Raw genomic sequence first — 144,179 nt, forward strand, 5'->3', positions numbered from 1 at the left:
TATAAAATCAATGGAGTCGATGGCGACAGCATTCCCGCCAAAATGATTAAACACAACCATATCGCCATCTTTGACACGTACTCTAAAACGGTAACAGGAATGCACAGAATTTAAGTTTAACAATGCTGGTTTTGCAAATAACCTATATGTATATATACAAACGCACTCTGAAACACGATGGCCCTCGGACATATACATTACGATATGTGATCAATAAAGAGAAAATAGAAACAAACATGTAGATATTGCAACCTCTTCCCAATTAAAAGAAAGATTAACGAAACACTTTAATGATTACAGTTGACTGTGAATTTATTTTTGTTTAACCGATCGAAGGACCAACACCCAATATTCAAGAACGTTATAAATAAAATCCCAGTCTATCGAGTCAAGTGCCTTTTCAAAATGTATTAACAATAGCAGTCCTGGACCCCGTTCCACAAAGCCATCTTAGCGCTAAGATCACCTTAAGTGCATAAGGTAGTTATGCATTTATGGTGAACTTAGTGCTAAGATCGCTTAGTGGAACGGGGCGCAAGACTTTGTTGGCTTAGTACATATAAAAAGTAATTGTACTGAGCTACAATTAGTAGGTTGAGGCTAACACACATAGTATGTAATCCCAGATTATTAACGTAATAGCCTAGTGTACGTACTGTTACTTCCACGTGACTACATTTAAATCACGGCGCAAATTTTAAGAAAGATAATAACCGGTACTCACCTTCCTCTTCTTTTGTTGAAGAATCAAATCTTGCTCTCTCCAAGACGCTGTTCTCTAGCCGCCGTCAAGTCGATCTGAACACATCTACTTTCAGCTATTTTTATACAGAATCCTGGTCCATTTTATTAAAAAGTCACTAACCGTACATTGCGTTTGAAGCGGGAATTACCTTGTAAATTGCAATAAATTGCAGAAAATCCAATATATGCAAAGACGAATATGCCTATGTCTGTGTGATATTATACTTCATGGACTAGATGTATTCAATAATTATTACAATATAAATTATTCATAGACGTGTAAATAACTGACGTTATTGGAATATGACCAGTATGGGATATTTTTATTCTAATAATGAAAAAATGCGACATATTTTTAATACTCTGGAGGATTACATTGTACTAGATGATTTAAAGACTTAATGTTTGAAAAATGACAGTCATCTAGCAGATAAACATAAATTATTCTCATTTACATTTTGGTTATCGTGGATTTAATATCGCTAAATTAAAAAACCGAACGTGTTTAATTCGGATCCGCAAGAGCATCTGTTTCTTGTGTTTGGATGCAGCGCCCTTTTAGTTGGCTTTGGAATGGATGAAGAAGGGAAGAAGATGATACTTGCACAGACAGGAAAACACAAACCACGGCCTTGTGGTTCAATGGTTGGAATGGATCCACCAAGGTGGTTCAATCCTAGAATAAATTGTTTAATGCTGTATAATACAGAACCTGCACCTGGTAGCACAAACGTATACTTTACCTCTGGTATATGCTCAATGATTACACATAGCCAACTAATATATTAATCAGTAAAACTGATATGTTGAATTACTATATATATGTGTGTGTGTGTGTTTTTGCATGCGTGAACATGTATATATGTATGTATGTATGTATGTATATATTATGTATTCAATAAGGTAAATCACTCTCCACCATTATCCTGTACATTATTTATTTATTTTATGTTCATGTTTGTATAATGCTGATAAATTGAAAAAACTTAAAGTAATAAAGAATTTGAACTCAACCGACTGAGCTAAATCCCGCCCCTGTAATTAATTAAGCCTGTCAGTGTTCATCGTTGCAATCTCAGTCACTTGGTTGGTGGGATAATTTAAAATATAAATTGAAAAGGTGTGCAATATGTTTTGCAATAGATAAGCGTAAAGCTGAATACGAACATTATCATTTTCAAATGAAAATGTTTTTAAACGTGAATACGCTTGATCAGACAAAGAAGTAATTAGTATATTTTTTTTGTAAGAAAAAGGGAGACAAATTGGATAAAAAAATATTAAAGACCCAGAAGTCTTTTAAACGTGAAGTATAACATTATTTCAAGAGTTTTAGCTAATCGTCTTAACAATGTTTTAAGTTATTTCCACTGAACAAACTTTATATAAAACGTGGTGTTGATTTAAAAAATAGCAGTCTTATTGACCCAACATTTTGCCATTTTGACCCCTTTTTGGGGGCCAAAAATCATACACTTGTTATATGTTTGGTCTGGCGTTACCATATGATATCTAATAAGCCTCTGAATATGTCATAGTAACATTTTGTTGTCTAGAACTCACCAAAGAATAACAATCTCATCAATGTGGCCAATTTTGTCTACTTCTGACCCATGTGTGGCCCAAATGATTATTTGCCATAGGGATATTCATTATACTGTACTAGATATTAATAGTATGTAAAACGCATAAACGGAATCTCATTTATAAAACCAAATACAAATGAAAATTAAAATCTGACATTTTATGACTATCAGTGTTTTTTAACCAACATATTGTGCATAGATTATTCGAAATAACTTACATATACAGTAACCAAATGTTATATATTAAAGTAAACATGTTAAAACAACTGGTTTTAGTTGTAGATTATTAGAACTGTCTTCATTAGTATTATCTTCAATCTTTGAATCAACATCAGTACTGCTAGCATCATCATCATAATCTGAATCATCATCATCACCACTATCACCACCACTACCATCATCATCTCTAACTGCAACATCTTCAGGTTCATGTTATCAAACATTTGTAAACACAGGTGGTAGAAAACCTCCATTGGCCTCTTTCTAACCATATGTGGGATGAATGTCCTCTTGTAGATCACTTAAATATGCCATATAATTGCACTTGTTAACATCTGCACGATGTTGCATGTTGGAAATTTGCATGACGGAATAAATGGGATTATATTTCTATAGGAACATTTTTTAAAACCTGGTCTCGTTCACAAAATCAAGTTGTCAAGATGGCGGATATGCAAGAAGTAGTGTTTTTGGCTCTCAACAAAATCGAAAGATGTGACTATTAATCATCGGAAGGACTGGTTTGTAGCTAGAAAAATAGTACGTGACATTACTCGCAATCGTTTGATAAAAGTGTTGCCTATATTGTTTACAGACAAAACGTAATTTTAATGATTTTGTGATATCGGTGACGCCAAGTACATTCATTTCACGTGCATATTTGCTACGCCTCAACAACCAACAGTGTTAGATTGTTTACAATTTGCATGTCTTCGTTCACATTTAACTGTGTACTGCTTTATGTATAGCTGTTCCTTGTCAGTGGTTAATGGTAGTGAGTTAAAACGCAAGGACATGAGTACGTTACAGGCTTCAAAAGATAAAACATTCCAAACAATACGAAACCGACATGAGAACCGACACCGACACATCGTCCCCTTCAAAAACAGCCACGTCGGAGAAATCTGTACTGACGAAAGCTGATATCGTATTAAAGGCATACTGTCACAGACCACTGACCTATTTAATGGTCTAACACAAATTATTTGATTTGTCCCTAAATGTACTTTATTCAACCATCTTCATAACCACCATACTCCATTTATTAATGATATTTTGTAGAAATAATTGAATTATGGCAATGGTCCATAATTCAAAAACTAAAATTGCCGACAGGGTTGTCATGGATTTCACTCCATGATGGTTCAGTTAAGGTGATGCAATAGCTAGATTTGTTTTCCAACAATTAATGTAATTATTATTTATTATCCATTTTTAGAGAAATAAGGTCCTTAAATCTGTGACAGTATGCCTTTAATTGCTCAGGAACTTCGAAACATTATTATGCCTAATATTCGTCTGCTATTGGAAAAAACGAACAAATCAGTAAAAGTTGAACTAGAAAAACTGTGTTCCCAAAATTCTGATCACACACACACACACACACACACACACACACACACACACACACACACACTCTCTCTCTGTCTCTCTGTCTCTCTCTCTCTCTCTCTCTCTCTCTCTCTCATTCTGCCTCTTTTTATTCTGCTGTCTTTATCTGTTCATACAGGCCGAGCACCTTAGTTGCTATCTTGTGTTCTAATTTTATTCTCTTCGCAGCCGAGCAATTTAAATTGCTACCTGCATCTTTTTACTTCCAAATCTTTTCACTGCCGAGCATTAATTGCTGCTCGTCTCTTTCCTCTCTTGTATTTGTAATCTTTTCATTGTGAAAATGCGCCCTGTTTGTGATTTTGTTGTGTAATAAAATAATTGTTAAATGTTTTTCCTTGTTCTTGTCCTAACCCAGAACCCTAACCCTAAACTTAACCTATTTTGTTTCTGGGGGAGGCCCCCAAACCCCTTGTTAACTGCGATTGCATTCAATTCCACAGCGCCATATCCAAACATTTCTTTGTGGCAGAAACCCTGACTACCTGGTTGGGGTAGTTATGATCTGTTTTGTTTTCATTACGTATCTTCACATTATTTTGTGTCAGAAAGTCTGAGGTAGACTAAAAAGGGCTCTTTTAATTTTAACCTAAACATGGTACTTGGTTTTGGTACGTTCAGGATTTGCAACAGCCCACTTAACCGTAACTGTTTGCACCGCCTTGTAAATATTAATGGCCAATACAAATGAATGGATGGTGTGAAATTTGTGTGTAGGCCTACTAACTAAATTATCTAATTGTGAGAATTACTGTGTTAGCTTCCTTCCCATTCCTGAAAATATATACTTCCATTAAAACGTATGTGGCTTCATATATAAAAACATATCCATAGCACTGCTAAGTGTAATATGAATCACATTCCATGATAGCCTACTGTCAAATTTTAAGTTTTAATCAAATGTAGCCTACATTTATTCATTCGAAAACCGCTAAAGAATGCACATTTAGGTCCGTATCCAGCATTTCGAGTGGGGTGTTTGACTAGCTATTTGCTGGGGCCTTTTGGAAAGGAACTTGCCTGTGGGCGTGAATCGCCCGAACTTTTTATGGGGGTCCAGTGGTATGCTCCCCGAGAAATTTGAAATCTCGGAAAGCCTAAAACGCGTTTCCCTGGCCTGAAACTTAAAACTGTATTGGCCCTACCGGTATTTTAAAACAATGATTTTCGACTATTTTAAAGATTATATTTTTGTTATTAATTTTTTTTAATTATTATTATTTTTATTAAGATAATGAAATTTTAGCACACAGCAAGAGTTAAGTGTATTGACCCGAGGTATACTAGTATGTTAAATATTTTCGGCAATTACTTATTATAACCTTAGCAACAGAAAAGGTACGTGTACTTCAGAAATATGATCCTTTAATAATAAACATATTTATGAAAAACAAAACGCATTGCCTTCTTGAAAATTGTTTCATCACGAATCATAACTAACACATGCAGACCCTGTTACGAGTGCAGGTGTAGACCACAAACATTTTCAGCAAAGGGTAGGCCTATTGCATAATTAAGGTATTGCATCCTGTTTCATTGTTGTCATTGATGCGTCATATCATCAAAATGGCATCATCATGTTAGTCGTAAAACTTTTGAAATATTTGGAAATAACTGGCATGATAAAGCAACTTCTATGCCAAAATGACAAAATAATATTGATTGATATATATGGAAGCTAGTATCGATTTGGATCCCAATATAAAGATGATCAAGGCATGAACAGGATTACTTTTTGTTGTTAACCTTTTATTTCTAACTTTGGTTGACAAAGCAATGGAAGGTGACCTGCTGTCATATAGCCATGTACTCATCGAATGCTATTAGGTCATCAATATAGCAAAACGTACAATTAAACATTCTTGTAGGTTCCTTTGTTTTGATTTTACCAGATTAGTCAGAAATTCTGAATCATGTAGGCATACACTGCAGCTTTGGTAAGGGGAGTTCTAAATGACGAAGACAAGCAAATATTGTTTTATGGGAGAGTTGCAAATTTTACAATCAAGTATTTGTACAATATTAAAAAGAAAAATGAAAAGAAAAGTGGACCTCAACTTTTGCAGGAGAGTTCGGACGACACCCCCCCCCCCCCCCCCCCAAAAAAAAAAAAAAAAAAATGCCTGCCTATAGTATATTAAGGGCTCTCAAAGGTTGAAGACGAAAATAGGTTACTGGTGCAATCAGGTTACGGGACGATAAATATACATTTACGTCTGTAGTAAAGTTAGCACAAACTTGGGGACTTATTATGTTATTGCAATAATAATATAGATATTAGGCAACTATCCTGAACAATTGAGCTCTGTACTATTTATTCCCGGGTTAAACACTAATTTTGACCTACGTCAATACCAGTGACGTGAATATCTGCTACAGAACTGGTGGACTGGTGGCGTACAATCGCGACAATGGAAAAGTGGAGAAAGTACACTCGTGGTTACGTATACGTAGTTAGGTAAGTGTTGCATCTTTAAAATTAATGGTTTCATATCACCTGACGTTTATTCAGATGTCTTAAGACATGTTGTAAGCTAAATGCATTTAGCAAAGATGAATTCCTTACTTTTCACTGAGCGCATCATTGTTTTGGCTTCGTACACTATATGGTTATGTTTGCTAAATAATAATAATAATAATAATAATAATAATAAACATTCATGAAAAGCAGCAATATCTATAGCTCGATATGTAGCATCATGCGGAAAAAGCAACGGGCTAGAGATTAGATAAATTACCCTGCGGTCTTGAGAGATTGCAAGCTGCTGAATGGGGGTTAAGCGTAAAGTATTGAGTTCAAGGAAAAACTCCCATATTTGCGTTATTAAAATACGTTTGCGAGTATTATCACAGTATGTTTATTCTTTTCTATCTATAATATAAGGATAAATAATTTCGTATTTGAAATGTCAGAGTCCATATAATAACACATTTGTGCCAACTGTCGGCTGTATTTTTTGTTGAAAAGTAACTTAGTGCAAGCATATTTAATGATTTCGACGATGGTCACATTTCGGACCCATGTTGTGGCTTCGTACACAATAAATAAAACATATCCAACGGTAATTTTTTGATATGATATATTTGACAAAAGGCACTTTTTATTTCTTTTATCTTTTAAACTTAAACATAATATTTTGTGCAGAATTATGAAAAATAAAAACATACCGACCTGTAAACAGCGCTGTCTGCTTGTTATAGAATTTTGATGGGGGTCAAGGTTAGTAGACCGATTTTTATTTGAATGTGGCGAAGCATTGTAATAATATGGCTAAATATAAATTTGAATGACGTCAGTATTCCAATTACCCCACTTTGTATCACGCCGTAACCATAAACCAAAAAATGGACCCGGGTGCTGTAAAAGGTTTGCCACCTAAAATCATATCTACATATATCTAGGATCACAACCTAGGTGGACAATCTTGTCAACAAGCTACTGAACTTATTTTATTCGCTATGATGCCCCTCTATGAAATTCACGCAGTGGTTTTTCATTTGCCCAGTATAGTCAGTCTCTGATTTGTTCTCCTTTTGGAAAGTGTTTACTTTGTGTTTGAAGTTGATTCCAAATGGATTTTTTCCCAAGGAATCCGATGGTGCAAACCGATTTTTGATAAAGCGTGTTCAACGTGACTCCACGGACCTCCCAATGTTTTGCGCTTTTTTTTCTTCTTTTTTTTTTGGGGGGGGGGGGGGGGGGGGGGGGGCAACATGAAAAGTTACTTATATATGTAAATGTTGGTCGATTTGGATATTGTTTGCATCGATTTATATCAATTCAAGGATGGCCAATTCAATCAAATAATTTTCAAAATCCAAGATGGTCGCCATTATGCTCAAAATTCAAAATGACCGCCAAAATGGTGAAATGTTCTAATGGGTTCACCAAATATATTTCAAATTCATTTAATGTTTTTATCTTATATACAGTATTTATTGCCACAGCTTTGTAGCAGATTGATAGTCAAATAAAAAATTACCCAAAATGGCCGTCACAAATAGATAAATGTTATCAGATATGGCATCTAATATATACGGATTTTGTAAAACAAGTTCACAAAGAAACACAATAGGCCTACATGTGTTAACCTTGTTACAGTTATGTCTTCATGTTGAGAATGTTAATGATGAACATAATTTATGTGGAAGTTTATCGACCTAGTAGTTGTTATATAAATTATAACAATGAATTATTTTTGTGGATTTAAAAAAAAAAAAAAATTGAGGGGTGGGGGGGACTGATCGACTATTCGATTAATGAATTAATAAAAAAATATTGATATTGTTACCTTTACCTTTTTTCTTGCACATTTCTTATGGGAACTGAAGGGGTGTGTGTGTAAAACGGGGTACAAGCTACCACATGCAGATGTTTAAAGCACTCCTAAAGCCTAACGCACACGGCAGTCAAAAACACGTTGTTTTTTTTCGAAACAAAAACATGTTTAGGTCGATTTTGTTTTCCGTGTGCGTTAACGGAAAACAAAAAATATTGTTTCGCAACTGTTTAGCAAAACGTGTTTCGCGAATCAAACTTGTTTGATTTCAAAAACACGTTTAGGTGTTTCGCTCCGATATGTTTCGCTGTGTGCGTTACTTCCGAAACTGAAATTGGCTATAGACAAAACGTCATTGGCCAAATAAACCAATCAGCGAACGAATACGAGGCACGTGACATCAAAATGGCATCTGCCAGTGAACCCGTGTGGACCTCTGCAAGCGAAGAACTGTTGCTAGAAAAATGGACAGAACGACCGTGTACGTACGTCATCTCATCACTGTATCGTTTTTCTTCATGAATGGTCCAATCTTCTGCACCAGTGTCTTCATTCCCTCCGGTGATACTCGAAAGTACCTCTTGTAAATTTCGCGGTCTTTGGCCTCCAATTCCGTAATAAGATTTTTAAAAACGCCTGGTCTCACATGCCGTTGTATCCACGAAAGGACCCAAATATTTCGTTGTCGGCGTCCCCGTCGACGAATTCTCATTATCAGAGCATTACCCAAAAAGCTATCATCTTTTTGTTAGACGCTGCCATTTTGTGATCATATGACATCAAGTTGTTTAGGGGGTGCTACTGGTCATGTTTCGCACGTTTTTTTTTGCCGTGTGCGTTGACTCGTTTCAACGTCTGCGGAAGGTTGATTGAAACACGAAACATGTTTCTGTTTTCAGAAAACAGTTTTGTTTGCCGTGTGCGTTAGGCTTAAAGCCGCACGCCCTAGTTCCATCCAGCGAAAGTAAATTATAATTTGGTTAATCTACAAACCTGTAACACACTTAGATCACGTTTTTATCAAATGGAGTGAAACAGCAGGTTTTATATCGATAAATACCATGGGAATCCCCATGTCCCAATTGCTTGAAATAATTTTGAAAGTTAGTATTCTGATGTCACTGGTAGATGTCGCTCGAAGCACAACAATGCCTACGTCACGACAAATTTCACAGACTTGGGGTGCGTTCGTTTCACCTCTCCTGGACATGTTCCAACTGTTCTGTCCTGGTTGTATCCCCTCTCCAGATATCGTAAGACTTAGCAAAATTATTGGTTTTAAGGGTTTGTAACGTTTTGTATTGAGACACTTACTTGTCTGAACTTTATTGTTACTGAAAGTGTTCACGAACTGTGAAGAAACATCTCACAAATGAACAACAAATCGGATGTTGATTGCGCGAACCGTGCACGAGAAAACAAACGGAACCAAAATGATAACGGTCACGTGATATACCAACGTCTGTGACATTGAAATGGAAATATCCCCTCTAAAAATAGATTGGACCTCGCTTGCTTAACGTTTTTTTCTCGACAACACGTCTTGTGAAAAAATGCATTTCGTGGTTTTACAAACATCAGGATTACCAAAAAGCACTTCAGGTGAATGGAAATGTGTATTCTAAATAATAAAATGTAAGTAAAGTGCAATTTTATTTGTGAAAAATGGGGTTTAATAGCGAAAAACAACGCCGTAATGGTTAACAAATAAACGTAACTAGGGTGTGTCCCTTTAAGATAACTTTAGATAGATTTCATAGACTATATGCGACAACCCTCATCCTAATAATATACAAACCTTTTGTGCCATCTTGTCAGCAGACTAGGGTAGTTCAGCAATATGGGAAGTAAGATGTTTCTACAGAAATTGCCGTTTCAAATCTGGCCTCAGATACACTTGATAAAGTAGTAAACAATAAAGCATTAAAATTGACAGTCACACACTGGAAGAATGGCCAAATGGGTTACTGATATGTGGATTTTCTAAATATTGTCCACGTGACTTCTAACGTACAGAAAACAGTTTTTCGGTTCCTATTATGCTGTTTTGTTTTCAGTCGCCAAAACTTTGACAATAACATGCCTTATATCCATGAACAGATGAGAAATAATCAAAATCTCAGATTGCCTGCTGTTTATTAGCGTCTCTTGAACGAAAGGTTTTAATGGATCCCTGCATGGTGAAAAACACACTAAAATACCACTGGATCAGATCACGGAAGTACCAATCAACAGATTCTCCAAGAAGACACGTGGTCTGTTTTATGCTATTAAGCGACGAGTGCACATAAAACATTAGGCTACACTCAATATTTCGAGAAATGGACAAAAGCAACGGGTTACTGAATTTGGTGTAAAGCGAATGCACAAAGGTGCGAATCACTAAGAATATTATTTCTCAGCCCCAACAACCACCTGTAACTACTTCAGAAACAGATGCCACAAATACAGTGATCATGTTACGAAATAGCAAATCACATATTACAAATTCACAGAACAAAAACCCAAAGACAAAGGGATAATTGTTTGTTGCATTTCTTGATGATTTTGATGGGGAAAAAACCCACACTGGATGTGATCAATTTAATTAATATGTTCACCAAAAACCCACGTGCTACTTATAATAAGCGAGGTGTTAGCAGGACATCATAAAAGTCTTTGTTAAGAAACAATATCCAGCTTCTTTCCTCACAACTACCAACAATGATCCACCCAGGGAAAGAGAATACAATATTGTAGGTGCTATGCGAGTTGTATGAATAATTCCCATCAATGATCTTTCCCCTCCAACTTTCAAATCCTAGGTACACATGATTGTGAAGTACCTTAAGTTACTGCCAAATACTACTCTTCATCTCGTTTGTGATGGTTATCGCTCAGAAAGGGTACATTTGAACTTGTCCAAAGAATGGCCACACAAAAGTAGAGAACAGAGAATCTTTGATTTCAGTCAAATCTTGCTAAAGCTGTAGGAATGGAATGACCTTTTTTACAAATGATACTAACAACCGACCGAAAACAAGACAGAACTCCTTCGTGACTACTTGTTGTCTGGTCTTTTACATATCGACAGTACATCTATATCACAAAAGATACCCAGTATACATAAGCGTACGGGACAGGAGGGCATGTGTGTGTGTGTGTGTGTGGGTGGTGGTGGTGGGGGGGGGGGGAGGACTTCCCCCTAATGCTGGAGTAAAACCTCAAATTCTGACAAAAAATTAGATATTCAGGAAAAATGTGATAACCTGAAACCCTTTTACCATGTATTTCCATCATTCTACCCTCAAAATTAGTTGTAATACATATAAACATGCGTAGTGATTCGTTTGCAACCCTATATATCTGTTTGGTAGTTTTGCAAATATGAATAAATATTTTTATCCAGATTCGGGCATTTTCGTTTAATTCGGGGGAAAAAAACAGCCTCTCCCCCCCCCCCCCCCCCCCACACACACACACACAAAAATGGTAGCCCGTACGCCTATGCCAGTATAGTTATTTGCAAACACATGCAGTCCAGATTCAGATGTCTCTAACATTAGTTAATTCCACAAATAGGTTGACCCAAGGCTTGCACTGCATATTGTCTATGCTTCGTTTGGGTCATGCAGGCACATGTCTCATAACTGATTACACTGTTTACATACTGGTACTCATGCTTCTTATTGCTATCAAATGCAACGATCATCAATATTGAAAAGAGGGATAATCTACCACAATGTGAAGGCATTGGCGGAACACCTAGTGAATGCCTGCCAGCTTTCCATGTTATGATACAGAAAAGTCATTATTCAACATTCTGACTACTGTCCCAAAATAAGAAAAGAAACACCTGGGGAAAGTCGGTAGGCAGTGGCGGGTCCAGAAAATCCATTTAGGGAGGGGCAGTGACATGAGGTGGAATGCCAAGGGAACTTTGGGGGAGGTTTGGAGGGGGATCGTAGAAAAATGAAAATTAATACATAATAAAATTATAACTATTGCAAAATTTAGGGGGGAGGGCGGGCCACTGCCCCCTAGATCCGCCTCTGGTAGGCCTACATCATGCTATTACCTGACAAAGGGAGAATTCAGAAAGATGCGATTTATACTTATGAAGCACCTGCCTAGAACTGACCATGACATACAAGATAAATGATCCCAGTTTGATACCGATGATGGCAGCTCGAAATCGTAAGATAATGCTCCGTCCAGTGATGAGAGTAGATGACATTTATGTTTAAAACACTGTTCCATATTATCATATTATTCCTGGTATTCTGTATACATGACCCATCTGACAGTGATTCACAACTGCCAAAATGCACTTCAAATCATGTAGTTAGTAATGATATCTATGATTCATGTAATTAATAATATCTACGATTCAAACTATGATTTTAAAAAGCGATTTAAAAAAAACCCAACCCAGTTTCTACTAAACCCGGACATTTATTCCAATCTTGCAGAAATAGGACATGCAAGAAGATACAATTCTACAGCTTTTAGAAATGATTGCAAACGATACGTTTCCCTTGTGTAATTTGGCCAAGCCTAACCTAAGTTACACACTCAAAACTTATAGCTATTCAGCAGCGGTCATTGTTGCTGATTAGCTGTCGGAAAAAGCAAAACAAAGAAGAAATAGGTTTTCTACTACGACTGTATTCTGTGCAGCAGGTATCTTTTCAAAAACAGAGCGAGACGTGGCCCAGTGTTAAAGCGGTCGCTTGTAGCCAGAGTACTCCGACTGTAAGAGGGCTAGACGGAAATTTGGACGGTAGGGCCAAATGTCCGTCTAACCCTCCTCTTACAGTCAGAGTAGGCCTACTAGGGCTAGGTTGTTTGATGAATGATCCGTCTGGGATCGATCCCGTCGGTGGGTACGTGCTATCCTGTCTGTGAGATGGTGCATATAAAAGATCCCTTGCTACTAATGGAAATATGTTGCAGGTTTCCTCTAAAACTATGTCAAAATTACCAAATGTTTCACATCCAATGGCCAATGATTAATAAATCAATGTGTTCTAGTGGTGTCGTTAAAGAAAACAAACTTGTTTACAAAGTCAAGGCCACTCATTTCGCGGACGAAACAGCTGACACGGACAAAAATCGCTACGGTATCGGCGCTGGTATCGGTGTCAGGCCAGGGTCGTTTCGAGTCGATGGATTCAGAAAGTAAGTGTTTCGTTGGCGCGATTTGTGTTGTGTCGATAACGTTTCGGTGGGAATTCCAGCTTTAGTAAGATTTGCGCAGTTACATTGGTTTAGGTCTCACTACACAGTTGACTTCCGGGTGAAAGTTCATTTATCACGGTGCACTATATGGTTCCTAATTGTGACATGTTGTGGTTCACATATTCATTTCTAGTAATTGGGGAATGATTAAAACAATTTGTATGTTTCAGTTTTAAGCATTCTGGCTGGATTTTGCCCTGTAATTGTGCAATATTGTGCATGGACGTTTTGGGACATGGGTGTATAGCGGAGGAGACGGATGGTGTGAAAGGTGCTTAAACTATCTGTTCGGATCGGTACTACAGCCAGTTAACTTACATTTTCTTGTTCTGTATGCCAAGGCCTTCAGAAAACGTTTGGGTAACACTTCCAGGTTAAGTATGTTTTCTCAGCAGAGCACATTTATGATTTTTGGTTGGCCACCAAAAGGCTAAAATGACAATATTAGAGTTTCATGCAATAATTATTTGACACACATAGATGATTCATTTTGATTTATTCCAATTGTTTTTGTGTTACTAACTATATTTTAGCATTATTCATTGAAATAAACCTAGGTTTGGGGTACAAAATGACCTTATTTTACATATTTTTACTCGGAAATTGCTTTCGATTTGAAAGTAGCTCAAAGTCTAATGGCTTCTCAGTCAGCCAATACTGTAAGCAAAGTTCCACAAATTGGCCAAATGTTCCTTCATTAAGTGCTCAAGCAATACAGTTTTCAATTTAATACCTCGTGTTGCTGGATGATATCCATGGGGCCCATTGTATCCCTACCCCCTAAAATAAACACTTTTAGGGCATTTCGTCAAATGATCATATCTCCTAAAGTAAGTGTCACAAGAAGTCAATCTTTGTGTCTATATAGCAGAACAATGAGACGGACATTTTGGTATGAAAATAAATCCTTATGGTACGTTTGCAATGGTGTATGATACTATTGCCAACAAGAACCCGTTCTATTGGCAATCTTCAATGCCAGATGACATCTGTGTAGTAAGACCTTACTATTATCTTAAATAATAACATCAAAGATCACTTAAAGCTTCCAGACACTTATCACAAGGTTATCAACATGCACAAATTATAAACAAATACTATTCAGTCAGGAAGCGTTTATTTTAATTACAATATACACCAGGTGAACATTTATTAAAAAAAAGAAAAAACCAGAAATGTCGGTCAGCCGCCTATTAATGACATCCCTTTAAAATGTTCTACACTCCACCATCTTGAATGTCGTGTTAAGCATAAGCGCACGAGGGTGGTGGGGGGGGGGGGGGGGGGGGGAGGTTTGGGGGTCAGTCCTGGCAAAAAAAATAGAGCAATTCCGGCAAATTGAGATGGCCTAAACTCTTTTCACCATATAATTTTCATTATTCTACCAAAAATATTAGTTGTAACGCATGTAAAAATGCGTGGCGATTCGTTTACAACCCTATATTGCTGTTTGGCAGTAATGCCAATATGAATAAACGTTGTAATCTAGATTCGGGCACTTTCGTTTAATTCGGGCAAAAATCGTCTTGACCCCCCCCCCCCCCCCCCCCATAAAAAATGGGAGCCTGTACGCCTATGGTGTTTAATGTTAAGTATAGGCGTATAGGCTCCCAAATTGTAGGCGCGCGGGGGGGGGGGGGGGGGGGGGTAGGCTGGCTTTTGCCCGAATAAACGAAAATGCCCGAATCTGGATGATAACATTTATTCATATTAACATCACTACCAAACAGCTATATAGGCCTATAGGGTTGCAAACGAATCACTGCGCATTTTTACATGAATTACAACTAATATTTTGTAAACACATGATAAAACGATCTCAGATTAGCACATTTTGCCCGAATGTCTGTTTCAATTTTGCCCAAATTTTATCTCCCGCACTAGTTGGGCAGTTGACCCCCCCCCCCCCCCCCCCCCCCCCACCCCGGCTCGTACGCTTATGATATCGCGTTAATATAACATGCACTTCAAATTGCGTTGATGTTCACGCTTAATACACTTACAGCAAGATTCAATCTGGTTCCTGTCAATGTTTTACTGATGATACACCAAAGACAGACATACATGTACATGTATTTGACATACAACAGGTCATAACCTACATAAAAATAATTTAACGTTCACGATTGTAAGGAAACAAAGAAGCAACAACTACTAAAACTGAATTTTAACTTCAGTCTATAATATGAACACACAGAAAGGCATACTTCATATAAAACATTATTTTATGGTGGATTTTAACACAAAAAACCTTGACATAATTAACAGTGGCTTGCCTGTTTTTCAGATCTTAATGGAAATAAACCCATGATTTTTTTTTCTAATCCCAAGAGCCAGTTGGATGATTCTGAAAAGAACCCTATACAGGGCTGCCAGAGTCACTCTAGACGGTCAGACTCTAGCCAGACCACTATTTTTGCTAAATAATAATAATAAAAAGGTTCCATAATATGATCTGTTATTCCAAAGGCCACTATTCTGAAAGAACCCACTGACAAAAACTGTTACTCAGTAATGTGTAGTTTTGGTAAAAATATAATTTAGCTAACATAATTGTGTTTGTAAGTAATCATATAAGGGCTATTTTCACAAAAAGGGGAAAATAATGGTAGAAAATGCAGCTCCAATATTTTCCACAAAACAGCATATAATGTAAATAAACAGGGATGTACATAAAAAGTATCATCACTTGATGCTCTGTATATGATATTTGGCCATGTAGATGTATTAGAAAAGCTTGTGGTTAAAAATATATATATCAGGTACAAAAGAAAATGTTATCGTTATGGAATCACAAAATTCTCTAAAATACTGTTTGCCTTTAAACTGCTAAATGTAAGTAAACCACTGACAAATACACAAGTTTCTTAAATTTCAATTTAAAATATTAAAATAAAATTACACTGCATACAACTTTAAGCAGATGGCACTGTCAATCTTAGATCAACATGTTAAGTACATGAATACAAGCTGGGTATCTTTATATGTAAGTTATTTTTAATTGTTAAAAAAACCGTTTTTCAATCTCACACTTATTGTCTGTCTTTACCTTTAGTTTAATAAAGTATCTTTGAAAGCATGAGAAACCCATCATATATATTTTTTAATTCAGTAAATCTGTTTTTAAAAGCCATTTGCATATGACACAAATACCATGTCATGAGTCTTTACCATTATATTTTTTGTCTTTACCGTTATCCATGTTGAATAATGGAAAAGATAGATTTGACACTTTTTCACAATCATCCAGTCTAGCATTATATCTTACATATATGCCTGTAATAATAACAATGATAGATATCAATATACATTTATAAAAGTATTTACCATTATTAATTTTCTTTGCTATTAATAAATTAACAGTAAAGACATAATGGTAAAGACAATTGTTTACTATTATGCCTTACGATTAAGGGTAAAAACAGAAGCATGGAAATATTTTAATGTACATTTAAAAACAAATATACATCTCTAGTTTTGCTATTTGAAATTATGCACCACTGAACATATCTGTTTTAGATTTTACTATTAAAGACATGAAAAAGAACATTTTATATTTTAAAAATTCTTTACCATTATTTGGCCTATTTTGTGAAAATAGCCCATAAATGTATATAATAACAGACCTAATGTCCCAGCCATTATATAGACAAATGACACAAATAAAATCAGTCTGCATCTTTATCATCATACGAGTTGTAAACATTTATTTTCAAAGGGGAACAACTGGTTTGGATATTTATTCTTATGTAAAACAATTTTTAAATGATGCACAGTTGATGGAGGTTGGCTCATACTCATTGCTGGGGTCAGTGGCATACCTAGGGTATGGCAGGTATGGCACTTGCCCTGGGCGCCACAAGAAGGGGTGGGGGGTGGGGTGGGGAGTGCCACTGAGCAGTTTCTGTTAAAGTCAGTCGTTATCTAAAAGATGGGTGTCAGATGTGTGGACAGGGGTGCAATTTCAGTGCTTGACATAGACGCTATGTACTTTCTTTCTGTAGATATGTCATTGGCTGGGGTGGATACGAACTCCACCCACTAAGATGAATGCATCTAATATTAAATGGATAGTTGTTTCTTGACTTGCATTGAACTTCCCATTAAATTATATGCATATATTCAGGCCTTTCCCCAGGATTTTTTTAAGGCGATTACATTTTTCGCATCAGTATAACACAATCAAGCCAAAATAAGTGGGGTAGTGGGTTGAAAACAGTTAAGTGTTTGCTGTCAATCCAGCTAATCATGCTCTTTTTTAAAAACTTTTTTTTAAAGTAACCCATCAATTCCCCACCCCCAACAATTTCATAATTTGTGCCATGTTGTTGCTGTTGATTTCAGCATCGTGTTAAATGCTTGTTGTGATGTCTGCTTGTAAAATACCTAGGGCTAAGAATGACGACTTCACAGTATATTCCATTTATAAAAAAAACAACCAAAAAAATAACAACCCGTTAATAAAATTAAAATTTACGGTCTTTTTAAAATCCTGCTAACTTATTAAAATGTCACCTCACAGTCTTACAAATATATATCTAACATTATCTAACAAATATGATTATTGTAAACTAATTCAGTGTACGTTTAACTGCAATTTGTATAAATACTGCATGTTCATTTCCCGGGATCGCGATCTCTCGACCATAGGTACAAAATTAACAAAGACAAAGGAAATAAATGAAAATGCCGTTAGGTATTCATTGATGCAAACAACTATTGCTTTTCTACAAATTTACATCAAGATTTACTTCTGTGTAATCGTATTGTTCATGTCCGCAACGAAGCCTCTTGACATGTGGGTGTCAGCTGAATCTGAAGCGTGACATATATTCGCGTCGAGACCATCCTCGTTTCAGCCAAAGAACGTTCTTCCAAACATTCGCGATCTGGCTGAACTCAGCTCTTGGGATAGCCTACATGTCATTCGGCCCTGAACTGGCATGTGTATTCAAATTGACATGCATTGTCGGTTTGTTTTTATTACTTTGGTTAAAAGACTTTACAAAGTTAAAATAACAAGTTACAGATCTTCCAGACATTGAATTACCCTCACATTGCTGTAATACATGTTGAATGCATGCAGTTAAAATTAATAACAGTGATTATTAAAATAAAGAAACATCATAACGCCTACGCTGTATTCTGGATTTTCTCATTACCGGTCGCGAAATCGCTATTACGCTAATTGAATATTTGGTATTATTATTATGTTTGAGCTGTCGGATAGATTATGTAACCATTTGTTCACATCTGAAGATGGTTTAGCCACTTGCACATTTTACTAGCCTTTTTAAAAAAATAATTTTTAATTAGCCAATATAATAATTATATAATTAATAAAAATTTTATCACACATGTTCCGAAAATAATACCTGTAGTAGTAAAACAACATTAAATTGCCATGAAAACATGTCTGACCTTCTAGATTTGTAAATTTTCCAGAACCCCACTAGAGATCTCACTCCGTCCCAGACTTGGTGGAGCAGGGTATGGGTGATATAGGGGCTTTAGGCCCCCTCCCCCAATAATTATGAATAAAAAGGTATTATTAGTATGATGAATTTTATTTGTAATATGCAGACAATTGCACTTCCGAACACCAAATTTTCAAAACGTTTTAGGAGAATATGTCCTTGGACTACCCTAGAAGCTTGGGGGCTTTGCACTCTTTATTTCAGTCACATTCACCCCTGTTCAGCTTCATGCTCAGATTTTAGGCCAAACCAATCTCAAATTGCTCCTGCCGCGCCTGCTATAGGCCTTGCCCATCCATCCTCTACACTACTTGATTAAAAGGTAAAAATCAATCTGATTCAGAATTACATGACACTGTATGAATATACAGAAATGTGGATGGAATGGACAACCTACAATGCCATGTAGCCACCAGTCTTCATCAGGAAAAGCAAGTGACTATTCCTTCTCCCCTTAACATTCAGCTGTGAAGCTTTAAGAACAGTGAAAATGCAATAAAACAAATTAATATATCACATTTGAAACTTCATGTGATTGCTCACTAGCACTATTTCAGGAGAGTTATCTTCAGCTGATGGCGAAGACTAGCTACAGCATTACCTACATAAAATGTAATAAAACAAATTAATATATTATATTTGAAACTTCATGTGATTTTCCACCTAGCACTACTTCAGGAGAGTTACCTTCAGCTGATGGCGAAGATTGGCCACAGCATTACCTACATGAAGTTAATTATAAAATATTAAGAGAAATATCCCTTCTGTTCTGCAAATGTCTTTACACTGCCAGGAATTTGTCAACTGGAATCAGTTTTAGTATCACACTGTGCATTTGAACAATCTTCATTTGATGCCAATTCTTCATCTGTGCTCTTTTTCTGAGATTTACTGCAACTCCCCTGAAACATTCAAGAATGAACATTCAAGCAGTATGAACAAATGCAAATGTAACATTAAATGTTTTTTATTAACTCCCCCCCCCCCCCCCCCCCCCCAAATTCGAACCACCACATGAAAACATTCAGGGAAATTATTAATTGCTACCCTAACTTAAATTATGGGAGCCATTTAATATAATACCATGTTGATACCAATTAAATTCATGTGCTATTGGGAGCTAAAAATTACTTTCCTTGAACTAGTCTCAGAGGAGTGTATTATTGATTTAATGAGATATGACTGAATGTTCCTAGATGATGTTATAAGCCTTGATTTTTAAGGATATTTGAGAAATAGAATACTACATTCATGTCCGTTAGATACTGTTATCATTTATTTTACAACTCTTTGTTTCAAATGTATCCAACTCGCTTTCCATTGTTAAATAAGACCATAAACGTACGAGAAAGGGGGAGGGGGGGACGTAGGGGCTGCAACTGCTCCTCTAGTGCTGAGCAAAACCTCAAATTCGGGCAAAAATTATACAGATATTTGGACAAAATGTCCTAACCTGAGACCTTTCTACCATGCATTTCCATTATTCTACTATAAACATTAGCTGTAATGCCTGTACAAATGCGTAGTAATTCGTTTGCAACCCTATATAGCTATTTAATAGTAATTCTAATAAGAATAAACATTGTTATCCAGATTAGGGCATTTTCGTTTTAATTCGGACAAAAGCCAGTCTGCCCCCTCCCCCCTACAAAAATGTGAGCCTGTACACCTATGGATAAGACAACTTGTAAAATAAATGGAATGTAATAGTCACTCAAGTAGTATTGTTTACTTACTGAAGCTACATGAAGGGGTGCACTATCTAGAGGAATAGTAACTGGTCCATCATTTTCAATAAGTACTTGCATGTAAGCTCCAAATTTACCATCTGAAATAACCAATAATAGGATCAGTCAAAATGATCTAATAAATTTTAAGTCAATCAGCTTTATTTACAAATTATTTAACAGTTTTCCAGAATTGTGAAAAAACATTATTCAACAGGCAAGAAACAAACTCTTTCAACATACAACAATACACAGGGAACATTGTTTTGTTTTTAAATTGATTAGTAACTACTGTTTAATATATTAAAACTGTGTAGCAATCTCTGAAACTTGCATAACTAATTGCAATACAATACTGAACAAAATGTTCCCTGATATATAACAAAACAAACACATATTTTATAGGACTTCATATAATTTACCAAAATTCCTTTCCACATAGCGGTAATTTTACACAGGATTGACAGTTTACATAATAATCAGTTATTCGGTTCATACTTGCATGAACTAAAAAATACTTGTGGTGTATTTGTTTGAAATACATTAGTCTTGTTGTACCAGACTAGTTTTGTGATAATATAAGGCGGGACATAGCCCAGTGGTAAAGCACTTGCTTGATGCGCAGTCGGTTTAGGGTCAATCTCTGTCGGTGGGACCATTGGGATACTTTTCATTCTAACCAGTGCACCATGACTGGTATATCAAAGGCCATGGGGTTTCTGTTATCCTGTCTGTGGGATGGTGCATGTAAAAAATCCCTTACTACTAATAGAAAAAAGCAGTGGGTTTCTTTTCTAAGACTATATGTTAAAATGTCCAATAGCCAATGATTAATAAAGCAATGTGCTCTAGTGGTGTTGTTAAACAAAACAGAATTTTTGTTTGTTTGATAATATATCACTGATCATGCTAATGTTGTGTAAACAAAAAGGTCTACACAGCCGTTATCCACATAAAAACATTCTACACTACTATTGCCTAATTACTACTGGTCCAATTCAGAGATGACCAAAAATGTCACGTCTGTACTTTAAATTAGTGTATTCTTACCTTTAATTTTTTCAGGATCATATGCCGCTCCTAGCTGTTTCAAAAATTCACCATACATTTGCTGAGATAAATCTGGTCCCATCGATTCATGAAAATCTGGCTTGTTGCCTTTAAGTGTTACATTTAGTGTAAACTGCAAAATCAAATATGGTACATTTATAGAAAACAAAGATAAATTAAAGGCTTCATAATATTTGTTTAATATGAAAAGAAGGCAACAACAAATCAATAAAGGCCACCTTGCTATTCTTCTGAATCATCTAATCCTATTCAAACTGACATGTAACACCAACAAGCCATATTTTACTAGTTACAACCATAGCTGAAGCAAATCAAAACTGGGGCATATATGTGTGATGGTACCCAAATGTAGGTTGTGTCAGTCAACTACGGGAAATGTTGATTGAAAGCTATAATTTAAAAAAAGAAGAAGTTTTGTTTAACGACACCACTAGAGCACTGTTTTATTAATCATTGGCTATTGGATGTCAAACATATGGTCATTTTGACACAGTCATAGAGAGGAAACCCACAGCATTTTTTTCCCATTATTAGCAAAGGATCTTTTATATGCACAATCCCACAGACATAATAGCACATACCACGGCCTTTGATATACCAATCGTAGTGCCCAATGGGCCCACCAACAGGGATCGATCCCAAATCGACTGCGCATCAAGCGAGAGCTTTACCACTGGGCTATACGTCCCACCCCCGAAAGCTATAATTAGTGACTGAGCATATGCAAAACAATTTTGACTAAATTAGGCCAGCACTAACAATGTTTAACATCTGTTATACATGTACCTGGCTAACACACAGTATATCATAATCTTTCTCCATCACATTTTTCATCCACCTCTTGCCTTGATCATCATCAAATATCCGAAGTCTTAAAATCTTCCTGACCCTAAGACAAGGTATAAAAGGTGTTATTAAAAATATCCAACATGACCACCTCAGCAGTAAATGTGTAACAGCAATTTTACTTCAACATACATGAATGTATACTATGATTATGAATTAGCATTTTGCAATATTATAACTTAAACTATACCTCTGGCACTAGCATATTCCATTTAAATTGTAATAACCCTAAGTAGATAATTTATATAGCACCTATTGCAGTATTCACCAGGATCAAGATCTTACAAATAGCTAATTTTATTTTAATAACTACATGTATTTATTAAATACATTTAATATCGTTTTTCTTTATGTACACATACAAACACCAACCCCATCAGTTCCATCATCTAAATTAAAGGGACAATTACTGATAACATTTCCACCCACAATATATTATGGCTTTTAAATATTGATCATCACAGCGGAAGAGCGAAACAAATAATTTTTCAATTAGAATTGATCACTGGACCATCACTGATGTATACATACATGTAATCCATGTCTTTAGCTGTGTCATGTCGAGAAATACCAAGAAGAATACACAGTCCACGTCCCACAGAACCGACTACTTCATCTCCAACTGCATGTATAAAAAATATTTACAGTGTTAAAGAAGTGACCTATATTAGCCAAAATTTACTATGAACTTTTACATTCATTCATTTCATTTATTTTCAGGCTTGTATCCAATTAAGATTCAAGCACGCTGTCCTGGGCACATGCCTTAGCTATCTGGGCTGTCTGTCCAGGATAGTGGGTTAGTTGTTTGTGGTTAGTGAGAGAAGAGGGTGTAGTGGTCTTACACCTACCCACTGAGTCATTAAAACTTGCTCTAGCTGGGTGGGAGTTGGTACAGGGCTGCGAACCATGTACCTACCAGCCTGAAGTCCGATGGCTTAACCACGATGCACATAACATGGCTTTTGATATACCAGCCATGAGGCACTGATTGGGACACGAAAAAACCCAATCAGGCACTCTACCAACCAATCTAATTAAAATTAGCGCCACTATTTCATGCGGATCTAACACCAGCCAATTGGAGGTCATGTCCACCAATCAAAACCTTACTTGCAGAATCCTGCCAGTGATTTAAAAATAATTTGAAAACATTCTAAATTATCCTGAGGGTATATGACATGTTTCGTGTGAATTACGAATGCCTTAAAACATGTTTTATTTTATAAAATAAATAATTTGTAATGTAAAACTGAAGACTGATTTAGTTTGGGTTTTTTTTTTTATAAATAAATAAATAAGTTTTAATGTAAAATTGAAAACTGATAACCCACCCCGTACGTATTGGTATGGTTCGCTGTACTGCGGCCACTAAAATAGACTCGCCCGATATTTTTAGAATTTGCATGCTCCCAAATAACGTTATAAAAGGCGAAGTGTGATTGGTCAATATTTAAATTATTATTTACAGATGAAATGTTACCTGGACATTGGGGACTACGCAGTGTTGTTAGCAATCCGATTAAAATTAGTTCTACTGGTCTAAATAAGGCATTCGTAATTCACACGAAACATGTCGTATACCCTCAGGATAATTCGGAATGTTTTCAAATTATTTTTAAATCACTGGCAGGATTCTGCAAGTAAGGTTTTGATTGGTGGACATGACCTCCAACTGGCTGGTGTTAGATCCACATGTAATAGTGGAGCTAATTTTAATTAGATTGTCTACCAACTGAGTCAAATTCTGCTCCTATGTTGGCATTGCTACTATTAGGTCATCAAATTAGACCTGTTTATTTTGATGAACTATATGCTACTATAAATAGGCCTATACATGAGATCAATTAATTTGAATTTATTTATCAAAAATAAATGTAAAAATAACAAAATATGTCACTAGGGTTTGAAAATTAACATGAAAACCATGGTCGCCAGCAGGGCCAGTTGATGAAAAATCTTACTCAGTACTGGCCCTTCTCAAATTCAACTAGACCTCCAATTTAACTGTACAGCCAAAATCAAAACTAGACTTAAACCCATGCATACCAACTCGAATAAAAAAAATTGAAAAAAGAAATCCAGTATAAATAAATGTTTCTTTACAAATTACCATTGAATTATATAGATTAAATCTCATTTTTAATACAGGGGTCAAAACAAAATGCTAGAATAGCCAAGGTATGCAACTTGACTTGCATTATCTCTGAAGTAAAAAAAAAATATAGTCTGGGGTTGCATTCCTTATACAGGGATACAACAGGGAAGGAAGGAAATGTTTTATTTAACGACGTACTCAACACATTTTATTTATGGTTATATGGAGTCAGACATATGGTTAAGAACCACACAGATATTGAAAAAGGAAAACTGCTGTCGCCACTTCATGGGCTACTCTTTTCTATTAGCAGCAAGGGATCTTTTATATGCACCATCCCACAGACAAGATAGTACATACCATGGCCTTTGTTACACCAGTTGTGAAGCACTGGCTATAGCACAGGGATGAAATAAACTTTGTGGTGATAACAGAGATGGTAAAATCTTCAGTAAAGGATTTCCTCAGGAGTGGCTGTCCTATAGACAAAGCATGCACATGTGTGCATTTAATTTAGATATTGTAAATGCTACAGTAGTAGGCTACTAATAAAATAAATATCGAAAGAAAAATAAATCTGTGAAAAAACAACAACAACATTTTACCAAAATATATGATGTACTTAGTTATTATATTACAAAACATAAAAAAAACATACTTATTGTTTATTACAGTAATATTTGGATGGTTATGTCATCATGTAAATCTTGGTGTCACTTTAGATCTGGTCTGTTCTTATTTCATGGAAATCGATTAAATGTAACAGAATACCAACAATGACAGTCATTTAACTGACCTTTGGAATAAGCTTGTAGTAATGAAAAATGTCATTATTATTTTTATATGCGTGCATGAGTTCAAGTTAGTGTGAGTTAAAACTACAAGATAGATTTTGATTTTATCCCAGAATAATGTAAGCTAATTAAATATGATTCCTTTTCACCAATATGTTGAATAAAAATTGTGAAATAGTAGCTCTACTAGATAATTATGACGTATCCAGTCCATTCCAATAAGCCTACAACTTTCAGATTTTAAAAATGCATTCAGTGTCTTCAATATGTTTTGAGCTCTATTTTTAGAAAGACCCGGCCCAAAGCCACACTAAAAGCCGAGTATGGCTAGTGTTTTCCCTAGCTAGCATGATGCAGCACCATGCCTCAATAGTCTAGTACCATCTTGCCTTAATCAGCACCATGCTGCCTGAGATTAAACAAGCCTTTTTCAGTAATTAATTCTAAAATTGCCTTTATAAAACACCCAAAAAGGTATTATTAATTAATAAAATATGCCTTTTATATCTTTTGCCATTCATTTATTAAAGCAAGCACATAAATTACATTAATGTTTATTTCAATTAATTTTTGTGAATTTTTAATGAAAAACAATTGCCCCGAAAATGGTGAAAATGCCCCAAAAGTGTTTGGTCTACCATGCCTTGCCAAATTTCTAGGGAAATCACTAATGGCACTGTCAAAATATAGAGCATGTTCTGTCTTCTGATGGCAGATCCGTAGTTTGCGCCAACACAAATGCAGTGTGTTTGTCATATTCAAAACCGTTTCAATGTCTTTCTTTTTCAACTGGTACTATATACTCACCAGATGGTCACCCAACGGACTATACCTACATGTATGTAACATTCTTAGTCGCCCTTACAGGGCCGGAGCTAGCATGGGGGCAAGAGGTGCAGTTGCACACACACCCAAAAAATTTGGAAAGCATTATAGAAACTTAAAGAAAAGGAATTTTAGACTATTAAAGGAACATTCCGGAGTTTGCTCCATTGTAAGATGTTTCTGACTAATAAAATATTTTTACGATTACGCTTACATATTAAATATATTTTCTTGTTTAGAATATCAGTGTCTGTATATTTAATGTGTTTCTGGTCATCTTAATATTTCTAAGAAGCCCAAACTGGATTTTGTCTTCAAATAATTTCGTACGTACGAAAAAACTATATTTTGGGAAATAAAATGAAATTTAACCTAGTACAAATATTAGAACGATCAGAAACACGTTTAATATAAAGCCACTAATATTTATGCAGAAAAATATATTTGATATGTAATTACAATCATTAAAAAGTCGATGATAGTCTTAAAAATTGCGGCAAACTTAGGAATGTCCCTTTAACTACTCAGTTGCCCCCCACAAACAAAAAATCCTAGCTACGGCCCTGCCTTAGCCAACAAAGGTTGCCAAGGGTGACTGAGCAACTGCTAATTTTCAACCCTGTGTGAGACATATTTAACATCACTTGAGAAAAAACATTGGTGTCCATTATTACGTTTTAGACTTTCAAACCATAATCTCCCCACTGAAACAGGTAGATGGACACGAATACCACTACAAGATAGAATATGTCCCCTCTGCAACAGTAACGACATCGGAAACGAGTTCCATTATATACTTAAATGTCCATTTTTTAAAGAACCCAGAATTATTTACTTACCACAATACTGTCAATCAAAACCTAATACATATAAATTTTATAATATCTTCAACAGCAAGAAAATGTATTTTATGTATGTATGTATTTATGTATATATAAATATATATATTTGTTTATTTATTTATTTATTTATTTATGTGAAATACTTATACGTTTGCCATCTTGTCAAAATATATGTATAATTGTATTATGTACCTCATATGCCGTGGTTTACGGCCTGAGAGTAAATAAAGTTCTGTTCTGTTCTGTCACTTGTAACATTTGTTTGTTTATACTTATTTACATGCTTATATCCAATTAAGTTGCAAGCACGCTGAGCACCCTGAGCACATCTCAACCATCAGGTCAGTCTGTCTAGGACAGTGTTAGTGGTTAGTTAGCCCTAGTATACTCTGCCGTTCTAGAGCTAGACGGACATTTGGACGGTTATGATCATTCTCTGCCACTAAATACCTTTACATTAATAATTTTTAAGTTCACTGTTAAAAATATTTCAGATAATATTAGTAACTGCTCTAATACAACAAAAATCCAATATTTGACATTAAATACCTTTACATTGATAATTAATTTTTCAATTCATCGATAACAAATATTTCACATAGTAACCACTGATACACACATTACAGGAAGAAACCTGTCAGCACATACATATTTTACTGGGACATTATTGAAAGGGGGTGCTGTCAGGTTTCTTCCTGTTGTGCATGTATTAGTGGTTACTATGTGAAATATTTGTTATCAACAAACTCGAAAATGATTTAGTGTCAAACATTGGATTATTGTTACATAATAGAGTGAGACTCTTTGCCTATAATGTGGAAGGCAGCAATTTAGTTATCTCCGACGCCAGAGAGTGATCATAACCGTCCACATGTCCATCTTGCTATCGAATGGCAGAGTACTCGGACTAAAGTCGACGACAGTCACTTTTTGGACCCTTGTTTTCGCTTCGAACACAATAAATAAACCGTATCCAAAAGTAATTTTTTGATATGATATATTTGATAAAAGGTACTTTTTATTTCTTTCATCTTTTAAAAATTAAAATTAATATTTTGTCCAGAATTATGAAAAATAAAAAAATACCGACCTGTAAACAGCGTTGTCTGCTTGTTATAGAAATTTGACAGGGGTCAAGGTTAGTAGACCAGTTTTTATAGTAAATTGCAGCGAAGCATTGTAATAATATAGCTAATTTTGAATTTGAATGACGTAGGTATTCAATGACATCACTTTGCATCTCCTTACAATTAACCATAAACTGGGTAAACGACGTTTCTGTTTTGAGAATGCTGGAAAAATCCCAATACAAAATTGCTATTGAATTTTTTTTTCATTCATTCATGAGGTTTTTCTTCACAGTTCAGGAACATTTTCATAAACAATAAAGTTCAGAAAAGTAAGTATCTAAATACAAAACTTTACAAACCCCTAAAACCATTAATTTTACTAAGTCATTTGTGTTCATTCCTTAAAATTACCGATATATCGGGTCCACATGACTCATAGAAATGGACTTAAAATGGAGAAAGATGAACTAACATTCGGTGCATGTCACATGACCTCTCACGTGCCAGATCAACAAAGCCAAGCATATAATTTTCACAATTTTTAAGACCCATTGTTAGAATTTGTTTTCAATTATTATATTCGATAAATTGCAAAAGTTATGCTACGTTTTTGGCACCTACTGTAGTGAATAGCATTCATAATCCATTCATAACAATTGTAATTATTTTAAGTGTATAAATTGTGTTTATTATGGATCAATTCATTAAAAAAAGAAGAAGATATTTTACAAACTATTCACTGGTATAAACGTAATGCCTATCAGTAATGACATCAAATGTTAGCGATGTGTGTTGATAAAATGCGGACCGGACCAGAACGCTTGACAAATTGAATTTTTCCTTTTGAAAAAATATTAAACTAAGTGTTCGTCAACTGTGCATAGTTAAGAAACATATATTTTGTTCATGTATAGGCCTTAAAAAGGGAAAATGATGAATCGCATGTGCCCGTTATGATGGTCTTTGCAAACGCATGCACCTGAACACTGTTAGAAACGTCACACTCTTTTCTGTTTATCAGAGGGTGTTTTACTTTTGTTTACTAGAATAGATATGTTTTACATCCAAATTGTTGATTTTTTACGTTAATTGATTGCACTTATTTTGTTTGACGTATCATAGCTGAAAAATGTAGAATAATATTTCTGTAAATATCGTATTCGTGTTTTTGTCGTTAGGTGAACGCAGTTTGGGATGTCAATGTTATCTACAAGCCTCAAGTCCAGTGGCTTAACACTAAACCACAGAGCCAGAGTACTTTTATAGTGCACGGTGCACTGGGCACATGGCATAAGTTCAACCAGTACCCCTCTTCCAGTCGTTAGGGATAGGGTTAGGGTTAGTTTAGTCTAAAGTTTAGAGCCTTTGATAATGACAGCCCAATTTCCAAACACCGAGTCTGACACTGAGTGACAGTGACAGTGGCACACACATCTCCTCCGTCCAAATCCCAACAAAGCAACAACATGGACTAGCTATTATTAAACTTAAATTCAAATCGACCATTTCGTCAAACAGCCATCTAACCTGTTACACTTGCATGCATAACCCTTTGAACAATTGCTTTCATTTTCACTTCGTTATCCGCGGATTAGAGTTTTGTCGAGCTTTACTTTTAGATTCAAGGGAGATAACTACCAAACAGGAAGTTATCACTTGTGACTTGCATCCGTTACTTGTTGCTTGGAGACGGAACTCTTTAGAGATTGTGTTTTGCATTTTTATTTTTTGGATCTGTGTACTTTGATACTCTTTCTATAATTTTATTTCAGGTAGGCTTTTATCTGATGTATAAATCGACAACACTTTCATTATTAACATATTTAATTCAATATTTCCGTCGATCATGCACAGGAATTCTAACTTTTGTATCTAGGCTATCAAGATTACGCTATTAACCTTTTGTCGTAGTTGATTCAATTGTCACTTTTCCTTTAGCACTGTCACTGTCCCTAACCACAACTCTATTAACTTAATTAAGTATTAATAATGTTCTTTATACGTGACAGTGTCAAAGGAAAGTGCTACCGCAAAATGTCAATCAAGTCAGAATTGAATGTTGACAACAGTCACTTTTCGCACCATTTTTTTAACTTGTCTGTTAAAATTTGTACTCTCATTTGCGGAATGACTGATTACTTTTTGTAGCCCTGTCAGTGTATGTATCTTAAATTCTTTAATGTAATACATGCATTTTTTCATGACTGTGCAACCATCTATAGTCCGTCCCACGGGGAATGCCTTTTAGAAAGGCTTTTTTTCATAGTATGGAATTTACTACAAGTTATTTATTTCTGAGTCAATTGATTTTTTAAATTTCACACAAGAATAGTATAATTTTGTTATTTTCAAAACACTTTTACTTTTCTTCTTACGTCAAACCAGACTGAAATTATTTAATAAAAAAACATTTTTTTGTAGAAGTATTGGATGGACAATAGATTCATGTATTGATGCATAGTGTGTGTTGTGTTTCAAAGTAGGAGAGTGCTTAATCAAGTTGTTATTTATGCATATTGTTTTTTACAGACGAAACAATAATCATTGTTCATTTGCAGATCCTTTATGGCAGACGTAGAGGCACCATCTGTTCGACCTCCAGAGGCAATTACTATTGCCATACATAGAGTAAGAGGTCTAGTGAGTATGAATTGCTTTCTATCAAAATTGTAATGATTGTGCAATAACCCAAGTGTTAACAAAGCTTTATCTTGTTGACTTTAGATGTAATGTTAATAATAATATATGTACGTTTTGGGAATAAAGACTTGTGATATTAAAATCAGCCATAATTAATTGGGTACATAGTCTACATAACACATGTATATATAATTAGCACATATAGTAATATCAGTGACAAATCCAGAAAATCCATTTAATGGGGCCCCAATGACATGTGGCTGATTGCCATAAACATTCCCGAAGGGGTATCTTTGATTCTCCAATGTAAAAAATGATAACTGATATAATTAAAATATATTTCTTTAAATTGATATTTTTATCAGGAATAGTGATCATTTAAAAAATTTTTACCACTTCACCAGTAGTATATTGTATTGAATCACTAGATTTATTTATTTATTTATTTATTTATTTATTATTATTATTATAATTTTTTTAATTTTGTATATTTCAGAAAGGACAGAAAGGTGATGTCGTAAATACAACCATTAGAGTGGAGTTTGGGGAAAAAACTATTGGAGAATCTCCGAAGGTTGACTGCACACTCGATAGTTCAGCAGAATTCAACTACAATGCTACACTAAACTGTACCTATGATGATCCCATCGCATTGGATGAAATAGCCAACAGGCCTGTAGTTTGTGAGCATTTAAATACATCAAAATATGATCATTTTATTATCTTGAATTCTAATCAGATCATTCTTGTAATCTCATATTTATTGTTATCTTGATCATAGTGTTTTTTGTTTGTTTTGTTTTGTTTTTGTTTTCATCCGAATGTATTAATTAGTAGTTGGGATATAAGATTTGGGGTGGCGGTTGATCAGTATTAGGTGTTGACCAGACTTGTGATATTCTATGAAAAACTAGCACTTTCGACCATATTCATCAATCATTATCGGCCGAGATGTCCCGGATGGTTTTGAACCTACATTTAATCTTAATTTAAACTTCTTAAAATTGGGGTAAAACTGCCCAAGCCTGCATGATCACTATCAACGGTGGTCATGTTTTACTACAGTTAATTAATTACAAACACACACTTTTAATTATTGGATAATTAAAATACTACCTATCTTACATGTTTAACCTGTCATGATTGCAGATGCATGTAGAAAGAAAAAAAAATTCTTGCCATGGACAGCAATGTAAATGAATTCATTTGCTATTTTTTATTGTATTCTATTGTCTTTGACTGCTGTGTAAAAGTCATAAAAAGTCTTTGAAAATGGTAGGTAAAGTCTTTGAATTTGTTTGGTCTTGAAGGCAGGGGTGGGGAAAAATAAAATTGTCAATCGGTCCCACTTGATGTCGTCACTACCGGGGGGGGGGGGGGGGGGGGGGGGGGTAGGAATTTAAAAAAAAGAACATATTAAAAACGATATTTGCCAAATAGTTTTAAAAAAAATCATAGTGATATTTGTATAGTTTTATCTTAAATCATAAACGCGAAACGATAAACATGAAAACGAAAAAAATTAAAAAAATTAATCACATATGTATGATATGATCAGCGAAAACCCTCACAAATTGTATATATTTTACATAATAGAATAAATAATATAAAAAAAGGAATAAAAGTTATGAATTTTAATTCCCATATATGTATAAAAAGTACGAGTATTCAGTACTGTATCCTGAAAATTAATAAAAGATGGCACCGTTGAAGCATTTGACAGCCTGAGCTAGCACATGTTTAGACAAAGAGAGTAATAACGTCATCACTGATTGGATGAATTTGACCTCTACTGGCTCTTGAGATAACAGTACATGTAGCTGTTCTGCTTCCTCCCACTTGTTAAAAAAACCTTTTGTTAATTTTAAAATCCTTTATAATTATTGGATACACTACATTGAACAGTTAACAATAAATACATTGGAGCGGTTATAGAATCTGTCCGCCACTAATCCTTCTGTAAAAAGAGGGATTTTTTGGTGGGGATTCTTAAAAAAAGTGGGGCGGGGGGAAAAGAAAGAAAATAAAATTATTTATTTAGAAAAAAATAATAAAAAAATATGGACATTAAGACTTATTGGGGGGGCCAGCCCCCCCAGTCCCCCTTGCTAACCCTAATCACTCTGTAGCCATGTAGGCTATCAACACTCCTCTGTAACAATCAACCGACAAAGTTCCTAAATTAATATAAAGTAAAACAGAAAATCACTCGACCCTATGTTCCTAAAACAAACTAAACCCTAACTGTTCCTGAAATAAAACACAAAATAACGCAAAGTTCCTAAAATAAAATAGAAATTAACTCGAGTTATTGGCTTTATTTTAGTAATCGTCAGAGTAGTTAAAATTATCGAAAATTACATATTCGTTATTTAGTGTATAGTAAATGGTTGTATTTAGGTGGCGGACATATTCTATAACTGTACCAATACATTTATAGATTATTGCATTATATTTTATGCTATTTTAAGCAGTTTGTATTGCACAAAAGCCTCTTGCTTCAGACTAGGACACTCGACCCGACATAGCTCCGTACATAGGTGTTGACAGGTGTTGATTGTAACGAGTTGCAAATTCTGGGTCCTTTGTTTTAATTGGAGTGTAATACCTTGATGGCTCTCTAAACCAAGAATGGTGCTATCGTTAATGTCTGTGTAATCTCTTGACCGGCTCAGCGACTTTGACAAATGTCTAGCCTTGTAGCAGTCGACTGACACTACTGTAGGTCCGACTTCAGTGACTGGCGATATACTTAGGCAGACTTTAAAATCACAAACGTCTGAAACACCAGACATATTGACCACTATTTATTTATTATTTTAAATCATGCACGAGATACCGATGTCTGGGCTGGCTGGTCCACTTGACCGATAGGAATTTGTTCCAATAATAGAAATGGACAGATGCTTCGGACCGACAAGAATGACAAAAGTTGGACCGGCAAACACGCATTTTAAAAAAATAATTTCGGTCTCAGAGATCGAGAATCGGTCCCAGACCGGGAAAAAAGGGCTTTTCCCCACCTCTGCTTGAAGGGTATGAACCCTGATATAAAAGATCCCTTGCTACTTATGAAAAAAATGTAGCAAGTTTCTTTTCTTAGACTATATGTCAAAATTACCAAATGTTTGACATCCAATAGCCGATGAGTAATAAATCAATGTGCTCTGGTGGTGTCGTTAATCAAAACAAACTAACTACTGCACATTAAAGGAAGTCCTTATCAATTCATATATGATTATCAAACTTTGCATCCAAGTTCAACTTGGGATAGTGGTGTGTTGCATACCATACCTACATGTAGGTCACCACAACCTACTTTTGACACACATTATGTACATAATCAGTACACTTGTTTTTTTTGTTTTTTGTTTTTATCAAAATGATAAATGAGGTGATAAATCACTATTTGTACATGTTTACTTGCTAACACTAAACTTAAAAAATTTAGCACTTTAATTTCATGTTATTATATGCTTTTGTCTATGCTAGTATTTGAAATGTTTTTGTGGGGGTTTTTCAGTAACATTTATTGAAGTGCTTCCAAAGGAAAAGAGACAAAAAGAAGAAAAGACAATTTTACTGGGACAGTGTACTGTGGATCTTCTTCCTCTTTTAAAAGGTAAATTTTTAAATTGTCTTATAATAATTCAATTACTGATATAATCACTAATTCACTTCCATTTTTATTTTTATTTTACTTATTTATCTAATTAACTGTATGAAGAAATTAGCTGAATATGACCTTGTGTAATAGTTGATGCTAGATAGAAGAAGATGTTTTATTGTAAAAGTTAAAGATAAAGTTTGTTTGTTTAACGCCATCACTAGAGCACATTGATTAATGAATTGTCAGCTATTGAATGTCAAACATTCTGACATGTAGTCATCAGAGGAAATCTGCTACATTTTTCGCAATGCTGCAAGGGATCTTTTATATGCACTGTCTCACAGACAGGAAAGCACATACCAAAGCCTTTGACCAGTTGTGGTGCACTGGATGAAACAAGAACAAATCCAGTCAGTTGAATGGTGGTTCGATCCTGCAACGCAAGCACTCAACCGACTTAGCTAAATCCAGCTCTTTATTTTATTGTACTGCAGTAGCCTTTGCCCTATGTTTTTTTTTATTTTTTTTTTATTTTATTATTATATCCCACTGCCTCGTTTCCTTTCTCTCCTTTGAATTCCATCTCATTTCTTCCCGATCTGGCAACTCCTATCTTTCAATGTCTTTCGCTGTCCACCTCCACATCCCAGTCCTTGTCTCTCCAACCGCGACAGGTGCTTGCCTTTGCCCTATGTTAATATTACATATATACTAATTTTACAAGGAACTCCATTCAATATAGCATAACATATTCAATAGCTTAACATTATGACGCAATATCATCAATAATAGGTAATACATGTACATTAACACCAATTCACTGGCTAGGTATATGTTAGGCTAGATATGGGCATATATATTAAAATGTTTATTATAGTACTGAATGGGGGTTTTTCATCATTAGTTGTCTGTAAATGTTCAATAGAGTTAATGAACTGTTTTGTGATTATTTCAGGAGAGACAACACAAAAGTACACTTTGGTTATTAATTCTTTACCTGGATCACCCCTTGAGCAAATACCTCCAGATTTCAGCAGAGTAGGTGTATTGTGACATTCCCTTACAGTCATAATAAATATTAGTTAATATTAGTTATGAATTTTTATAAATATACAAAAAATAAATGTTGTGTTGTTTTCTCTTTAAAAAATATACATGTACAATGTTTGTATTGTCCATCTGTTTAATGTTAAAAAATGTGTGTTATTAGCTCTTGGCTATTAACATTAAAAATTCTGACTTTTGCAGTTAATTTGTAGAGATATGGCACTGTTTAAGCTTAAGGTTATTTCTTTCTTCAGTCTCTTTCATTTAGTTAAAATTTTAAAATATTTTTCTCTGGGGGTTTTTCATGTTATATTTACAAAGTGATTATTCTTTGGTGTTAACTATCTTAAAGTTTATAATACTTTTTCAGCCTGAAGTGGATGTTACAATATCTGTCAATGATGCTCTGCTTGATGAATCTCAACTCAACGATGGAAATCTGTTTGCAATTACCATGGAATCACTGTATTCACCACCGGACAGCTGGACACAAACAGGACAACAGTATCACTTTGTAGCCACTTTACCCATACCTGTCAGTGGAGAGGTCAGTAGTAAACAACTGCCTGGTGGTCAGCAAGTTATTAATTCCCTACTGGTCCAATCGGAGGGGACTGTACCGTAGGTTTCATCTCCATCCTTCTGTCTGTCTATCTGTCTGTCTGTCCATCTGTCTGTCTCACAGTTTTCCAGACTTTGCTTTTGCAATGCATTGAGATATTGAGCTGAAATTTTGTGCATGTAGCTTATCATATACTGTTACAGATCAAGTTTGACTTTTTTATATATAATATAATTTGTTGTCCGGACTTTGTTTTTGCAATGCCTTGAGATATCGAGCTGACATTTTGTGTATAGCTTTATCATGTATTGTTACAGATCAAGGTTGACTTTCGTGACGATTTAGCCATTTTTGACAGAGTTATGGCCCTTGAACTTAGGAGATACTAAAATTTGTTGTGCCCGGTAGGGGACAAGTATTGCTTTAGCAGTACTCTTAGAATGCTGGTCAGTTTTAAATCATTACATCATCAAATGTTGTAATGTTCCCTGATGATGTAATTTTACGAGATCCTCATTGCAAAAAGGGTGGGACATTGCCCAATAGTAAAGTGCTCGCCTGATGCCTGGTCGGTCTTTGATTGACCCTTGTCGGTGAGCTCATTGAGCTATTTTTCTTTCCAGCCAGTGCTCCATAACTGGTGTAAAAAAGATTGTGGTATGTACTGTCCTGTCTGGATTGTTGTACACAAAAGTTCCCTTGAGTAGCTCACTGTTTGTTGTAAGTGTGATTCCTGTCTCATTTGTGAGGTCTTTAACCATTTTCCATATAACCATAATTAAAATGTTTTGAGGGTATCAATAAATAAAACTTTACTCCCTTCATTTCATGGCATGTTGTCAATGTGCCATACAAAATTGCAATAAATACGTGACTTCAATATATGGAGTAAGATTTACAAAGAGAACATTATTTTAACAAACTACAAACATTTGATGATGACTGAATAGATCAATAGCATGTTCATAAAGATGCTCAGTTCAGCATTTATAATAATTAAATTTCTGTTGTAATCATTACCTTTTAAAGAATCTCATATGAGGGAAGGTCTCACTATACACAGTTCACTTCTGGGTGAGAGTTCATTCATCACAGTCCACTATATTTCCTAATTGTGGCATATGTTGTGGTTCACATATTTACTTCTAGGAATTTGGGAAGAATTAAAACAATTTATATATTTAATGGTAAACCTTCTGGCTGTATGTTGCCCATGTTATTTCGTAATATTGTGCATTGACTTTTTGGGACATGGGTGTATAGTGGAAGAGACAGCCGGCGTGAATCAGTTAATGAACCACCTGTTCCGACTAGTAGTACTAAAGCCTTATGTGGTCATATAGCAAAAAACTGAGACGGAAATGTTCTCAATTTTGGAGTGAAAATAAATGCTTATATAATGTATGTTCGCAATGGTGCATGTTGTTAGTGCCAGTGAAAACTCATTATATTGGCAATCTTCATTTGAAGTTGGGCAATTTAACATGGATTTTAGTGGCAGATGATATCTGTGTAGTAAGAACGAACATCACAATATCTGATGATTTTATGATCTTTTTATGTTTATACTTTGTATTACTGCATGTTATTATTCAAGAACCAAAAAGGTATTTAAAAGAAAATATGAAATTGTTTGTCTTGTTACTGATTGAGAACATATATGATTGCATAAACAACAAAAGGATTGGGCACAAGTTTACCAACTTACTAGGCCCACTATGTTATTATTAATAGGTTTATTTCAAATTTAATTTTGTGGGAGGGGAGGGGTTTAGTTTCATTACGATATGGGAAAAACCCCCATTAACAAACTTTTGTGTAAATGACTTCGGCTTGCACATGCTTGTTTTTTCATTCCCTACAAGCCTAAAAGAAATTCAGACAATCTTTAATTATTAATCTTGAGCACTCACCATCCTGAATATGCTGTTGGTAAAAGTGACTGAGAGAAAATAATATAATCACAAATGCTGCTGCTGACTGAGGAATTTGGTGATATATGGCTCAGTGGTAGAGTACTGCCATGAGGTGCTAGACATAGTATTAATCTCCTTGACGGAATGACTAATTAGTTTCCATTCCAGCCATTGTTTCAGGAGTACAGTGTCAAAGTTGTATATCACATTCTGTTATGACTGTGGAAAAGCAGACCTCAATTTTTAAGGCGAGTTAATTATCACTCTTGCTCCCCACAACTCCCCTGAGACTACCGTAGTTCAGAGGTCAGGGAGAGTATTTTTGGCACCCTTTATCATATAAGTTTATATGGTATATTATCATGGTAATCTTTTAAATGGCTCTCATTAATCTAAATTAAGGCAGCATGTAGTCGTGGTTGTCTACCATTTGTTACACACCTGCATATTCCCAGTTCTTAAACAGTCAGCTTAGGGACTAATTATGCAAATCCCTCTAACCTTAGTGGAACAGTCTAGTCCAATTCAACTGATCAATTCAGTTAAACTTTATTCCATCAAACCAATCACATTGGTACATAATACATATATGCATTTGTAAACTGATATGCATACTGTAAATTGGGAAAATAATACATTTAAAGTAAAAAATCCAAGCACATGTGATAAACATTTACAGTGTGAATATCGCATATATGACCGTAGTATGCTGTAATAAGCCAGTACGAATCAGAAATGAATATCTAAATAATTTACGTTTATGATAATTTGTGTTTTTATTGTAATAATGTTTGACCAATTGTTGTCTATCATCACATGGTAAATACACGTAGATAATTTGTAATAAATAAATGTGAATATATGTTCTGTTCTTGTATCTTAATTGTTAATAGAAGGTGAGTCCATTATTGCATACCAGGTAGAAGGTATTGGATTAGTAGTTCACTCAACCATGTTGTTATAAGGTGTGTAAGAAATGGGATGTGTAACAAATGGGAGGATACCATAGTCATTACCCTAATTTTGTTTTCGTGTCAAGGTCTGGAAAAGTGGGTATTCCCCAGCATGTGCTATTCCTCAACATGGTGCAGGTGTGGCCAACAGTCTTGTGGGCTTTCCATGAGTGTGGCTAATACAATACACAGCACTAGTGTCTCTAAAAAAAAAATGTGTTTTTTTTAAAGTTCTATTTGCATCTGTGATAAATGTTTGGAAATCTATATACATGGATTTATCATTTTGAAATGTTCTGTGATAAATTATGTTCATAGTCTGGTGCTATAATGTTTACCACAGCTCCAAGCACCATTCCTATGGTTTGACCACAAAATTTGTTTTTGTCTTTTTGATATTTTATTTTTGGTATTTTATTTTGATATGCATGCATTACTGTCTTTCGTGAATGTGACTCTTTCACAGCTGTTAATTTACTCTTGTGTTTTATTGGTATTGTATCATTCTTGAATATACATTCATATTGATCATCATTTATTATTGACATCTAACAGCCAATGTGGTTTTTTGTGGCTGTCGAGGTGTTAAAAATTCATTAATTCATCAGTTCATTTGTTTGTTGCTATTAACAAAGATTATCATACAAAAGTAGATTTTTGTTTTTCCATTCTGTCTGATCAATGTAGATCTTGATTTAGATGCATAGCATCTGACTATAGCAGATGAGTGAAAGAGTCTGTAACTTAGCAATCCCAGAATGCTTGGTCAATTCTCTTCAAATACATTTTTCATTGCAGAAAGAATTCACATTAGTATATCCTTCTGGCCAGCTTAAACCACCAATTGACAAAGAATTACCAAACAAACAGAAAAAGTGGGCCATTCCAGGAAGTGCGCAAGGACCTTCTCAGTATATAAATGACAGGTATATAAATGTTATATTGCCATGTTCTCATTCCATTTTTAGTATTTCACTGTACATGAAGTGATTCAGTGTTTGATATTAACTATTTGATCATTTGATATGCGAGAAAGTGTATTATAAAACTGTTGGTTAAACCGTTTGTATTTGTCTGCATGTTTGCATTTCAGTATTTTACACCTATATATTATGAATACCTAAGAATGCTTTTTGTATTAATGGTTATATTATCTAATCAAAAACATTCATTGTCGTTTGAAGCTGTATGTTTGAGAAAGTGATTATCAGTAAAGTACTGCTTGTTCAGGTAAGACCTTCAAATTATACTGGATTTACGGCAAGTTGTGCAAGTAATTATGCAGGCTTAGTAACAATATGACGTTATGGTTTTAGGTCATTTCTAACTCCATGTTGTTGTTTTTTTCAAGCTTTATTTCAACCTCCCCTATCGAAGATGAAGATGGCGATTTTAAAGAAAAGGAAGATCGTGAACATAGAAGTTATGCAGAATCGGAGAAGAATCGAGTTTGCTGGAACACAGAGAGAAGATGCTACCTGGAGGCCTCAGCTATCAAAAAGTAATGTGCTCTTCTTTACTGTATATCTCATCCTCAGCCATACCACTTCTTGTTTTGTTTACATGGAATTTCTTTGTTCATTTTCCATTCGTCTTTCCATACATTTTTCAAGATAGTTATAAATGGCCTGAATTTGTATAGGCTACCATAGCGATAATACGTCTTTTGATTTGAGTGTTAATGAGTGATATAAAAGAAATTCCTTATTGATATTAAATTGCTTTGCCATCTTTTTTATATTGTTTCTTTTTCCAATTCTCTGCAAGATAATTAGTTGCTTTTATGAATGATTTAATTATCTGTATACATGTAGTTTCAGACCTTGTCTTTTAAGGTATGTGAGTGTGATTACGCTCATACAGTGCATGAAATTTCAATCTGGCGAGTGTGAAAAATAATGCAAGTTACACTTAACAAACAGCGCACGTAAAATAAATTTGTGTATTGATTGCCACTATTTACCTTATTTAGTTGATAGAAAGATCCATTTAATAATACCAGAGAAAAAAAGTTGTGTGAACGGAAGCATCCATGTAAGCTTTTAATTTATGACTGGTACTTATCTTTGCTATACCAATTGGAAAACATTGGTTTCATAGACATCTTCGGAGATGTAGCAATCTATTCAAAACTCTTGCCTATTTAATTTATTATTAATTAAAAACAGTCCCACTTTTGTAAGGTAATTAGGTCACAACGTTTGATAAGGCTAACTTATTTATACTATTCATATAGTTTTGAAAAAAAGAAAGAAATTGAATTACATAGTGTCTTCTGTAGCCTACACAAATGCACTTGTTCAGGAAATCAGCATAGTCAGTAAAATCTTCGTGATTAGTTCATAACTGTTAGCCTACAAAGCTTACGTGAAGTCCCGAAAATGGCAAGCATGTAACTTTCTACTTTCTTTAAAAAAGAAATGAAATTTAGACAAAAACAATTCAAAAGTAGATCAAATAATAAAAAGAAGGAAAAGAAATGATAATAGGTATGTAGGAATAGGCCTAGGTCTCGTTTACCAAAAAAAGGTTGGGTTTTTTAACATCTATTATTATTATTTTTTAATCTTTTAAAAAATCAAATAAAACTTCTTTTAAATATTTGTCTTTCAGCCAGAGGTTAATGTTATTTATATACATGTGTATGTATATATGTACAAAATATAGTAACAGTAATCATTGATCATAGCCGACTATTTAATTTTTGTTTCTTTCAATACTTTTGTTAGAAAGTCACAGACCATGTGACTGGTACATAATTTCATGTGCAGTACACTGTGGCATATTAACCAGTCAGAGCTATCAGGGTCATATTATTTTTACTTTTGGACCTCTTGCTGCACGCACACGCTGGTCTAAATGACAACTTTTATGATGGTGTCTAAAATTAAGTGTTTTTTTAGATTATCTTTATTATGGCATCCCACATTTGGAATAAAATCCTTTGTAATGACAGATTTTGTCGGAATTTGTATATTTTTTTATCAACAACATTGGGACCGTTTCTAGACCAATAACGTAACGCATGCTGACTTGATATAGAGATCAGAGCCATTCGTAACTGGTAGTGGTAGGTCAAATAACTTGTTACAAAATGTTGAGGGAGGGAGACTGGTTATGTAATTGTTAAATTAAAAGTGCCACGTGAATGTCAATGCCCCAACCAACACTGTCAATTGAACTAATTGTAGGCTTACTTTTAACGAGTTATTATAAAATAAATATAATAATAGTAGGGATCTAATTCAGTTGGTAGTGCACACCTGAGATGCTTAGGTCGTAGTTCTAATTGAACCAACTTCTCAGAACCAGTGGGTTTTTCCTATGCCAACAATCCTAAACATGTTCGTTGTACATAATAATGAAATTCAGGACAAGTTGATTCCTACAGATGTTTAGCTGGACGTTCATCAAACCATCTAACACTGAAAAGGTGTTTATAATTGTGTGCATCAAGTTATCTGAATAGTACATATTGTAATTAAAAAATCAAACTGTGTGCATCAGTGTATGTCATAATTATATTTCTATAGCACTGCTTCTGAAATGTTTGAATAACTCTATTCCTGAAATAAAATAAAACATTATTGGTTTATTGGTTCATTTTTGCAACATATGCCTAAGCGTTTTGAGGTGTGCAAATTTTCACTCGCCATGGGTTGTAGTTTGGTCTAGGTCTAGTAAAGATGTTCTGTTGATTTGAGGGTTAATACATAAATACAAAGTGATGCTTTGTTAATTGTGGCTATTTAAAAATAAACAGTCATTTGATGGGTGGTGGTAAGGTAAAACCCTCTTCATAAATCCATTGTTATAATTAGATCCATCAGACATAAATTTAAGTATATTATTTGTTTTGTTTAAAAGGTTAGATAACTTACATGTATATAGATATAGTATTATAGGGTTTTAGCTGTCGCTAGCCAAATCAACAAATGCAATTTAAAGTTGAATTTGACAAATATATTTCAATACTATTTTTACCAAAAAGCTAATTAAAAAATCATTTGTCGTTTATAGATGTATGGCCATTTTTGCTGTTCGGCTAAATGAAACTTGAATTTGGTGACAAATTTTCTAAGCAATTCTACCAAATTGCTAATATTTTATAGGCTTCAGCCAAAACTCTGGACTTACTAATATATATTTTTGCTGAAAAAAACATTTGCAGTTTGATTATTGGATAACAGTGTTAATATTAATTTGTATGTGTATGTTATTACACAGTTTTCAAGACTCAGTAGCCAAGTGTCGGTTGTGGCCAGTCGAAATATTCAGAATTCCACAAGCATCTGCTGGTAAAGGAAAAAAGGTAATTTACTTTTATGATTATATATTTTTTTAAATAAAGATTTATTATACTGTGCTAGTTTTTTTTAAATATAAATTATTAACATTTTTCATTCATATTGTGGTGAATTATATATATGTATATGTGTATGTGTGTGTGTGTATATACAATGTACATATATATATATATATATATATATATATATATATATATATATATATATATATATTCCATTCTTTCATCAAGGTTGTGATGAAGTAGAGACAGTTGCTTCATGTAGAATACTAGTATATGGCTAAATGCATATAAAAGTTCTACTGCTGAAAATGATTTGCCTCAGACTGTAGTTACTAGTTGTAAATTGACATAACTGTATACGAGCTTAAATACTGTGCTAGAACCACAGATATCATCATAATGTGAATGATAGTTAAGATGAATGGTTTACTTTTGTACCATACACAATAGAGATCTTGTCTGCCATATGTATTTTATTACCCATATGGGCTACAATATCACCCTGGGCTGAAATTCGTTTAATAATTAATAGCACTGTATGCAGATTGCTTCAATCTAGTTGGCCAACTTTAAAATAATGACTTTTAGTTGATTGTTCACCATTGTCAGAACTACATTCACTTTCACTTGTTTAATTAATGTTTCCTTTCCTGAATGAGATTATTGTACATGTCATATGTATGTTATAAATAGAATCTACAGAGATTTACAGCAAGTAATGTGCATATATGGTCATGTGATATAATGGCTGATGGAATTGCCTTTAGATAGTAGAGGGATTTTTATTTAAACAAACAATTAAAAGTGACAATGGGTAATAAAGACAATAACAAACTTGCTATAAGGAATTACAAATTACCTCACCAGTGGCTCGGGTTACAACATTCATTCACGAAGGACAGATAATGTGTCATTTCTCATAGCTCGTTAGTTATTCTGTAAGTATTCATTATAAGTATAACAAACTCACTTCCAGGAATTAAATTTTTTTATGTGTGTCTTGTGAATGAATGTTGTAAAACACAAAAGGCATAGGTTTACAACATTCACTCACGAGGGACCGACAATTTGTCATTTCTCTTAACCCTTTTGTTATTCTCTAAAAACATTTCATTATATTATGTTGTATTTAAGTGAGTAAAACACTCAATCCCTCAAATTCATTATCTTCTTTAAGGGTCGTCATTATAAGGTTTGTATAATAAACCTAGATTTTGGGGTTTAAATTCTTCAGTTTTTTTAATTTAAAAAATGGTTATTTTTTCAAGTTTGTTCTTATAATTAACTGTTCTTTTAAAGTTTATTTTAATTGTGGGTTTGTTTTTTTTACTAGTTTTTGTTTGTTTAATGTTTTTTTTTGTTTTTGTTTTTTTCATCTGTTGCTTTTTGTTTGCAATGGCAAACATAAACTATCCCTTGCAGTTTAAGTAAACTTCTTATACAAATTTCAGTGTTGGCTGTATGTATTCATTGTGACATAATTTATCTGGAAGCAGAAGAAAAAAAAGAGCAAAAAAAAGCATGTGGTTGTATCCATGTCTATCATGAAAACACCACTTAAAGTGGATATATTGTATATGATTGGTTTGCGTTTTGTTTTTTATCATGTTAAAGGTTGCTGTCACCTGAAATACAGAAATGTGATTTAAATTTAGTAATTTGGAGCATTTTATTTTACATTATAGTAATTATAATAGAAGGATAGCATTATTACATGTGCACTCGATCAGTATAAAAGGCTTTAATGTATATGGAGAAATACAGCCATAGGAATATATGTTAAATATTTAATTTGTTCTTTCAAAAATAAAAGCATTAAGAAGCAAATTACTGCACACTGAATTTTGTATAGATAATATACTGCACCTCCAGATGCTGGGTATTAGAAATTTAATATTAAGTAGGTAATGATATAATTCTTAGACAGAAATGTAATTAGCTCCTCTATTTCTTTTTCATTTTTGAGTCAGTTTATGCTAATTTAATTGTGTTTCATTAATCTACCTTCCGTTGGCTTTTCTAGTTAAAAATCTTATAGCATGAAAATAGGAATTTTACCTTTAAATTCTGTAATGATGAATAGTTAGCATTATTTATATCTTTGATCAATGCAGAATGACTACATATTCTTTTTAAACTGATATACATGTAGCTCTTTTATTTGTTTAATTTTTAAAAAATCAGACTTCTCGATCAAACTACTATGAGGAAGATGAATAATAAGAATGTGCAGTCCCCAGTTGCCACACATCTGTTTTAAAATGTTTCATAATAGCCATATTTTATCACTAGATGATTTACCTTAAGCTGAATAGCATTACGTAGCCTCATTTAAAATTTGAAGTGTCTAGTTTAGAACAATATGCAGATCATGTGTACATACATGCATGTCTCTCATTTCCCTTTTCCTTCTTTGTATCTGTGTCTGTTTACATCACTGTCCTTCACTTCATCTATCTCTCCTATGTCTCTGTTCTCTCTCTCTCTCTCTCTCTTTCAGTCCCTCCACCCCTACCCTTCCACCATGTCCTATCACCCCTCTTTATCTCTGCATGGGCGTACATAGGGGGGGTTTGATGGGTTCGACCGAACCCCCCCCTGAAATCGCTTTTTTTTATAATTTAATATATCTGACATTGATATCTGACATTATTATATTTACTCAACATAGAAATATATGCCCAATATCTCTGCAATCTATTTTGGAACCCCCCTTTTCAAAATCCTATGTACGCCCATGCTCTGTCAGTATATACAGTCAGGCTTCGTTACAACGGCCATCATTACTACGACATTTATACCATTCTACCACAAATTGTTAATAACAAACATACATCAATGTTATTCTGTTCATTACAATGGAATTCACACCTTCCGACACCAACAGAGCAAATTAGGAACAAACGTGCATCCGACATCTGAAAACACCTCTTTACAATGACATTACATAATCACAGAGGCTGTAGCATGGCAGGACACACAGCCATTTGACATCCTTGATGTCTGTTAAATCTGTAGACTTGTATTGCTTTTGAAAATAAGCCTTTAGTCATTCAATTAAAGAATTAATTTCGAATAATAAAGTTTTCTATTTTTATGACATTTTATAAATGAAGTAGGTACCTTTAACCAAGGAATGATTAGATTGACAATGAATGTGCCTTGATTAATAATATATTTAATACAGTTTTTTGAAAAAATATTTATATGTATGTGTATTTTGTTGTTTTTAATATTAATTGAAATGCATTAATTATTTAAATGTGGTAAAACACTCTCTTGATACGCGGTCGGTCTGTGATCGATCCCCGTTGGTGGGACCATTGAGCTATTTCTGATTCCACTAATGTGCCATGACTGGTATATCAAATGCCTTATTATGTGCTGCCTTGTCTGTGGGATGGTGCATATAAAAGATCCCTTGCTACTGATGGGAATAGCATGCACTACAACAGCTTGTTCTGAATGTGCACGTGGGAATGTATAGCCGGTTTCCTCTGTAAGACTATATGTAAAAATTACTAAATGTTTGACACCCAAAAGCCGATGATTAATAAATCAATGCGCTCTAGTGGTGTCGTTAAACAAAACAAACTTTTATAGTGACAATTTCGATATAACAACAAATTTGATATAACGATTAAGTGACCCAGGGATGAATGTGATCATTGTAACGAGGTCTGACTATATATATATATATACACATGTATATAATCTTTCTCTCTCTCTCTCTCTCTCTCTCTCTCTCTCTCTCTCTCTCTCTCTCTCTCTCTCTCTCTCTCTCTCACTCTCTCACTCTCTTCCTCTCTCTCTCTTACTCTCTCCAGTTGGTTTTAGAAAAAAACCCATGTATTTTTCAAAAAGGGCAACCAATGTCACTATATTTGAAATTGTTATGTTTGTTATATTTTCCAGTGTTAATATTGACTGTTTAATTATTGCATGTGGATGACAGTTAAGACAGTGATATACCATCATTTTGGACAATAAATATTTAAATTTTGAAAGTGACAATATTTCTTTCCAATAACAATTTTATACTGAAACATTTCTTGCATTTTAATAGTAAATTCACCATGGACAAATTTATTGTTATTGTAGTGATATCTACAGTGACATTATTCATATCTTTGAAATACACTTTGATATGACTGAACCAGTACATGGCAGGGTTTTTGCCAGAGGATACAAAGGTTACAATTACATACCCTATAATCTTGGAAATTAAGGGATACATTCTTATAATTTTTAAATTGTCAGAATACATGAAATACAGTGTCCAACTAGTTGGGACACTTACATGTTTCATCCATTTTATTTGTATAATGTACGTGGGTCCTCCAACTATTTTCTGGCAAAAAGCCTGCATGGACTGTTGGAACACTAATAGTAAGAGTTTGATTTTATAAATTGCCCAAAACAGACTGTGAGCTAAGCAACACAGCTTTTTAGATTACCATGTTTTTATTTTTCATAGCTACAGAGAAAATATTTAGTTCAAGTTTAAAAAGATGAATGTAAAAATTTTTTATCCATTAAATATAACATTGCAAATTTTTATCGTTAAATATATTTATTTATTTATTTATTTATTTATTTATTTATTGTGTTTGGAGTCTAAATGATGGTATGCCATGTTCTGTTGTCAACATAAATCACCTTTTTAAGAATGGTTCTTTCTGTTACTATATTAAACTTTGATATAATTATGGCGGCTTGCTAGTACTTGATGTCATTGAGTGTGGTTGTCTTCTCTTGATGATTTGAGCATTTTGTTGAGAAAGCACCAAGATTGTTGTTAGACATACAAACTAAGCCAAATGTGACATATTTCTTTTAGGAAGACCATGATGCTTCGATCTCGTTCCATGGAGTTGCGTTTGTTGATCTGGCTCCTCTCTTGTACCCTGGAGGTTTGTCCCACACTTAAATACAGCATTCACTCAGCCATAGGTTTTATTTCATTCAGTAAATAGAGGATTCGTCATGAGTGTTTTTCAGTATAAAAAATGTCACCCGAGTCTGTAATTTGGTATTTGTTGAGTCTCTGCCGAGACAAGTGCTGATTAACTAGACAAGGTTGATATTTTACATATGATAAAACATGAGTACCGGTAGCCAATTCTCTTTATCCTATAAAGCTTCTAACACAACATTTTAATTTGATATTTGGTGAAACACAGAGTAAAGTCTCCTTCATCGGTAAAACGACATCATCATAGCTATAGCACAAATGTAGTTTGACATCACACACTTTAACTAAATCTTATGAAAACATTACACTCAGGTATACAGATTTGGTTGGCTTGTTGACATAATTGACAGCAACATTTTATTAACCAGGTTAATAATGCAAAATATCAGATGGGTTTGTGACATGAATATTATGAAAAAGAATAATATTTCTTAGCAATCTCTTTATTTATCGTCTTTCTTTTTTTTCCTTTTTATTTTATTTATTCTTAGTAGAATTCTGTACATTAGTATGATATGTAAAGCTACGTGTAGTTTGGTCCCATTGCGTGCACGAAGGTTACAATGTTCAAAAACTTATTTCATTACCATTGTTATATTATCAAATGTGTAGAGTTTATGTTTATTTGTTAAACCTATTTTATAAAGATCATCCAAAATGGCATGGTTACATGTATATGACCAGGAAAAACGTAACAATGTTTTATTAATAAATCAATAAAATTGGCTAAATAGCGATAAGCAACTGTTGTGTTTTATTATTGGCTAATGTTTGTTTACATTTATAACTTTATTTATAACTAATAATTAACTAGCTTCTGTCTTAATTTCCTCTCTACTTTATCAATAATCCAGTACAATTTACAATCTGGATTTAATTGGTTTTATCATGCCAACATGAAAGAAACTGCTGCTTAATTAAATACATAATTGATATGAGGAAATGTTCTTTCTCTACTTTCAGTAAGCAAAATCCATGGAGCTTATAAAGTTTACGCCTATACAGATCACCTGCTGAATGAGAAGGTAAATTAATTAGTATTTGCAGTACGTTGTTTCCTCATCACTGGCACCAAGTGTACCTCATCTTGTCTCTGTGTTTCATTACTTATATCCATGGTGTTCAGAAGAAAATATTGGTGACTGAGAATATTAGTTCCTATGTGTGACTTCAGGAGTTCAGTTAAAATATAAAACTTGACATCATATTATGAGTCTTAAAAAGGTAAACTAAGTTCTTATTATGTTTCCTATTGTATATTACATTGTATTAGCTGAATTTTCAAGTCTCTAAATACCTTTCAGAGAAGTGTGTTTGTATGTGTGATGGGATTGGGGGTAGGGTATCAGCCAATAAGTGGATGAAGCAAAAAACCCAACAGCCATGCATTATTAGCTAGTGTTTTTATTGAGGCATTGTTGCCTGGGAAAGACAAAAATAAAAGATACAGACCAATGTTATCCACATTAAAAATATGTTCTTTTTTTTTCAGAAATGTTGAAATCATTATTAAAATATTGTTTGTACTTTAATTGGTTCACCAAAGTAAATCATAACAGTTTGATTAGTTGAATGACTGACTGGCATTATCTCAAAAGTAATGTTTTATTTATTACCTGATTCAACCATTTTAAAGTTGAGTTTGCTAATACACCATGCCAGCTGGTTTGAAACAGAAATTAGTCAAACTAAGAGGTAAGCTACCACAAGGAGTCAACTAATTAGTTACTGTGTTACATCAGTTACGTTTTTTTACATGTCACTATGACTGAATTTAATTAATTTTATCATGTTATGTTTTATCATTACCACAGACTGGCGGCAAGAGGAAGACTGGATTGGCAGAAGAAGCCAGCAAGGTGGCCTTTAATCTGCTCAACAGAAACAGCACTTCACCATCGCCAAAGAAAGGTGCCAAAGATGAAAAGAAAGATCTCAAAAAAGGGGTAAGTTTAATGTGCTGCTCATAAACATTGTCCAGATTGAAAAGATTATACATTTTCTTATGGCACAAATTGTAGCATGACTATATAATTTAACTGAAAAAAACACACAAAAAATGGTTTGGTAACGGTAAATACAGATTAATATCATTACATATAGTTGCTGTACAGGTTAAGCTATGAAATAGTTTGTGAGCTGTTTTCTTCTCTAAATTACTATTTGCAAGTTTATTTTAAACTATGAGAATAACAATAAAATGCAGATGTCTGTGCTATGTATAATAAGGTCATTAGTGTATCAGAAATGTCCAAAGGCTTTCCCTATTATAGAAAGACATTTGTATGTTTCTATTCCCATCAGCATTGTAGCATTATTCTTAATAGAACAGTTCATATTTAAATTTAGTATCAGACACAAGGTCAAGTGTCATCGATGTGAATTTTATCATTGTTGTATTTTCCTGCATACATTGGCATCTAGAATATTATACACATTGTTTACTAGCAGGCTGAATGTTTTGCTTTATGTTTTAGCATCAGTATGCATGTCAGTACAGCATGAATAGATTAGCAGTTTCAAGCATTGTTTTGCATTCTGCGCTTAGCATTATTTTGCAAGATTATGCGCTAGAGCTTTTTTGGTAGTGTTTGTCATGTGACCATGATAATTTATTTTTAAATATACACACATGATTGTTTTAGGATCTATTGAAAATTATGTAATTCAGTCATCTAATGCTGAATTGAATTATCCAATTTTTTTAACATTGTAGTAGCTCTCCCCCAGACACCCCACCCTTTCACTAATCTTGTATGATATAATTTATTTTCAGCAATTAAAAATTGTGTTTGGAGCATGTGAAGTGAAATATAATTAAATTTTGATTGTGTACTGGGTAAATTGTAAATTCCACCCAGCCCCACAACCTTCAAGCATATACACCAACCCCATTTCATTGTACATACTTGTTGATGGTCCTTTACAGACCAGAAATGAAAACTTTAAACATTTTGCATTGCATGCAATTGCACTTTCCAGAGACCAGGTAGTAATGCCCAAGTCCGTGGTGATGAGGTTTGTAAACCTGATTTCATTCAGCAGACTTCTCATACTTTACTCATACATATCATAATTATTAATATTTACAACTATTTTGACACTCGCCTATTAGCGTAATCATTTAAATAAATTAACATTCAAATACAAGGATGAAAATCAGAATGTGTTGATCTTTCTAGAGGCACACATTGCCAGCTTCTATCAGATTATGTCATCAAGATGTCTTTGAAACTATTTGTTGAACAAAGATGAGATGAAGCTTTACATTTGTTGATTATTCTTCCCAGCACTAGTGTAATACAATCATGATTGTCATGTTCAGCGCATATTATTTAAATTGGTTTTCTACACAATTAAGGAATGCATTTTGAGATATTGCATTGAAATAAAAACAAATATTTTATTTGGTCGAAAACAATATCAACAGCAAAACATTTGTTACAAAAATCATATTGTGACTGATTTAATTCTAAAACCTATGTTGTTTTAAAAGGAATTGTTAATTTTAAATGTGTCAAAATAGTGTGTAACAGTTTGGAATTATAAAACTTAATTTTGCTTCTGATTTATATTGATTGCAGTTAAGTTTTCAAATACAGTTGTGTGCTGTATATATTTATTCTACATGCTAAACTGCCTTTCTGGGTGTGGTATTCTGGCTATATTATATTTTGCATGTTCATAAAAGTACTACAGAGCATGTGTCTGAAAAACTATTTCACTACTTATTGATACCATTTCTTTTTTTAAAAAAGAATTTTGCTTTCGTGAGGGGTATACTTTTATTTTTAATCGGTCTGTCAATAAAACGTGCTTTGGATCTTACTGCTTATTATTTGAGAAACAAGCCAAACTTTTTCAGCCCCCATCATCTACAAGACCATCTGCACAGGCTGCATGGTTGCATCTGGTAAATCATGGTTTCTCTGTAGAATACTTGTCCGGATCTCAAACTATAGTTGCTAATTTTCCTCCAGACAATGGACAATACACAAATAAATATTCCTAATGGCCAATCAGAAGTAGTGACGATATACTTCATCCTTTTTTACTTCAATGTAATGACACCTCTCATTTCCTTAATTCTGAGAAAATTATTTATTACCATCTTTGTGATTATCAATTCTTTATTGTAAATATTTGAAATTTGTGAATCTTTTTCACAAGCATCTTGTATATATTTGGATTGGTTAATCATTTATGTTGTATCTGTTTCTGCCTGTTGTAGTAGTGTTTGTGTTTCACTTTTTAAAAATTATTTTTTTCCCATTTTTATTTTTATTTTGTGGGTCTAACGTAACCTGCATAAAGTTTTAATCATTTGTACAGTGTTTTGGGGTTTTCTACTGTTTGTCCATAATTTTCCATATTCCCTATCCAAAACTTACAATACGGTTTTAGCTGATGCTTTGCATGCAATGCATTATCGCATTATCGGGGGTGGGGTGGGGGTGGGGGGGTATTTTAAACTGTTGTGTAACACTAACTCTGTAGGACCAATCTCAGTTTCCGACCACAATTTAATTTTGTCATGTATCCCATAATCCACCTGGCCTCCCCACATTCCTGGAATAATATTTATTTAACTGGAAAGTATGAAGTATTTGGTCATATGATGGATCCTTGATCCTCAGCATGCTTGGTTGTTTGGAATAATTGTACAGTCCATTATCTCAAGGATAAGTTTTTGATGTCAGGATAAGTATTCGGGTCATTCTCACAATACCTTCTAACTACGCGTACAAGACTATATGCAAAGGAAGAATGAAAAATAATACGAAAAAAACTTATTTATTAGAATCATTATATTTTTCCTTGCATCTGTCCATAAAAAGGTCGCATTCGTGAGCCATTTCACAAAAAATTTCACGTTTTTGCCAGCCTAAATTCTAAACATGTGCCTGTAACAAATCAGTATGATTAAGATGTTAGTATTATGATTTCTAGAAAATGTTTTTACTCTGTAACCAGAAGTTGGAAATTTTTTGCAACTCCGGAACGAAATAACTAAAATATCCCATGGCGGTGTTAAAGTGAACTAAACTATCACGTGATTCTCAGTAAATTCTTGTTGCCGCCATATTAAAAACAAATCAGGGTTGATTGCATTCCAAATTTTGAATATTCTCGGCACAGATTGACCTCAACTTTTGATGAGTCTTGCGTATTTTTATTGCTGTTCAACTCCGGAACGCAGTTATCTCGGAAAATATTACTTTCAATTCATTTTGCTTTACAAATCGTGTCGAAAGTGTGACATTGTTTCTTTCTTTTCTACTTTGAATGCAATCAGTGTTGCCAACCGGAATTTTATGAATCAAAGTATAAAAATTGCAACTCCGGAACGTTTCCGGGACTTTTGTTTCGTTCCGGAGTTGCATGCTTTCGTTCCAGAGCTGAAAATTAACAATATTTTGTCTAAGAGAGACGTCTCTTCCTATTTTTCGTTACTATCAATGTCACCAACATAAATTCATCAAACTTGTTTGAAACATATACTATTCTATTCTCAGTGCTCAGTTTTAAGGCTTTTGGTTGCTTGCCTGGAGGGCAAGTATGGGTTCACATTGAGGTTGCCCCTCCAAAAATTTGGTTGCCCCGATTTCATCCGTGCTTTGAAAATAGAGTTATATTTATATTCCATTAAAACAGCAACCAACAGGTTTGGAATTAATATATTGTCACTGTAAAATGTAATATCGGCAATAAAATACATCACTTTTTAATATTTTAAAATGTTTTGTATTAGAGGACCTGCGGTCACTTGGTATAGACACATTGTTTGTCACCAGTGATGGCCCGACAACTCGATACAGGAACCACACAAATTTCTACCTTATGACTAAGAATATGAGACACCATGGATTCAAACACATTTGCTAGAACTTAAGTGAAGCTGGACATGGCAAGGGTAAGGTGGATGGGGTGGGAGCTGCCCTAAAGTGTGCCGCCGATCATAACGTCGCCCTCGGAAGTGATATACCTACTGCCAAGTCCATGTTTGAAAAACTCCAATCCACATCGTCTGTAAAGTTGTATTATGTTGTGCAAGAATTGTTCCTGGACGTAGAAGAGGAGATCCCACTGAAGATAAATGGTGTCCCTGGTTATTCACTTCAAGCAAAGGGCTATTATATAGGAACCTTTCTTGTTTCTGCTCATGGCCGAAAATATGCGACTGCTTTGAACTGTGAGCACATTCGTTTTGTGGTGTAAATCAACCAGTGCTTTTGGATAGAGGGCCTATGCCCAAACCGATGCCACATGTATATGAAGCGTTTACCCATGAAAATATTGGTGTCTTGTCGAATATCGAAATCAGCCGTACCCAGGGAAGATTATTGATGTAGACGAGGATGAGGATACGTGACCATGATGAAATGTGTTGGAATAAACTGATACACATGGCCCGAGCCAGTGAATCAGTGCTTGTACACGAGAAACCAATTCATTGGAATGAGACTGAAAAAGTTACCAGCCATTTCAAATTATCTGAACTAGATTGGCAAAGTGTTAATTCTTATTGAAAGCTCTGTGTAAGATCTCGTACTGCATAAAACTATACAAAACTATACGTAGCTTCATTTGCGTTTTCGATGTGACCTGGACGTTTAGTGGTGGTGGGTTGGTGGATGGTGATCGAGAGTCAAAAAGGTGGTGGAGTGTGACGCACACAGTAGTGCTTTTCCATAGTGTTGCTGGGTGGTGTTACAGAGTGTGGCGAAATTTCAACTCTGGAACTTTACAATTCAACTCCGGAATGAATTAAAAACAGAAAATCTTGATAAAATCAGTGGAGAACAATAAAGTTTAGAACTGTCGTAATTTTCACCAAGTTTCTACTAATAAAGTTCTTTTTTTTTTTCCACCTTTCATTTTATCCTTCCTTCAAACATCAATTTATTAATTCATGCCTCTAGCCCTCCCCATACATCAATTTATTAATTCATGCCTCTAGCCCTCCCCATGTTGATATGTATTACACACAGTCCTCTCTAGCCCTCCCCGTGTTGATATGTATTACACACAGTCCTCTCTAGCCCTCCCCGTGTTGATATGTATTACACACAGTCCTCTCTAGCCCTCCCCGTGTGTATGTGTATTACACAGTCCTCTCTAGCCCCCCCCCCCCCCCCCCCCCCCACCGTGTTGATATGTATTACAGACAGTCCTCTCTAGCCCTCCCTTTGTTGATGTGTATTACACACAGTCCTCTAGTCTATGGCGTTATTGGGTGGTGGTAAGGCATGTGGCAAAATTTAGCACAGAATACCTCTTTTTACCTCTTCATAGATTATGGTAGATTTGCAGTTTCATTTTGAAAACCTTAATTTCAACTCCGGAACTTTTCAGTTCAACTCCGGAACGAATGAAAATAAGAAAATCTCGATAAAATCAGTGGAGACCAATAAAGTATCTGAAAATTGAGTGCAATGTTGTCAGTTTATATAAGGTTCCGGCTAACTTTTTTCTTTGCGTCGCATCTATGTGAAATTGGCAGGTATTGTGAGAATGACCCATTCGCTTTGAAAAGAGAAAACATTCTAGGTTTCGTTCGAAGTCATGTTGCAATATTAGTATATGCAGCATATTAATATATCTCATAGACATATAGGTATGTTTATAGATCTAAATATTGTATATTAATATAGCTGAATCTAGTTTTGCAGTAGGTGTAGCAAGAATGACTTCACACAGATGGAATTAACACTGTGACATATTGCTAATAACAATTTTGACACTGGTTCATTGATTAATACTGGTATGCATCATTAGAAATGACTCATGAAATGTCTGCAGTTTTGAACTGAAAAATAATGTCTCAGAAATACAGTAAATGACTTCTAAATGTTATGCATATGGTAGCAGTATACAGTTAGCTCCCTTTTATACACGGGCATGCAAAGAGTTCACTTGTTGGTTTTGCACAGATCCATGTTTGAAGGCTAATTATTTATAATAGGAAGTAACTTTTGATAGCCAAGGAGTTACTTTTAAAAATGACAGTTGGTTTGTCACCAGCAGTGCAAATGGTTTAGCTGTAATGAGGCTTGGTTTTCATACACCAGGTTTTCCTTGTGACAAAAGTGGGGTGTGATCATTTTGGGTAACTTTCAAACAGCTGATTTTGTGAAAAATTTAATAGTTAAACCTTTGTTCAAATGAGGTTTGATAAGCGAAGTTTCCAATTAAATATGTGTGATATACGCCAACTCCCGCTTGCATGGGTGTAATTTGTATGGGTGTGGAGTTTGGACACATTATGATGAAAGTAACGCAAACATTTAACTAAAAATATTTAAAATACGTCCTCTTTATAATTATGACCCTTTTTGTAATTTCCTTGAAAATAAAAATATCTGTATCTTTCTTTATTTTTAAACCATGTAGGTGAGCATTTAGGATGCCATGGGGTGGTATGCAATAAATCTCAGCTGAAGATTCACAGATAACTGTGGTCTTCTACCTATGCTGGGCTGCTGACATATTTAAAACTAAAATATTTTGACAAACATTAATACAAAATATTTGTCTTTCTACTGTTTACTTTTTGTACTACTGTATTATGAGAAAGAAGGTTATAACAACAAATGTGTGTGCTATATTTGTCATGTAATAAGCCACATTATTAGAAGGAAGGTTATAACAACAAATGTGTGTGCTATATTTGTCATGCAACAAGGTACCATTCACACATTTTTAGTATATTGAAAACATATACTAATCAATTGAGTGGTAATATGTACATATTCTATGCTTTAATATGATACAAAGTTGAATGTGAAAGCCAGTTGATGTGCTTGAACAACATTTAGTTATTTCATTCTATCCGGTCCGTGTGATGGCACATATAAAAGATCCCTTGCTACTAATAAAAAAATGTAGCATGTTTCTTCTGTAAGACTATGTAAGAATTACCAAATGTTTGACATTCAGTAGCTGATAATTAATCAATCAATGTGCTCTAGTGGTGTTGTTAAACAAAACAAACTTTAACTTGTACATAACTATTGACACTTGGTACATATTATTATATTCATGCATTGTTAAAACCAGTATAATTTGGACAGTTTTTATCACTGTATATCCAAAACGAATAGAACAGCTGCATTTTAAGAACTACATACATGGACCAAATAGCATTGTGTTATTTTGCATGGGTGTTCTACATTACACCCTTTTTGAGATTTTTTTTTTTTTTTTATTATTGTCCGAACCAAATTGTTAACAACTACAAAAAATTACTCTCCTACCTTTAATTGCCGTTAGATTTCCTCCAAAGCTTGTCCAGACACAAATTGCAAAACACCCACTACAAATATACAGAAGTCACACACGAGACTGTAACGATGTCGCCGATATTGTCTTTGCTGAGATAGCATTGCCGTCTGCCATGTTGTTTGTTTATGGAATACTCTTCAAGAGGGGTGAAAGCCTCCAAAGTATGTGACACAATTAATATGAAATCGATGATCTCTAGTGGTATCATTAAAATAATAATAACAAAACAAAAACAAATAATATGACGTCATCACGTTTGCTTTTATATCATAACATGTTATGACGTTGTTAGATTAAGTCCTATCATTTCACCCCTCTTGAAGAATATTCCATAAAAAGTCAAAATGGCAGCTGATACAAAATTACATGCTTTTTTCCCTATGCGCTCTCAGCGAAGTCGATATAGATGACATGGTTAGCATCTGATATGTAGAATCTGTGTCATTGTAATGGTTTTTTCAAGATTTGTGTCTGGACAAACTTTGGAGGAAATCTAACGGGAATTAAAGGTAGGAGAGTAATTTTTCGTAGTTTTTTTGTTTTCAGTGTCGCATAAAATAAATCTGCATGTCATGTTATCATTTTAAAAATATTTTATCATTACTTTATAAAAATAATTTTGATATGTACGTCTTGTGTAGAGTGGGGCATTGTTAGCGAATAGACAGAGCCCTCGTAGCAGCTTTGGGAAGTTGAAAGAGGTTAGACATTTGTCTTGAGAGGTTGGGTTTGTAATAGTTTAACAGGCATTACTATATATGCTTCTCAAAACAATTTAGAGAACACACAATATTTGTAATAGAAACATACACATATACTGCATACATTTTAGTACTACACAGGACACCATCTGACATTCAGTTTATGTATCATGAAATGATATTTGACAGCTGCTTTCCAAGATTAGATGGTATTATGGTAACTTGACTGAGTTTTTAAAGAATGATCTTGATCATTTGTGACAAACATGAATGTCTGTCATGAACCACATAAGAAAAAACCTTTACACACTGAATTGGTTTGGTGTGTTAATTTGCATGAAGCTGTTCATAATCAAATATGTAAAGAAATTATGCAGTTGATACTTCATGCATATAGTAAAAGTTCAATTCTTATAATTCCAAAAGAAAAACAATATATTATATAATTATAGTTTTTATCAAAGTCTATCAGACAGCAGTTATTTACTTGGATTTTAATAAGAATTAACACTGAACATTTGGGAAATACCCATTATATAGGTTTATGTTTTTCTGGTGATATAGATACCAAGACAGCAAGCAAAATAAATGGTTAACTGACTTGCACATTTATTATGTATCAATTAAGGCAACAAAGTTAAATGTAAGCAGCCTATTACCATGACATATTATATTTTTATGTCATCATTGCAAAAAGGTAATTCTTCATCATCATTCACTGTTCAGCATCAGTGAAGAAAAAGTATGATTTAATAACATTCCACCCTAGCTAGCTGTCCCCTATTTTTCATAGTTGCTTGCAGGATATACTAGATACATGTAACTGGTTTCAGCCTTTAGATACTACAGTCAAATCTGTGACTAATCCGGTTGAGGAATTTGTTTCTTTTCAACAGTTTTTTTCTTCTTGGAAATCCCAAATTTCTGGTTGTTAGGATTACCAAAGTAGTACAAAAACAAGGTAGGCCTACATGCAAGATGCATCATATTTGTTTACCATTCCAACCACTTATAGTACATTATTTACAGGCTTGAATGGGTCAGTGATGGTTGTGACCTTGCTGGTGAACAGACAGATATAAGTGTCCACAGCTAGGCTGAAAGTTTATGACTCCTCTAGCGCAAGCGAACGATACCTGCCCCCCCCCCCCCCCCATGTGTTCAGTGACAGTAAGTGATGCTCACATTTACAAATGTTTTTCTGCTCGGCCTCATTGAAATTGGCTCAGATCTCATTTTTGCATTTGTTCCATATGTTAACTCCTCATTTCATTCTCTTGAATCATGACATATTACACACCTGCCATTATTTCCCGGGGGGGGGGGGGGGGGGGTGCAGACGTAGCCCAGTGCTAAAGTGCTTGCTTGATGCGCAGTCGGTCTGGGTTCGATTCCCATCGGTGGGCCCAATGGGCGTATGCTTGTTCCAGCCAGTACACCACGACTGGAATATCAAAGGTTGTGGTATGTGCTGTCCTGTCTGTGGGATGGTGCATATAAAAGATCCCTTACTACTAATAAAAAATGGTAGCAGATTTCCTCTCAAAGACTATGTCAAAATTACCAAAAGTTTGACATCCAATAGCCGATGATTAATAAATCAATGTGATCTAGTGGTGTCATTAAACAAAACAAACTTCTTGTTTTATTTCCCACCAGCTTCTGTTGTTGGTTAATTTAGTCAATGTTTGGGGATGAAAATGCTGGATTATAGTACTATATTCTTTGAGTGTACCTTCCTTTGATGAAAAACAACTCAATATTTTTTTCAAAACTGCAAAGTTTCTGGATTTATTTAGTTGTTCAGTGTCAGTTTCATATGGGATATTTAGTGGGCAAAAGCAGAATTAGTTTCAGTACCTGTAACAATCAGGTTTGACGCCCGCACTGATTGTTACTTAATATTCATTCTGAGAGCAAGAATTACATAGCTGTTTATGCTACCAGCCTTGGTAGTGTCGTGGTTAAGCCATCGGACATAAGGCTGGTAGATACTGGGTTCGCAGCCCGGTATCGGCTCCCACCCAGAGTGGGTTTTAATGGCTCACTGGGTAGATGTAAGACCACTACACTGACTTCTCTCTCACTAACAACTAGCCTCTAACCCACTGTCCTGGACAGACAGTCCATATAGCTGAGGTGTGTGACCAGGACAGTGTGCTTGAACCTTAATTAGATATATGCACGAAAATATTCATGCTGATTATTGCACCCCCCCCCCCCCCCTACCCTTATTAAATTTGACAGTGACTGGACACATTCAGAGACAGTAACAATGATGTGTTCACTAAATTACTTTGACTAGCATTAGTAGGTAAAGTTGCTTGTTCCTGTTTTCATTGTTATACCTGTTTGCTTTTTGTGTTTCCATTCATGTGGGTTGTTAATTTTGTGTTGATTTTTTTTTGGGGTGGGTGGGTGGGGGGGGGGGGGTGTTCATGGGGTGTTATACTATTTACTGGTCATTTAATACCTAATGTGCAATGGATTATTCTTTGGGTTTTTCTGTTCCAACCAATACACAGTAGATGGTTTGTCTTTACTGTACTGTGAAAGTTACCATATGGGGCTTTTTTTAATGGCCATATCCTTGGGTGGGTTTTTTTACAGTGATCAGGAAAGCTAATGATTTACTTATGACAATTATTTACATAATTTAGTCTGTAATCATGGTTTTGTATGTAAGGAATGTACATTCATTGAGGTCTGAAAATTTTTTGAAATACTTTTTTTTTAATATAAAAAATCTAAAACAAATCAATGCATATTTGGTGAACACATTTTAATTTTTATTCTACCTTTTGTTCTGCATTGAAAAAAGAAGAAGAAAAAAGAGTTGTTTATGAGTTGATTAGTTTTTGTTGTTAATTTATTTTAGATACTACATACTGACTAGTTACACCATACATGACACATGTATCAATTACCAGTAAACAAATGTTGTGATGAAGCCTGTGGACACTATGTGCTTAAATTATTATTACCCATATGGGCTAAAATATACGGGGTAATATTCTATCTCTGCACAGTGTGCATATTGCTTCTACAACCACTAATTGGCTGGTTGGTAGTTTGCCATGACCCAAACTTAACTTTCATTCATATAATTCTTCAATTAATGAGCAAGATTATACATATGTTATACGATCTACAAAGATTTACAGAAATTTTCATCACTCATATTTGTTTCATAAACATGAAATGGTATATTTTCATAAGCAGTGGCTTTAGTAGCATAGAAAAATAAGTATTTTTTAATGCAACTACAGTTGTATTATTTTGTATTGTAAACATTTGGCTGTAAAAAGAATGCTATTATGCCATGACGTCACTTACATTACATCATGTAATGTGCATGGCTGATGGCTTAGTTGTAGACAGCAGAGGAATTATTTAATAAAAAAAACAGTTGAAATCGACAATGGGTAATAAAGAGAATAACCATCTCACTGCAACGAGTTACAAGTTACAGAGTCAGTCGGGACAGATAATTCATAATTCCTCTTAGCTCGTTAGTTATTCTCTAATTATCATTCACAAATCAACCTGTTATTATTAACACACTGTAGGTCATGCAGACCAGTCAGTAGATTATGCTTATATTTCACTCAAAACATATTTTGATTCTTTCTAGCTTATATTATTCACAACCTTAACACAAATCATTACACTGTCAGGGTTTTTATAAAATATATATATATATATATATATATATATATATATATATATGTGTGACTCACAGATTGAAAAAGTGTCATTTTACATTTCGCTTAACATTGAAAATTTGTACTTCAACTAAAATTCAAAAACATAAAATGAAGTTTACCTTTCTTTGTCCTGAAGTAGAAAGAAAGTTGGGAATTTTGTGGCACTTAAAATTATTTTATATTTCATCTGGAAAAGCTAAGGCTATTGATCAAAGACTGGTTATATAATGTAAAACCCGGACTATAGTGCTGCTTATAGTTTTGCTTTCTTATACCTTATCATAATACATGTATATGCTAATGCTTTTGCTGGCTTTATAATTAAATTCTACCATTAATTTGAAGAAAAATAGACCCATAGTGTTGACAGTAACACAAATAATTGTATACGGAGACTAGTTAATGTACTGTCATTATTAGGAGACGTAGTATATGCACGTGTAACTATAGTTTTTATCAACTGAGGCTTCATACATGTCAACATTTCCCAAAAGTGTACATCAAATTGTTTTTGGTTTTGGCTGGACATTTTCATGTTGTAGTTTGTTTTTTGCTGTTGTTTTTTGTGTTGTTTTGTTGTTGGTGGCTTTTTACTTCTTTTTGGGGTGGAGGGGGGGGGGGGGTTGTTGAAAAGTGTAACTTCCTGCAGCACAGTTTGTACACTCTTGGGAATGTAGATAACTGAACAGCCTGTTAATAACAATGCATCTGAACTATTTATACTTAGAATATTATAGTGCCATAGTCTAAGTGGTTTTAAATAGTCAGACAACATTAAATAGAACATTATTTCTTAAACTAATTACATGCAGTGTCCATGCAATCACAAAATAAAATTAGTTTCTATAGTTATTGTAGGCATTAATCATTGTTGAAAAATAGCATTGTTCATTAAAACGTTAATTTTATAGTGGCCATTATCATTGAAAGTCACTGCATGATGACTAATGTGATATTTGCCTTTATAGTGACATTTAAGTGAAATTGCCATTAATCATTATTTGAAAATTTCTTAATGTATCATTTCATATTTAAACATTGAACATTGTTTAATTCATAATATTTGAGTGAAAGCTTTTACTGTTTTACCATGCACCTTGAATTAACGTTAATATATGATACCTGCACTTAGATTACTAGTATTAAATTTGTTTTATTATCTACTCTTTTTGTTTCATTGTTTCCTTCTCCTTGAATCATATTAATTACAATGGAGACCAGATTAGTATCTGTTTGATTAATAAAAGTGTCGCACTCTTAACCATTTAATGTTGATATTTTTTGTCCATGTAGACTTATGTTTTATGAAAAAAAATTTAAGATGAAGTATTATTTTGCTGTGTTCACATGTTAACTGTTTGGGTGTTCAGGTGACCCAGGCTCAGAAGTCGGACACAGCTTCTGAATATGACCAACAAGTGCCGGTGAACACAGAGGGCCAGCAGTATGTGGACTGTAAGTCCTACATCAAGTTGGAGTTCGCTCTCACACGGCCACTGGTTCCTAAACGACCTCCAGAAGAACTTGCAAGAAGGTATGTATTAATGAGCGACTTAGCTGAAACAGGTGGAGATAACTCTATTGCAGATGGCGCAACGATCGACAGGGTCCCAGAAACCTGGTTTGTCTCTGACTGGCTTCAGGTTATAAGCGACCAACTGAGTGACTTGAAATTACGTATCAGTTTGTTTTAACAGTAAAGTACCGGTAATATTTTAAATATCAGAATGTGTTTTGTTGCATTTTTCTTAATGTCTATCTATTGGGAAAAGTACATAAAAAAAATTTGGGTGGCAAATACAGTGTCAACACGAACGCATTGAGGCAAATACAGTGTCAACACGAACGCATTGAGTACCCGTATTATACAAAATATATATTTATTACCTTTACTGTTAATGTGTTTTCCATCATATCTAAAATACTAGGCCGCCCTGTGTAGGAACGTCCTGTACAGAGCCGTCATCATTATATAATTTTTTAATACTCACACGCACACGTTATATATATTCTTTTTTTTTGTTTAGTATTATCCAAAATATACATATATTTTCTTTATATACAAAATATATATTTATTCCCTTTACTGTTAATGTGTTTTCCACCATATCTAAGTATATAAAATACTAGACCGCCCTGTGTAGGAACGTCCTGTACAGAGCCGTCATCACTATATATATATTTTTAATACTCACACACGCACACGTTATACATATGCACATATATATTTTATTGATTATTATCCACAATATACATATATTTTCTTTATTATTACTGACTCTCCCCCCCCCCATATCTCAGTACATGTGTAGACAAATGTCAACTGGTAACAACTGGTAACCATTCACTGCAGTGTATACTATAGACCGTCCTGTGCAGAGCCGTGCTGTGTAGGAACGTCCTGTATTTTTTTAATACTCGCACACGCACGCACACGTTATATATATATATATATATTTTTTTTTTTTTCGAGTATTATCCAAAATATACATATATGTTCTTTATATACAAAATATATATTTATTCCCTTTACTGTTAATGTGTTTTCCACCATATCTAAGTATATAAAATACTAGGCCGCCCTGTGTAGGAACGTCCTGTACAGAGCCGTCATCATTATATAATTTTTTAATACTTACACACGCACACGTTATATATATTCTTTTTTTTTTTTTAGTATTATCCAAAATATACATATATTTTCTTTATATACAAAATATATATTTATTCCCTTTACTGTTAATGTGTTTTCCACCGTATCTAAGTATATAAAATACTAGACTGCCCTGTGTAGGAATGTCCTGTACAGAGCCGTCATCACTATATATATTTTTTTAATACTATTAGCCACAATATACATATATTTTCTTTATTATTACTCCTGTTGATCTAATCTCAGGGGAGTGATGGTGAGTTTCAGAGTGATAGCTTCCCTTAAATGGCGAAGTCTGATTGGGACTGTTGGTGAAGTTTAATATACACCTTCATAATATGTTAATCAATATGTAAACTCATACATTCCATATTATGTTGGTTTTAAGTTGTTTTTTTCATCTTTTGTTTAGGGTCGCTGAGTATATTCCTCCAAGACCAATGTTTCCTAAAAGAACAGATGGAGCAACCCGGGTAATATAACATTTTAAAATGTTAAATGTGTTATAATTAGTTTTATGTTAACTTCTACACCATGAAAGTTTGCTTGTGAACATATTATTATGATGTGTTTAAAGAGGTCTTTTCTTCTTTTTTCTGTAGAATGATTTTTAAAATTATAGGGTTTTTTTGTTGTTGTTGGGGTTTTTTTTGGGGGGGAGGTAATTATTATTTTTAATTAGTAGTAGTAGTAGTACGTAGTGGCTGCCAATGCAGGTTTGACTGTACTTACCTAAAATTCTAGATTCACCAGTTTGATATTTGTTATAAAATAAGCTGTCAGGTTTAATTAGTTCAGCAGCCAATGTTTTTTGGGGGGGAGGTAATTATTATTTTTAATTAGTAGTAGTAGTAGTACGTAGTGGCTGCCAATGCAGGTTTGACTGTACTTACCTAAAATTCTAGATTCACCAGTTTGATATTTGTTATAAAATAAGCTGTCAGGTTTAATTAGTTCAGCAGCCAATCTCCACTGCTTTGTGAATTTCGTAACATTTTTAACTTATCAATATAATGCTTATTTTATGCATTGGTTTTCAGGCAGTTGAGGATTACCATAATCAAGTGGCCACTGTGGCCAATCTCATTCTTGATGAATTCAGGTATGATAGAGAGCAGATTCAGAGCTGCTTGATATTTTGTAACTTTGTATGGGAACAATTGGGGTTAAACATATAAACTGTTTCATTGTTTTTTTAATTAGATCATGTTTGGTTATGTGGGACAAGATGTAGCCCAGTAGTAAAGTACACACCTGATGCGCAGTCAGTTTAGTATCGATTCACATCAGTGGGCCCATAGAGCTGTTTCTCGATCCATCCAGTGTACCATGAATGGTATATCAAAGGCCATGGTATGTGCTATCCTGTCTGGGATGGTGCATATAAAAGATCCTGTGTTACTAATATAAAAATGTATCAGGTTTCCTCTCTAAGACTATATGTCAAAATTACACCAATGATTAATAAATCAATGTGCTCTAGTGGTGTTGTTAAACAAAACAAACTTTAACGTGAACATTATAAAATTATAGTCTGAGAACAGATTTATGTTTGTACCGTCTTTAAATTTTCATTTCCATTTTCTTTTACATAACACTGGTTTCCAAGCTGTAGATTACCCTGGTATACATTGATCTACCCTCACTATTGTGAAGTAATCTGTTTTGTCTTTTTGCAGGGAATTGTTTAGTGATGAAATTAAAGAAGGTGAGAATGAAACAGCTGGGCTATTGGAATCCAGGTGAGACTCTATGAGTAGAACTCCATCATTTTGTTTATGTTGTCATGGAAGGCGGAATTTGTAGTTATGAAACAAAACCCGGATTTCACTTCATGTGACTCAGTGTTTACAAAAAGGATAAATTTCAATGCCAGGTCCGGCCACCCCTTTCGGTTGTGGACTTCCAAAAGGTTCTACGAATTAATACATTTTATAATAATGGTTTGTCCAGTAATCTAACGACCTGCCACAAGGTTAACCAAAACACAACAATTTTAAAACATTTATTCAACACAAATACAAAGAGCTCTTAACAAAATACTGTGGACATTTGACAAGTTATACTATAATATTACCCTGAGATTTCCGACAAATATACTTATTTGAAAGTTCCATACCAAATAAAACACCGGTCTACATGAAAAACTTATAATATTGGTAATTTAGGCTACTACTCCTATTGCAAATAAAATAGTCCCTATTAGAAACTATCAATTTGGTTTGAAAGATGATTTACACCAAAATCCCAAAACTACAATTCTTCCATGTTACAATTAATTTCTGCAACAGTCCCTATTACAAATGTGAATATCCCACATAGAAATTCAACAATTGGTTTGAAAGCCGAATTATCAAACCTCAAACAAACATATATCGGAAAACAAATAACTGAAATTTATCTGCATGTTTAGAAATAATATTTCCAAGAAAAATAAATGACGTGCACCCCCATGCACAACCAACAAAATGACAACAATTCTTTTACTAACAATGTACAACGATTAACCCAAAGTAATAAAGCATATGGAAACGGAGAGAGAGAGAGAGAGAGAGAGAGAGAGAGAGAGAGAGAGAGAGAGAGAGAGAGAGAGAGAGAGAGAGAGAGAGAGAGAGAGAGAGAGAGAGGGAGGAGAGGGAGAGGGAGAGGGAGAGGGAGAGGGAGAGGGGAGAGGGGAGAGGGAGAGGGAGAGGGAGAGGGAGAGGGAGAGGAGAGGACAGAAGAGAGAGAGAGAAAGAAACTCTAAAATCTAGGCTTTAACCCACCTCTAAAACATTAATTTACCCAAACCATAATCACTTATGTGTTGACTCTATGAAAACACATCAGAAAGTAAAGTTCCAAGTTTGACCACACGGGCAACACAAGGACGAAGTCGTATCTCATTGGTTCATCCCAAATAAACAATCATATAAAAAAAAATTCCCATAACAATTATGCCTAAAATTCACCAAAATATTCTATTATTACTACAATAGTGTATCCACTTAACAAAATAAAAAAAATTATTTAAAAAAAATACAAATGAAAATATATATTTTACTTCCTGTTACATTACCGTAAAACCTCTAAATATTACCCTACCGGTACTTAAAATTTTATCTTAATAACAATGAATTCCATGTTTTTATCCCAGCAATATTATTCAGTTAGTAAATAGTGATTAGTATAGTTAATACAGAAGAAATAGAGAATATAACAAAATAAAATTACAACTAAAAAAAAGAAAATAGGACAGAAGAGTTAAATGGATAAAAACATGGTTCATTACATTTACATCTCTTTTTGAAAAACTAGAAATAATAGGTCAACCAATTACTTTGTAGCAAACACATTTACCATGACTAACAGAAGTCATTAAAAGTCCTGTACATATAGTTTTCATAGGTGAAAGCAAAATTGACTGTACTTGTGTTTTTCGTCTTATAATATGAAGAAAAGTGATTGGTTTTATGTTTAAGATATGATAGTTCATTGTGGGTTTTTTTAGTCAAATGTGCACTGTGGTACCTCATATTATGTTTGTAAGCATGATGATAGAATGACATAGAATTATATAGAGGATAATAAACAAGTTACCAGTTATTATCATATTTATGTCCCGAGTGAAATAATTTTCACTTGTCACAAGCTTTATTGAGTGACAAATGCTGATAATAACTGGTACCAAATTTGTTATTCTATTTATTACCCCAGTTATTTTTTCTCTAAAAACCTTTATTTTTGACACACATGCACATACATGTATAGAACCGAGGTATGTCATTTTATACACTGTTCTGAGTGTTGCTATAATAAATTTGTATTTTAATCATGTTCACAGACAATTTTCAAACACAAAAGTTCTCTATTCTGCTACAAAATCTATTATGAATTGCATTCAAATGTCATTTTGTTATAAATTTAACACTGAAAAACAAAGTCGTGAACGCAAACTCTTTAAACTACATGACATCATTTTGTGTTTCTACCAAATAGAGATGACGTCATATTTAATACTGACAAGGTCATTGGTTTGTAAGCTTCAAATTGTCCAATTGTATTGTTCGTTAGACCAATGCAGAATATTTCTCACTGAGAAAATATGGAAAATATTTTCCCTGTTATGAGTGACGGCTGGGGTAATAAGGTTAAATTATGATTAGAAAGTTAAACCTAACAGCTCTTTTGCCTTTTTACATTGCTTAGGTCTCATTACACAGATCACTTCCGGGTGACAGTTCATTCATCACGGTCCACTATAGTTCCTAATTGGGACACATGTTATGGGTCACATATTCACTTCTAGCAAATGGTGAAGAATTAAAACAATATGTATGTTTAATGGTTAGCCTTCTGGCTGTATTTTGCCCATGTTATTTTGTAATATTGTGCATCGACCTTTTGGGACATGGGTATATAGCGCAAGTGACAGCCGGAGTGAATCGGTTAATGAACCACCTATTCGGACCGGTACTACAGCCAGATGCGGTCATATAGCAAAAAACTGAGACAGAAATGTTCTCAATTTTGGAGTGAAAATAAATGCTTATATAATGTATGTTTGCAATGGTGTATGTTGTTAGTGCCGACGAGAACCCGTTCTATAGGCAATCTTCGCTTGAAGTTGGGCAGTTTAATATGGGTTTCAATGGCAGATGACATCTGTGTAGTGAGACCTTATTTTATGTTTTAATTACAAACCCCCATTATTTAATGGTGTTTACATTATTTTTATTTTTATTTTAGGAGACATAAGCTAATTTATCAGCTGAATTCATCTGGCAAGTACTTTGCCTTCAAAGAACAGTTAAAACACTCTGTAGTCAAAATTGTGAGAGAGAAATACCTGAAAACAACTACATTTGAAGATCGACAAGAATTTCAGGTAAAAATTCCTGGAATGTTTCATTGAAGTTTATTATATTAGATTTGTTTTTTTTATCCCCCATGTTAGACTGAGTTACAGTGTAATAGAAATGCTGCTCCTGTGTTCATACAAAGACAGAGTGCATCTAACGGTTTCAGTAGAAATGTTTGAGTCATTCGTTGAGTTTTTATTTAAACATGTTTATGCATGCATAGTTCCAAGTAGAAATGTTAACAAATGCACACTCATACACAAAACAATGTGCACCAGTATATAAATACATCCACACATACAATTTCACTCATGTACACACACACTCATATGCTGTCAGTAAATGTTTATTTCTTTATATATGAATTATTCAAAGAACATTACACATTTGGGGCGAGGCGTAGCCCAGTGGTAAAGCACTCGCTTGATGTGCGGTCGGTTTGGGATCGATTGCCATCTTTGGGATGGTGCATATAAAAGATCCCTTGCTGCTAATCGAAAAGAGTAGCCCATTAAGTGGCAACAGCGGGTTTCCTCCCTCTATATCTGTGTGGTTCTTAACCATATGTCCAATGCCATATGACCATAAATAAAATGTGTTGAGTGCGTCGTTAAATAAAACATTTCCATTACACATTTCTAAACATAACTATGTAAAGATAAATAAGGACATTGATACATAGTCATATATGGAATATAAATGTGAAATAAAGACACACACAGGCACAAATATCCACACATGCATACACACAGGCACACATGCACATGCACATGCACACACACGCACACACACACACACGAACACACACACACAGGCACATTCACACACACACACTGGCTATAATCACAAGCGTACGAGGGAGTGGGGACAACTGTCCCCCTAGTTCTGGAATAAAACTGCAAACTCAGGCAAAAGTTATAGAGATATTCAGGCAAAATGTGCTATCCTGAGACCTTTTACCATGTATTTCCATCATTCTACCCTCAACATTAGTTGTAATCCATGTAAAAAAATTTAGTGATTTATTTGCAACCCTGTATAGCTGTTTGGTAGTAATGCTAAATTATGAATAAAAGTTGTTATCCAGATTCTGTCATTTTTGTTTAATTCGGGCAAAAACCAGCCTGCCCCCCCCCCCCCCCCCCCCCCCCGCCCCCTACAAAAATGGGGGCCAGTACACCTATGGCTATAATCTACTTGTTTTCTTTTCAGACATTCCTCAGTGAGTTGTATGTGTACCTCATTGACCAGATGCATGTTTCTCTAGGGTCTGTACTGGCCCTGGAAGACCAGCCACCCATTCCAAAACCCCTGACAGACTCTGCTCAGCTCAAGCACTTTGCCAGAGAGGCTGAAGTCAACGAAAACTTTGCCCTTGCAGAAAGGTATTATCAAGAGGTAAGAAGATTGTAATTGTCATTTTTCTTGGAATATATACATTGACATATTTACCTTCCAGTTATTAGTTTTTTCTTCTTTGATGATGTCACATGTTTCAGTTTTTATCAGTGTAACATATTTCATTCTACCAACAATTATGCTATACTTTATAATAATTTATGCTTATAGTCTTATTACTTCCAGAAGAAATATTGGTTCAATAGCATGCTCATGTGGTATGGCAACATAGCCAGTTTTGTCCATCAGCAGTACCACTAAATTAGTAGTTTTACTGATCACTGCTAAAACATTTGACAATTATTGTTAATTTAATGACGTATAAAAATCCATGTTTGATTGATTCATAGTAAGAATCTACACATGTCAAAACAATGAAATGGTGAGATAAATATGTGAATTGATTGGTTCCACTCACCCTTTCGGTGCAGTCTTCTTTGTGTATCATTCTTATAAATTCCCACATGCATCACATGACAGCTTATAGAGACTTGCAGGTTCAGCCTAGCCTCACTGTGTTAACATAGTGATACCTTAAAAAATAGGTCTAAGATCATGGTGAGGTTACTGGTTTACCATAGGTGAACTCACAATTATGACTTTGAGGTGATCTTAACTTGATATCATCATTATAGTTCACATGTTGACTGAATATCATGTTAATTACAGTTTGTTATATGGAGAATTAATATTTACTTATACAGTAGGTTCCGCGTAATTGCATAGGGACTATTATTAAATTACCTGATCTAGTCGTTTACGCACAAGGCTGTAACTGGTTTCAGTGGTTGATATTGCACCACATCATTCTGTTTAATACTAAACTGGTATTCAGTGCACCATAACGAAGTACCATATACGCAAATATTTTTGCGGCTAAAATAATTCGTGATCAGGCTTTCATTTTACATTTTCGCAAGGAATTATTTTCGCGACTGTACCCCGATAATCAAAATCAAAATGACCCATATTTCATTTGCAAAACTCTTTTCAATGACGATTTCATGCACACACTTGGACATGTTCACGGTGCTGTCAGCGAAACGTTAATGTTGTATGTATGTCTAATAAGACTATTATCATGTAATCGATGGAACACGCACATGTGATACAGAAAATTTTAAAACGCAAATATCATAAGAAATAAGTTTTCATTATTGGTGGTACCCACAAACTTCCATTCAGTTACAAAGAAAAGAAACAAAACTGAAATTACGTAACAACAGACTTGCACCCAACTGCGTGTCACTTCGATCAAATCCACGTTACCAGGCAGGTTTACAGAATCCTGTTACCTTGCAGACCTCTGACTGCTTGATTCTGATATGGGTTGGGCGTGTAGAGATATATTTTATTCGCGAACATGTTTGCGTATACAGTAGTGTAAACTGTGTAAAATTTACTGGGATATATCACAAGATTACCCTCTACTTAAATGTTACACTTTTATGGGGTGAGGGTATTTTCTTTTAATTAAATAAAATAATCCGTTACCTGTATGGCTGTTTTTAATTTTTCCTTCATGCATTTGTTACATCCAATAGCTGAATAATGCACAGTCGGTCTAGGATCGATCCCCGTCGGTGGGCCCATCAGACTATTTCTCGTTCCATCCAGTGCACCACAGCTGGTATATCAAAGGCCATGGTATGTGCTATCCTGTCCATGGGATGGTGCATATAAAAGATCCCTTGCTACTAATGGAAAAATGTAGCAGGTTTCCTCTCTATAGTATGACTGTGTTTGACATTAATTAGTTGATGATTAATCAATCAATGTGCTCTAGTGGTGTCGTTAAACAAAACAAACTTTTTTCTTTTTCCAATAGCTGAATATAAAATGCCTTTATATGCATTTTAATGTCTGTGGGGGAGAATAAACCTCTTTCACATTCCACTGTGCATGTGCCCGTTGCGGGGTAACTCGAGGATGCAAACCGCGAACTCATGCGAGATCTCGCAAAAATAGACCTGTGGACAAGTTGGGGGGCATAGACAATGGGAGGCCATGCAATAGGAATGTGAATATCTCCATGATTAATTATTCTATCAGTAGGGAACCCGAAAATTCTGTCGACATCCAACAAGACTTATTGGAGACATTTATGAATTATTGCTTATCACGAAATAAAAAAATATTTGGTTGTTAATGCCCGATAAACCATCGGTTCAGATTCGTACGCAATAAATATCAGATATGGGCTGAAATAATATTAATGTGTGCATGCGTGTATGTATGCAGATATTTATTGTATTTAACATGATTTAAATATTTATAAAGCATTATACAGATATATACATTCAGGATTCTTGTCTTTTCACCAAGTTATTTAAAATTTGTTCGGTATTTGGAATACAATTAAATGATACATATGAAATTTGATCTATGGTACTATATAAAACATTAGAATCAGGCCCGTAGGAACGATATCTGGAGTTGGGGGAGGGGAGGGGGCACAATCTGTAGTAGAGGGACACAAGTCTAGTTGGTGGGGGGGGGGGGGGGGGGGCAAAAGCCATATTTTAAATCGGGTTTATGAAAGTGGGGCTACTCAGTTGCTACCGACCTGAGAGTGGTCAGAAATATAATTATATTGCATATACAGCTATTTAAATTTGAAGCAAGATTATTTAACCTAAGAAACATGTAAGATTTATTTATAACAGATTAGACTAGCCAACAGCTTGATAATATAGCTGCAAACTCAGGATGGTCTCTTTGTTATAAACTCATGAGGGTTTATTATGCACAGTCATAAGGTACTTCGTTTGAATGTCTGAAGCAAACATATTAAGTACCATACCCCGGACGACGGACAGTCAACAAAAGTAAATAGGCCAACTCTGAATTTAAGCCAAAATAATTAAAAGGATGAATGAAAAAGAAGAAATAGGGCCTAATAAATAAATAAATAGTTTTGTAACTTCGTAAATACCAGATATTTCATATGAAGTTGTCGTACCTGTATGTTATTAATATAACTGATGGCGAAGTGAAAATAAAGAAAGAATCGAACAAATAAAGAAAATAAATAATAATATATCTGATATAAATGATAGCGAAAATAAAATAAAATAGTAATTTAAAAAAATAATAAGATAAATAAATAAATAATTTGTGAATAGACATGTAACATTGATTAGTATTTGTACGACTGTCTTTTTTAATGAAACGGTAAGAGAAAATAGAGCTATGATAAAGGTCTATGTGAGTTTATTTTATTAAATTTTAAATACTGATACATGTGGAGAATTAAATATCACTGGAAATCTGTGTGAATATTTAATTATAATTCTAATTGTTAAAAGTAGCAAACACATTCCACTAAAGTTAATTTTATTGTATGAATCTTTTAATTTTGCATTGTTAAAATACCCTTGGCAGGCAGCTCCAGAGACTTCGTCTTAAGTTAATGTTTCACTGCTTTTGGTCTTAAACCATTCCGATGTAAACTTTAGTAGACCGTTTTTCACAGCCATTTTAACATCTTATACGAAACATGTACGTTAGTCGCTAGAGATTCACAGCTCCTACGAAGCTACTCACGACGCTCATGACAACTGTCGATCATGCCCCCAATTTGTATATAGCCTCGATACCGTCCAATTCAACAAGGGACGTTACTCTTCATGCACATGCACAATGGGAATGTGAAAGAGGTCTATTAGAGGTCTGTATAACCAGTATAACCATTATTTGTCTTAGTGATTTTGAACAACTGGTGAAATGATAATAAAACAGAAACAATGTTTTTATTCATGCACAATATTGTTAGCATGTCGTTTCAATGCCAAAAGCACAATATGTATTGATAATTATGTTGTTCTGTGTTTTAGAGAATTGCAAGAGACAAACTTGATGCTGATAGCTGGTTTGACTATGGAACGTACTGTCTGTATGTTAATGATGTCACAAAGGTAGGTGGAATGTTGTTACACTATTAACACATTTTTGTCAAGACCAATGGAAAATGATAGAAACACTTTGGAAACAGCTTTCTAGATATTTGAAACATCAGGTGTGACTAGTGTATCTATTAATATTTATTCGAAACATTTATTTATTCACTTACTATTTGATTCAGTTATTATTCCATTTTTCAATTCTCATGTTTACAGCATACATGCAAGTGTGATAAAAAAAAAAATCTTTATTGATTTGAAAAATAACCTGTATATGCGATGCATGCACATCATTTTATATTCTGAAACATTTGTTTGCTAACATCCACACTATATTCTGAGCTGCCATCTATAGCTAGTCTGTCATTATTCTCTTGCAGGCTGAGGAGTGTTTCAAGGAGTGCATCTCTCTGGACCAGAAACACATTTATGGGTATGAAAGTTCAAGTCTCATTCATGTAGATACTTTCTTTCATAAAGCTAAAGTTCTGGGGGGGGTTTAATGACACCACTAGAGCACATTGCTTTAGTAATCGTCGCCTATTGGATGTCAACCATTTGGTAATTTTGACATGAAGTATTATACTAGCAATGTGGTACATTTTCCCACCATCCCACAGACAGGATAACACATATAATGGTTTGTGATATACCAGTCATGGTACACTGGCTAGAAGAAGTATTAGCCCAAGATGCCCATCGTTGGGGATCGTTCCTAAACCGACCCACATCAAGTGAGTGCTTTACCACTGGGCTATGTATTGCCTGCTTTATTTCATGACAATCACTGTAATATTCTATTCCTAATCATTTGTCATATGTAGAAATATTTATATTTATTGATTCACACAATTACTCATTATTTTGCCAATAATCCAGAGGGTGTCAACTTTGAAGTTATTCTTTTTATCCATCTGGAGAAGACCCTACATTACTGTATGGTGCTTTGATTCTTGTCCAGTTGTCTGCTAGTTGTTCTACAGCCCTGGAATCTCATTATGCAGTGGCCTACAAGAACTCCTTGTACTTTGATACACATTGTGCTCATAACAAAAATACACAGTGTCTAATTTCACTTGCAAATTTCATGTTTGAAAAATAGCTTTTATGTTATGATTGATGTTCCTGCATACAATGTTAAATAATTTATATTATGTGCTTGTGTTTATAATATTAACTTTCTCTTGTTATCAGTTCTTGAAGAGTAGAGATGATGTACTAAGAATACTTCTAAATATATGGCTCTTTACTGTAGGCTGCTGTTGTACGGTGTTGTGTGCACAATGACAGAAAAGAATGAACTTGCCGAGACTTTCTTTGAAGCAGCAACGTGTGTGAACCCAAAGAGTATACTGGCTTGGACTATGTTAGGTAGGAACTGGTTTTCAGTTTTCTAAAGATAAGAACTCTCCAGTAAACAGTGAGTTAATACTGTCGTTTTTATCATTCATTTTTGCTTTGATTGGCAATTGAAAATAGACTTTAAAGACTGAGGAATCAGAATTACTCCAAACGATCTATCGTTTAAATAGTCTTTATAGACTGGGTAATAAGAAGACAGAAATGAGTGAAATATCAGCATACAGAAACATCATGTCCTACTATATCCATGTAAAACCATCTGAGGATATAACTATATATACGGGTTCGCATTTTGTTTAGCTTCAAGTAGTTAACTTTCAGGCACATTTTCATTCCAACTTGTCTTATCTATGTAATTGCTAACATAGATGTTTCAAGATGCCAGCAGCTAGAGGGACAGCAATATAATTCACCTTCTAACTGGGGAGGGAGTGCAGTAGCCCACCACTTTTGATGCCTATGGCCGAGTTTATAATATATTTACTCAGTGCATGTATGTTTAGGGTTGTATTATGACGCAGTGAGCAATCAGATTTGTGGTAAAATTATATTTTTAAAAGGTTTTGTGTTTAGGGTTATATTATGATGCATTTAGCAGTGAGATTGGTGCTGAAGTTATAATCTTTTTACAGGTATGTTTTGTGAGCAGTAAGATTGGTGCTGTGGTTATAATATTTTTACTAATTGTTTTGTGTTTGGGTTGTATTATGATGTGGTGAGCAATGACATTGGTGCTGAGGTTATAATATTTACTGGTATGTTTTGTGTTTGGGTTGTATTATGATGTGGTGAGCAATGACATTGGTGCTGAGGTTATAATATTTACTGGTATGTTTTGTGTTTGGGTTGTATTATGATGTGGTGAGCAATGACATTGGTGCTGAGGTTATAATATTTACTGGTATGTTTTGTGTTTGGGTTGTATTATGATGTGGTGAGCAATGATATTGGTGCTGAGGTTATAATATTTACTGGTATGTTTTGTGTTTGGGTTGTATTATGATGTGGTGAGCAATGACATTGGTGCTGAGGTTATAATATTTACTGGTATGTTTTGTGTTTGGGTTGTATTATGATGTGGTGAGCAATGACATTGGTGCTGAGGTTATAATATTTACTGGTATGTTTTGTGTTTAGGGTTGTATTATGATGTGGTGAGCAGTGACATTGGTGCTGAAGTTATAATATTTACTGGTATGTTTTGTGTTTAGGGTTGTATTATGATGCGGTGAGCAATGAGATTGGTGCCGAGATGGCGTACATGGAAGCAAACAAGCTGAACAATCAAGCGGCTGTGAGCGCTGCCAAGGATGTGAGAGAGGATGAGGTTGACAAGGAGAAGGAGGAAAAGAAAGACTCTGTGGCAGAACCTCCTGAACCTCTTCCAGATGCTGATACAGCTCAAGGTCAGTTATCAACCTCCATCCTCACTTATAAAATATTAAACAATTCTGTAATAAATTAACAAAGTAACATGATTTAACTATAATTTGATCTTAATTTTTTACCTGGGCACATGCTTACAACACATTAACATCCAGACTTCAGCAAACTATCCAAATATAACTACATGCTGTTTGTTTGGGCAAGAAGTTATGGAAGCATCAAGTCCAGATTTTAAATTTTATAAGCATGGGGCCATGTTATTTTTATGTCAAAGATAATTATAAATGATTTATGTTTATATCAAGCTTTATAATTCATAGGGTTTGTTGTTTATAGTTTTGATTTTTCTTTCTTTAATACGGTCTTCTTTTTAATTTAATTTTATTTTTAAAAAGAAAATACGTTTACAGCAATTATTTATTAAAGAGTGAGTTAAATTTGAAACTGGTGTCAAACATTGTCAAAAAAACCTTTACTGAATACAATCTCCAACTGAACCACTTGCAGATCCAGAATTGATACCTTCATCTGAGGGAGGGCTGTCGGTGCCAGGACCTCCACCAGAACTCATCATACCGACACCAACCAGTGCTGCCAACTCAGCCAAGTCCTCTCAGCGAAACAATCACGAAAAGAGACCATCAGTGTTAAAAAAACCAGGTACTTTGTTATATAGCACATAACAACCATAGCACTTAGAGACAGGCTGTCTTTTAAAATACAGGTTCATTGTTATACAGTACATAACAACCATAACACTTAGAGACAGGCTGTCTTTTAAAATACAGGTACATTGTTATACAGTATGTAATAAGTTGTGCAAATATTTATAGCTAAGTATATAATTCTGAATACAATAGCGGACCAAAATGTAATTGTTCTGAAAACATGGTAAAAGAAAGAAATAATATATAGTGAATATTAAATGGTTTATAAATGAAAACATTGTCTTATGTTTTAGTATTGTTTCACCCTTTTTATCTGTTAATTTTGTTGTTATGGTAACCATATAATGTCAAAAAAAAAGACACAAAAAAAGACAAACATTTCTAATTAAATTAATTTTATATCTCTTGCATAAGATTTCAACAGTTGTTATGAAATACCGGTAAGAGACAAAACAAATTATGCGTGATGGTCTTGATTTTTTGTTAATGAATGAGTGTCAGTTTACTGCAAAAATTATATATTTATAAGGCTACAATAATCAGTATGTTATGATCTGATCCACAACTCCAGGTGCACCATCACAAATGAAAGGCAAGGAACAAGGGAGCTCAATCCACCAGTCCCGGCCAACCAGCACACAGAAGAGTCAACACGACACTCCCCAGCCCACTGACGAAAATCTCGAAGACATGCCACTACGAGAGCCCACCCCAGTTCCTACCTGGAGTGTCTACATGCAAGCTGTTGACTGGCTTCTAGAAGTCAAGGCAGTTCCAGTGAGTTATATTATTCAGCATATTGTTAATTATTATCTGAATATATACACTGTAGCGGGTGTTAAGTATTAATAATTAGTTACCCAGTTGGGCTGTATGATGTTTACACATTCTGGTAATGCTTTACTTACTTATTGTAAGAAACATCATATTGTGAAATAATTATGGGAGTGTACAATTTGAGAAATATGACAATTGTACATCTTTTAGATACATCTTAAACAAGGAGGGGCGGGATTTAGCTCGGTTGGTTGAGTGCTTGTTGCATCGCAGCATTGAACCACCTCGGTGGATATATTCAACAGATTGGGGATTTTCTTGTTCCAACCAGTGCACCACAACTGGTCAAAGGCTATGGTATGTGCTTTCCTGTATGTAGGAAAGTGCATATAAAAGATCCCTTGCAGCATTAGGGAAAATGTAGCGGGTTTCCTCTGATGACTACGTGTCAGAATTACCAAATGTGTGACATCCAATGTGCTCTAGCGGTGTTGTTAGACAAAACAAACTAACTTTTAACTGAAACATAGAGAAAATATGGCATATGTGCACATGGTTAAATACCATTTTTGTTATAAATTATTAAATATGCATGACTGACTAGGAAAGATACATGTGACTATAAGGCATAAATGGGTCAACATTTTTTGAATGGTCAAATTCACATCTTTAAAGCTGGAAAAATAGCTTTTCAAATATCATACTTTTTTTCTGTCGTTGATGATGTTTATTGCATTTCTGGTTACTATATGCTATTCAGCAGCAATGTTTTGTGCATTTTTTTTTTCAATTTATTACAAATTCAAATTCAAATTGCTTAGTTGAAACTCAACTCTGTTACACTCACAAAATTGATAATGTTGAAGATGTATATAATAATAATTAGATATATTTCAATTCAACATCTAAATACAGCTTATTTAATAAAGTTAAAAATAACTATTAAAATTTAATGGTGTGCTTATTCGCATTGAAATTTACTAATTAAGTTTGGAGTTTAAATATGTCACAGGTTATGTTTATTTCCTTTTGAATGCTATTCCATTAAGTGTTAATTTTGAATTAAAAATATATGTTTATTGGGAAGCATCTAAAACAACTATGACCACTGAATATCATATGATTTTATTATTATATTTAAATAACTAGTACATAGTGAACTTTATGAAACTCTACTCATCTTCAAGTTGAGGACATTATTAAATATAAGGCTGGTAAGTACAGGCTTCGCAGCCCGGTACCGGCTCCCACCTAGAGCAGTCAAATACCATGGGAAGTTCACTCATTTCGTAAAAATGATATCTAGCAAAAACTTGTATAGTATTCTATATATACTGCTATGCAAACGTATCTGACAAAGCGATCCTCCAAAAAACCCCACAAAAACAAAACAAAACAAATGTCAAATTTAACTTTAACTTACACTCCATGACAGGACATTGTGTCATCATTATTTAGCTTTGTGTTCAGTTAGTTTTATATATTTTATCATAATTGCACTACATATCCATTTTTTATATATACAGTTGTTTAATTTTCTTTTGTTTATTTTTTAAATACGAACAGATGCATTGGTAATCATCAAACTTAAACACAAAAAAGCAACACTGGCCTGAATAATCAAAACTAATAATTTACATGGGAGATAATTGAATCATGAATTTGATTACAAAAATATAAATATGATTTCTATATTTTCACTGTAAATAAACTACAGCGAAAATTTTACTTTTCACCGAATATCACTTTTATGGTTTTTGTAGATCTATATATTTCATTGCTATGTATATAATAAATGTAGTTCTAACTTGTGAAACACTTTATGGGGAGCACATTTGTTTTCAGTTCCTCATGTACTTTATATGTCATTGTATTGAAAGTGATCTGAAACTGAAATCATCTGATTGGTATTGTTATGAATGTTGCAGTTCACAGAAAGAGCTCTCGCCCATGAACTGCTGCTACCAACAGGGGGACCGACCGCTGCTTACTACATTGCCCTGGCACACCTCATGTTACAGAAGAGAGAATTTGCTGATGCAGAGGAAAATCTCAAAGAAGCTCTCCAGCTAGAACACCAGGTGAAAAAAAACTTTGATTAAGATGTCATTTATCTTTTTTTGTCTCCATTATCTTCATGATTAAGAGAAGAAATCCACCAGCTCCACATACATAACTCTTAAAATTGAACAGAATTTGGAAAAAAGGGATTGTTTTTATTACAAAGATTACTGGAAAGTATCATTCTGCCATTGCCTTCCAGTACTTAATCTTCAGACTACTGGATTAATTTTTGACAAAAACCACATTGAGAGGTACAAATTTATAACTTTTACACACATATTTTCACTTAATGTTTTTCATAAATATACTACTCAAAAGAATTTAAGGGTCAAAAATTTATAACCAAATAAGTTTCAGAGTGTATTAGATTGATGATGTAAACTACACCAAATTTTTTATTTATTGTTCCATATTTACAAAAAAACACAAATAAACGTCACTGTATACAAGAAAGTCACATGACATGCTGTCAAAGTTGAAGGTTGTCAAACATGGATTTTACACATTAGAACATTCGTTTAATAGTGTGTGAATCCACCCCTGGCGTGAATACACTCGACACATCGTTGCCTCATGCTGTTGATCAGACATCTGAAGAACTCTTGGGGAATGGCCTGCCACTCTGCCATAAGAAGTTGACCCAGATCATGAAGGTTGGCCGGAGGGGCATGGTTTCCCGAACTCTCCTGCCTAATTCGTCCCAGGCATGCTCTATTGTCTGAGAAAGTCCGTTACCACCCTGGCGCGGTGGGGTCTGGCATTGTCATCCAGCAGAACTGCCCCGCCGCCAATCTGCTGAAGGCCTGGGAGAACCAACGGCCGGATAATCTCGTTCAGATAGCGGATTCCATTCAGATTGCCATCCACCACATAGAGGGGGGTCCTGTGGTGGATAGAGATGCCGCCCCACACCATGATGCTGCCACCACCGAACCGGTGACGTTGTCTAACGTTAACGTCAGCGAAGCGCTCCCCAGGACGTCTGTAGACATGAACCCGACCGTCGTTGAACTGGAGACTAAACCTGGACTCATCAGTGAACATCACTCGACCCCACTGAACACGTTGCCATCGCAGATGAAGCGTGCACCAGTGACGTCTGGCCGTTCTGTGACGTGGTAGGAGTGGTGGTCGAACAGCCTGGCGACGGCAGCGTAGATTATTGGCTCTCAGACGATTGCGTATGGTTTGATCAGACACTCGAGTTCCAGTCGCAGTCCGCAGATTGTCACGTAATCGGCGTGCAGTGGTTGTGCGTTGACGTAGAGCCATATTGGTGATGTACGGTCCTCTCTATTTGTAGTGCTTCGGGGTCTTCCCGAACGTGGACGATTTCGAACAGAATTCATTGCTTGGTACCGTTGCCACAGTCGGCCAACGACACTCTGACTGACACCAAGTCTCAGAGCAACATTTCTTTGCGTATTGCCATCCTGAAGCCAAGCAATAGCCCTTCCTCGATCTTCGATAGTCAGTTGACGTCGTACCATTGTCGAATTTGGAGTGTGCACCGTACACGAACGCAAGCTCCAATTATACGGAAATTCAGCATTGGGAACATGGAATACACATACAAAGCGTGCATATGAAGCGCTTTGTGAAAAAGCAAGTTATGGGCACTTTGCAGACCTTTCGCTTTCGCCCTAATTTACGTGCAAATGTAAGCATGTTTTCGCCATTAGAACTAGTCGACAGTGTCAATGATAGTGGATTTTAATTCATTTATGGGTTGCTTAGACCCACTTTCGTCAAAATGGAACAATACCATGCGTGACATTATGGTCTAGCTAATATAATTGACATTCAGAAAATAATGTCGAAAATATCGTCCGACCCTTAAATTCTTTTGAGTAGTATACATAAAATAAAGTTTATATTTGAATTATTAAGTATAATTTTTATGGATTTTCTAATTTTTATGATATTTTTAGATCAGTTACTATAGATTAAAATCAGGCAAAAAATCTAAAAAGTTATTTAATTATGGGCATTTGTGGCCAGATGTCCGGTATTTATGTCCATTATTCCCAATAACTCATTTTTTTCTGACCAGACTGTTTTTGGGAAACGAACTATGTTTCATATCCCACTATTTTGTCATTTTTGTTGTTGGTAAAATGGTCAAATATATTATCAAATTAGCTGTCACAATCAGCTATTGATTCCTGGAAATGACCGCAACGTGCGATATTATTATCAAATGAAAATACTTGCCGAAAACTACATTTTTCAAATCAAAATTCCCAGGTATTTTCCATTGAAAAACGAAAAAGTCAAGCTGGCATACTCTCAATTAATGTATTTCCTGTTGGTTTATTATTATTTTTGGTGAGTGCCATGTGCAAAATGGTGGGAAATGTTAATTGGGGAATGCAAGTTGTGTACAATGTACAGTGTGTCGACCTGCGTGATGTTGGGCGAGATATCTTGCCTGCAGTAGTCAGAAGGTTAAAACTCCATTCTGTAGGACATACATCATTTGTGATAGTGAAGGTGTGTTCAAGAAACATGCATCAATGAAGAAACAAACAAGGATGATTTATTCTGATTCATTAGTAATATATGTAGTAGAGTAGATTAAGTCCAAATTTGTGCAATATTGTGAAATGGTAGCCCAAAACACCACATTTGTTACAGTACAATTATGCCAAATGTGGTGCTTTCGGCCAGCAATTCACAAACATTCGCCTCAGCCACTCCACTATAAAAAAATTATGTATTTCTGAAACAAGTGCCTTGTTAAGGACATTTAAGTGTTTCAAAATGTATATTCAATATTTTCATTTTTAGAACCCCGATGGCTGGGCACTAAAAGGACATGTGAAATATTTGACTGGAGACTTGAACACTGCCCGAGAATGTTACGAAAGAACACTCTCATTCATTACAGATGCCAGTGAAATGCACTCCATATATCTGCGGCTGGCATCAATTTATCTTCAAGAAGCTCGGGTTAGTAAACATCAACACAGTTTGCTTTATTTATTTTACTGTTAGGGTGCATTTATAATTATCAATATTTTCATTAGCAAACAAACCATATTATTACCCATATGGTTAAAATATCTTGGTACATAAAGAGAGCTGAAAATCTTCCAGGGAACATTTTGTGAGTTTTAGCAATCGCTACACAATTTTAAGACATTAAACAGTAGATGCTAATCAATTTTCAACTGACTAGAAAATTTACCAGTCAAAATTTTGAAAACAAAATGTTTTCTATCTTCATTGTTTTAAAATTCAGTATCACCCCAAAAATTGGTTTATTACAAGGGAAAGTTTGAGGTCTGTGTGTAAGGAGAAAGGTCCTGGGTGAGAGGTCTGATTAAGTATTCATGAATAGAGGTAGTGTTTGGACATTTATCAGATACTCATCTACTATGATCCATATAATCATAATTAAAATGTGTAGAGTTTTTCAATAAAATAAAATATCTACTATGTTGTTGTTTTCTCTGTGTTCAGTTTTCTGAAGCTAAGAGCACCTTCCTGATGGCCTGCAAGAGATCTCCATCCTGCGTCTCTTGGCTCGGAGTTGGAATAGCATGTTACAGAGTGAGTCGGAATTACCTGCAGATGTATTTCACAAAGACTGTATGAAACACAAACTACTAGCAAACACTCTTATCTGTCAGTCTAACAAACTTATATAGCAAATTATGAGTAGGAATGTTTTGAGAGTGTCTTATAAATATTTAAAAAAGAACTATCAGCAAATACTTTTACATTAACTTTTCCATCTAGGAGCCATATGGTGCTTACTTGTATTTTTATATAGATAGTGTGAGATGTTTAAGTCGCCAAATGAAAAACAATGGTCGCATTTGGGACCAAATCGGTCACAGTGTAGAAGGCTGCTTTTAATAGAAAAACAATAGCAAATGATCAATACATGTACTTGTAGGTGTTAATTTTAAGCCTCTTTTTTTATGAAGCGGCCAGTCATGTGTAGTACTGATATATATAGTACTAGTGATTACAATTTTATTAATTCTTATTATTATGTATTCACTTAACATGCTAAATATTGCTATTGTACTGCCGAACAACTTTGCATTGATTTATGAGAGGAAATTCTAGTTTCAGATAGTATTTGGTAGATCAACTGTTGATGCTACTATTCCTTTAAAAGACCACTTTACTATTTATTCTCCAAATTATATCATCTGTTATTTATAGTTTGACACTATTATGCATCCAGCTATCTTATGAGGTAGTTTAGCACAGGTTTTACTGAATGCATAGATGACGTATATGAAATCTGTTGTGTGTGTGGGTTTTTCAGCTGGGTGAGCTGTCCGAAGCAGAAGATGCTCTGTCGGAAGCGAACATTTTGAACAATAATGACGCTGAAGTTTGGGGATATCTGTCTCTCGTCTGTCTCAATACAGGCAGACAGCTGGAGGCAGAGCAGGCTTATAAATATGCTCTCAAGGTAAACAGTTTTTAAGTTACATATCAATATGCTTTCATGGCAAACAGGCATACTACAATCAAAGTTTTTAAGTTATATATAAATATGCTCTCATGATAAATGTTCTTTCTCAGTCAAAGTCTTTTCTTATAAATAATTATGCTCTCATGGTAAACAGGATTTAATTTATGCAATGAAATTTTGCTAGTTAAATATAAATGTGCTCTAAAAGTAAGCTTTACACATTCAGTTTGGAAGACCCCTAGTTAAACAACTTGTCCATGTTTTGTAAGTTTGTTAGCTGACTGCATGGTGTGGAGTGCTCTGCCACTTGTATCACTGTGTAATGAATTTGGATATAGTTCTTAAAAGTAAAAAAGATAGCATTCATATTTATTTAGTACAGGTATTCCATACCATCTTACAATTAGACTAAAATGTTACATTATTAACAACATGACAGCAGGACAATGTCAGGCTTTGCATGCACTGCCCAGCTTGAGCTTGCAGAATGTGCAATATATATATACAGAACTTGACATACGTTGTTTTCGCTTCCTGTTTATTGCACGAGTTTATTTTGTGCCAAATAGACGAGTGCAATAAATAGGAAGCGAAAACAACGTATGTGAAGTTCTGTATTTATTACATACCTTCATTTATTTTTTACAAAAACGTGTTTTAATTTAACATCATAACAACACTTTGTTAAATCTATGATCAAAACTCCTTTCATGGATTCATTTAATGTTAAGAATCGTACTCTGCGGCAGCCTTGTGTAATGTTTCAAATACAATATGACGTCATTTGTAAATCATATATGACATAAGTAAATAAAAGGCGCTAACTGCTGTAAAAAGAAAAAGGGAATTCCCCATTTAAAAGTTCAGGTCCAGATTGCACATATGTGCGATACAGAATAAATTTATTACACGGTTTCAAAAGGCCTTTATCACTTTAGTAAGACTGAATAGGTATGTAATAAAACATTATCTTTTATTGCCTGCATGATCACTGAATATTTCACACATACATTCAGAGATGAAAGTTTTATGGATTTATCCAGAATTCTGGATTTTTAATCATCTGTACAGTGTTTTTTGGGTTTTCGATGTTTGTCCAGAGTTTTCCATATTCTTTATTCAAAACTTACAATATGGTTTCGGCTGATGTTTTTCATACATACTGAATGAGGGCTGCCATTTTAAACGATTCTGCAACCCTGACCTTATAGCCAATAGGAGTACTCTCACCCACCAGTATTAAAATTCCAGGGTTTTCTTTTCATAACTCATTTTCATCTCTAGTACAATATATCATAATTCTGTCTAAATGTTAATGTTTGTAAAATGGTGAGAAAGTTTGTTTTGTTTTTTAAATTGCAATTCAATTTACTCAGTTGACTGGTGCCCCTTATTTATTTGCAATCAAACCAGTAGGCATCTTCTTGGAGATTATATAGACCACTTCACCAGTCAAAGTAAAAGCTATTTGGGTCACCTTGTCCAGATTCATGTATTCATAAGCCAGTGATACTATGGTGGTCAGTTTGTTAGAAGAATGTTTCTATTGAGAATTTATTTATTTAAAATGTTTTTTGAAAATAATTTACTTTCAGCTCAATCTTGATAGTGAGGAACTTATAGAGGAAATTAAAAGAAAACAAGAAGAAGTTGGTTTTGGGAACCCACAATTTTAAATAGAAGTGTTAACAGGAAGAACATTGACAAGATGGAATTTCCACAGACTTAGTGACAGGCTTTGAAGTTATTTGTGGAATGTTTTGACCTGAATTTATTACTGAAAAATATATGAATATGGAAAAAGAAATTCACTGCAGCAGAATTCTTCTGAAAGAATTTTTATCAGTGTGTTTTTTTCCTACGAACATTATCACCTGTTTTAATATGAACAAAAAATCAGTAAAGTATTGTTTGTGTTTACTGTGAAAATACATTGTATTTGGTCAGCATGTGGTTTTAAAAACAACAAACATTGTCTGGCCAGTAACCATTAGAAATGTTAGTAATTTGTCTTTCATCTAAAATACTTATGTATGAAATTATTCATAATGTGAAGATTTATTTTTCTAATATAGTTGATATCTTACAAAGTAGATGTGATTTAAGAAACAAGTTATGTTATACATCTTTTTTTTTAAAGTGTAAAATATTTTATCAATAATTAATTAATATATGTTAGTGTATCATGTATGTACGATTCTGACAAATGATATCTGAAACAAGATAGAAGTTTGTGTAATTGTGATAACAGTTTCTTATAATTGTTGTGAATGTTTTTGGTTTTTATATATATAAAAACAATTATTTATGAAAACACATTTTTTGTTTTGTTGTTACTAAAAGAGTTTAGAAATTTAATAACAATATTGAATGTTAGTGTGAGTTATCAGCTCAAGTAAAAAAAAGATCAAAGATATATTGATGGTGTATAAAGTTAAAAAAAACCCATAAGTACATGTACTTGCCAACTCTACCAATTCAAGCGGTAGGCTACCAATTTGAGATAACTTCTATTAATTGCCAAATATAATAATTGTTATATTAGTCGTGTTCCATTGCCAAATATAATAATTGTTATGTCAGTTGTGTCACTTAACATACATGTGTACACACACACACACACACATTACAGACTACAGATGCTACATTCATACATGCATACACACACATATGCATTATGTATTGCCTCAAATGAAAACTGAACAATATATCAAACCTGACAATGAGAAATGGTTACCGGTATGTCTAAAATCAAGGTTTTCACTCAAAGAAGTTTTAATGGTTATATTTTGTAGAAAAATCTAAGAAGCAATTTTATTTATTTGTTTATTTATTCAGACTATATTACTTTTCATCACCTAAAGAATTACATTTAAGAAAACAAAACATACAAAATACTAGACTATTTTCATTTTTATAGAGTGACTATAAGCAGCTATTGCTATCAGTCAATTGTATATCACATTGTATTTTAAATATGTAATAAAATACAGCATGAAATAACACCAATATATATCCGACTGTATTTTAAATAGAGTAATAAAATACAGTATGAAATAACACCAAGATGTATCAGACTGTATTTTAAATAGAGTAATAAAATACAGTATGAAATAACACCAAGATGTATCGGGCTGTATTTTAAATAGTGTAATTAAATACAACATGAAATAACACCAAGATGTATCAGGCTGCATTTTAAATAGAATATAATAAAATACAGCATGAATTAACACCAAGATGTTTCACAACGTATTTTAAATAGTGCGTAATAAAAGAAAGCAAGAAATAACATCAAGATATTTCACAACGTATTTTAAATAGAATGTAATAAAATACAGCATGAAATAACACCAAGATGTATCACGATGTATTTTAAATAGGATGTAATAAAACAAAGCAAAAAATAACACCAAGATGTTTCACGATGTGTTTTAAATAGAGTGTAATAAAATACAGCATGAAACAACACAAAGATGTATCATGATGTGTTTTAAATAGAGTAATAAAATACAGCATGAAACAACACAAAGATGTATCATCATGATGTGTTTTAAATAGAGTAATAAAATACAGCATGAAACAACACAAAAATGTATCATAATGAGGTGTTTTAAATAGAGTAATAAAATACAGCATGAAACAACACAAAGATATATCATCATGATGTGTTTTAAATAGAGTAATAAAATACAGCATGAAACAACACAAAGATGTATCATGATGTGTTTTAAATAGAGTGTAATAAATACAGCATGAAACAACACAAAGATGTATCATCATGATGTGTTTTAAATAGAGTGTAATAAAATACAGCATAAATAACACCAAGATGTATCCGGCTGTATTTTAAATAGAGTAATAATATACAGCTGTATTATAAATCTTGTAATAAAATACAACATGAAATAACACCAAGGTGCATAAAATCTCAAGCCACTGAAAAATTGTTGTTGATTTTTAATTTTGTGTAAAGTTATCAAAGTGGGAAGAGGTGAGGTTTTGACACATTACCTATTTATTTTGTTCATAATATCTGTGTGTGTAGTTGCTAATAATTTTTGTATAAATTTAATTATTTAAAAGGTTCAATTTTACAGTTCTACTTCCTTGATATAAATAAAAACGAACACAAAAGTAATCATTGTTTTTAGCATTTTATATTGTAAGTTTCATAATGTATATATTCAGTATTGTAAAACAATAGTACAAAGTATCAGAATAAAAAATATTAAAAGCATGAACATGTACAGTAACATCATGTAGTAGAAGGTTTACCGTACCCACAATAGTAATGCTGCTAATAATATCTATGTTATCAATGTGTAGTTTTGTTAGTCATTCTGTTTTTGATGCGTATCTTCATTAACAATTTAACATGTGTAAATTTCAACAACTGTTTAAGTATCCCATGTGCTGGGGTGCCAGTAACATTACCTTTTTTGTTTTATTTTTGTAAATATGACTCAAAGCAAAAACAAAACACTTGATGCATGTAAATGAAGACGTGCTATATGTTTGAAAATACGTCAGATATATGAATCTAAAACTACTGTATGGGTTCAAATTTAAAAAAACAAAAAACATACTAAATCGGAGACCATACTCTAAGAAATAGTTCTCAGGCTATAATATGTTTTTCAGCACTATGTTTGGAAAAGCACCCATATCCATGTTGTATAGTTGTATGCATGGAATAGATTTAAGAGTTATAAATATAGAATTATTATATAACTTCATGGCACACCTCACAAGGTACAATGCTGTAAACCACTAACTTTGGTTATAATATATGTTGCTATCTGCAAAGGTGGTATTTGGAAGAATTATATTACAGACAATTAAAAAGTGTTTTTGCAAAACTCGTTAAGTCCATGAGATATCAATTTGAGAAACATTATGCATTCTTTCATAAAATTATAATTTCATGTATACATCATTGGATTTTATTAACTATAAACAGATTTAATCCATTTTTGCGTAACCAGTGTGCATGCAACCTTGCACTGAATGTCATAGGCATCGGAAGCGGGTTGGGGGAGTTCAGAAGGAGGTCGGCAAAATGCACCCCTTAAAATAGATCAGCTATGAAGAGCATGCATTGGTCTCTCCAACTGATAGGCAAATTAATCTATTGTCTTCCAATATCTTTGTACATTAAACAATTGGTGTGTTTTATCTCCATTTTTTTTCTTTTTCTCTCACTTTTGAACTTGACGAGTTTTGTACAAAACTACTTCAACAGTCGAACAGTCGTGCCAGCACTCTGTTGAATGATGGCCGTGTTTCTGTGTCTGATGATGATTAATCATCGGCTACCAATACTGGATTGTCCCGACCGGTCGATTTCCCACCGTCCTTTTCCAGGATATCCACGGCATACAGCTTGTTGTGGTCGGGGTCGACGTAGAAGCCGGACGGGTAGTATTTATCGGGTCGGAAGACGGGCTTGTTGATGGTGGCGATTAGGAGGATGAGGAAGCCGATGAGGTCGAACCCGGCGCCGATGATGCTGACGATGAGACACCAGCTGACCTTCAACTCGTCACTCTTGCCGATCTCCACGCCGTATATGGCCACTCCAATAGCGTTACACAGCACTGTAATATAGACAATCAATATTTTACTTCTCTACATACACATACACAGGGGCGTAGGCTGGGGGGGGGGGTTCGGACGACCCCCCCCCCCCCCCCCCCCCCCCCCCCCCGCTGAAGCAAATGGTCCGCTTTCAGAGCTAAAACATACAGATTCATACATATGGAGTTTCTGGTGGTGCAAAAACAAAATAAAAAAGGTCCACTTGGTTCATATTCGACCCCCCCCCCCCCCCCCCCAGGTCCAGCTCACGCTACGCCCCTGATAAACACTCTTGCCCATCTTCAGGCCGTATATGGCCACTCCAATAGCGTTACACAGCACTAACATAGACAATCAATATTTTACTTTTCAACATAAACATATACACTTAAACACTTGTCGATCTCCACGCCGTATATATGGACACTCTAATAGCGTTACACAGCCCTGTAACATAGATAATCAATATTTCTCTTCTCTAGATATATCTATATTAATTATACATATCTATATCTATATCCATATCTATATATACTACTCAAAAGAATTTAAGGGTCAGACGATATTTTCGACATTATTTTCTGAATGTCAATTATATTAGCTACACCATAATGTCACGCATGGTATTGTTCCATTTTGACGAAAGTGGGTCTAAGCAACCCATAAATGAATTAAAATCCACTATCATTGACACTGTCGACTAGTTCTAATGGCGAAAACATGCTTACATTTGCACGTAAATTAGGGCGAAAGCGAAAGGTCTGCAAAGTGCCCATAACTTGCTTTTTCACAAAGCGCTTCATATGCACGCTTTGTATGTGTATTCCATGTTCCCAATGCTGAATTTCCGTATAATTGGAGCTTGCGTTCGTGTACGGTGCACACTCCAAATTCGACAATGGTACGACGTCAACTGACTATCGAAGATCGAGGAAGGGCTATTGCTTGGCTTCAGGATGGCAATACGCAAAGAAATGTTGCTCTGAGACTTGGTGTCAGTCAGAGTGTCGTTGGCCGACTGTGGCAACGGTACCAAGCAACGAATTCTGTTCGAAATCGTCCACGTTCGGGAAGACCCCGAAGCACTACAAATAGAGAGGACCGTACATCACCAATATGGCTCTACGTCAACGCACAACCACTGCACGCCGATTACGTGACAATCTGCGGACTGCGACTGGAACTCGAGTGTCTGATCAAACCATACGCAATCGTCTGAGAGCATATTCGCCTGACTTGGCCCCGATAGAGACGCCTGGGACGAATTAGGGAGGAGAGTTCGGGATAACCATGCCCCTCCGGCCAACCTTCATGATCTGGGTCAACTTCTTATGGCAAAGTGGCAGGCCATTCCCCAAGAGTTCTTCAGACGTCTGATCAACAGCATGAGGCAACGATGTGTAGAGTGTATTCGCGCCAGGGGTGGATTCACACACTATTAAACGAATGTTCTAATGTGTAAAATCCATGTTTGACAACCTTCAACTTTGACAGCATGTCATGTGACTTTCTTGTATACAGTGACGTTTATTTGTGGTTTTTTGTAAATATGGAACAATAAATTAATTTTTTTGTGTAGTTTACATCATCAATCTAATACACTCTGAAACTTATTTGGTTATAAATTTTTGACCCTTAAATTCTTTTGAGTAGTTATACATAATTATACATATACATTTAAATACACATGTACGTACATATATAATGACACACACACACACATATATATATATATGTGTGTGTATATGTATGTATGTATGATGTATGTGTGTATATATATATGTATATATATGATGTCCAAACAGATAGTATTTTAACGGTCGTGTATGTCAAGGCTACAATAATACACGGAATTAAAAACATAATTATGGTAGGCCATTAAAAGTAGTTTGTAAATTATGATTTATTAGGCATAAATATACCACGATTGCAGAGTGTAAACGTTAAAATTAATAAATATCACTTTACCAAAAATTGTACATCACAGGTTATTCCCGTAGACCCTTCATATGTACATGTATATACAGTGTACATGTATATACAGTGTACATGGATATACAGTGTACATGGATATACAGTGTACATGGATATACATAGCACACGTTGAAACATAATAAGTATCACTGTCGGACGAAACAAGTTTGGGACATTTACACGGGGCATAAACCCGTTAAAATTCTGCATATATTATAAGATGATACACCGCTTTATATCAGAGTACCCGATCATGCCATTCATTGTTGGGTAATTGTGCCCACACATCAGGTGCGAATCCAAGGGGGTCACAGGAGTCCCTTGATCCCTCTGCTAGAGAATGTTACTGGTCACAAGTCTGATGTGACCCCTAAATATTTGTTTCCATTCATGTTACACATTAACATATTTGCTGTACCTTATGCAAAGCTCAACAAAGTGAGCAAATACCTAAATTAAACTAAATCCACGTGGGTTTTTCTTTTATTGTATATTTCATAACAAATCAGACGGCGACGATAGTTAAATGATACATACATATAAACTATTTTTTTCTTGTAAAATGTAAAGGTTATACCTGGAGTAATATACCCGTATTCCATCAAAAATAAAAATAAATCACAATACTTTGTTTACAACTACTTATTATTTATTTTATTTTATTTTAATTTTTTTTTTATTATTATTTTTTTTTTTTATTATTTTTTTTTTTTAAATTTATATTTTTGAAACATCCCAGTAAGAATGAAAGAACTGGCTGGTATTTTAATTAATGAAATTATTTTTTATGTACTTTATATTTTTTGCATCATCATCAGTTCTGCCGGTGGCGGACAATGTATTATTACTGTACATAGTTTTGCGCTAAATGTATTGCCCGTCAGACGCGGATCCAGCGGGAGGGTGCTGGATAGACCGGGTGCGCATTTCAGTTTTATTTCAACATTTTACGTTAAGTTACGAAAGTTGCCTAAAACGTTACTATACCATGAACACGTCATTGTACACTTCCTTTGACGTGACGTCAACAATGCTTAAAATTAATATGCTTATTGATGCCAAAGCGATCCTACGTACATTCGTCTAACTTCAGAAAGGTGCGTAAAGATCGTTGTTTGACATTTATAAGCATATTTATTTTAAACGTGTATAAATCTGAAAAATACATAGATATGAAAATATCTGTGCATGGATCTAATACTACCTATAAAGACCGTTAATTACTATGCTATTCTGTTTCAATATTTCCTGCAAATGTCAAATGATAGGATATATCAGTAGAGGTAAGGGACGGTCCATAAATATCAATGTGCTTCACAATCCGAACAATGTCCGGAAGGGGGGGGGGGGGGGGGGTAAAAGCCATGTTCGGATTGCTTTTCAGGTAAAACATCGGTCTATCGAAGGTCAATGTTTCGTACACATTATATCAATGTTTTTATGTTAGGATTCGGGGAGGGGAGGGGGGGGGGGGAGGGGGGTCAAACCCAATCCTAACATTGTTAGGATTATGAAAACCATTGACATTTATGGACCGTCCCTAAGTGTTTGATTGTTTATTTGTTTGTTTGTTTCTTTAAAGGGATTCTTAGGAAGATGTCGACTAACTGACACTTTTTTGACGACAGTAATTACATATTAAATGGTTGGGTTTTTTTGTGTGTGTGTGTTTTTTTGTTTTGTTTTTTTTTATTTGTTTTTTTTTTTTTTTTTTTTTGGGGGGGGGGGGGGGGGGCTTGGGGAGTGTTTTTTTTTTTTTTTTTTGGGGGGGGGGGTTGTTGTTTTGTCTTTGTTTTTTTAAAATAAACTATCAGTGGCTGTTTATTAAATGTGTGTCGGGTCGTCCTAGTGTTTACACCACGGGCGTTCGGATCCTGGTCTGAGGTTAGCCTATACACTATAACCTCAGACCAGGACCCGAACACCCGTGGTTTATACTATAGACTCCGTCCAATCCTCGTACAAAATGGTTGGGGTCTTTTTTTGTTTATAAATAATTTTAGTTTGTTTAACATAATAAAAAAGTAAAAAAAAAAAAAAAAAATTAAATAACAAAAAAATAAAAAATAAATAAAAACCCAAACTATTTTTGTGTGCAATCGGCTCTGAAAAAAAAAAATATAATCGTGTACTAAATTCCATAGTCTGAATAAAAGACGTTCACCGTGGGAAAAACTAGTATAGGTAAAATCACCCCCCCCCCCCCCACACCACACCCCCACCCACCCCCATATAGATTTTTTCGTACGTACGAAATTATTGGGAGACTAAATTGAGTTTGGGAAACTTACAAATAATAGGAGGATCAGAAACACATTAACTATACAGACCCTGATATTCTAAACAATAAAATACATTAAATATGTCGTTATATAATGTTATTAGTCAGAAACATCTTACAATGCAGTGAACTCAGGACAATCCCTTCACTTGTTAGTTTAGAAGGACCCCACACACCCAACACTAAGTCCGACATTCGAATTGGCCAAACAAATCCAGTGTTTAGTGGTCAGCTTGATACATGTTGGTGTAGTTTTGAATACTGTAGATGCCATTTTAAAGCGCGACGAGCTCTGCCTCGAAAAATCCTACATTCGTCTATGAATATTATCTAGAAATATCGCTCCCCGCCCCCACCCCATCTCCCCTTTTGGCACCTTCCTACGCTACTGAGTATAAAAGAGTAACAAAGGGCATTTATATACAGGCGTACCTGAAATAATTTTGAGCATGAATAAATGTCTATAAATAAACAGACATAAAATTATGAGTTGTAAAAGATTTAGTCATGGCTAGACTACTTGTACTGAAGTAGCTAGAGCACGGTTCATACATTTCAAATGGTTTAATTTTTTACGACTTTTAAGAACTATTTTGGTTCATTTTCAAGGACAGTTTTACCTTTTTTTTCAGGAGTCTGAATACATTACTTGGAAATGAATATTTGTTTTAATGACACCCCAGAGGGTCTGAAATGTTCTATCTGTGAGAAAACATTCCATAACATGGCTGTTAGTGTGCAAATATAAAGAGCATTAACACTTGAAAAACAGTATTTAAAATATACCCTACCTGACAGAATACATATTATTATATTTAATGTATATTCAGAATAATGTTACAATATGATTAACAACTGTTTCTTAAATAGCAGCTGTATTGAGAGTTAAAAGACATTATAGACATCTCTTTTTCTATCTCGTTAAAGCAAATATCATTGATGAACAATCCGCTGCTACATATGGTGTCTGTTGTTTGGTTTCTATTAATATTTGGTTATTAGAAGTCTTTTGGAAGGATGTTCTAACAGATGAAACTATATGATTAATATAATGAATACAAGAATGTTTAACTTCTTCTTCGGACGCTCGGACAGTAGCTCGAACAAATGCTACAAATGTTTAACGACATTCCAGCACAAAAAATACATCGTCCATACTGGCGTAGCCAAGATTTTAGATTGTGGGGAACAACCCACTATTGGGGGGTGGGGGTGGCAACCCTCACTATGTATGTATGTATGTATGTATGTATGTATGTATGTATGATTGATTTTATAAAATTTAACACAGTGAAAAGAAAGAAAAAGGTTTAATTTGGGGGGCATGACCCCCGTGCCCCCCCCCCCCCCCGCTACGCCGCTGCATTGAGTTTCAAAGACACAAAGGTAAATATATATATGAATGAATCGGTGATTAACAACAAAATGAAAATTGAAAAGTTATCTATGATAAATAGATACATGTGACTATACCTGCAAGAAGGCTGCACACGGTCATGAATACCATAATGCATCTGTAGTATAGTCCAAGAGCCACGTAGATGTAGACGGGAAGGACGATCAGTGGAATGGCAATCAGGATGATGGCACAGCTCTCCAGGCCTCGGACGGCGTTCTGCCAGTCTGAAACGACAAACACGGCATTACAGTCACGGGGTTATTTACAGAGAGGTGGACTTAATTCCTTAATTAGGAACAAGAGAAGATAGTCCGGATTTTTTAGTTTCATATCCGTCTTTTTGTCTCCGTCTGTCTCTTTCCGTCTCTCTCTCTCTCTCTCTCTCTCTCTCTCTCTCTCTCTCTCTCTCTGTGATCTGTGTGTATCTCTGTCTATGTGTCTTTCTCCCTCTCTCCCCTCTGTCTGTCATCCTCTGAACCTCCTATTTCTCCCCCCTTCCCCTCCCCCATCTCTCTCGCATATGTAGTTTCAAATATGCTTAGATGTCGTTAAACAAATATTTCTTTCCATTTCCTTAGTTACGATCCCTTAATTTGAACATGTTAATTTGAAGATATCTTCATGTGGGTAACGCCTCAGTCGTTACAATCAAATAATAACACGTTCAGAACTTGGATGTCGAACTCCAGTTCAACGTCATACAATTAAGCATCAGATCTGAAGCCAGTCGAATGGTCAGTCGGACAGACAATGGACTTAAGGAGACAGCTAACGTTAAATTTTGTTTTGTTTATCGATACCACTGACGCATACTGGTTTATTAAACATCGGATATTGGATATCAAACATTTGGTACAAGTAGTGTTATAGAAATTCCGCTACATTTTTCCATTCGCAGCATGGAATCTTTTATATAAGCACTTTGCCCACAGACAGGACATACTGGGCCACTGGTTAGGACGGGGAAAACCAATAAGAGAATGGATCTATTCAGGTGGTTCGATCCTACGACGCAAACAATATATCGACAGCTTTATCCCGTCCTGGCACCAAACAAATTAAATTGTATATCCTCCGACGAGAAAATAGGTGTGTACAGAACACATTTAAAACTAAACTTTTGAATCGTAAAATAAAATTGTAACTTTGCGATGTTCCTTTTGACCTATCTTCTGTCTGCTTTTATCTAATAAAAAATCGTTATAATAATATAATGTACGAATGACCACAATGACCTGAGTCAAGATAAAAAATAATATCCGCAAAAGAGTAGCGATTTGCATCCGCCTAACTGTGATACAAAATACAGGCATTAGTCCGTAGGCCCTTAATGCGCGGTCGCCCTAGGGCCAGTCCCCGTCGGTGGGCTCATTGGGCTATTTCTTGTTTCTGTCAGGGCACTACGACTGGTATATCAATTATCAACTCCGTGGTATGTGCTATCATGTCTGTGAGATGATGCATATATAAAATACCCCATGCTTCGAATGAAAATATGTAGCGGGTTTCCTCTCTGAGTCTATGTTTCAGAATTACCAAATGTTTGACATCCTAGTATAGCCGATGATTAATAAACCAATGTGCTCTAGTGGTGTCGTTAAACAAAAAACAAACTTTAAACTGTAGAGCCTATACATTATTATCGAGTATACTTTGCGCTCGGTGTACTTTGTTGACAAACGTCAGTGATAACTCCGGCTACCATTATATTAATCAATGATACACAGTCGAATTCTTTATTGGCCACTGCAGATTGCTTTTCAGAGCTGCCCACTTTGGTGCATGGCTTAATCTACAGTTTTTCAATGAACACATACATGTATACATGTACATGGGTGTGTTTGAGTGGGGGAAAGGGGGCCTATGGATAGGAGAGGGGAGCAACCTATGGGTGGGGTGCGCACTCCAGCACCCATACCTTAGATCCACGACTGTCTTCGTATTGCATAATTTGGCCATGAACCCAATTTAAACTACCTACATCTATTTTATTCTTCCACAAAGCACTTCCATTCATCATCAAGTTGAAAAGACGACATAAAAGCAAATGATGTCCATTGTGGGCCGAACCCACGTCCAGCTGAGACTGGTCATTCTACTTCTAAGGTGATCAAATTACAATCACAAAGAGAACGTAAAGATTAATTGAAAACTGTTTAGTGTTTTCAGTATCCAGTTTCTTGTGAACTGTTGGGTAGCAGAACCATACACCAATATTAACCTGCTAGTTTTAACGAGATAAACAGGTCATTAGGTGTGCCTTTAATATTGTTGTGCTTCTCTGTCTGGTCAGTTCAGCGCTGGATATAAAACGCAAAATATAACTTTATTTAGACCGAGATCACCAGTGACCATACAGCGATACACAAAAGTGGCTTACAAACATTTTATGCACACATGCATGAACACAAAAAACCCTGTATAAAAGGTGATAATGGGGTGGTAGATACCCACCCACCCGTGCCCCCATCTCTCTCTCTCTCTCTCTCTCTCTCTCTCTCTCTCTCTCTCTCTCTCTCTCTCTCTCTCTCTCTCTCTCTCTCTCTCTCTCTCCACACTATTAACATATAAAAAAGTAAAGTGTTTTATTTAACGACGCCTCTAGAGCACATTGATTTTCATCTTATCATCGGCTATTGGACGTCAAACATATGGTCATTCTGGCATATTTCTTTAGAGGAAACTCGCTGCCGCCACATAGGCTACTCTTTCCAATAAGCAGCAATATAGTAACTATTCGAAAAATTTCTAGGATTTCCTCGTATGGATTATATGATAGTGACAATAGGTTTGGGTTGGGTTTTTTTTTATTGAACTGTATTGATTACATATTAATTATACTTAAATGTTATATTAATATTGAAAATCACAGGCCAATAACTTCAACTCAAGTATATTATTTAATTAAAAATAACTAAACGTTGTGAAGTTTTTAAAATGTTTTAATACAAATGTTCAGTGTTAAAGTCACAGACTATTGACTATTAAATGATCTAACAAGTTATTACCCGAAACGAAATAAATTTGATTTGTCCCTAAATGTACATTTATTCAACTATCTGCGTAACCACTATACTCCACATATTAATGATATTTTGTAAAAATAAATGAATTATGGCAATGGTCCATAATTGACAAAAAGTAAAATTGCCGAGAGGGTTGACATAGATTTCACTTCATCATGGTTCAGTTAGGATGATGTGATAGCCAGATTTGGTTTTCGAAAATTAGATGTAATTTTCATTTATTATCCACTTTTAGTGAAATAAGGTCCTTACATCCGTGACAGTATGTCTTTAATATGCAAACGTCAATTATCTGTTGCAAATTGGTTGGTATAGATGTATTTTCCAAATTACTTACTCAAGCCATGCCGTGTCTTATCATATACTGAGAGAAATAAACGAATAAATAATAAACAATTTCAGTCATTTTACATTACAACTAATGTTCGCAAGCCTAGGTATCATTTCGAAATGCAGTAGTTATACGAAATGATACCTGACATGCCAAGATGATTACAACTAATGTTCGCAAGCCTAGGTATCATTTCGAAATGCAGTAGTTATACGAAATGATACCTGACATGCCAAGATGATTACAACTAATGTTCGCAAGCCTAGGTATCATTTCGAAATGCAGTAGTTATACGCAATGATACCTGACATGCCAAGATGATTACAACTAATGTTCGCAAGCCTAGGTATCATTTCGAAATGCAGTAGTTATACGAAATGATACCTGCCATGCCAAGATGATTACAACTAATGTTCGCAAGCCTAGGTATCATTTCGAAATGCAGTAGTTATACGAAATGATACCTGCCATGCCAAGATGATTACAACCATGCATAGCTGATATGAACACGCATTTCGATATTTGCGATATCCTTTCAAGGAGAAGTATCAGTAGATGGGTCCATAATGAAGTCGACCTATTTCAGACTAAAAGTTTCCTTCCCTTTTATCCTCTGATCCTTTAGGTAATATTCTATATATATTTGCGAATTTATAAAATTCAACATTCTCTATCAAATGTTTATTTCTTTATGCATAACGTCTATGTTCTTGTATCAGCCATCGGTCACTGCCGACAGCATGAGCTTGTAACGAGGTAATGTGTAGGAGACTATCCATCATGGTCGACAGAGAATGTGTAATGTGCTGGGAGAGTGACTCACAAACAAACTGTCTTATATAAAACTGTTAACACTACAACAAGTCAGTGTATATGTCATTATTCATTCGGTACAGCTCAGCGCTTACGTATTTCTCTGTGTTATTTTGAATGCTGCCCCGAGGGGATGTATTGGTGTAGATAAAGTGAATTGAATTGAATCGTTCTATTGAGGTGTTTAATGTGCGGAACAAGCTGACTCATAAAAAAGCTGCCTTATATAAAACAAGTCAATTGGTGTAAGTAAACCGAATCACCTGAGATATATATATATATATATATATATATATATATATATATATATATATATATATATATATATATATATATATATATAGATAGAGAGAGAGAGAGAGAGAGAGAGAGAGAGAGAGAGAGAGGGAGAGAGAGAGAGAGAGAGAGAGAGAGAGAGAGAGAGAGAGAGAGAATAAAGTGTCTTGTGTTAGCAAGCCAAAGTATATTATTATTCATTTGGAGTAACTTAGCACATTACATGTTGACCTCTGTTATTTTGCACGCTGTTGAAGGGATGTATTGGTGTAAAGAAACCAAACTGAATTGTTTTAGTTTGCATACTGCTCATGGTATGCATTGTTGTAAAGAAACTAAATTAAACTGATCGTGTGTAATGTGTAGTAAAACTGCCTCATAATAAAACAAATTGTCTCAGATAAAAAAAAAAATGTACTGTTAACCCAAGAAAGAGGTTGTGTAGTGGTTAGGTCATCATTTTCAAGATGGTGGGTTTAGGTTTGCATGCCAGTACCGACCAGTACCCAGAATGCGTTTTAACGGCTCGATTATTGAGAGGCTGTTACTTCTCTTTCGGAAAACACTAGCCAGTAAACCTGCCCTGGACAAACAACTCACAGTTGACGTGTGTGCCCAGAACGGCGTTCTTGAACCTTAATTGGATACGGAATTCAAGAGAAAAAGAAATGAAGTAAAGCCAACTACTGGGGGTTTTTTCTTCAGAATTTTGCAAATCACAATAAAGTCAATACAACAACCTTCAAATGTGTACACTGTTAGCTATTACCAATTTCATATTCCATGTTTATAAACATTTCTTGACAATAAACTTGAGATTTTAGTATATTCCAGTATTAAAACTGGATACAGTATCCGTATATGTCTGACTAAAATGTTTATCCATCACACTTGCCACACAAAAGCCGTATTGCGTTCAGTTTACTCATACTTAAAAGCTGAAAGCTGTCCAGGAACCCACCGAGCAGCCAGTGTTTGCTTTCTACAAGCTGCTTGATGAAATCACACGACAGACACGCACAGACCGGTTTGTAACGGCCGACGACCACAAACTCTCTTTGGACAACGATCAAAAACAATTTATATACAATATCCAAACTGTCACAGACCACTGGGTGTTGATGAATGTATCGTGCATGCCCTATGAGTAAAGGTATCGTGGAGATACGGTAAAGAATGGGGGGGGGGGGGGGGGGGGGGGGTACGTCAAAACTGATTGTGTACATTTGCACATATTAACACAAAGAAAATTCATAACTGAAACGTTACAGGAAATAATACAAACAAAATGAATACAGAAAACAAACTAAGTCCCCTTTATTATGTCAATTCCAGTATTTAAAAAAATCTAATGTTTGGACAAATACAACAACAAACATACAAATAAAACAAATAAACAAACAAATAAATTCATCTAAACCACCATATCTACTGTCTACCAAACACGCATTCCTACGATGGGAATAATAAATAAATACACATTAAACAAATGAAGTTAAACGTCGTATACTAATTTTCCGTTTTTCCTGTTATGATAATAATAATAATAATAATAATATAATAATAATAATAATAATAATAATAATAATAGATTTTTATTTCAGATCAGTGATCCATAGTGCATATTTAAACATCACATACAAAACTGATTTACACGTACAGATTTGACGTACACATTTGTACACCACAGGTAGGCAAGTAGGTTGTTTGGGGTTGTTTCGATTCTGCTCTTCAGCGAATATGCTGTTGAGCGAAGTAAAACGTATGCATTATTATAACATATGTTAAGATCCTTCATGGTATCCTGTGTAAATTTCACCCATAATGCACCCGCGTACAAATTACTACAATAACTCATAAATAATTATGTTATAACAGATTCTAAACATTTTGCAAATCGCCGCAACAACATGTTTGCACGTACACAAAGTGCTCTATACTGTCGTTTAATGTCTTTATCGTCTTTCATGTTTTTGCATATAATATGACCTAGATATTTATAGTTGTCAACAAATTTCAGTACATCACCACACAAATATATCGAAAGCACATTGATCAACTTCAGAGTTTCTGGCTCAATACATATACAGTTTTCATTGTATTATATATAATATCATAATCTTCTGCAAATTTCTCGCAAATCGTTAACATTTTTCTTAATGCAGAAATAGATGGGCAAAGAAGTGACATATCATCAGCAAAACTGAAGTTATTTAGAAACACCCCACCAACATTACACCCAACTGCACATGTCGACAACTGTAGGTTAAGGTCATCAATATATATATATTAAATAATAAGGGTGCCATTACCCATCTTGCCGGACACCATTTGTTACATTAAACTTACAGGAAATATATGCAACCCATTTTACACTAAACAATTGGGTTAAATACCATGCTTTGAGAAAGCGAACTACAAAAGTAGGCACGCCTTTTTTTTCAAAAGTGTCATATATAATGTCCAATGATTTACTCGGTCAAAGGTTCTTTTTTCGCATCCAAAAAGCAAACATACGTAGGACTACCTTGCGAAATATAAAAGTTAATAACTTCCTTAAAAGCAAATAAACACATATTGGTGGATGTCCCACTTTTAAAACAAAACTGATAGTCTGATGTACTCAGATCTGTTCGTGATAACAGTACATGTTCCATAACTTTTGATATCACAGTTGCTAATACATTTGGACGGTAATTGCTTTTATCTGTTGCGTCTCCGGTTTTGTTTTTCACAATAGGAACACGAATAACATCTGTCATACAACTAGATACATGCCCGTGTATAAGCATGGCACTGAAATAAACTGACAATAGAACAAATAATCTCTTGGACGCATATTGGAGGTATTCCGCTGAGAGGCCGTCATTCCCCACTGCTAAGTTTAAAAACAAACTCCATTACCTCACTGGGATTTACGTTATAGCTGGCCTACTGCCCTTAAATAAATTGTATTTCTATAGGATCCACTAGTCAGGTGTTTCACAGACAGTCCTTAAATCAGATTCTTAATTATATGTAAACAGTTAGTCTTTTTAACTATATCATCTCAGATTTTACTTCCATTAGTAACTTTATAAACCAGGGGCCTAATTCACAAAGCTCTCTTAGGCTCTGCTCGACAACAAAGCATCCTCTTTGCAAGTCGTTTTGCATTACACTGCGATATAGCAAAGTTGCAAGAGTTTAGTGAATTGGGTCCCTGCTTACAAACGTGTAACATACATTTTCAAATTCGCAACGACACTGCAATGTTTACGATGACCTCTTCAAGAGAAATTCGTTTATTCTCAGGGTCGCCATGTAAACAGACCTCTTGAGAGAAAGCACAATGTAGCTGGCGAGGTATCTAATGCGTGGGTGTTATTAGTAATCTAGGTTCACGCCCAACATTTCACTCGATTAAATCGACAACAAAGCGCATGCCTTTTATTGTTCTATACATTATACACAACCAGACAACAACACGAAACTACTGCTCATAATAATGATAGCAAGACTCCGCTTATTAGTCCCCAACCCGTTCAACCGGAGGGAACTGTAGGTTTCATCTCCGTCATTTTGTCCGACTGTTCGTTCGTCTGTCACACATATAGTTTTCCGGATGGGTTTTTTTCCACAGTGCCTTGAGATATTGAGCTGAAATTTTGTGTACAGCTTTGTCATGTACTGTTACAGAAAAAGTTTGACCTTCGTGGTGATTTACCCATTTTTGGCAGAGTTATAACCCGTGAACTTAGGAAATACGAAAATTTGTTTTCAGGACTTTTCGTTGTTTTTCTCTCAATGTCTCACGATATTGCGCTGCCATTGTGTGTATAGCATCAACATGTTCTGTTACAGATCAGGTTTGACTTTTATGGCAATTTACCTATTTTTCACAGAGTTATGTACCTTGAACTTGGGAGAAATAAAAATATGTTTTCCGGACTTTACTTTTTCAATGTCGGAAGATGGAATTTTTTATATAATTTATCATGTACTGTTACAGATCAAGTTTAACTTTTATGGCGATTTACCCATTTTTGACACAGATATGGTCCTTGAATTTAGGAAATAGATAAAAGTTTTGGGCATGGCAGGGGACATGTATTGCTTTAGCAGTACTCTCGAAATACCGTACTAATATAACTACTACTGGTGTGTATTTTGCTATCCCTATGGACAACAACAGTAAACGTTTTCTTGTTGCTGGGTTTTTTTGTTTGTTTGTTGTTGTTTTTTGGGGGGGGGGGGGGAGGGTGGAGGGTCTTTTCTAATTTGTCTCCAGTTTGGGCTCCTTACAAATATTAAGACGACCAGAAACACACTGAATATACTATTCTACACAAGAAAATATATTTAATATGTAAGTGTAATCGTAGAAATATTTTATTAGTTGGAAACATCTTACAGTGTAGCAAAAGGAATGTCCCTTTAATCCACTGACAAGTCTTGGTGGTGTATTGCTTAAATCGTCGTTCCATATGGCTGGTGGGTACTTGGTCAACCCAGTGGCGTAGGAAGGTGCCAAAAAGTGTGTGTGTGTGTGTGTGTGTGTGCGCACTTTTATATTTAGGCTACACACTTTTACACTATTATAAAGCAAATATAAAGCAAAATATCTGCAAAGTGGGGGACACATGCACCCCCCCCCCCCCCACGCTTCCTACGCCGGCTCGGTGGGAAAGCGTAAAGCTAGATTTACGCCTCACTCGCCCAATCAAACCCAATCCTCATTTTTCAGTCAATTCAATATCCTTTTAACAGAGTTCATATTAAACTTCAGTGCGCGTTCGTTTAACGTTTTTAAGTTTACCTAATAAAAAATAAAAAAATCAGTTGCGCATGAGGTCGGCGATCAAAGTATGAATTGACCATAAGTCTACCAAAGCGGTTCCTAAACACTAAGCAAACAACCCAGATAGCTATGGTGTGGAAAACAGAACAAAAAATGAAATGAGGTGAAATCACGACTTAATAGGACACCCCGCGGCATTTATATTCTTAAACAAATTGTAGTGTTTAAAATAAAGTAGAAAACAAGACGTTTTGTACTTCACCAATCACACGCTGCAACTGAAGTGTTTGAATCAATAGTCAAATGAAAAGTTAAATAGAGTGCCAAGGGTATTGCAAACATGCCAGTGAACTCCGCAAGCCAGTCCTCGTCTATGAAGCAAGTGGTCGTCAAGTATATATCATAAGCTTGGTGTGATCACTTTAGTAAGTGTTGGGTGGTCATATACGAGTCACTACCATTGACCATCTTTAGTTAGTGCCGTAAACAGGTCAGCTTTGTCAAAAACAGAAGATGGGGAATCTAGATGGGTGATGATGAACCTAAATGGATCAGGGAAATTAAATGAAAGTCAGGAGACTTAGATTGGTGATGGCGATGAAACTAGATGGATGGCCAGGAACTGACATGGGTGACAGTGATAACGATTATGAGGGCCCTAAATAGGTGACGGAATGGAATCTAGATCGGCGATGATGAAGCCATATGATGCAGGATAGACCACGAAGAACGTTGAGACAGAATTGATAGAATGCATCTTTTAGGGAATAATCAGGGAAGACTGACCACTAGACCACACTGATTTTTTAATCATCGGCTACTGAATGTTAAATATTTGATAATTCTGACATACAGTTTTCGACAAAACCCGCTAGTTTTCCATTAGCAGCAAAGGATCTTTTATATGAACTTTCCCACACGACAATAAAAACCACAACCTTTGATATGCCAGTTGTGGAGGGCAGGTTGGGACGGGGTGAAGACTAATAGAACACAGTCGACATAAAGAGATCTCGCAAGCGTGGTCAGAATAAAACAAACGGTCCTCTCCTTTACAGCCCTGCCCCAGAAGATGAATATGAAACGGACTTTGACAGGCGTTGCCCTACATTGTCTTTATCTTAAAAGTCCAATGTCACATCCGCACGAATACAGTTTTCAGTGGTGGGTTCTCGTCATGACAGTTGCTGAGCAATATGCGATGCCATCGTGGCAACTGCTGCACCCATTCCAGTGATAGATTCAATGACCTCAGTACACAGGGACAGACAGTGGAAGTTTATTGGCCACAAAGCAACATTCTCACATACAGTTAATCTGTCAGGGAAACGAGCGATCACAAAACGCTCGTGATACGACTGTACGAACAGCATACATGTAGATCATTCTTAACAGTGGCAAAACAGGTTATCAAAGAGACATTCACCAAGAAACTGTGCTGGATATGCGTGTCAACTATATAGCTGCTTTCTCTTTTAAATATTCACGATTCAGGGCATGAAGACAATAAAAATAAAAAATCTGTGCTAAATCCATTGAGACGAGACGTACGAACGTCGCGCTCCGGTACGCACCATAAACACTAAATTAATTTTACTCGGCTAAATTAAACCAGTTCATGTAGTTGTCTCTAGCCATTGTTACTATGTCATATGTTAGCCAGGTAGTAACTATGCTTCTACAACGTGTTGGTAGTGGTAATGGCGAATACAGCATGCTGGTACAATAAGTGTGTGAAAGGTTTATGGACCATGATAAAAATTTGAAATTCTCTTTTCACTAGATGCTTTAGTGCATGTTGAACCAGATACATAAAATAAACACAGTATGTCGTATTATAGATGGAATGTTTTCACTCTTCTTGCTGATTTTATTAACCAACATTCTACAAACATATGTTTGAACAGATTAAAATAAATATGAAAACATATATATGCTGTCGTATACTGTACAGGATTATAAACATTAGATTATAGATAATGTCTATAAATTAACTCGTGGTTAATGATAACGCCGTTGTTGTTACGTGTAATTATTATATACCAGAGAACAGAAATATGGAATATCAACGATGTATTAATAGATTTAATTATAATTTTGTTACTATTGCCCGACTGGGGCGGGATTTAGCTCAGTCGGTTGAGTGCTCAATTGAAGTGCTTGCGTGGCAGGATCGAACCACCACGGTGGATCCATTTAACTGATTGTTTTTTCTCGTTCCAACCAGTGAATCATAACTGGTCAAAGGCCGTGGTATGTGCTTTCATGCCTGTCAAAAGCCGATGATTAACAAATCAATATGCTCTAGTGGTGTCGTTAAACAAAACAAACTTTTTATTGCCAAATTGAAGGCGTCGCCCCTAAATTGGACAAAGTCCTACTGTTGAGTACCTTAAAATAATACTAATTTTAAAGACATTAAGAAAAATAGCAATTATAATCTGCTGTTGCAGTGAACATCATCAACTAGAGATTAGCACAATACTGTAACAAAGTAAAATTAGGATTTTACCAGAATCTATCCCACAAATGTTTTAGCACGTTGTCCTAGAAACACATTTCGGAGAAGTTATTCTGAATAGTTGGCACTAATTGTCGTTGTTCTCTTAATATAGAGATAAGGACTGGGATGTGGAGGTAGATAACAAAATAAGTTGAAAGATACAAGGATCTGTCAAAACGAGAAGAAATAAGATAGGAATGACAAGAAAGGAAAGGTGGCACATAAATAAATAAATATGTTTTGGCTTCACGACACCACTAGAACAGATTGATTGATTTAGTAATCATCGGCTGTTGGAAGAAAAGAAAAGAAGGGAGAAAGAAATATGTTTATTTGTTATCAGTCGGGGGCGGGGTTTAGCTCAGTCGGTTGAGTGCTTGCATGAGGTATTCGTGTCGCAGGATCGAGCCACCTCGGTGGATCCATTCAACTGATTGGGGATTTTTCTCGTTTCAACCAGTGCACCACAACTGGTCAAAGGCCGTGGTATGTGCTTTCCTGTCTGTGGGAAAGTGCATATAAAAAGATCCCTTGCTGCATTAAGAAAAATGTAGCGGGTTTCCTCTGATGGTGTCAGAATTACCAAATGTTTGACATCCAATAGCCGATGATTAATTAATCAATGTGCCCTAATGATGTCGTTAAACAGAACAATCTTTAATTTGTTTTATCATCAGTCATTACTATACTACTACTACTACAAGAAAATACTGGAATTCCGATATTACCTGGGACATACCACGGGAAATCCCATCGAGTACATCCAACATATTCAGTGGCGCATCTGGCTTTTCTCCACAGTCCAAAAGACGTGCCCGTTACTTCAGACGTCGCCCAGTAAGGTGCAGCAAAGGACAGAATCTGCAGTGTTTCCGCCGCTAGTAGAGCTATACACGCGATGAAAGGTATGGCGGCGGCTCCGAACAGACTCGCCATGATGTACCCCCCCTTTTAAAACAAACACACTGGATAGAGTTTACAAGTACAGCATTACCGTCCAGTTACATTAGGTTCGTGTCGGGGCAGTATCGGAGTAAAAAGCTGTTCTATTACACAGCATGGGTTCTCGATGTTCAACTCGACAGCGATCACGTGTGAAAACCTGACGAGCGAGTTTTGCGAGAAGGGAACGTTGGCTATGCGTGTGTCTCGTTCGCCCGTGAGAATATTAATAGTAATCCATTGATAAACGTCAACCGGGTAAACCTTTTGAAGGCGAGTCTTCCCATATATAAAAGATTCACGTCACATAAAAACATCTGTATAGAAATGCTTGGCCAGAATAGTTCAATACTGTAATTCGTTTTACCAACATATCACGTAGTTTTGCCATCTTCCGAAATAGTTTTTCTTTTGTTGAAAAGGTGATTGTTAAAACTAGATGGTGCGATATTCAAGGGGTGGGATGCGATTTATTTAGTTATATATATTCTTCATAAATCACTACTTTGTGACGATTGTAATAATAATATATAATGGTACATAATTATTGTACATGTATTGAACTGCAATTCAAGTGATGTGCGAGGGTCAAGCGAAAATTATTCTACGAATGGCTACGTAAATGGGAGGTTCGGAAATCGGCTGTCATGGGGTTCAAAATCATTGACCTCATTTCAAAACCAAATTGGTATTTTTACTCTACAACGAAGTAGGCTTTGTGCCGCCTTTTGACCTTTTATCATGTGTGGTCTATATAATCTCTACAAAAGTTAGTTTGTTTTGTTTAACGACACCACTACAGCACATTGATTTATTAGTCAACGGCTATTGGATATCAAACATTTGGTAATTGGAGAGGAAGGAAGGGAATGTTTTGTTTAACGACGCACTCAACACATTTTATTTACGGTTATATGGCGTCGGACATATGGTTAAACACATTTTATTTACGGTTATATGGCGTCGGACATATGGTTAAACACATTTTATTTACGGTTATATGGCGTCGGACATATGGTTAATGAAGTTTGTTTTGTTTAACGACACCACTAGAGCACATTGATTATTAATCATCGACTATTGGATGTCAAACATGGTAATTTTGACATAGTCTTAGAGAAGAAACCCGTTAAATGTTTCCATTAGTAGCAAGGGATCTTTTATATGCACCATCCCACAGACAGGATAGCACATATCACGGCAATTGATATACCAGTCGTGGTGCACTGGCTGAAGACATATGGTTCAGGACCACACAGATATTGAGAGTGAAAACCCGCTGTCGCCACTTCATGGGCTACTCTTTTCGAGTAGTAGCAAGGGATCTTTTATATGCACCATCCCACAGACAGGATAACATACCACAGCCTTTGATATACCAGTAGCAAGAAATAGCACAATATGTCCACCGACGGGGATCGAGCCCAGACCGACCGCGCATCAAGCGAACGCTTTACTACTGGGCTACGTTCTGCCCCTCTTGAAGAGGAAACCAGCTACATTTTTCCATATTGTTCCATGAGTAGCAAGGGATATTTTATATAACATATACCACGGCCCTTGATATACCTAACCAGTTACGGTACACTGGCTGTAACGAGAAATAGCCCAATGTGCCAACCGACGAGAATTGATCTCAGACCGACCGCGCATTGGGCGAGTGCCTTACCAGTGGGCTTCGTCCGGCCCGGATTGTAGAATGAAGTTTACTTTTTGCCGTTGTTAAACATTTCATTATCATCAGTGGGCTCTACAAATTTGTATAATGTACTTTCGAAAACCAAGTCATTGCCTGCTTGTGTTTGATTAAATTGTTCTTGAACTTGGTACACAAGATTATTTTAGGGGAAATGATATTTCTGTTTTAGATGTTTAGAAATATTTGCAATTCATGCTTATTATCAGATTGCTTTTCCGGTGGAATGGGGGAGTTGTCTATAATAAGCCTAGCGAGAGAAAAAAACAAATGTTATTTAATGATGAAGACTTATGGCTGGGATAATATGACGTGTAGTGAATGAAAAAACTATCACTGTTAACTATAGAAATGTTTAATGCTTTAGTTTTTGACACTGCAGATTTGTATGGCTATTCTTTCGTATGAGCCAATTGTAGCGATATTGTAATGAATTGAACAACCTATAATAGCTGCAACTTTCAAAATATAGGGTTTAATGATTCAGTCAGAGCTGCAGGGAAAACATAAATTTTAAATATTTACTGTTGAACACCACATACTAATAGTTGTGCAGAGCGCTCTTAGTTTCATCTCCCTCAACTTTGTACCATATATTTGTTTTTTTTGTAACCTTCGTTGTACCTGTCATTTGGCCAGACTGAGCCCTACAATAGCTATGTACATAAAGGAAAAACATGTTGAAAACGTCGAAGAATATGATAAGCATGGCACATCCCTATATATATATATAAATAATGTGAGATGAATTTTACTGCATTTCAGGACATCTAGTTTTCAACATTTTACGGGGGAGTATACCCCCGAACCCCCCTAATTTTGCTTTGCGCCCTCGATCTCAGTCAGACATCCCCCCCCCCCCCCCATGTCTATTTTTTTCCGCCGTGCCCGTATGATGAAGATGTGTTCTTATGCACTATTGGCTTCTTCGTCAAATCCCAATGGAAATACATTACAGACATCCGAGAACACATTTTACGTAATCCATTGACGGATTATGACATAACTATTACAGGTAACCCATTTTTTTCATTTTTATCTTGCGTGAATGTTACAAGTACTAGTATGTGTATTGAGGGCTGACGTTTGTTTTCTTCTTTTTAAAGTAGGTTAATAGGTCCCACGAGTCAGCAATGCCAATTCCCGTTTCTCTTAGCAAGACGTTGCTAAATGATTTCCACGAAATTATGTTCTCCAATGAGAACTTGAAAAAAATGAAAAAAAGTAATGTATTGCATATTTCTGAAAATTAGTGAAATTATTACAAAGAATCTCTTCTGATGGCATGTAAGATGATGTGATCAAATTGTATATTTACTATTAAAGAACAGCATTGTTTGGCGATTGGATAACATACTAAATTAAAATATTCACATTAGAGAGCTATACACAAAATTTCAGCTCAATATATCAAAGCCTTCTGCAAAAAACACCCGGAAAACATATGTTTGACAGACGGATAGACAGACAGTAGGACGGAGATGAAACCTATAGTCCCCTCCGGTTGGACCGGTAGGGGACTAATAATATACTCTTCAAAAAAAGAAACGCAAAAGGGTACAAATGGGTTATAACTCCGATTTTATGTTTCCTACCGGTTCATGCTTTGTGAATATAAGGTCATTGCATGTCCCAAACACATTCCCACGGTTACATTCGATAAAACGCAGCTACTGTACAATAAAGTTCCAAAATGTGAATATTCGCAAAAACGCAGCCACGTGCAAACCATGTCACCACTGCACGTGCGTTGTCTGCACGTGCAACATGAACACCGACAGTATAAAAGTGCAGGGTGTTCGCTTGCCTGGCCTCTGTATCTGGCCGACAGTTGACAATCCAGGACATGCCACGTCTCAGTGAACCGCAGAGAAACAATGCCATCGGCCGACTAGACGCAGGCGAATCCAGAACGGCCGTTGCCAGGGCATTCCATGTGTCCCCAAGCACCATCTCCAGACTGTGGGACCGTTACCAGCAACATGGATCAACACGTGACCTCCCTAGATCCGGTCGACCACGGGTCACTACCCCCGGGCAGGACCGCTACATCCGGGTACGCCACCTTCGGGAACGATTGACTACTGCCACCTCCACAGCCGCAGCAATACCAGGTTTGCGCAGGATATCCGACCAGACCGTACGGAACCGCCTACGTGAGGTAGGAATTCGTGCCAGACGTCCAGTTTGAGGTGTCATCTTAACACCACAACACCGTCGACTCCGACTGCAGTGGTGCCAGATTCATCGACAATGGCCTCAACTGCGAAGGAGACAGGTGTGGTTCAGTGACGAGTCCCGATTTCTGCTCCGACGTCATGATGGAAGATGTCGCGTGTATAGGCGTCGTGGTGAATGTTATGCGGCAAACTGCGTGCAGGAAGTGGACAGATTCGGCGGGGGTAGTGTCATGGTGTGGGCAGCCATCTCACACACTGGCAGAACTGACCTGGTCCACGTGCAGGGCAACCTGAATGCACAGGGCTACATTGACCAGATCCTCCGGCCACACATCGTTCCAGTTATGGCAAACGCCAACGCAGTGTTCCAACATGACAACGCCAGGCCTCACACAGCACGTCTCACAACGGCTTTCCTACAGAACAACAACATTAATGTCCTTCCTTGGCCATCGATATCACCGGATTTGAACCCAATTGAGCATCTATGGGACGAGTTGGACCGACGCCTCCGACAGCGACAACCACAGCCCCAGACCCTGCCCGAGCTGGCAGCAGCCTTGCAGGCCGAGTCGGCCACCATCCCCCGGGACGTCATCCGTACTCTGGTTGCTTCAATGGGCAGGCGGTGCCAGGCAGTTGTCAACACACGCGGAGGCCACACCCGGTATTGACTCCAGATGACCTTGACCTTGATGGTGTGTCCTATCACTTACTCACAATGGACTAGAGTGAATTGTGAACAATCCTGCAACATTTGGTAATTATCGGACTCACCATTCAATAATTAAATCAATTCTCCAAATGTTACGACAATGTGGTTTTGCGTTTCTTCTTTTGAAGAGTATATGTAAAAAATAAGCGTCGGAAGATGCCGGCAATTTGGATTGGATGGGGTAGTTACATCTGAACCCCGGATATAGAACTGAACCTGTTTTTTGACAAGTATTCGCCAGTTAAAGTATATGTTAGCTTTACATATTTAATATACTGGCATTTACATATTTAATATACTGGCATTTAGCTACATTAGCATGTTTTATGTGGAAATTGCATATTAGAATATTAAGTCTGCAAACATTTCCACAACAGCATGTCCCGAACCTATTTAGAATTCACGCAAACGCGTTACCAAGGGAGACAAACCAAGTTGAACTAAAAAACATTAATTAAGTCGATCGAGGGGAGACGTAGCCCAGTGGTACAGCGCTCGCTCGATGCGCGGTCAGTTTGGGATTGATCCCCGTCGGCGGGCCCATTGGACTATTTCTCGTTCCAGCCAGTGCACCATGACTGGTATATCAAAGGCCGTGGTATGTACTATCTTATCTGTGGGATGGTGCATATAAAAGATCCCTTACTGCTAATCGAAGAGTAGCCCATAAAGTGGCGACAGCGGGTATCCCCTCTCAATATCTGTGTGGTCCTTAACTATGTGCAAGGCTCAATGCGTAGGTGTAAACCACTTGCACCAACCAGTGATCCATAACTGGTTCAACAAAGGCCATGGTTTGTGCTATCCTGCCTGTGGGAAGCGCAAATAAGAGACCCCTTGCTGCTAATCGGAAAGAGTAGCCCATGTAGTGGCGACAGCGGGTTTCCTCTCAAAATCTGTGTGGTCCTTAACCATATGTCTGACGCCATATAACCGTAAATAAAATGTGTTGAGTGCGTCGTTAAATAAAACATTTCTTTCTTTCAGTTAGCTGTAGTACCCATGTCCATGTTGTCGGTCTACACATTTTGAGAATATAATATAAACAAAATTATAGAAGGAATGCGTATTCCAGACATCAGCCCAGGTTCAGTCATCAAACGTTCGCGAACTATTTTCTTGGTTCCCAACCAGTCTAACGGACGTTTTCTGCTCGGTCTGGCTGAACTCGGTCCAGGGCTGAATTTAGCCAGACTGAGCAGGAAAATGTCCGCTAGACTGGTTTATGCGCTTTACGGTAAACCAAATGGCCACGTCGGGAACCAGTCAAATATTTCACGAACGTTAGCGAAATGTTCGCTGACTGAACATAGGCCTGAGCTGCGTTCAAGCAAAATAGCGGAAAAACGTCCGCCGACTGGTTTGTGCGTTTCACGGTAAACAAAATGGCCACGTTGGGAACCAAACGGTTCACGAACGTTAGTGAAACGTTTGCTGGCTGAACTAGGAATGGGTCATTTTTGAAAGAGCAAAAATACTACAGGAGCTGAGGTTCTATAAGATAGAACAAACGTTTTCCCCACATGATTTCTTACAAAATGTTAGGGGTGTGTGTGTGTGTGTGGAGGGAGTATAGACTGTGGTGAGTTAAGTTGCTTAGGGTTCGAGTCATATTCTCAAGGAAAATATAATTAAAAGAAAAAATATATAACATCTACCAAATACATGTATTTGTAAAGGTTCAGATGTCGTTAAACGAATAAGCGGGAGGGGCGTAGCCCAATGGTAAAGCGCTCGCTTGATGCGCTGTCAGTTTGGGATTGATCCCTGTCAGTGGGCCCACTGGGCTATTTCTCGTTTTTGCCAGTGCACCATGACTGGTATATCAAAGGCTGTGGTATGTGCTATCCTGTCTGTCTAATCGAAAAGAGTAGCCCATGAAGTGGCGACAGCACGTTTCCTTTCTCAATATCTGTGTGGTCCTTAACGATATGTCCGACGCCATATAACCGTAAATAAAATGTTTTTGAGGGCGTAGTTAAATAAAACATTTCCTCAAACAAATAATCTTTTCCTCGTCTTTCATTTCACTTTTCTTGCGAACATTGCAAGGTTACAAACCATCTACCACAGTGTATTGGAATACTGTTTTATATTAAGGTTGCTATTGAGGTCTAACACATTATATAACATTTAACTATTCAAACTTAACAACACGGGTACCAGCTTTTACCACATGCAGGTAAAACATCCACCTTTGTTTAGATAATCGAGTATTTGATTTATGCCTTCCTTAATTTTTTTTATGTCAAGTTGTCAACACCTTTTAAAACAAAATTTATGAAACAAATAATGTACATATAGATCATTAACACAATAACACACATCACAAACACAATTCATGTCAAAATAATACTTAACAAGAGTACTCGTGAGGTACATATGCCCGTACGCGACACACCGTCATCCCAAGGTGTACTTGCATATATATTACAAGGTTTAATAATCCTATATGAATTGATAAGAAATATATGCCCCCAGGGGCGGATTATGAGGGTTTCCCAGTTGCACGCCTAAAAAAAAACCCAACCCCACCACGTAGATCTAAATTGATGTCCATGTAAAATGTTTAATTTCAAATTATAAACATTTACATATTGTTTAAAAAAAAAACCTTACCTAAAGCATAATCTGCCCCTGGCCCCAGAAACAAAACGTTTATGGACAGAACTATGTATGTGCTAAGTGACAGACGCAATACCATAATACAACCAAGTCAAAGACGATCGTATAAAAAGTCAGTATAGTTGGCATATTCAGTAAGGTTTTATGAGACCATATCTCTTCTAAAAGTAAAAAAAACCCACCAAGAAACAAAAACATATACATACAAGTATATTTAATGGCTGTAAAACATTGCTTGGTTTATCTGACAATACACATTTTAAAATATAAATATCAACATTAAAAAAAAATCACTTACTACTTCTCTTAGACAGACTTGTAAGCTTTATAACATTCTGAGCAAGCCAGTTCTTGTATTGTAGATACTTAAAAACAAATAACATCACATTTCCAACAAGCAGACACAATATTACATATAATAATTTACAAAACCAATACTAGTTACGTTTTTTGAGACATTTTCCATTTTTGCAATCATTGACATAAGGACACAAGAATGAATGTTTATGTTTTGCATCTACTGCCTTCATGCTGTCAAACCTTTCACTAAAATGTTTTATTATTTATAAAATATTTCATTTTTTCTAGAACATTTGTCATTTCACTCCTTTTTTTAAAATGTATTAGAAACAAAATGTCTTAGAAGCAAAACATGAACTTTCACTACAATGACTTATTAAATCTAATAATTTACTACATTTTAAGGTAAATGGCCAATCTCTTGTGCTATTTTAAATTTTTGAGAAAAAAAACCCTCAGATTGTCAGTTTTCATTTTCCACAACTTTCATTAACCCAACTCAAAATTTCATGATTTACCAGGCTTCATTTGACATTTACAATTTCTGTGACTTCTCAGGATATCCATGACCCGTACAAAACCAGATATGTATCAAAAATAATAATTAAAAAAAACCCTTTTGCGTGAGTCGACAGCATAAAATGGCATTTGCTGCCAACTCCCATACCATAGCCAGAGCCCTCTCAAGTTCACCCTTGGTGACTGCCTCATATTTCTGTGCCCTTCGTCTGTCCTTTGGAAACATAATACAATAAAATCTCTAAAAGGGACCCTTAGTAACCTGGAATTCCCTCAAAATCTGAATTTTTTTCTAGTCCATTTTTAGATAGTAGAAGACAGAACCTCTCTTAGCCAGATACCCATTAAAGTGACAGACCCTAGTTTTTAACCACTTGATTACCACATATTTTTCATTATTTGATTCAGTTTTGATGATCGAAATGGAACATTACTTAAGTTTATTGTTTAGATTATCCATTTCCGTACATCCAAATGTTTCTGGTTATACTGCGAAATGTATATTTCATAATTCCTATTATTCCAATAACTTCTGAGAAATAACGGTTATAGAGACAAGCTCTAGCCTGTTTCAAAGTTACAGACTCTGGTTTCACTTTATTGTAACTTCATACAGATGTGTTACAAGTTTGTAGACTGACCAAACTTAGTGTCCATTTTCACGTGCTGAAACTAGGGTCTGCGAGTTTAAAACCAGACTTGTTACTTGGTACTGTGTGTATTCGCTTCAGAGCAGTTTCACAGTATATGATGAGCTAAATGCTTTAAGAATGGTTCAGTTGTTGTTTTCCGTTAGCACCAACCAGCGAGTTTGTGAGCTCAGCCCTAACCGGTGAGTTTAAGGACTGTCAGCGCTTACTGGTGAGTTTGAGGACTGTCAGCCCTAACCGCTGAGTTTGAGGACTGTCAGCCCTAACCGTTGAGTTTGAGGACTGTCAGCCCTAACCATTGAGTTTGAGGACTGTCAGCCCTAACCGTGAGTTTGAGGACTGTCAGCCCTAACCGTTGAGTTTGAGGACTATCAGCCCTAACTGGTGAGTTTGAGAACTGTCAGCCCTAACCGGTGAGTTTAAGGACTGTCACACCCTAACCGGTGAGTTTGAGGACTGTTAGTGATGGAGCCTGCATCAGAAACATCCCAGTTAACAATTGACAGATACATGACACTCCAGCCAACACAGCGGACCAGGAAATCTGCGGGTGAGCCTTCGGACTGGATTCATCCAGTTTGGTATAGAACATCACAAGACTAGACGAGATGGAAAATCCTGTGTATAATAAACAAATTTGATTTATTATTTTGTTCAGACTTGAAATATACATGACATATAAAGAAAACAGATTTCTACAAAATAGTAAATATGATATTGGAATAGAAATTTTCCTAACATTAATAAATTGAAATAGAAAAGTTGAATTAAAGTAGTATAATCTAGCAGGAACCAAAATTTTACGTTTTGGTATCAAATGGAGGTAACTTATTGAAATTATCTAAACATATTTTTCATTAGGTAAAATTATATTCCAGCATATTACTGACAAATGCATTAAATCAGCCACTATTAAATTTCTAAGTAACATATATACAGTTATTGTGACAGTGAGAGAAGGTACTCCTTATGTCACAGTGTTTTTTTTATTTAAAAGAACATGCAGACAGAATAGTGCACAATAAGATGATCTTTGGTCATGGAACAATTAAACTGTGAACTAGCCATGATTCTACATTAACTCTACACATATATTTGTCTGGAAGGGCTGGGGCCTCTCCATTTTTAGATCTGTCAAAATCAAATGCTTCGTTTGAAAGTCAAGCAATCTTTTACTCTCAGGTGATAGGATTTCAAATTTCATGGGAAACACTATAGGCTCCGTTCCTTTTGATCATGAAAACCCATCGGAAACTGTTTTCAAAAAATTATTATATAATATATATTTTATTTTTGTTGAATAGTCATACTCATATAGTGATCATGGGAACTAAACCAAATTTGGTTTCCGTGAGTTTACCGACACGGTACCGGAAACGATTGTTTCCGTAAAATCTGAAGGCCTGTACTCTTAAAGTATAAATGCAACATTTACAGTTAGCTTTAATAACTGTCAGCTTAAAAGTGTCTATATTACAAATGCTTAACTTATAGGCATTAAATACCAGATGTTTTACATGAACTTTCCTAAACAGGCCTCCACGTTAACTTTTTCAACTAGGAGCCAGAAGGTGCCTATCTGTATTTTTAATATAGATAATATGAAATATTTTAGTCGCCAAATGAAAAAATTGGTTGCAGTGTAGAGGGCTGCTAAAGAAACTCGCCTGAAAATAGGCAAACTGCTGCTACAGTCGTGTTTCTTTGGTTGGTCATTAACTTCTTTGGTAAACACTTGTCAAATCGTGTTGATAAGAGCATCAGCAGAGACAGTAACAGACTGGCCCATCCAAACAGACTCAACACCTGCAACACGTGATACCAACCTGCAACAAAACAATCATTATCATATTTAACACATTTAATTTCAAAACAGAAAACTGTATATATTTCATTTTTTGTTTCTTAATTGTATTAATTAGGTATATATACATGTAAATTAAAATTATTAAATGGGCTAGAACTGCTAGGTTCGAGAGTTTAGAGTACTGGGCTAATTTACATAATACACAAGTATTGGATGTGTGACCATGTGTCATTAAGACTTTAGCTCTTTGCCAGTGTGTGTCAAATAGAATTCCCGAGTCAGTAAGAGCCCTCAGAAATATATAATACACAAGACGTTATATGTATTAAGCCTCACATTTACAGTTTAAAATTTGTATTGTTTAACAACATCACTAGAGTACATTGGTAATTCAAACATTTAGTAATTTTGACATTTGTGCTGCGACCAGTCTTTCATATAGCAAATTTAAGATACAAAACGGTGTTTTTTCTTCAAACAAGTATTATATTTTTAATATTATTGTTTTGTTGGGAGGATGCATTAAACTGTAAAGTGATGTCATAAATAAATTAAGCTCATTATTAACATTACCGACTGAAAAAACATAACATGAATTTCAGGACAATAATTACTCCCACTATTGTCACATGACCATACTATATACAGTGAACAGCTGCAGTCACGGACTGCATGATCTTTTGTTTCTGTGTGTGTGTGTGGTAAGGGATTAAATATGCCTCAACGATTTTACTTTTTGCTGTCCAGTGAATAAATTAATTACTTGTGTGTAGTGATATGTTGTTACAGCTTGAATTATTGATTTTTCTGTTATGCTTTATCAGTTCTAAATTATTTTTCACGGCATGGTAGATGTTAGCATTGCCACATTGATTGCGATCACGATTACCGTGTTTGTAATAATTAAATGGAAAACAAATATAATGAACAAGAAAAGCACAAGTCTATTTGTTGACAGTATTATTGAAATCGATACAACATACAGCTGGACAAAAGATGACTTCGGCTTATAAACAAGGCCAATGATTTTGTACTAGATATTTAGGGTCAAACTAAGAGGTCGGCTTATCCAAGGAGTCGGCTAATACACAGCAATATATGGTAGTCTAAGAGAGGAAACCTACATTTTTCCGTAAGTAGCAAGGGATCTTTATATATGCACCATCCCACAGAGTGGATAGCACAAACAACAGCCTTTGATATACCAGTCATAGTGCACTAGTTGGATCAAGAAATAGCCCATAGGGCCCATTGACAGGGATCGACACATTTAGAGATGAGTTGTATAATAATTGATACATATGGCATAAGTACATTTTTCAATCAGCAAAGGATCTGTTATATGCACCATCCCACAGGATATCATATACCACGGCCTTTGATATACCAGTTGTGGTGCATTACCGTACAAACATCGTGCTAAATACTGCATACCAAGATGAATTCCATAAATAAACTGCAATGGAAGCTGCCGTCCTTTTTACTTAGCACCGAAGTGGCAATATACATGGAGGCTCTGTATATAGCCTCAGCTAATGAGGGCTGGTTATCTGCATGATAGTCTTATTTTTAGAAAGTCCAGCTTAATTAAGGCAACCACACCCCATCTAAACTTTTCCATACTAAGCATGGATTGCATCTAGCACTGATAATATTAATGGTACCTATAACTATAATTCAGCTGGTCTAGAAACCCCCCCAAGCAAAACCACATACCTGGTTCCTCCGAATGGAAAGCCAGAATGATCTGACAGGAGAGGTAATCACAGAAGTTCACCCACCACAAGCCGTAGGACGCGTGAGGGGGGAGCTCGAACCAGGCATCTGTCACTGCGGCCAGGGTGTACAGAATGTTGGCTGGGACCACAAGGTACAATGCCTTCACTTCTGTGGAATGCATTTATCCGTGTCACATGGATCCCCCTTTCATAGCATTGCACAAAACAGAATAGTAAACTGCTAGCCACTGCTGAACACTACTGCTTGAGCTGTGTTCTTGATCTGTTCTTGATCACATCTGTGAACACCCATTTAAAACAAACAAAAAAAGGTTAATATATATTAAAAAAAAATATGTATCAACTTTATAAGAGTAATATGATATTACTGAAATATTGGTGCTACAATATCATGCAGGGAACATTTTGTTCAATATCACATGATTCACAACATAAAACTACAAATTTGTCTAAAATATAACTTAGCACCCTATAAATATGTCAAAATGACAATAAAAATCAACTTCTTTACAAATTTGAGTTTTCAGAATTTCATACATAAAAAATTAACAATGTTAATGGAAACTAAAGACATTAACCCACTATTGGCACATGCTATTTTTAATATAAAAATAAATTGCTATTAAAATCTTCGTTCAGGTTGCCTATATATAATACCATATTTAAGAGCAGTTGTATATGGCAAGTCAAATACCATGTAAAAAGAAATTATTGAAATCTTTACAGTATGAATTATAGGCCAAAACCAACTTTTCTTCAGTGCTAACTTTGATTCAAACTCCATTCAGAGCCATGTACAGAGATTATTGTCAAGGTCAAGGTCATTGTGAACTTGCATGATCGAGTGATGGCTAATTAATCAACCAGTATAGTTTAATTAAATAAAATGACAAAATCATAATATTTTTTATTATGCACTGAATATGTGCTATAGGGTGTATACTACCAAATCAAATCCCATAGACAACAATAGTAACATATGCGGCTGAAACTCCTATCTGCAACGTATCAACCGACATAAACGCCATGGATATAAATACTACCACCCCTTACACTTAAAGTGAATCAGAAAAAAATGGGGGTCAAGCTGCTCGTTTCTGAGATAACGGGTAGCGTCTATGACTACCCTAGTTTCGCACAAAATTCGAGTACTTTTTTTTACTAGATGAAATAAAATTGCACATTTATTTTACCCAGATGAAACTATTATTTTTTACAACCAACACACTCACATTTATAACCAATCACAGGACTTGTGGTGTTCACTTCTCTATCAAAAGTTGGGTGCACCTCAAACTTTGACCCAGCCGGAAGTTATTTGGTATAGTACTACCTATAAGGCCAAAACAAAGGTGCGATTTGTGACCGTCATCGACCTACCTAGATGAAGGCAGCAATTTGGTGTTTTTGCTATAGAATTATCTCTGGCTGAAAGAGCGAACATGTATAACCATCCAAATGTCTGTTTAGCTATCGAACTGCAGAGTACTCTGGTTAGCCTTGGTTAAAATTGATCATGCCATGATTCTAGTTCATTCTGTACTACGGTAAGATGGGGGGTGTTCAACTAGTTTCATAAAGACCACAACCTGATTGACCAATAAATTTGTTTATTTTTTTTTATAAATATTAATTTCATCCATCTGCAGGCCCTTTCATGGTCGTTACGAGAACTAGAATAGAGTATGAGCAAAATATTGCAGAAATATAACAAATTTACCGATATACAGTGTTCTCGCTGCCCCATTTAAGCAGGGCGGCCCGCCCCGCTATTGCATTTTGCCGCCCTCCTTTTATGTTCTCCACCCTCCTTTATTTTTCTGCACCCCTCTTTATTTTCCAGCACCTATCTCTGCTATTTCCAAATGCACATTTATGACAGTTACCGTACAACGTAATTTTTAACAGTCTCTAGTTTGTCCCATACCTGTATCCATTTGTATGTTTAATACAAACAAGAAAAGTTATATTTTATTTGAGCAATGAAAATATTTTTATTTTTTACGGATTCGGCAATCTCCCATTGAAAAGAAAACTCACTTATTTGGCGCCAAATTTGTCACGTGATCAAAACGGTCATTCTGTCTTTTGTTTCCACTAACTATCGTCTGATATTTTGTCCTCAATTGCAGATATAATTAGTTTTAACTGATGATTTTTACTTTCTATCATTTCCATAATTCTGTTTATTCAGCAATTCTTTATAAAATATTATAAACGTTTAATTTTGGGAGGATATCACCACTTATAAAAACAACGGAAGTGGTAGTGTTTATCATTAAAATAATTTATCTTGGGTGCCAAATAATATATACACCGTCTGTACAAAAATGAAACTTTTTATCAGTTGGCGATACTATTTTATCACAGCGATCGATTCATTCGATGAAGATGGAAATAACAAAAAATGTATCCGATATTAGGGGATCACTTTACAAACATCCTTATTGTTTTTCGTATATCTTAAAATCTTCATTAAAACTTTGATCGGTTCAGCAAAACCGGAACTGCCCATGAATGTCAGACCGATAACATCTCCGGTTCAATTAAAAGACGAGTCTGCTTGTATTTCATATAAACTTTTTTGTAGGCAAAATAAGAAGTATGTTTTTCCACAAAGTCAACCAACTCCCCTCACCCCCCCCCCCCCCCTTTTTAAATTTTTGTTTTTATTGTTGTTGGGTTTTTTGAAGGGTGTGGTGCCGCGCGGCCGCCCTCCTTTAATTTTCATGTATACTAATCTGTGTGTCAAGTGCCTGTGGTCTTCTGCTGCGAGATCTGTAGGCTAGTTTGGGAAAACACAGATGATAGAGTCATAGACGTGGTGTGTTTTCAGTATAACTTTATCAGTCACTTCAGTGTGTTTCTTTTTTTAGCTAGTACCATACTTGCCAGACCCTAAACTCGATAGTCGCCTAACGGACTACCTTTGACTTTGAAAAATTCTTAGTCACCCTTAGCCTGTCACCGGGGCCGAAATGACCATCATCATGTACTACTGAGTCTGATCATAATCATATGTTTTCGATACGATAAGCAAAAAATTAAAATATAATAAAAACAATACTTCGTACATACAATACTACTTTACCTTTCTCAAGTCACATTAGTTTATTGTGAAAAACAGTGATAATTTCCCATGAGCACCAAATATTCCTCCAAAAACACTAGCTGCTAAGTCGTACAGGTGTTTCCGCTATATTTTCACAAACGTCATATGTTTTCGATAGTTTCATTGGCTGTCTATTTTTGTCCTTTTTATGGCAGTGAAGGGTCTATACTCCGTGCAATAATTTACATCAAAATCTTCTTTTGAAAATAAAATCATATAATGTTTGTAACTTGTAAAAAATATTGAATAATCTGCAGACCAATAGACAGTGTTCACTTAAAACATATTTACATTATGTTTTTGTCATAGGCTAATGTCTAATCCTCTTGTTATACGTATCAACGGCACCTAAATTCAGACTGTCACCTTCTGACAGAGATACAGAACTATATATTTTAAAAAAATCGAATTCCACCAAACCACCTTTATTTGTAGTAAATATAAATGCACATGTAAACATGCCCCCACCAGAAATTACCGAAACGATCTTTGCTGTGAATGACATAAGAGGTAACCCAACCAGCCTTCCATAAATTTTATTGTTCAGTGTAATGATCACGTGGTATATCGTCAAACTTTAGCAGGTCAGATGTCAGTGTTGCAGACGATAACTTTGCAGGGATTTGTGATACCTGGATTTCGCTATGTGAGACATTTCATTCGTACCAAAATATTGCATTACAAAAAACTGATAACATGCACACTATTTATGGTATTATAATTAAAACATAAAGTTGACAGCTTGACTTGAAGCATTTTTAATATTGTGAGGTAAAAGACACTTCGTTGTTTATGTTTAAGCTGATAGTGATGTAATATCTCGCATAATCTCGCGATACATGCAGTTACAAACAAAGTATCGAAAACATATGTCGATCGAAATTGTATGACGGTATTACATGATGTAGAAGACTGCTAATTTTAATCATTAAATAAATGGCAGTGATTACAAACCGACCTCAACACGCTCAGATGTTTGCTTCTGTTGGTTTTACTTCATTTGTATTTTCTTTTAGGACTAAGTTATTGTGATATAATATTATGTCTGATAACATTTAGAAAATCCCCCCTCAACTTGAAAGTTTTAGCCGTGTCAACATCGCTTGGCATTGTTTGCGAGTTACGCTTTACAACCGTTGTAATAATACAATTACAAAATAAGGTATCTAGTACCAGTCACATAATTCTCAGGGGCAACAACTCTGAACGAATTACTCTTTTAGTTATTATTTTCCAGCATGGGATCGATCCCCGTCGGTGGGCCCATTGGGCTATTTTTTTGTTGTTGCAGCCAATGCATCACGACTGGTATATCAAAGGACGTGTATGTGTTATCTTGTCTGTAGGATGGTGCATATAAAATATCCGTGCTACTAATGGAACAATGTAGTGGGTTTCCTCTCATAACTATATTATTATGTAAAAAATTACAAAATGTTTGACATCCAATGGCCGATGATTAATAAATCAATGTGTTCTAGTGGTGCCGTTAAACAAACAAACTTTAACCTTTTGGACAGGATTTAGCTCAGTCGGTAGAGATGCTTGGGTCGACGGACCGAATCTCCTTGGCAGACCTTTAATTTTCTCTCGTACCAACCAGCGCCCCAATGACTCGGTGACCCAATGTGCCGTCCTGTTTATGACAAAATGCATACATAAAAGACATCCTTGCTGCTAAGTGTAGTGGAAAAGTGTAGTGATTTTCCTCTGTCATTGAAGACACTTTCAGCTGAAGAACCATGAACCAAAACAAAAACTGGGGACGTGTTTTAGCTCTGATAGTGCACCACTCTGATTTACATCAGATGCTTGTCTTCTACAAGTCTGCTGCTGTACCATGTATATGCGTTTTACAGGAGTATGTGCAGACTACAAGCTGTGGCTTGATGAGCTTTACGACTGTGTTACATTTGTAGCTTTTAAGAAAGAAGCTGCTTAACTGCGGAGGTAGCTCCAGGCTGTACAAGGGCATCTGTCCAACCACTGCCATCAAGTAGATCCCCTACCACCTTAAGGGCTGTCATATCAGTATGAAGAGCACCAAAGAACACAATAAAATTGTATTCATCGTGATTTTGCTGGCCATGTCCCACCAATTCGGTTAACAATGGCATACAGAGGTTGATCTAGGGTAATTATTGGCACCTAATCAGGATTTAACATGTATGCATGGAAAAATTGCAAGAAACGTTAGGGGTTTTCTTGTTTAACGACACCACTAGCGGACATTGATAGGCTATTGGATGTAGAAAATTGGGTAATTCTGTTAAATAGTCTTAGAGAGGACACCTGTTACATTTTTCAATTAGTAGCAAGTAATTTTTGTTCTATACACACTCCCACAGAAAGGATAGCACATACCACGACCTTTAATATACAAGTCTTGGGGCACTGGCTGAAACGACAAATAGACACATGGGTTCACTGAAAGGGATTCATTGTAAGAAGGTCATGACTGTCTTTTTGATAGGTGCTGCACTTCCTGTACTACTTATAAAACCAAAAATCATATTTATTGTGAATTAAAGCAATTAAAATAATAATAATAATTTGTTCTCTATTTGAGTTTGGTGATACTATAAATTAATAATTACAATTTAGAAATGATTAATTAAGGAACAAAGAATATAGTAAATGGGGAGAAACGCCAATATTTCTCATAGACAATCCTCTCATATTCAGGATATGCCCTGGGATGTTTAACAAACTACACCTCTATATGTGGAATGGATATACCTATAAATCAGTTTAATATGAACCCTGTAAATATCTATAAATCAATGTAATTAATTGTGTAAAGAACAAAAGGTAAGCTAAATTCAAACCCCTGCATTAAATTCTGTTGTGACAATGGCGGCCATTTTGAAAAATGGCTGCCATAGTAACCACAGAAAAATCTGCAATGTCCTTATATCTAGAAATAACTATTTTGGTATGTTCTTACTTCATGCCAAGTTTCATGCTTTTATCACCAAAGGCACAATTCTATAATTTTTACCAATCACTACATAGGCGTACGGGCTACCATTTTCGTAGGGGGGGGGGGGGGGGGGGGGCAGGCCCCCCCCCCCCGAATTAAACGAAAATGCTCGAATCTGGATAACAACATTTATTCATATTAGCAAAACTACCAAATATATATATAGGGTTGCAAACGAATCACTAGACATGTCTATATGTATTACAACTAATTTTGAAGGTAGAATGATGGAAATACATGGCGAAAGGCTCTCAGGTTAGCACATTTTCTCGAATATCTATCATTTTTGTCCGAATTTGAGGTTTTACTCCAGCACTAGATGGAGGGGGGGGGGGGGGGGGTCCCTGTCTCGTACGCTTATGTATAATGTGTATCTTTTGTGATATAGATGTACTGTCGATATGTAAAAGACCAGACAACAAGTAGTCACGAAGGAGTTCTGTCTTGTTTTCGGTTGTTTGTTAGTATCATTTGTAAAAATTGTCATCCCATTCCCACAGCTTTAGTAAGTTTTTTTAAATCAAAGATTCTCTGTTCTCTACTTTTGTCTGGCCATGCTTTGGACAAGTTCAGCTGTACCCTTTCTGAGCGATAACCATCACAAACGAGATGAAGAGTAGTATTTGGCAGTGACTTACGGTACTTCACATATCATGTGTACCTAGGATTTGAAAGTTGGAGGGGGAAGATCATTGATGGGAATTATTCATATAACTCGCACAGCATCTATATAACGGTACTCTGAATGACGACAAACGAGTCACCGGAAGGGTTCATAGTTTATTCACAGTGGATACAACTTCCGCACACACGCAGTATGGATAAGATAACAAAGTAAACGACCCTGTAAAGACAATATACAATAATAAATATCACAGGCTTAAATGGTTAAAATACACATAAAACACTCAATATTCAATCATAATTCAAATATGATTGAATTATACCAAGGCATATAAATAACATGTATAGCATGATCTGCCTTTATTAAACACCTGAGTACTTATACAGGCAACCCACTATCAACGTAACTTCCCTCAACGTACTTGCTGGTAGCGCCACTCGCATCCGTTACACCATTGCCGAATGCAAGGTTTGAAAAGCACATGTTACTTAACGTCTATAAAACATTTATTGTTTAATATTGGAACAGGTATAAAATACATTGATAAAACTTTATAACAAATATAGAACTCGTGTTACTTGCCACTTTACGTTTTATTCAGTGGCAAAGTGAAAAAGTAGCGATATCGCATTTAATTATTGAAAAATAGTGTTGTTGTCGTTATTGCAAGTATTTATTTTTGTGAGGTAATTATATTTAATTTATTACTCTTGCAGTACATGACAAAATTTAGATGTTTTGATTTATTGTATAACTGATCGTTAACAACACCTTCCTGTTTGTCTGTTTACTACAATCCAAGATGGCGGATATTTGTTTACATTTTCAATGATTTATTATGAATACATTTATTGTGGCCCTGACACATCTGTTGTTAGGGAATCACATAAAAATAATCCCTATAACCACTTCTTTATAATTAACGGATGTAGGACAAAATGTCACTGGAAAAAATGTCAAGTCAAAATATCAACTATTAAAGTGGAAGGAAGGAAATGTTTTATTTAATGACACACTCAACACATTTTATTTACGGTTATATGGCGTCAGACATATGGTTAAGAACCACACAGATATTGTGAGAGGAAACCCGCTGTCGCCACTTCATGGGCTATTCTTTTTCGATTAGCGTCAAGGGATCTTTTATATGCACCATCCCACCGACAGGATAGTACACACCACAGCCTTTGTTACACCAGTTGTGGAGCACTGGCTGTAATCAATTAAAGTGGTACCCAGGTAAAAATGTGAACTTTGACATTATACTTAATGTGTAAAAAAAAACCTGGAAAAATATCCGCCCGGTCCCCACTTCACCTAACCCTAACCCTAACCTTAACTCCAACCCTAACCCCAACCCTAGCCCTAACCCCAGCCATAACCCCAACTCTAACCCCAACCTTAACCCTAACCCTAACCCTAACCCTCAACCCTAACTAAAAATGGTAACCTTAGACGTTAACTATACATTTTTATACACAATTAACTAGGAAAATAACTTATTCATATACTAGTATATTACTTTAAAATATGAGTTATTATATATAGAAACATTATATAACTTTAGTTGGTTTTATATTAATTACTAAGCTTACTATTAAACAACTTCACCATTATTTTATTATAATAACAAACTTTCCGAATTTATACGATTTACTGTATTCTGATTGGCTGACGTCACTAAAAAACCAAGCGTTATCCTTCCATAAACCTCATAAAAATACGTCATCACGGAAGACCAAGATCGATTGGAACTATTTTTAGCTCGATGGGCGAGAAGCCCATTGACCCAGTTTTCTCGATTAAAAAAAATAAAAATTACAATATATTTTTTATTTGTTTTTATTCTGTTAAAAAAAAACCCCAAAACATCCAATAGTATGTATACATGTATTCCTACGCTTATTTACAGAACATGGCTGACGGTAAGAACGAAAGAAATTATTTTTGAGTGTTTTAAGGTACACTTCTTGTACTGTTTGTAATTATAAGAATTGTTTCTCATTTTTTAGGAATTTATCGATGTATCAATATCGTATTGTGTTTCCCTGGGTGGATCAATGTTGGTAGTTGTCAGGAAAGAAGCTGGATGGTGTTTCTTAACAAAGACTTTATGATTTCCTGCTAACACCTCGCTTATTATAAGTAGCACGTGGGTTTTTGGTGACCATATTAATTAAATAGGTCACATCCAGTTTTGTTTTTTCTCATCAAAATCATCAAGAAATGCAACAAACAATTATCCCTTTGTTTTTGGATTTGTTTCTGTGAATTTGTCCTATGTGATTTGCTATTTCGTAACATGATCACTGTATATGTGGCATCTGTTTCTGAAGTAGCTACAGATGGTTGTTAGGGATGAGAAATGATATTCTTAGTGATTCGCAACTTATTGCATTCGCTTTACACCAAGTTCAGTAACCCGTTGCCTTTGTCCATTTCTCGAAATATTGAGATTAGCCTAATAATGTTTTATGTACACCCATCGCTCAATAGCACAAGACAGACCACCTGTCATCTTGGAGAATCTGTTGACTGGTACTTCCACGATCTGATCCAGTGGTATTTAGTGGGGGGTTTTCACCACACAGGGATCTATTAAAACCTTTCGTTCAAGAGACGCTAATAAACAGCTGGGATTCTGATATTTTGAATATTTCTCGTCTGTTCATGGATGTAAGGTATGTGTTTGTCAAAGTTTTGGCGACTGGAAACAAAACAGCATAATAGGAACTGGAAAACTGTTTCCTGTACGTTGGAAGTGGACAATATTTAGGAAATCCATATATCAGTAACCCATTTGGCCATTCCTCCAGGGTGTGATGGTGTAAATGTTAGTGCTTTATTGTTTACTACTTTATCAAGTGTATCTGAGGCCAGATTTAAAACGGCAATTTCTGTAGAAACATCTTACTTTCCTTATTGTTGAACTATCCTAGTTTGCTGACAAATTGACACAAACGGTTTGTATATTATCAGGATGAGGGCTGTCGCATATAAAGTCTATGAAATCTATCTAAAGTTATCTTAGGATTACTTTAAACAACTGCATGTGGTAGAGTATACCATGTTTTACATCCCCCCTTCAGTTCCCAAAACAAATTTGCAAGAAAAAAGGTAAAGGTAACAATGTTAATATTTTTTTCATAATGTTTTTTTTTTTTTTTTTTTTTTTTTAAATATTTATTTTCCCCAGTCCATTCTGACCATATCAAGGTTGGGGAGCCTTGAATTCATGGCCTTACGTCAAAGTAATATAATTTATATACAAGTACATATATCTAATTTGTTGTATAATAATGTTATATAGTCATATATAACAATTTGATACATAAATGCATTTGTAATGTTTTTGTATAAATTAAAGATTGGTAAAAAACCAAAACAAATTGCTATGACGCATATAATGGAAAGGACTGGGAAATATAGGAGAAGAAGAAAGAAGATATAATGGTTAAAACACATAATAATAAATTGATAAATAAATAAATAAGCAAACAAACGAACAAAACAAAACAAATAAATAAATAAACAAATAAAATAAATAAATAAATAAATACGGGGGGGGGGGGGGGGGGGGGTAAATCTATACTAGCGCGAAACGAAAAAGATCTGGAATTCGAAACAAGCTATTGTTAGGAAATACGTTTCAGTCAAAGAGATTAAGCCATGGTGTCCATTGTTGATTAAAAATTTCGTAATTGCAATTCTTATATAAAATAAATCTTTCTATTTCAAACTTGTTTCGCAAAATATTTTTAACTCCATTTATATTTAATATTTTTTCTGTACTTTCATACAGTAGATATAGGCTAATATTTAATGTTGATAATCAACCAATTTACAAAGTTACTATTTTTGTTATTGATCATAACAATATCTTGACTAAAAATAATGTCAATTCCTGTTTCAGTCAATATCCATTCTCGTATTGATTCCCAAATGTGGTTAACCTTGTTACAGTCAAAGAAAAGATGTAACGTTTCACATGAACTTTGCAGAAGTCGCAAGCATTAGAATCCACGTAATGTATCATGTACACAAATGTATTAGTAGTTAAGATTCTGTGTACTATTCTATACTGAAACCATGATAATGTTGTGTCTTTTACACATCGAAAAGGAATAACATAACACTTTTCCCATTTCTTTATATCATACATGTATCCTTCATTTGCATATTTCAATTGTGCTTTTGGAATGACAGTTTGTGAATTTAACATATCATACATATGTTTACAACCGCTTTTGTCTTTTAATAAATGTTTGATCTTAAACGGGAAAACAGGATTTTTAAGACTTGTGAAAGTGTCATCGTTTATGTTTTCTAATTTGTTTATAAATGATTTAACAGCATTTGTTATTGACGCATATTCCAAGAAATTTGTATTTATATGATATTTTGTTATAAACTGTTCGTATGTTAAAACATCACCTTGTTCGTTTAATAAATCATTAATAAATGTGATACCATTATTGATATAATGTTTGTATATAAATGGTTTGTTACCAATACATATTTTGCTGTTATTCCAGATATTAATACTTAATATATCATCCACACTTTGTGGGTTTGAACTTTTTGTATATCTATCCAGCTGGACAGTATTTCTCTCCAAAACCTATTGCGAATATGTTCTATTTTGCGTGTTAGGAAATAATCACCTTGTTTAATCATGTCTGTTAACAATATGTTTGTAATTGACTTAAACAAAGTGATCCACTTTGAGTTATTTAAAAACATTCTTCGAATCCATGTACATTTCAATGCTGTTATAAAATTATTTATGTTTATCATTTTAATACCACCCTTTCATAATCTTGCGTTATTAAATTTCGTTTCAATTTTTCAGTTTTACTCTGCCAGATAAATTAAAAAAAAAAATGTATTTATATGTTTTATCAGAATTTCATTTGGATTCGGTAAAGCTATTAATAGGTGAGTTAACTTTGGCATTATTAACGTTTTCAATACTGTTATTCTTCCTAAAACCGTCAATCTTCTGCAAGACCATACTCTCATAAATTTTTGTACTTCTGATATTTTTGAATCATAATTTAGTTCGATTATATGTTCCATGTTCACTGAAAAGTTGATACCAAGCAGGTTAAAATGAGTTTGACCCCATTCTAACTTCCATCTCATATGATGGAATACATCCTTAGAAGACCTTTTCGTTCCTATCCAAATAGCTTTAGATTTGGAAACATTTATTTTTAGGCCTGATATATATGCATAGTAGTCTAAAACCGAAAGTGTACTGTACAAGGACTCGGGAGAACCGTCAAGAATGAAACTTGTATCATCTGCATATTGTGAAATTAAATATTGTTCACCATCTATACTGATACCATTGATATTACTCGAGTTTCTTATTATAATTGTGTAACACATTTAATGTGTAACACTGAATAAGATAAAACAAATCAAGAACTAAGACAACTTTCACCCCTATTAAAATAATAGTCAGTTGAACAGGCAGTCATTTGTGTATGGGTATATATTTTATTTCTAAATTGTAGAGAAAATATTATTGAGCAAACATAGCCACATACGTGATGCTACATATCGAGCTTAACTATAGATATTGATGTTTTTCATGATTTTTTTTTTATCATTGAGCAAACAGCCATAGAGATCTAGTGTACCTAGTGTACGAACCTATGTCGTTAAAAACACTATATAGAGGTCGATGTTCACTTTCAAAAAAAAAGAAGAAAAAAAGAAGTCTATGTTGATTTCAATGCATATTTTCCAACAAAGTAGTAGATATACTTCAAAAATGGGCTGAACAAGAAGTAGTAGATATATTTTAAAAATGGGCTGAACAAGAAAAATGTCATGTCCACCACCCTTTGGATCCACAACAAAAATTTCCCCACGTCATGAACGAGTTTATTATTCCTGTAGGTAATATGCAAGATGACATTTGGGTGGGTTTTTTCTTCTTCTTCTTCTTTTTTGTTTCTTTTTCTTGTATCTAGACAACTTTCACCCGTCAAAATAATAGTCAGTTGAACAGGCAGTCATTTGTGTATGGATATATATATATTTTATTTCTAAATTGTAGAGAAAATATTAAGTTGAATTTATAAAAAGATGAAAGTAAAACATTGTACAGTCCGTAAAATAAAATTTAAAAACGTTTGATAGCAGGGGCGGATCTAGACATTTGTAAAGGGAGAGGGGTGTCACAGAATTGTAAAAGGAGCAATTTGAGTTTGTGCAAGGCAAATGAGCCGAGGTCTGAAAGGGATCCACATATATTATATTCGTAATGAAGACGCGGAGAGACCACTCGGCTACGTCCCGCACATGGGACTGTAGTTTCCATCTCATGCATGCGTGCAATGTACTCTAGGATTTACACAGTTTCTAGAGGGCTGTCATGCGGAGAAACCAGTTGTCCTGAATGGAGCAGCACCATGACCTGAGGTATGTACAATACATGCGTGTCCAAAACTATTTCTTGATGTTCAGAGATTCCAACTTCACTAGGAATGCCTGGCGTACTCTGTTGATAGCCAGGCTGGCCCTGCTCGCATCAGTCAACTACCTCGCATCAGTCAACTCCTTGGCTGCTGACCATGGGGAATCATATACACTGCGGGGTGGTTTTCCAGGAAAGTGCCCAGACTGAAATCTAATAATGATTGCGGTGTCACTTGGTGAGCCCATTTGTGGACGTTTCCACTGATAATCTGTGTCACCATGCAGGTCTGCCTTCCTGCCACACCTCATTACGGTTGTGCCCCTGAATTGTCCTGATCAAGCGTTGCAGGACATACAGCACTAAAGCATAATGTTCACTTCTTATTTATGGTTGCCACCAGTTTGCTGTCTGGTCCAGCCACATGATTATTCACTCTTGACAGCAGATACAGTGATGTGACTCACAGCGTTGACAATGGAAAGCCCAGAGGCTTGGCCTGGAGCTTATACAACATTTAGAGTCTGAACTCAAGAGTAATAGAGTCTGACACTTTATCGTCTTAGCAACGCCACGCAAAAAGCATGTGTGTGATGACATTTGAGATTGATCTACTGTCCGAACCAAATTGTTAACAACTACAATAAATTACTATACTACCTTTAATTACTGTTACATTTCCCCCAAATTTTATCCAGACACAATTTGTAAAAAAACCCATTACAGTGACACAGATTCCACATACGAGACTGTAACGATGTCGCCAGTATCGACTTCGCTGAGATAGCATAGGGCAAAATACATGCAGTTTTCAGCCGTCTGCCATTTATTTTTAATTTTTATGGAATACTCTTCAAGAGGGGTGAAAGGCTCCAAAGTATGTGACATAAGTAACATAAAATCAATTATCTCTAGTGGTATCTTAAAAAAAAAAAAAAAAACTAATACAAAAAATTAGTATGAGGTCATCACGTTTGCTTTTATAACATGTTAAGACGTTGTTACATTAAATCATATCCTTACACCCCTCTTGGAGAATATTTCATAAAAAGTCAAAATGGCAGCCAGCACAAAATTACATGCTTATTGACCTATGCGATCTCAGCGAAGTCGATATAAGTGACATGGTTATCATCTAGTATGTGGAATCTATGTCATTGCAATGTTTTTTTCAGGTTTTCTGTCTGGACAAAATGTGGGTAAAATCTAACGAAAAATAAAGGTAGGAGAGCAATTTATTGTAGTTGTTAACAATTTGGTTCGGACAGTAGACTCACAAAGCTTTACAAGCACTGGCCCTGATCCACTACTGTTGGCCCACCCACGGCAGTGCGATATGTATCAGTGAACTGTAGGTAGTCAAAACAGGTACAGATTGTTCTCCATCCATCCTATAAGATGTCGACTCTTCTGGTCCATCTGTTGTCGGTGCTTGTGGGCCAAGCTCATGACCACTAGGCCTGTGATCTGTAACTCATACACTCCCATCTTATAGCTGGTGTAGTGTGCACTCTTGGGCTTATATATATAGTCTTTATTCCTCTAAACAGAGAGTTGTAACATATAAATACATTTCATTACATACATACAAACATACAAGAATACAATAAGTTAATAAATAAAACTATGATAAATGTGGGTAAGTAGAGCATGCATCGAACCATGAGTACATAGTGATTCAAATACGAACACATAAAGTTTATGGGGTAATACAATTATCGCTTGCTATTGGTAGCTTCAAAGTATTGTTTGCTTAGTAGATGAATGTAATAGATAACGGTTTCACAGTAAGTACTTTCTATCGAGTCATCAACATTAATTGGAGGTTCACAAGATAATATCTTAGTAATAAAAACAGAATTGGGAAGATTATGAAGAACGACACTGAGTTCTACTGGTCCGATGTCCAGAAGAGATATCCAGAATTCGTCTCTAATTTCAGATATAAATTGACAATGACATATAACATGTATCAGCAAATCAGAATAGATTAAGTGACAGAGGGGACACACTCCTTCACATGACATAGGTCGCCACGAAGCGCATACATTAATTACATGATGTGCGTGTTCTTTTAACAATGGGTTCACACGAGAAATTTGCCATGCTTTGTGGATATTTAAATTGGGATGAAGTTGCAGAAAATGGCTGATGTCTGGCGAAGACGAGATTTGTGTTTGCCACTTTAATTCTTCAAAATCAAACACGCTTTTCTTAACTAGTCGTGTCCATATATGTTTCGATAGAAATATTGACGTATTATAGAAATCAATCAGATGATTTAAAAGTTTGTATTTACACACAATCTTGTGTATATCTGTTATAAAACCTACAGGAGTTGTAACACATTTGTTTTTAAAACATAGCAGCCTACTGGTTATAACTTTATGTACCAAGGTCCAAGTTGGGGTCCGTAGGAGGTGACCCAGAAAATATAACTTGTGCATGTCTATTATTGCTTCAATAGAAGTGATACCAATCAATCCCAGGCAGATGTCTGTTCGAGTTCGTTTGGGCAAACCATGAATATTCTTAATAGAGAACCTAAATGCACGTTCTAACGCTCACAGTTCATTCCTTGAAATATCGTTCCATAATTCGCATCCATATAGAGATGTTCCCAGACATAGTACCTTTACGAGTTTTACACTTCTGATTGGGCTGAGACCAGATGGATGACAGCCGGATTGCAGGAGGGCCATGCTTGTAGATTTTATTATTTTACATGATTCCATTGTCCTTTCCCAGTGATCAAAGTGTTTTTGGACTGTTATACCAACATGTTTAATTGAAGTTGTATTTGGAAGTTGTTTATTATAAAGAAAAAACATTGGATCAGGTTCTTTGGCAAAGTTGATGACTTGACTTTTCTGAGATGAGAATGTAAATCGCCATTTGGAACTATACAGTTCACACATCAGAAGCATGTCTTGCATGTTACGAGGGGAAGGAGAAATGAGGGCAATATCGTCTGCTTGTGTTGGACACGATATATGAACATCCATAATCATTGATCCTTTCTTTGACTTACTTAATTTGTTTAGTAAATCATTTATATATAGCACATACAATTTTGGAGCAAGCATGCTACCCTGACACAGTCCCCTAGATTGTCTAAATTTTCTTGAATAAATATTGTTTACCAGTACAGAGGATTTGGCGTTACTGTATATACTACCCAATATTATCCAGATTTTAGGAGAGAGTCCAATTTCTGACAATTTAAACATTAAGCCTGTATGCCACACAGTGTCAAAAGCTTTCGAGCTATCCAAAAATGCAACACTAGTACAGTCACTGCACTCTCTGTAGTGATTAATGGTTTCTTGAAGCACGAACGACGTGTCCAGACTTGAAAGACCACGTTGGAATCCGCATTGATGATTATTAGGATACACTCTAGTTGCTTTTAACTGTGGCATTAAGGATTCCAGAACACTTTCGAATATCTTGAAGATCACAGAAAGAAGTGTAATACCCCTATAAGAGTCACAGTTTAATCGGGACTTGTTATGCCCCTTGAATATGCAGACAAGGACACCAAAGTGCCATTCATCAGGAATGCAATTGTTTTTAATAATAAGTGAGAAAAGTCGTGCCAGGCAAAAGAAGAAATAAGAGCCTCCGTGTTTGATGTGTTCATAGAGTATTCCGTCGGAACCACAGGCTTTATTGTTTGGCAGGTTAGAGCATATTTTCTTAACTAGAGAGGCAGATATACAGAATTCTTCATCTGAGGTTAATGCGTGCCGTTTAAAATCGGATACCTTTTCTTCTAAGTACGATTTGAAATTGTCATCAAAATGGTTTTCTGTATCACTAAATACATTGCTAAAGTGATCTGCCATGGAATTGCAAATATCTTCGGGGTGAGTAATTGTTTTGTCGGCAATATTGAGAGACATGATAGAACTACTTTTCTTTTTGTTCCTCAGTTTAGCCCAAAGCGACTTATGATTGAGATTACACGCCTCATCTAATGTAGCATATGTTTCCGTCTCGTGGCTCAAGTACGCCTTGTTTAGATTTGATCGAAATATGTCTTTTGCTTGCTTGTACATCTGAAAGGTGGAGAATTGCATCCCACGAGGTCTGCCTTCAGCTAGCCACAGCCTCCTACGAAAAGACATTTCAGCATAGCATTCTTTAACTGTCTTAGTCCAGTAGGGCTTCGTGTGTTTATTAAATTTGACAGTAGGTATGGTTTCTAAAGCTGCACTTTTTAAAATATTAATTTTTTTTTCATAAAAGATAATAATTTCAGCTTTGGTAGCATTCTGTTTTAGAATATTTAATGGCCATAACATATGAGAGACAGCGAAAGTATAGTCACTTATAATGTTTAGTCTCTTGGCCTTTTCCCACGATGGTTTTCCTTTTTGGTTGGATTGACTGCATGGTAACGTACTGGCTGATATTGAACATATAACTGGTTTATGGTCTGACAATGAGAGAACATTCAGTATCTACAGTAGCATATATAATTAATGGAAAAATGTGGGTAAAATCTAACGAAAAATAAAGGTAGGAGAGCAATTTATTGTAGTTGTTAACAATTTGGTTCGGACAGTAGACTCACAAAGCTTTACAAGCACTGGCCCTGATCCACTACTGTTGGCCCACCCACGGCAGTGCGATATGTATCAGTGAACTGTAGGTAGATGTGACGGTACATGCTCTTAATTTCTTTTCGCCTGTGGCGATATTAATTGTTTTAGAGGACCGTGTGCAGTTCCAAATGCACTTAGCCCAGATGGGCAACTTGTTACGTGATACCTTTGCGCGACGGTCGTCGAGCTTTTCTAATACACACCTAGCGCAGATGTGGAGGCCATGTGGCCAGTAGTTATGTAATAACTCCGCTAGTGCTGTTTATGAGCAGGGGATTGCTCGCGGAATGGCGACAGCCAGTCTGACGATCAGAGAAAAATATGCCGGCGTGGTGGCTGTTGAAAATCCACATGATACGTGAGGTACCGCCTTGTACCCCCAGGCGATATTCGCTGTCTCTGAGAGTTTTGAATAAATAGCTAGAATTTTAGATATATCGAGGAGAAACATATTGGAAGGCTCCAGGGAAAGTTAGTCCGTTTGGACTTGGTAAATATCATTTCTGCTCTGTTGTATAACCTTGGTGTGATTGATGTGACTTTAAATATTTTAATACTGTATTATACCAATATTATTTAGACGGTGCTGCCGGTCATCTGACGCAGTAATCTGTAGGCTCACTGTCCTAAATAATTATAAAAAGCTTAACCAGTTATCCTAGAGGACCTAGGTGAACTGTAGGTTATTGTCTTTATTGTGATAGGTACCAGTATTAATTCTGTGTTACAAGGTTACTGAATGAGTAGTTAAGGGTTAATTAAAAATTAACCAGTTAGGAATAGAGTTGTAATTCCTTTATTAATTAAGTTCTCCTGGAAGCGTTTCTCAATTATCACACGTTACTGAACGAGTAGTAAGGGTTAATTAAAAATGAACCAGTTAGGAATAGAGTTGTAATTCCTTTATTTATTAAGTTCTCCTGGAAGCGTTTTTCAATTATCACACGTGTGGGTGTTGTGTCACGGTGAAGTGATTAGCATATTGTGTAAACTAGACACCTAGAGATTAACTAATTAAGTGATCAGTTCTGGGTTGTTATTATTTATTGTTGTTAATTAACTACTGCGGCAGTACATTTGTCAGCGTAGGTTAATACAGATTCCAAAGTGTATTGTGTTTTTGTTGTGTTTTCTAGTGAACTAAACGTGCTATATTATATATACTTTATATAAGATCTGATCTCTGATCATACCTAGACGAGCCAGCGGGTATAACTGCTTGTTACAGAGAGAGCTAATAGATATACAGTTAGGAGAGATATTTGGACAATCGTGTTTCATTCAGTTACGGGTATTGTAGAATCCCCGTGACAGTAGACAAAACAGGTACAGATTGTTCTCCATCCATCCTATAAGATGTCGACTCTTCTGGTCCATCTGTTGTCGGTGCTTGTGGGCCAAGCTCATGACCAGTAGGCCTGTGATCTGTAACTCATATACTCCCATCTTATAGCTGGTGTAGTGTGCCCTCTTGGGCTTAGGGTTCATTTACATATTTAACAATATTTTAACCCTGATGGCAAAAAATGCCTTAAGAAAACATGGACAATATTTGTTTTCATATTTTATAGCATAATTTAGATGAAATGAGAAAGTTAAAGTTTAACGACACCAGTAGGGCACATTGATTTATTAATCATCGACTCAAAAAAAAAAGAAGAAAGAAAGAAAGAAAAAGAATGAATGATGCTAAAAAAAAACCCTGTATGAATACGCCCTGCACGGGCCTGTAATCCATGTGTTTACTTAACTTCATATTATAAAATCGATTACATATATTATAAAAAAAGAATCTTATTTATTGTTAGATAATGGATACTTTGTAACATGAAAGCACACAAAACATCATAATTATTTTAATGTGCTGAACATCGGTTACAAGAGGAGTGTTTCCAGATGAAAGAAGTATATTAAATAAATTTTTTATAATCAAAATGAAGTTTTTATTAACTAGACACTTGACATTGGGATAGATAGTAACCTATGTATCTTTTCACTGTAAATATTAATATTGTATTTCAATTTCACAAGGTCTGAAACATTTTTCGTTCAGGATCGTAGTGCCTATTAATACATTTGGTTATCTGGAAGTCGTAATCTAGTTTGACATACCAAATGACCTAAATATTTGAGGTTGTAAAACCATATATAACAATCATATAGTTAGGCTGTGAGTTTTGCTTCTTGTAGTCTTGAGCACCCCCCCCCCCCCCCCCCCCACACACACACACCAGCACTCTTAATATCTGTGTGTCCCTTCACCATATGTCTGACGCCATATAACCGTAAATAAAATGTGTTGAGTGCGTCGTTAAATAAAACATTTCTTTCGCAATCAGGGCTTTCCTATACATAGCGTCTGCACATTTTGACATGGCATCGGCTGCACATTGGGGCTGAGAGAGAGAGGATTGCTGGCGCCACATTTGAACATGCTGTAATAGACACCAAGATGTATCATGGATATATAAAATGTGGCTGCAAATAAAATAACGGCACTGGCAGATGCAACTATAATAATGTTAGATTATGTACACAGCTGTGCATTACTGTCTAGACGCAAACTAATATATTTATAATATCCACATGCCATTGTTACTGTTTTAAAAAAAAAAAAACATTTTGAATATAACTGTATGTCATTTATATGTACACGTGTATATATTTTTTATCAATAAATTTATAATGGTGCAATGAACCTTGTGTTGGTAAATTATACCATCCAGCTGAACCACATAAATCCGACTGAAATATAATGTACACTGTTAGTATATTTTATTGCATTTTCCCTTCAATATGGTATCTCTTAAACAGACACACATACACACGCACGCACGCACGCACGCACGCACGCACGCACGCACACACGAGGTTTAAATATATATATATATATATATAGTGTTAAAAAAATACAAAATACATTTTAAAATTGATGTAATTTGCATATTTTGCCTAACTTGCAAACAATTGTAAATTTAAACTTACGGTGGTAGTATTGCTCGTATCACTTGTTTCCATTTAAATTTGGATTCAGCATACCTTAAAACCCTTATTTATAAATGTCACACTTTCACGTCTGTTTCACCTATCCGCCCACCTAGTAGAGTGTACATGTAATAGAAGTGATTCATAGCTATATCGTTTGAATAAATCAATGAAATTGCTTCTTTTTTCAAAATTGTCTAAACCTATCTTTTAAGAAAGATGTTGTTTGAAACACTAAAATGAAAGATATGTTTCACTGAGTCCACATGCGATGTCCCTCTTCGAGCTCCTGGTAAAATACAAACCTGGGGCCTAATTCATTAAACTCTCACAACTCTGCGATCTCGCAGTGCAATGTTAAAAGACTTGCAAAGAGGATGCATTGTTGTCTAGCAGAGCCTAAGAGATCTTTGTGAATTAGGGCCCTGTTCTGTTACCGTGTCACTGGACTCGTATATTCTGAAGGTGAACATATTTCTCTATAGATGGGTATTTCTTATTTGATTCAAGAATATACGACAGATGCACTCAAGAAAGCAGTATGCCATCGATACGTAAAATCAACACCGCAGCTCTCTGGAGGAATGTCCAGGTGGATGAGTTTATCCATTGAAATGATGGATCTCTACATATAACAAATGATACATTTCCAACATACAGCAAATTGGGAAGGATTTCTAGCATGGAGTTTTGGTCTGAATCGTCAAACCTGTATCAGAAATATGACTTATTTTGATGTAAACATGAGAAATATTCAAAAGAGAATCCCTGCTGATTAGTGTAACCATCGACATATTCTCCAAGGTGATGGTAGGTCAAATACGTCGTTTGAATAACCAGTAATGCCTGACTGGAATTAAAGTTGTGTATACAGTTTACAAAAATACGTTGTATTAAGCTTGAGATTTTATAATAAAGAGATTATTACCACCGTGTGTTTCTGTATCGTCAATATCGTATATTAGGAATTATGTATTATACTACACCTACCAATTGAGCCCTTAAGAACTCGCTCTAAGTTAGAGCCTGTACCAGGCTGCGAACCCTGTACCTACCAGCCTGTAGTCCTAGGTGGGTATCCAAGTTGTCAAGTGATGTGCAAGACACTATAATCACTGGCCATGATATACCATATTAGCTAAGAGGATTCTTGTTGGTTGCTGATTATTATAACTCGATATCAGATGATGATGCTCAGTCCATTTGTGGAAGTAACTCAACCAATGAAGAACCTTGAATATGATGTAATAAAATGCAATATATTTATGTTTACAACACTGTTCCATATTACCGTATTATTATAGTGCAACCTATATGCACACACACACACACACACACACACACGCGCGCGCGCGCGCGTGTGTGTGTGTGTGTGTGTGTGTTTGTGCGTGTGTACAGTCAAACGTCGATCACTCCACCTTCGATCTCTCGATCTGAAGCGACGGTCCCGGTTGCTATACAAACTAGTAATAACGACCTTCGAAAACTCGATAAACTCGATCTCTCGACCTAATTCTTTGGTCCCGCCATACAGATTTAATAGACTATGCACCTCTAAAACTCGACGGGTGTGGATTGATCAAACTGTCGTTGCCGATAGTATTTTAAAGACGAATGTATTGTCAATAATGTCTGTCAAGCGTAACGCGCCTGTCTCGGGTTGCCTTGGCTGTCGAGGATTAAGGTGTTAATTACAGAATAATAGATTGCAGACTAAGCGAAACAAAATGACCCTGTGTTTGGTAGTCGGTGACCGGCCTCGGTGGCGCAGTGGTTAAACCATCGGACTACATGCTGATAGGTACAGGGTTCGCAGCCCGGTACCGGCTCCAACCCAGAGCGAGTTCTTAAGGGCTCAATGAGTAGGTGTAAGGCCAGTACACCATCTTCTCTCTCACTAACCACTAACCAAC

At 35.4% G+C, this 144,179-nt stretch overlaps 4 protein-coding genes and 1 long non-coding RNA gene across 11 annotated transcripts in view; 1 reads left to right on the forward strand and 4 right to left on the reverse strand.

The window, feature by feature from the left end:
• LOC121372664 overlaps positions 1-1,395 on the reverse strand; it is a 5,025-nt gene extending 3,630 nt beyond the window's left edge. Inside the window, exons 1-2 of the long non-coding RNA XR_005957964.1 lie at positions 725-1,395; positions 1-82 (exon numbers count right to left, since the gene is read on the reverse strand). The exon at positions 1-82 is cut by the window's left edge and continues 26 nt beyond it. This is a non-coding gene — a long non-coding RNA (uncharacterized LOC121372664). The remainder of the gene's footprint in view (positions 83-724) is intronic.
• Positions 1,396-6,333: 4,938 nt separating this feature from the next.
• On the forward strand, positions 6,334-89,332 carry LOC121371618 (cilia- and flagella-associated protein 70-like). 7 transcript variants are annotated; one of them, XM_041497641.1, is made up of 32 exons: positions 6,334-6,399; positions 30,750-30,831; positions 31,328-31,514; positions 34,355-34,453; positions 35,397-35,479; positions 35,859-36,035; positions 39,718-39,845; positions 40,271-40,420; positions 43,147-43,231; positions 44,406-44,420; positions 48,069-48,141; positions 49,167-49,228; positions 50,018-50,149; positions 51,186-51,221; positions 58,130-58,189; positions 63,267-63,430; positions 64,962-65,022; positions 65,590-65,651; positions 66,229-66,291; positions 69,278-69,416; positions 70,603-70,788; positions 74,625-74,705; positions 75,071-75,123; positions 75,946-76,061; positions 77,264-77,458; positions 77,946-78,098; positions 78,678-78,883; positions 80,812-80,964; positions 83,738-83,899; positions 84,413-84,502; positions 85,233-85,382; positions 86,981-89,332. In XM_041497641.1, the coding sequence occupies exons 1-32, from the start codon at positions 6,353-6,355 to the stop codon at positions 87,059-87,061; spliced, it is 3,531 nt and encodes a 1,176-aa protein (XP_041353575.1). In that variant the 5' UTR covers positions 6,334-6,352; the 3' UTR covers positions 87,062-89,332. The 7 variants fall into 7 exon arrangements, with proteins under 7 accessions (XP_041353575.1, XP_041353570.1, XP_041353573.1 ...); XM_041497636.1 differs by lacking the exon at positions 6,334-6,399 and adding an exon at positions 13,209-13,381; XM_041497642.1 differs by lacking the exon at positions 6,334-6,399 and adding an exon at positions 29,863-29,963.
• Positions 18,474-29,805, reverse strand: LOC121371620 (D-aminoacyl-tRNA deacylase-like). Its single transcript, XM_041497645.1, has 6 exons — positions 29,719-29,805; positions 23,094-23,184; positions 22,503-22,605; positions 21,696-21,828; positions 20,655-20,746; positions 18,474-19,820 (listed from the first exon to the last, which is right to left on the reverse strand). Exons 1-6 carry the CDS (start codon positions 29,759-29,761, stop codon positions 19,719-19,721), a joined length of 564 nt encoding a protein of 187 aa, XP_041353579.1. The 5' UTR covers positions 29,762-29,805; the 3' UTR covers positions 18,474-19,718.
• A 197-nt stretch (positions 89,333-89,529) lies between the features above and the next one.
• LOC121371619 lies at positions 89,530-109,475 on the reverse strand. The gene is made up of 3 exons (XM_041497643.1): positions 109,077-109,475; positions 96,694-96,843; positions 89,530-90,985 (listed from the first exon to the last, which is right to left on the reverse strand). Exons 1-3 carry the CDS (start codon positions 109,282-109,284, stop codon positions 90,690-90,692), a joined length of 654 nt encoding a protein of 217 aa, XP_041353577.1. The 5' UTR covers positions 109,285-109,475; the 3' UTR covers positions 89,530-90,689.
• A 6,481-nt stretch (positions 109,476-115,956) lies between these two features.
• LOC121371621 lies at positions 115,957-125,735 on the reverse strand. The gene is made up of 4 exons (XM_041497646.1): positions 125,592-125,735; positions 121,499-121,799; positions 119,643-119,801; positions 115,957-118,593 (listed from the first exon to the last, which is right to left on the reverse strand). The coding sequence occupies exons 2-4, from the start codon at positions 121,680-121,682 to the stop codon at positions 118,412-118,414; spliced, it is 525 nt and encodes a 174-aa protein (XP_041353580.1). The 5' UTR covers positions 121,683-121,799; positions 125,592-125,735; the 3' UTR covers positions 115,957-118,411.
• Positions 125,736-144,179: the final 18,444 nt, after the last annotated feature.

This window comes from Gigantopelta aegis, chromosome 4 (assembly GCF_016097555.1).
Source record: "Gigantopelta aegis isolate Gae_Host chromosome 4, Gae_host_genome, whole genome shotgun sequence".
Classification (NCBI taxonomy): domain Eukaryota; kingdom Metazoa; phylum Mollusca; class Gastropoda; order Neomphalida; family Peltospiridae; genus Gigantopelta; species Gigantopelta aegis.

Bases quoted from the DNA above. Each gene is read 5' to 3' on its own strand.
- LOC121371618 (XM_041497636.1), top strand. From the start codon at position 13,209: ATGATTAATAAATCAATGTGTTCTAGTGGTGTCGTTAAAGAAAACAAA. The intron at 49,229-50,017 runs GTAAATTAATTA...TCATTACCACAG, and splicing joins ATCACCTGCTGAATGAGAAG to ACTGGCGGCAAGAGGAAGAC. The intron at 78,099-78,677 runs GTACTTTGTTAT...CCACAACTCCAG, and splicing joins ATCAGTGTTAAAAAAACCAG to GTGCACCATCACAAATGAAA.
- LOC121371620 (XM_041497645.1), bottom strand. From the start codon at position 29,761: ATGAAAGCAATTGTTCAAAGGGTTATGCATGCAAGTGTAACAG. The intron at 22,606-23,093 runs GTATGTATACAT...ACCTTGTCTTAG, and splicing joins GCTAAAGACATGGATTACAT to GGTCAGGAAGATTTTAAGAC. The intron at 21,829-22,502 runs GTACATGTATAA...TTGATTTTGCAG, and splicing joins ATATACTGTGTGTTAGCCAG to TTTACACTAAATGTAACACT.
- LOC121371619 (XM_041497643.1), bottom strand. From the start codon at position 109,284: ATGGCGAGTCTGTTCGGAGCCGCCGCCATACCTTTCATCGCGTGTATA. The intron at 96,844-109,076 runs GTAATATCGGAA...TTGTCGTTTCAG, and splicing joins TTTCCCGTGGTATGTCCCAG to ACTGGCAGAACGCCGTCCGA. The intron at 90,986-96,693 runs GTATAGTCACAT...TCTATATTACAG, and splicing joins CGTGTGCAGCCTTCTTGCAG to TGCTGTGTAACGCTATTGGA.
- LOC121371621 (XM_041497646.1), bottom strand. From the start codon at position 121,682: ATGCATTCCACAGAAGTGAAGGCATTGTACCTTGTGGTCCCAGCCAAC. The intron at 119,802-121,498 runs GTATGTGGTTTT...GTTTTGTTGCAG, and splicing joins TTTCCATTCGGAGGAACCAG to GTTGGTATCACGTGTTGCAG. The intron at 118,594-119,642 runs GCGAGTTTCTTT...TATTATACACAG, and splicing joins AGCAGTTTGCCTATTTTCAG to GATTTTCCATCTCGTCTAGT.